Source organism: Rana temporaria, chromosome 4 (genome assembly GCF_905171775.1).
Source record: "Rana temporaria chromosome 4, aRanTem1.1, whole genome shotgun sequence".
NCBI lineage: Eukaryota > Metazoa > Chordata > Amphibia > Anura > Ranidae > Rana > Rana temporaria.
The window spans coordinates 38,835,775-38,974,362 of NC_053492.1; the positions used below are offsets into that span (position 1 = coordinate 38,835,775).

The window sequence follows — 138,588 nt, forward strand, 5'->3', positions numbered from 1 at the left end:
AAAAGCAAAGTAAGTTACAGCGGCGTAGCGTATCTTACATACGCTGTGCCCTGCGCCGATGTATGTGGATCTGCCCCAATGTGTTCATGTTCGGCTCATCCCACTACCTCCAGGTGCATCGTATGCCAACCTGTAACTAGGGGGTGGGAGAGAGACCTATTTGCTCATGAAGACCTGGCTAAATTTGTGAATAAAATTATATCATGGTATCGCTTGTATCGATGTCGTTGTTTGGTACCAAGGATGAACTTGGGCAGTTCTTACAAGCAATCTCAGTTAATGAATTTAATTTAAAATTCACAATAAAATTACAGCCAAATCAGCTTTCTGGATGTGGAAATATTTCTAGATGATGATGGCACAATCAATTCTTCTCTTTACAGAAAACCCTGAGCAGGGAACACCATTTTACATGCTATTAGTTTCCATCCTGAACTTCTTCTTAAAAGCATACCCTATAGTCAAAATCTACGAATTGGATGAAATTGCAGCCAGAAAAAAAATCAAAAATTCATTAGTTGATTGATTATTATCGTGTTTAGATAGAGTCCCAAACGACATAAAAAAAGGGGATAAGCTTAGGAAAAAAAACACAAGGAATATGTTTATTTAAAAAGGTCCCAACAAGAACAGAGCTGGATTTGAAACCAGGTGATACTGGAAGCCACTTCTAAATAAACATATAATTTAACTAATCAATTTTTGATTGATATATATAGCCAGATTCAGGTAGTGTTACGCCGGCATATCAGTAGATATGCCGTCGTAACTCTGAATCTAAGCCGTCGTACATTTAAGGCCCCGTACACACGGTCGGTTTGGTCCGATGAGAATGAACCGAAGTTCATTTTCATCGGACCAAACCGACCGTGTGTATAGGCTATCGGTCTGGTTTCCTTCGGTCCAAAATTTCTAAACATGCTTCAAAACCGAACCAATGGACCGCTGCCCCATCGGACCAAACCAATGGTTAGTACAGAAAAGCATCGGTTCAAAACCCGCGCATGCTCAGAATCAAGTCGACGCATGCTTGGAAGCATTGAACTTAGTTTTTTTCAGCACGCCGTGTGTTTTACGTCACCGCGTTCTGACCCGATCGGATTTTGAACTGATGGTGTGTACACACATCAGACCATCAGGCCACTTCAGCGGTGAACCGATGAAAACGGTCCGTCGGACCATTCTCATCGGTTTTGTCCGACCGTATGTACGGGGCCTAAGTGTATTCTCAAATCGAGATACACTTAAATGTAGCTAAGATACGACAGCCTACGACGTCGTATCTTAGCTGTCTAGTTCCGCCGGCCGCTAGGGGCGTGAACGCTGATTTACGCCTAGAATGTGTAAATCAGAGAGATATGCCTATATGCCTATTCACGAACGTACGCTTGCCTGTCGCAGTAAAGATACGCCGTTTACGTAAGGCGTTTTCAGGGTTAAAGTTAGTCAAACAAATAGGTGGCCTAGCCAATGTTAAGTATGGACGTCGTTCCCGCATCAAATTTTGAAAATTTTACGTTGTTTGCGTAAGTCGTCCGTGAATGGGGCTGGATGTAATTTACGTTCACGTCGAAACCAATACGTCCTTGCGGCGTACTTTGGAGCAATGCACACTGGGATATGTCCACGGACGGCGCATGCGCTGTTCGTTAAAAACGTCAATCACGTCGGGGCACGAATCATTTACATAAAACACGCCGCCTTGTTCCACATTTGAATTAAGCGCGCTTAGACCGACCCATTTACGATATGCCGCCGTAACTTAGGAGGCAAGTGCTTTGTGAATACAGCACTTGCCTCTCTGACTTACAGCGGCGTAGCGTAAATACGCTACGCTACGCCTGCACAAAGATAAGCCAGTCTTTCTGAATCTGGCTATAAGTATATTGTATTTGCACTTTATTTCAACATGATATTTATTATTTATTTGATTATCTTGTCCACTTGATATATTGTATATTGTGTTTGCACGATTATGTATTGATATGTTTTGGGTTTTGAGCAATTTCTTTTTGTGTATATCTACGTTTATGAATTGAGTATTTAATTCTTGGAGATGTACCCAAATATATATAATTATATATAATTATTTATCTTATTTTTCATTATCACTTTTTTTCAAATGTTTATGGTATTGATTACATAGTTAGTTTGATGAGCACAGAATAATTAAACTATACGCTAATGATTTATACCATAGACTTAAAAATAGAGATTAAAGTCATGGCTGTTTAAAGAGGGCCTACAATACGGTCACTAAGAAAGAAGTTCACTCATCTTCTCTACCAGAGTCTTTCGACTATCCCGAAATTACATATAAACAAGCACCATCCCTTATGCCGTACACACGATCGGTCAATCCGATGAGAATGGTCTGATGGATCGTTTTCATCAGACCAATCCGATCGTGTGTGGGCCCCATCGGTTATTTATCCATCGGTTAAAAAATGTGAAACTTGTTTTAAAATTAACCGATAGAAAAAAAAAACGATCGTTTGTAGGGACGTCCAAAAATCCACGCATGCTCAGACTAAATTAGGGGACAGGAGCGCTCGTTCTGGTAAAACTAGCGTTCATTATGGAGATAGCACATTCATCACGCTGTAACAGACAGAAAAGCGTGAATCGTCTTTTACTAACACAAAATCAGCTTAAGCAGCCCCAAGGGTGGCGCCATTGGATTTGAACTTCCCCGTTATAGTGCCGTCGTACGTGGTTTACGCGACCGCATTCTGACACGATCGTTTTTTTAACCGATGGTGTGTAGGCACGACTGACCATCAGTCAGCTTCATCGGTTAACTGATGGAAAAATCCATCAGACCCTTCTCATCGGATTGACCGATCGTGTGTACAGGGCATTAAAGACCATCTTGTTCACAGTCATTTTGAGATCTCAAACCCTGTTGAATCGCATAGTCCTGGTTCTTTTCCATGTGGGCATTGTGATGTTTGTCCTTTTTTAACAGTACCAGCCTTTGTGGAGGCTTCTATATAGGGAAAACCATGCATTCAAGACCACATTAAACCTATACACATATGTAGGATGGAGACAGCTGTAAGTGGACATGTGGGTACTTACCACAACTTTAAACCAAACATGATTAAGTTCATGGCCTTGGAACACATACCCATACATGTGAGAGGGGGCAGTGATAATAAAACACTACTACAACTTGAAGCCCGATGGATCTACAATTTGAAAGCTACGGAGTATCCAGGTTTCAATGAAACTCTAAGTTTCAAACCCTTTTACAGCCCTATTATATGTATTTGTTTTCTCTTACTCTCCCCTCTTACCTGCCCTCATAGTGGTTTCTATGGCCATCATTCAGGGTATTTTTCTATATATGTTTTTGTTAATGCTATTTTACTTTCTTTCATTTATTATGTTCTCTACAAACAAAATTGTAGATACTCTGTTCATTCCATGTGTATATATGCTTAATAATTGTTTGTTTCTATTTGTGTATACTTAAGCTCATTTGTTTTGTTCATCATGATCTTCGGGTTATCTTTTATTATTATATTGGTCCCGCAGAGTTTTTTTTAGAACAAATCCACCTTTTTTACGTTTGGGGGCCCCACTTTGTGGGTTGCCTGGGGTTGTTGGGCGTGTTTTTGCGACCATATGGGTGCCCAGGCACTAAGGGAATATTTACCCCAGTCAGTGCCCGCTCTGCGTCTCCGTGCTGCCCCTGTTCCCTTCCACATGATGGTACTATCACGTGGTGTTCATCTGCATTCCAACACATAAGCCTTGTGCTTCTGGTGTTTTTCTTTCTCTTCTTTGCCAACAGTCCATTGAGATTGACGTGTTGGATGGGTAGCATTCCGGTGCAATGATTGGTGTATTTCATCCTCCCTATCCACGCCAATAATCACAACCCCTCCCTCCATGTTTGCCACACGGGCCTCCTGGTTAACGTAATTTTGAAAGCTTTCCTGGGGTCGGGTGCATGCGCGGTGGTGCCATCACATCCGCATTCGGCCGGTGACGTCAGACGCCGGCCGAATGGTGAGCACATTTTAGCCGGCGTCTTATTCATCACAACAGCCAGTGACTGAGGGCGATTTGTAAGCCAGATTTGCCTGTTCTTTAGGTAAAAATTGCTATTACTTTATTTGCAACTTTGTCAAGATGTCTGGATTATTAAGTGCTTCTTTGGATGCCATACATCTGTACCTTCTATGACACTTATCCTTTTTCTATATATTTCTCTTATACATTGCTATGAGTTAGAGGTCTGGGCTATATGTCTCAGATTTCCATCTCTCATTTGAACTTTCCCCTTATTTGTTTGTTGTATAATCTTGATATCCTCCCTATTAGTTTTCTATGATATAGTGAGACTTTGGTCCAATGTGATTATCAGCACTGAATAATCAAATAATACATGACTAGTGTAGTCCAGATATGACACAATAACCTTCGACCATTGAGACCCCATGTACTCCACCCCTTAATTGTCCCCCACTTACTATATAGTAAAGAGACCACACCTTTGTTTTGGAGTAAACTGGCCACAACAGCCTATTTTATTAAACATAAATTGCAATAAAACTCCAACTTAAATGAAACAGTAAATATCCAACGTCAAATGACATACAGTAAACCCCCACTCTGTTGGTCCTTTCTGGCAGCACACCCATTCTCCACCATTTTACCATATACCAGATGAACAATGCACTGCGAGCAAACATTAAACTTTTTAGGCCTCCAGTCCGTGTAGTACGCTCGGAGACAACCCCCGCCCGCAGTGCAAACGTTACAGTATCCCAACTAACCTTTCGCTGGGATACACTTTAAGGGGCCCATATATTGATGAGCCCCCCACCCCCGTTTTCACACGTTTTCTACTGCCACCATAAAGGACCAACAGAACTAACCGCCAACCCAGCTGTCGTGACGACCGTCCAACACCGTACCTGCAAAAGAAAAAACACCGGCACCAACTGGTAATGCAATAAGGGAGGGAGGGTGGGAAAAGCTGCTTCCTCGTTGCTCTCCTGACTGCAAGTGCCCGCCTGGCCCCGCCCCACCCTTTTATAGGGTAACTCCCCTGACACCAGCAGCCAATCCTGCTCCTCCTCTGAACTTGCTAATACTAACTCCCCCGCCCCTCTCTACACCAATCCTGCTCTTCCTACCTCCAACCCCCCTAAGCTTAACCCTTCCTGTGTCACTAGACACTCTGTCATGCCCGGCCCTCTGCTAGTCTTTGCTGTCTTTTGCTCCGGGCCTCCCTTGACTAGTGTAGTCCAGATATGACACAATAACCTTCGACCATTGAGACCCCATGTACTCCACCCCTTAATTGTCCCCCACTTACTATATAGTAAAGAGACCACACCTTTGTTTTGGAGTAAACTGGCCACAACAGCCTATTTTATTAAACATAAATTGCAATAAAACTCCAACTTAAATGAAACAGTAAATATCCAACGTCAAATGACATACAGTAAACCCCCACTCTGTTGGTCCTTTCTGGCAGCACACCCATTCTCCACCATTTTACCATATACCAGATGAACAATGCACTGCGAGCAAACATTAAACTTTTTAGGCCTCCAGTCCGTGTAGTACGCTCGGAGACAACCCCCGCCCGCAGTGCAAACGTTACAGTATCCCAACTAACCTTTCGCTGGGATACACTTTAAGGGGCCCATATATTGATGAGCCCCCCACCCCCGTTTTCACACGTTTTCTACTGCCACCATAAAGGACCAACAGAACTAACCGCCACAGCCCGAAAGGATGACACCTCCACCTTTAAGGGCCCCCACCCAACCTCAACGCTCTCTGGATCCCTTCTTGAATCCCCATCGACCACAGCGCAATCCCCACATCCGTCAGATGGACCCCGTCCCTCCTCAGATACATGCCTACATCAGTCTCCAATTCCTGGTGGCGTACCACTAGCCCCCCAAGGCGTGCCAAAAATTTACCCACCACCCGTTAACCCGAGTCCTGGCTCTGTTGAGCTTTGTAACTGACCGAGCCTTGCGCCACTGTGTGCGGGCGACAATTTCTGACCACACCAGCACCGTCCCCGGAAAAGCCGCTCGCAGCCGCTCAAAGTCCGCTTTGATGTCCGTAATCAGAGCCCTGATTTTCCGCACACCAAAATCATTCCCCCCCGCGTGTATAACCAGAACATCGGGGGGCCTGTCCAGTCGGGCGTACCTCTCGACCTCTGGTAGCACCCTACCCCACATCATCCCAGGTATCCCCAACCACCTCAAAACCGCTTCCTTCCTGGAAATACCCAGCTGCCTGCCTTCCGGCTTCTCATCAGCCCTTCTTGCCCCCCAGCAAACGTACGAATGTCCGAAAATCCAGACGAGGCGTGTAGTCCCTCCATCTGAAATGAAATAACAATCCACAATGCTCACCAAACAGACACCAACCCTAGCAAAAAACCCCCCCCATTTCATCACTCCCTTCCCCATCAACCAACCACCAACTGAGGCCGCACGTATGACCGGAACCTCCGTGATTCCCACCTCCCGATCTTCCGTACTGCCGCCTCGTTCATCCCGCACCTGGCAGCTTCGGTAGCCGCCCCGATACGGAAGGAGTGAGACGAAAACTCGGACTTGTCCAAGCCCATTTCTTGTAAGCAACTACGAAAAACCGCCACAAATTGGAACTTTGACAAGAAAGACCCATCTTCGTGCCTAAGCAACGGCCCGCCCCCTTCCGGCCTGACCCCCAAAAATGCCTTGAGCGATGCCACCGGACATACTCTGGCCCCCGGCAGGGAAAAAAGAACCACGTCCACCCCCCTGCCACTCTGGTCGGTTTTTGATCTGCGCAATCGAATACCCACCTTATCCTCCGATATCCACACATCCTCCCTCATCAGCCCCCCAGCCCTCATGCGAGAAGGGCTAACCAATTCACTGATGCGGAACGCGCCGTAAAATGCCAGCGAGAAAGCCGCCGCGAATAACAGGCATTCATACTGCCCCGTGCACACCCCGTCCAAGGCCTCCCTGATACTTACCAAATTGGCAAAAGAGACAGGCCTCCTGGCATCCTGCACCTTACGACCTTTCCTGTAGCCCTTCACTGCCTGTCTGACCCAGAAGTCCTTGGTCCAATCCACCCCACCCTTAAGTTTAAAAAAGAACGCTAAACCCGCCAACTTTTTCTCAATGGAGGACACAGACACACCTAGCTCCATGTTCCTAGATACAAAATAAATCACCTGCAACCGCTCCTCTGGCCCCCCGCTCACGACCCCAGCTTCGGCACCCAACTCCAACCATCCCTTCCATACCTTGGCGTAGGCCGACCATGTGGCCGTGCAAACGGACCGCTTAATCCACGAGGCGGCTAATCCAGCGCCAGCTCCCAAATCCAGCCTGGGCACGGGACCCCGACCGCCTCCGCGGCCGGGGCCAGCTCTCTGAACTTGTCCCACTGAAAACGAGACAATGAATCAGCCAGCGTGTTCTCGACGCCCGGGATATGCACGGCATAAATGAAAATGTTCAGTTGCAAACACCTCAACACTAAATGCCGCATGAGCCGAATGACCGGTTGTGACGACGCGGACATGCGGTTCACTACCTGAACCACTCCCATGTTGTCACAGTTCAGCCGGAGTTTTAGGTTGCTGCAGGCCTCCCCCCAAAGCTCAATGGCTAACACCACCGGAAAAAGCTCCAGCAGCACCAGGTTCCGGAGAAAGCCTGCCTCCACCCAAGACTTCGGCCAAGGCTCTGCGCTCCACCGCCCCTTGAAGAAAGCCCCATAGCCCGTGGACCCCGCTGCGTCCGTTACCAGTTCCACGTCGAAGTTACTCACCGGACTGGACTGCCACATCGACCTGCCATTGTAGGATGACAGGAACTCATACCATACCTTCAAGTCCTCCCGATGCTCCTTAGACAGACGAATGAAATGATTGGGGGCCTTTGCCCCCGCCGTAGCCGCCGACAGCCGCCGGCAAAATATTCTGCCCATGGGAATGATCCTACAGGCAAAATTAAGTTTTCCCAGCAGTGACTGTAAAGTCCTCAGCTGCACCTTCCGCAAGCCCTGAAACTCACTAACTTCCGCTTTCAAGGCCTCGAGCTTATCCCTGGGAAGACGGCACTCCATTACTTCCGAATCGATCACTATACCCAGAAAACTAATCTCCGTCGTGGGGCCTTCCGTCTTGTCAGCCGCCAAGGGCACGCCAAAACGTCCCGCAATGTGCTGCAACGTTGACAGTAGAGTCGCACACACACCAGAGGAAGGCGGCCCCACGCAGAGGTAGTCATCCAGATAGTGAATGATCGAGTCCAGGCCCGACACATCCCTGACCACCCATTCCAAAAAGGAACTGAATGTCTCAAACAGTGCGCAGGAAATAGAGCAGCCCATGGGTAGGCACTGGTCAACATAGTATTGGCCCTGCCAGCAACATCCCAGCAGCCTAAAACAGTCAGGATGCACCGGCAACAACCGGAAGGCGGATTCGATGTCCGCCTTTGCCATTAAGGCCCCACGTCCGTACCGCCGTACCCACCGTACCGCCGCGTCAAACGACGTGTAGGACACCGTGCAAGCCTCCGGATCGATAAAGTCGTTGACCGAACCCCCTTTTGGGAATGACAGGTGGTGAATAAGACGGAATTTGTTCGGTTCCTTCTTAGGCTCCACCCCCAACGGAGACACCACCCGCTCCGGCAAGGGCGGGGCCGAAAACGGCCCGCCCATCCGTCCTAGTGCCACTTCCTTGCCCAACTTTTCCCCCACCACCCCCGGATTAAGGAGAGCCGATTTCAAATTTCGTGCCACCGGCGGCACCACCACCAGCGAACACGGTATCTTGAAACCGTCCCTGAACCCCGAGGACAATAGTTCTGCCGCTGCCTTGTCCGGGTACCTACTTAGGAAAGGTAGCATCCTTTCCCCCTTCACCGGAGTCGTCCCTTTTTTGAGCAGCGTCACCGGCACGCTTTCCTTTTTTGAAACACTTGGCCGCGGGGTGGGAGCCCCCACACCCTGAGCACTCGTGCTTGAATTTACATGATCCTCCGAATTTGCAGGCGTTCTCATTGAACTGCCAGCAAACTCCCCACTTCTTACCGGCCGACGGTCCTGAGGAGGATGTACCCCCGGCCCCCCCGTGAAAAGACTGCGCCGGGGCCTTAGCCGCCGACATGAGCCGCATCCAGAGGCTGATATCTTTCTGATCCCAGCGTAGAGAGGGCCTAACTGCCCGCCGTTGCCGAAACTGCTCATCGTACCTGAGCCAAGCCGACCCCCCGTACACCCGATGCGCCTCCCCAATTGAATCCATGTACCCGAACAACGCCGAGCAATGTTCTGGGTTCTTTTCCCCAACGACGCTAGCCATAATGGCGAACGCCTGGAGCCAGTTCACGAAAGTGCGCGGAATCAACCTATACCGCCTCTTCTCCTCATCCTCCTTTTTAGAATCATCCGGCTTCACCCTGTCGAGGTTGAATTTCTCCAACGGCAACAGGGAGAATATCTCTACATATTCGCTCTTATAAATTTTTTCCTTCACCTCCTGCTTTAAATGACCCCCCAGAGGACACTCGTAGCATATATAAACCTCGCCCCTTGCCGCATCCGCAATACGTACCAGATCGGAACGAGTCACCACCTCCGGGGCCCCCCCTGACTTGTCTTTTCCCGTCCCCACCTGTCCTGCCACTGGGGCCACCGGGGGAAGCTGCGAAACCGCAACCCCCCCTCCGGCCGTAGCATCACCCCCAGTCGCGCCCACAGCCGCAGGTGCCCACGGAGCCACCTGTGGCGAAGGGCCCTGTACAGCAGCCACCCGGCCCAAAAGCTCCTTGAGGCCTCCCACCAATTCCGTCAACAGGGCGTCAGCCCCAGAGGCGGCAGGCGCAACGCCCGCCACCACCGGTGCAGCCACCGCCACTGGCGGCGGAGGTGCTGGAACCCCCCCCCTCCCCACTCCCAACAATTCACACAATGCGTCAGCTAAAGAGGATACATGTAAAGTAGTGGACTTACCAGGCCTGCCGGGAGACGCCCCCGCTGCCGTAGATTGGATTTCCACCGCTGCCTCCCTCTCTGGTTCCCCATCTTCTTCTTCCGATGGCACACCTTCTGACCTGTCCTCCCCGACTGGGATCGGTGCGGCCGACAGTCCCCCAGGAGAAGATGACCTGGAGGCCCCGGAGTCCCCCCTCCGTTCCGGCCGGCCTTTTTCTGATCCTCTGCCCCGCGTTGCTGCAGCAGGCAGACCACCCGACGATGACTCCGCGTTGACCGATGCCCCCCGCTCCGAGCCCCGCCCACCCGCGGAACCGCCGGCCCCACGTGTAGAGGGCCCCGCGGCCGTGCCAGGTGGGTCTGAGGCCTTCTTTTTCCCCTTTGCCGCTCCCGTTCCTGCCGCAGGTGGAGAAGGTGCCCCCCCCCCGCCGCCCGCATTTGGGGAAGCGGCGCCAGTACGGCCCGTGGCCCCGCCCACCGACGGAGGTCGGCGGCGTGAGTCCTGCTCTGTCCCCCCCGTTCCGCTTCTGGTAACCCGCTTCGGCGGGGGGGCCGACCGCCCCCCCGGGGGGCTCCGGGCCCCCCTTGCAGTCCTGGATGAGGGCCCCGGGGAATAGCGGGCCGGAGGCCGCGACCTCCGCCCGCGTGGGGTCAACTCACCGCCGCCCGATCCTCCCGATCCGCCCGCCTGCTCCGCGACCCATTCTGCAGCGCGCCTCTCCAGCCAATCCGTGCCCCGATGAGCTGCCTCGGCCCGCAAGCGTGCGAGCACGAGGTCGATGGACGACATCTTGTCTGTGTGAGAGCAGGAGGAAAAGCTGCTTCCTCGTTGCTCTCCTGACTGCAAGTGCCCGCCTGGCCCCGCCCCACCCTTTTATAGGGTAACTCCCCTGACACCAGCAGCCAATCCTGCTCCTCCTCTGAACTTGCTAATACTAACTCCCCCGCCCCTCTCTACACCAATCCTGCTCTTCCTACCTCCAACCCCCCTAAGCTTAACCCTTCCTGTGTCACTAGACACTCTGTCATGCCCGGCCCTCTGCTAGTCTTTGCTGTCTTTTGCTCCGGGCCTCCCTTTAGTACCTTCAGGCAATCCCTGAAAGCTAATTTCTTCAGGGAAGCCTATCACGTCTCCAAATAATGTTTTACCATTTCCATCAGCTCATTCCCTACAGTTACAACCTTTTATATCACCTGCCCCACCCTTTTAGATTGTAAGCTCTTCTGAGCAAGGCCCTCTTGCCTCTTGTACTTTATTGTATTATAACTGTATTGTCTCCCTTTTATATTGTAAAGTGCTGCGTAAACTGTTGGCGCTATATAAATCCTGTATAATAATATTAATAATATTTTTGCCTGTGCATTTGCATTTATTAAACTACAACCCATTGCTATATGATACTGCAGTACAGTGATGTATGTGCAGTTTATGTTTTTGGGTTTAACTTAAACAAAATATGTTACGATTCTAGAAATATTGCTATTTTATTTTTCCTTTTCCTTTTTCTTTTCCAGTTACAGCTCTTAGCATTGTTGTCTTACTGGACCTATGGTTTTCACACAGGCACCCTTCCCCCTTCATCTTTAAGTCTTTAGTTTCCTTGGGCCAGATTCAGAAAGAGAGTACGCCGGCGTATCTACTGATACGCCGGTGTACTTTCAAATTTGCTGCGTCGTATCTTTAGTTTGAATCCTCAAACCAAGATACGACGGCTTCTGGCTTCAATCCGACAGGAGTACGGCTTCGTACGCCTTCGGATCGTAGGTGCAATACTTTGGCGCCCACTGGGTGGAGTTCGCATCGTTTTCCGCGTTGGGTATGCAAATTAGCTTTTTCCGTCGATCCACAAAGGTACGCGCGGCCGTCGCATTCTCTTACGTCGTCGCTAGTCGGCTTTTTTCGGCGTATAGTTAAAGCTGCTATTTTGCGGCGTATAGATAGACTTGCCATGTTAAGTATGTCCGTCGTTCCTGCGTCGAAATTTAAATTTTTTTTGCGTAAGTCGTCCGTGAATAGGAAAGGACGTAACTCACGTCTAAGTTCAAAAATGACGTTGTTGCGACATTATTTCGCGCAAAGCACGGCGGGAATTTTCGAAACGGAGCATGCGCAGTTTAATTGGCGCGGGGACGCGCTTCATTTAAATGAATCACGCCCCCTACCCGCCGATTTGAATTCCGCCTTCAGAAATACACTACGCCGCCGTAACTTACGTCGCAAAATCGCTGAGGATTCGAAATTCCGCCAGGTAAGGTACGGCGGAGTAGCGTATCTCTGATACGCGGCGCAAGTGCAATTCTATGTGAATCTGGCCCCTTGTTTTTAGTAAGTATTTCCTTTGGAAACGCTTTAATTATATTATTAAGGCTTACCCTTTATGCAACTTTTTGCAGATTTTAGATTTGTTTTTGTTTTTTTATCAACCCATTAGATTTATGTAGGATTTATTAAATTTTTTCTTGTTAGCCTGGTCGTTGTATGTGCTCACCATGGCTGCATAGTGCCCTCCGTCCATTGTGTTAGAAAATATTTGACCTAATCTGACACTAGGGTGCTACATGTAATTTCTAGATAACATATTGAATTCAGGAGACACTTTTGTGTTGATTTTTTAATACCGTTTATTGCACCACTGCTGCATTTCTTGTACAGAACTGATGTTTTGTATGAATGTTTGCTTGTTATACTGCAATTTGAATGCTCTGTCATTTGGAATAAACAGATTTAAAAAAAAGGAATATGCATAAACATTGTGAGAAGAGTCCATGATCACAGCAGAAGCAGGCAACAGTGCTGTCTTCTTAGGGTGAGTAGGCAGCTGGAGTAGAACATTTCTAGTATAGTATAGTTCAGGAGGGCCAGGGATGGTTTATAAACTTTATAGTCAATGTACATTAGTCTTTAGAACTTATTGCCCTGTATTAGTCCTGTATCATTTAAATCCAATACAAACTTGTTAAAATATTTCTGGCTGACTGATTTATTAACCATTAGCTGTTATTATTCATCTTCATAGTTCATTTTCTTTATCTTGTTCAGTTTTACAGATGTACATGGGATTATTTTGACCATTCCGATCCTTAATCCTATATTTATTGCCAGTTTGTGTTAACTGCGAGTAATTGCACAGATCTCATGCTTCAGTGGATGGGTTGTAAAACCAACAGCGCCTGCAAGGTCCAGTTCTGCTCCTGGTGGTGCCTGGAAGGTGAAGTTTTGCAGCAATGTGGTAAAGAAAAGAAACAGCTCCATTTTAGCCAAGATCTCCCCAGCACAACTTCTCTTACCTTAGAAAAAAAGTAAGTAAGTGAAGAAATATAAATATTTACTAGGTGTAATACAGACATATTTCTACTGTTGTGTGTCCATCTAGTTCATGGGTCTTGCCTCATGGGATGTGTAGTTCTACAACAGCTGGAGGGCCGTAGTTTGAGGATCCCTGATCTAGTTGAATACACATAATTTACATGGGGGGGGAGGGGGTGATTTACTAAAACTTGAGAGTGCAAAATCTGGTGCAGCTGTGCAGGGTAGCCAATCAGCTTTTTGAATTTAAGCTTTAACAAAACAAAACAAATAAAAACTGATTGGCTTCTGTGCAGAGTTGCACCACATTTTGCACTCTCCAGTTTTAGTAAATCAACCTCTAAGTGTCATCTGCATATGTTGCCTTTTAGAATTTGGAACATTTTTTGATTGGCTGTCCTTGTGGAAACATTTTAGATTACCTGTTCTTTTATTCATAATTGAACTTCTTCTGCACTGATTATCTGTTATGCCACGTACACACGATCGGTTCATCCGATGAAAACGGACCGATGGATTTTTTTCCTCAGATATCCGATGAAGCTGACTGTCATCAGTCTTGCCTACACACCACCAGTTAAAAATCTGTTCGTGTCAGAACGCGGTGACATAAAACACTACGACGTGCTGAGAAAAATTAAGTTCAATGCTTCCGAGCATGCGTCGACTTGATTCTGAGAATGCATGGATTTTTAACCGATGGACTTGCCCACAGTCGATCGTTTTTTTCTATGTTTTTTTTAACCATCAGATAATTTTAAATAGGTTCTACGTTTTTTCACCGATGAGGAAAAAAAAACGATGGGGCCCACACACGATGGGTTCGTCCGATGAAAACGGTCCATCAGACCGGTTTCATCAGACGAACCGATCGTGTGTACAGGGCATTACAGTGTCATTGCTAGACTTAAAGCTAACCTCCTAAATAAAATGGTGTCAAAGGGACTGTAATGTAGAGACCAAATTAGTTTGCACCACTTTTTTTTGTATATCGATATCAATTAATTGAATGTATTCTATGTATTCATCTTTAATCATTTTTAAATTTATATTTTTCTATAATTTTGTAATTCTTGTGCCTTAAAAGATCCACAAAAATCCTCCTTTATATGTTCTCATGCATTTAGGGATGTGGTGCTATTTAGATTTTTAGTTGCCCAGCTAAAATCTTTTCTCCAAAGTAATACATGGGTTTTCAAAGGCATTTGGTGCAAATAAAATGTATTAATATCCTTTTGTGGCTATTTAAATTATTGTTAAATTAAAGTTGCCCCAAATCATCCCTGAGGACAGCTACCCAAGACATGATTGTTCCTCCTTCAACAGGAAACACACTGTAAACAAAAGTTAAAGGTTTAGGTTTTTGTGAGCCAAAACAGTCGCTTGGGAGAGATCTGCATATAACGTTATTCAAGTGTAAGGTTCAGGCAGGGAATTTCTTTGCCTCACAAAGTGCATTAATTAATCTATGACATGGAAGAAATACATCTTCGTTATTACATCCCTAGGGACTTTGTTGGGGAGGAATCATGGCTTCGGGAGTCGATGAGCTTGATCAATTGTCAAATTCTAGAGTTTCACTGAAGAAGCAATTGTGCTATCATATACTGTATGAATGGGAGGAGTTCAGCAACATGGACTGATTCGGCTATGCCCCTGAATTTAACATTATTCCAATGAGACCGGTATTCCAGGTCTGCCATTTTACTTTTTATATAGAAAAATTCTTCTGTAACGTCATTGTGTGCATCTACAACTTCATTGTGAGCCCAAGCATAATCCCCCATCCTGTTCTCTCTATAATTGACTCTGTCACCCAGCTCTTCTAGTTCCATTTAGTTTGCTTCATAAAGGTAGAAATATAATGTTGAAGGGCTCCCCTGAGTTTAATTAGCATGTCCTTAAGGGTAGTATCTAATATCAGCTTGCCTGCTGTGGGGAAACAGTCCGGCAGCTCTCCAAATCTATTATCAGATTGGCAGCAGCAGGAGCCAATGGCACCAGAAAGTGAGGGGAGAGAAAAGCTGCAGACAGACACATAACTGGATCGATTGAGGGATCAGGTAAGTAAAAAAGTAAAAAAGGGGGGTAAGGGAGAATACTGATGCCTAAACATTTGTTACTTTAATGCAAGAAATGCATTAAGGTAAAAAATGTTTTGGCTTTTAGAAACCCCCATCTCACTCCATCTTTTTTTATTTCCACGGGAGGTTCAGATGGACTTCAGGCCACTGGCTGCAGTTGTTTGCTATACTCCCAGCCTGGAAGGTAGGCTTGCAGAGGGGAGGGGGGTATCTAGGCCTGCGTGGTATGTAGATCTCCTTCTTAGTTTATGTGCATCAGCCAGGTAAGGAAGAAAGGCAGGAATTTGTGATGTCATAAATCACATCCAGTGATGCTCTTTCAGCAGTTTTGGCATTTTTTGGGAAGCAAATAAAAAACAAACCTTTACAACCCCTTTAAGGTCACATTGGAAAAACATAACAGAATGGCAAACAAATGTGGAAATCCATAAAATATATTAGGCATCCCCTTCATTTTGGAGGGATCTGCTCTCTTTTGCTGTTGCATCTCCAGGATAGAAAATTAAGGGAAATCTCCCTTGTTGGAGAGCCAAAAGGCAAAAAGAGCCTCACAGGGGCTTTAACACTTTTATACTTTATAAGAAAAAAAATTGCCATTAGATATACTTTTTTGGGGACATTGCTGGTGCTTATTCTTTCACCTCTTTGAGGCTGCAAAGTTTCCAACACATTGTGCTAAATACAGAAATGCATGTGCTCTGTCCATATGCATCAAGATGCATGTGCATTAAAATTATGTTATTGTGTGATAAGAGCATGTCAATTTTCTTAAAAATATGGCATTTTATTTGCATCTTAGAAAATTTAATTTTGTGACATTGTTTACAATGGCACTTGTATGGAACATCTGCTCTGGTGTCCTTTACTGGCAGTCTGTCACTGTTTCAGCCCTCTGTAAAGTTTCCATCCTTTGAATTACTCACCTGCAGAAAATGGTATAAAAGCTTCATTCTTAACAAAGTTTCCTTCCGAGTCCAGAAAGTGCTGAGGGTAAAACTCTTCTGGCTTCTCAAAGTGCTCTTTGTCTCTTAGGACGGAATACAGTAATGGAATCACTTGAGTATCCTGCAACGGAAAGAGGCGTGAGATGTTTGGATGAATCATAATGTCCAGCAGGTGAATGAGTGAAACTTACATTTAGGTGCAAATAGTTTGCACTTGAGTTCAGACTGAGAGGCCTGAGTTCCTTCACAGATACTTATGATCTGGATTTGACTCCTCCTGACCTGGATTTACCCTGCTTTTGACTTGCATTTGACCTTCTAACCTGACATGACCTGTTTCTAAGCTGAATCCATCCACTTTTATGTTTCTACTTACTTGTATGCTAACAAGTCACTTGACACTTCTTTTTAGCACTGCACTGAATTGTGTACAAAATAAAAAAAATTCAACCCAGAATGCACCAAAACACCTCAAAACCACAAACGCACACTTCAGAGATGAGGCAGTAGTTTAGGCAAACAAAAAAAAAATTACAGTGACACCAGCTAAACATGGCATAGTGGATGGAGAGTATTGTGTATACAGTTTGATCACTTCATCTCCGGAAGGTTTACCCTCCTTCCTGACCAGGCCATTTTTTGAGATACTGAACTGTGTTGCTTTAACAGACAATTGTGCGGTCGCACGAAACTGTACACATATAAAATTGATGTCCTTTTTTCCCACAAATAGAGCTTTCTTTTGGTGGCATTTGATCACTTCTGCGGTTTTTATTTTTTGCGCTATAAACAAAAAAAAAACGCCAATTTTAAGTAAAAAATAAATATATTTTTTACTTTCTGCTATAAAACACATCCAATGAAAAAATGTAAAAAATCAAATTTCTTGATCAATTTAGGCCAATATGTATTCTGCTACATGTTTTTGATAAAATAAATCCCAATAAGCGTATATTGGTTTGTGCAATAGTTATAGCGTTTAAAAACTATGAGATAGATTTATGGACTTTTTTTTTTTTTTTTTTTTTTTACTAGTAATGGCAGCGATCAGCAATATTTAGCGGGACTGCGACATTGTGGCGGACAAATCTGACACAAACACTTTTTGGGGACGAATGACACCAATACAGTGGTCAGTTCTATAAAAAAAATTGCACTGTCACTGCACTAATAAAACTGACAGGGAACATAAAGGGTGATCAAAGGGTTAACCGTGTTCCCTGGGAGTGCTTTCTTACGGGGGGAGGATGGTTTAACTGAAGAAAGACAGAGATTTGTGTTCCTGCTTAGCAGAAACACTCTGGGCTAGATTCAGCAAGAATTTACGCCGGCATATCTATAGATACGCCGCGTAAATTCAAAGCTGCGCCGGCGTATCTTCTTTCTGTATTCAGAAAGCAAGATACGCCTAAATTAGGCTAAGATCCGACTGGCATAAGTCTCTTACGCTGTCGTATCTTAGGGTGCATATTTACGCTAGCAGCTAGGTGGCGCTTCCGTAGTTTTCGGCGTAGAATATGCAAATGACCTGCGCCCGGTGGAATTTTTTACGTTGTTTGCGTAAGGCTTTTTCCGGCGTAACGTTGCTCCTGCTATATGAGGAGCAACCAATGTTAAGTATGGACGTTGTTCCCGCGTCGAAATTTGAATTTTTTACGTCGTTTACGTAAGTCGTTTGCAAATAGGGCTGGACGAAATTTGCGGCGGGATTTCGAGCATGCACACTGGGATTCTTTCACGAACAGCGCATGCGCCGTTCGTAAAAAACGTAAAATACGCAGGGTCACCATTAATTTAAATAAAACACGCCCACATCATCCCCATTTGAATTAGGCGGGTTTACGCCGGCCCACATACGTTACGCCGCCGTAACTTAGGGCGCAAGTTCTTTATGAATACGAAACTTGCGCCCTAATTTACGGCGGCGTAAAGTATCGGAGATACGTTACGCCCGCACTAAATTACGCAGGGCTATCTGAATCTAGCCCACAATGTCTGTCTTTCTTACTAGCAGAATGGCGATCTGCCTTGTTTACATAGGCAGACCACCGTTCTGCCTCTCTCGGAACAATCGCCGGACGCGCTGATTGGCTCCTGCTGTGTCCAAACACAGCGGAAGCAGGGCTCCCCCAGAGCCGAAGAAAGAAATCACGTAGAGGTTTTACACTTAAAGGGGTTGTAAAGGTAAAACACTTTTCACCTTAACCTCCCTGGCGGTATCATTCTTTCAGAAAAAAGATGCTGAAAGCGGTACCATTATTTGCAAGGAAATTTGGCGTTTTATACTGTAGGTCTGTAATTTTTAGGAATAACTCACTTAAATCTGACCAAACCAGAGTCTAATAGGCATCCCGGGTATGACATTTTTTTTAAAAACAAATTTATAAATTATAATATAATAAATAATTATAAATAATTATAACAAATAATAATATAATTATAATAAAAATTATTCAATAATGTAATCAACTCAAATCACTGAAATTTTCTCAGTTGCAGAATTGTCGCTGTCATTATTTTTTTTTTTATGACGAATTTCCCCACAAATCGCTATCGCACAATTCTGCAAGTGATTATAATTTATTATCGCTGTTTTCTAGCTGATCTAAAACCATTTTTGACATAAAGGGACACTTTTGGTTGCTATGGACAATCTACAGTTTGCAGGGAGAAAGAAAGGTTTTTATTATATAAAAGAACATGTAGGACACTGGGCAGACCACTAGGGACAAGGGGTGTGTGTATTTTTTACATACAGTACTGTAATCTATAAGATTACAGTATACTGTATGTATTGTGTTTGTTTACGTTTTTGAATTTGGTGCCGTTCTCCGCTCCCATGCGTCGTAACGTCGCAGGGAACGGAGATCGGCGGCACAGGAGGACGCTGTGTGAATCGAGCGAGGTCCCGCTCGCTCACACAGCGCAGTGGCATCGCTGGATCCAGGGACAAGGTAAGTAACATTGTCTGCTGCTGCAGCGAGGCAAGCCCGAGTCTGACTCGGGGTTACCGCTTTTGGTATGAAAATCTCACCCCGAGTCAGACTCGGGAATACCGCCAGGGGGGTTAATGCATCCTATTTTAAAATTTCCTTATAGTTAAAAAAACGATAGAAAAAAACGATCGTCTGTGGGGAAATCTATCGGTTAAAAATCAATGCATGCTCAGAATCAAGTCGACGCATGCTCGGAAGCATTGAACTTAATTTTTCTCAGCACGTCGTTGTGTTTTACGTCACCGCGTTGGACACGATCAGATTTTTAACTGATGGTGTGTAGGCAAGACTGATGAAAGTCAGCTTCATCGGAAATCTGATGAAAAAATCCATCAGACCGTTTTCATCAGATGAACCGATCGTGTGTACAGGGCATTATTGTTGGTGAAAGAGTAACTAATGTTAAGGAAAAGAAGATGTTATGCTTAAAATAACAGAACTGTTGTATAGATTCATTTTATGAATAGTGTATTAATATCTTTGTGAAAGAAAAACTAAAATAAAGAATTTATAAAAAAAAGAAGACTTCTCTATCTGTTGAAACATGTTGGATTTCCTCTGTCCCTCTGACAGTGGAATTGGGTTATTAATTTTTTTTGTCTTACGTTGTTCATTTTCATCGTGTGTCTGTTTTTATCATATATCGCGTACTGTGTAATACTAATATTTATGCAACAATACAATTTCTATTTTATAAGAATATTTTTTGTTCATGGTCAATTAAAGTCCCACTTTTGAGGAACTTTTTTTGCACACTATGGGCTAGATTCAGAAAGATTTAGGCGGGCGTAGCGTATCGCATATACGCTACGCCACCGTAACTTTGACAGACAAGTCCCGTATTCAGAAAGATTTTGCGGCCGAAGTTACAGCGGCGTAGCGTATATGGCCTGGCGTAAGCCCGCCTAATTCAAAATAGGCTGGTAGGGGGCGTGTTGTATGCTAATTACTAGTGACCCCACGTGTTTGACGCTTCTAACGAACGGCGCATGCGCCGTCCGTGAAAGTATCCCAGTGCGCATGCTCGAAATCACGCCGCAAATAGTCAATGCTTTCGACGTGAACATAACTTACGCCCAGCCCCATTCACGGACGAGTTACGCAAACGACGTAAAACGTGAACAATTTGACGGCTGTCCGACGTCCATACTTAACATTGGCTGCTCCATGAAAACGCCTTACGTAAACGGCATATCTTACATGCGACGGGCGAGCGTACGTTCATGAATAGGCGTATCTACGTAATTTACATATTCTTGGAGTAAATCGACGTACACGCCCCTAGCGGCCAGCGTAACTATGCAACTAATATACGATGACGTAGGAGACTTACGCGGGTCGTATCTTAGCGACATTTAAGCGTATCTCAATTTGAGCATACGCTTAAAGATACGACGGCACGGATTCGAACTTACAACGGCGTATCTACTGATACGCCCGTCGTAAGTCTACCTGAATCTAGCCCTATGTATTAGGGATGTGGACCTAAACTAGTTACATCCAGTCAGTTGGCAACAACCTTTGTTAAAAATTGCTTAGTTCATATAAAATGGGGGTCAGCAAACCTGTAGATCGGGTTCTACCAGTATATCGCAGACAGGTGACCAGTAGATCGTGGTCTGGGTTTGCTGACCTGCCATTCCAGAGCATCAAACAGATTGCAATGCAGAGGGTCTACTTGAAGCTGTAGTAAAGAGAAAGAGCCACATAAGCCAATGCCTCCCCTGTAGTGCTGGCTCCTGTCCTACACCTCTTATCCCAGTTAGCGGTCTCCAGAGAGGTGCCAGCAGCAGGAAAGAGGAGATCCTCAGGTCAGTGTGAAGCAATACACTGGGCATAATAGTATAGGTCTGCTTTCACACTGATGCACTGCGGTTTACCCACACCGTGGGTGCAGTACACTGTACCTGCAGCTTTCCTGCGCTTAGCAATAGATGTCTAATATATCCTGTTTCCCCCCCCCCTCCCCAACTTTACATGTGAACAAGCCCTAAGGGTGGCACTGCCGAATGCAACTAAGGACTCATTCACAAATTCAGCAGGCACTGCTGCTCCTCTGAAAAGTGATTTGAGTGTGCTTTGACATATGGTGAGGAGGCGATATGTTTCCTCCTCACCACCTAATTTGTACTTATGATTGCAATGCATGCGATTGAAACATGGTAGTACGGCAATTAAAAGTTTAAATCAGGTGTGAGAAGACGGCACTGGGTGACACTGTGCCTGGTGATCTTTGACTTCTCTTGTGTTGTTCAGATAGATCTCCACCTCTTTAAGGTTGCTTACCCCGGATATAAAATAAAAGATAAATTGTGATACTCACTTTGGGTATAAAGAATCCTTTGAAAGTTACATCTTGAGTAGTGGCATGTGGAATGTTTGTTGGCACAATGTTACTAAACCTTTGGATTTCATGGATGACGGCATCAGTATATGACATCTGTTTTCTATGCATCGCCCGAGGTTCTCCTGAACCAATGACTTTTTCAATTTCAGTCTGGACATTTTCTGTTATCGAGATATAGACATATAGGCTCTTATTTTGTCCAATTATATAGTTCATTAAACAAAATTTCCAGGATAAATGTGTTGTAAATGCTACTACTACAGTAATGTGCTTTAAAGTGTGTAGGATCCAGGGTTGTCATCCTCATCATTGCTTTAGTACCTAAACCATTACTGACCCAGAACATGTTCACAGTCAGAGCAGCCAACCTGTATACTTTGCAAATAATAAGTAACCATGCTTAGGTAAGGCTAGGCTGCTGTCTCCCCCTACAAATAGAGCTTTCTTTTGGTGGTAGGTGTGGGCAATATAAAAATCACACCTGAAAGCAGATAAAAAGGAGAGAAGTTCACTTAGGCCCAGATTCACTAAAGAGATACGACGGTGTATCTCCCGATACACCGTCGTATCTCTGTTTTAGGATCTTCTTAACTATGCGACTGATTCATAGAATCAGTTACGCATAGTTAGCCCTAAGATCCGACAGGTGTAATTGTTTTACACTGTCGGATCTTAGGATGCAATACCGCGGCCGCCGCTGGGGGGAGTTTGCGTCGTAAACCAGCGTCGGGTATGCAAATTAGGAGTTACGGCGATCCACAACAGTTTTTCGTGTTCGCTACGTCGCTGCTAGTCTAGTTTCCTGTCGCAAAGTTAGTCGTCGTTTTTGGTGCCCTAACTTTACACAGCACACGTATGTGCTGTATAAAGTATGGCCGTCGTTCCCGCGTCGAAATTAGAAATTTTTTCCTTCTTGCGCAAGACGTCCGGGAATACGGAAATACGCTACGCATGTCGCCGTTCAAAAAAAAAGCGTCACTTTACGCAAAGCGCGGCGAGAAATTCAAAAGGGAGCATGTGCAGTAGGTCCGGCGCGGTAGCGCGCCTAATTTAAATGGCACACGCCCCTTTGAATTACGCGGGCTTACGCCGGAGGCCGCCAGCGGAAGTTTTCTCGCAAGTGCTTTGTGCTTTCAGGCACTTGCGATGAAAACTCGTGGCGGTGTAACGTATCTACGATACGTTACGCGGCCGCGATTCTATGTGAATCTGGGCTTTAGTCTTTGCATTGTGTGTCTGTGTGCCACTCTAAGCATGGACAACAGAAAGAGGAGAAGAGAACTGTCTGAGGACTTAAGAACATAAATTGTGGAAAAATATCAACAATCTCAAGGTTACAAGTCCATCTCCAGAGATCTAGATTTGCCTTTGTCCACAGTGCGCAACATTATCAAGAAGTTTGCAACCCATGGCACTGTAGCTAATCTCTCTGGGCGTGGATGGAAGAGAAAAATTTATGAAAGGTTGCAACGCAGGATAGTCCGGAGGGTGGATAAGCAGCCCCAAACAAGTTCCAAAGAAATTCAAGCTGTCCTGCAGGCTCAGGGAGCATCAGTGTCAGTGCCAACTATCCATCGTCATTTAAATGAAATGAAACGCTATGGCAGGACACCCAGGAGGACCCCACTGCTGACACAGAGACATAAAAAAGCAAGACTTCAGTTTGCCAAAATGTACTTGAATAAGCCAAAATCCTTCTGGGAAAACGTCTTGTGGACATATGAGACCAAGATAGAGCTTTTTGGTAAGGCACATCATTCTACTGTTTACTGAAAATGAAATGAGGCCTACAAAGAAAAGAGTCCCTACAGTAAAATATGGTGGAGGTTTTGGGGTTGTTTTGCTGCCTCTGGCACTAGGTGCCTTGAATGTGTGCAAGGCATCATGAAATCTGAGGATTACCAAAGGATTTTGGGTCGTACTGTAGAGCCCAGTGTCAGAAAGCTGGGTTTGCGTCCGAGATCTTGGGTCTTCCAGCAGGACAATGACCCCAAACATTTTTTCTGTTGAAAAGCCTGTGGCGTGCAAAACACAACCCAAAAACTCCACCCGGTGCAGGGAAAAATGTGCACACACATAAAGAGTGACATCACAAAAAACTGCGACGGGTGCATACGTCAGTGGTCCTCCGAAAAGGACCCGTCTCTGATCCCCCGGGGCGTTAGGCTCCTGACAGGGAAAAGAGTAACTGTGGTCCATACAGCCGAAGCCATATGGACCCATCTTGGTCCAAGCAGCCGAAGCCACAAGGACCCAACATCCTCAGAGGGACTGCCGAAACAGAACCCTCCTCGGTGAGGCTCCCCCGAAGGGAGACCCCATGAGAGCCAGTGAACCTAACCAGAAGGCCGAGTCCACCAACTCCCAAGACTTTCAGAGACCGGCCCGAGGACCAGCACCCTACTCGCCACACATAAAGTGCAAGCACCAACAAAAAGAGTGACAAACAAAACGACACACGGGGAAAAATAATAAAAGAAAGTGGGGAAAAGGAAGATGGGAAGGTGAGGAAAGTGACCAATGTGAAATACATTGGCCGGCCCTCCGGCCAGGATAAAAATTCCACTGGTCCTAGCCAAAAGGCCCGGCCCAAGCGGCAGGTGTGAAAAGTGTGTTGTGGAGATCAGTGACCTGAAGGTGCCACACGATGAGTGCCCCTCAACACTCGTGCAATGTATGGCACCCCTGGACTGCCACTCCAGGGGCACAATCTCCACGGGCTTTTCAACGGTCCCTAGCCCCCGGTCCGGACCGGCAGCACCCTTCCCAGCCAGGAAGGTGGGAGAAGAGGTTGGGGAGAGCCTACTGACGCAGACTCCACCCACAACCCCTATCTCTCCCACCTAATCACATTCTGGAAGTACTACCCGCTCCATCCCGGTTAAAGGAGAAGCAAGGGTTCCCTCCAGAACAACTGACTGGGGCAGTTACCACCAAATCCAGGCCAACGGCCAGGGACCCGGCCTCTTGGCTTCGACCTCATGCCTCTCTGTCCAAATCAGAAGGCTTCCACCTCCACACCAACAGGCTTAGCGTCCGCCGACTGCCATCCCTTTCCCCCTGCCACAGGGTACCGGGGACAGTCAGCTTAGCACCACCTATTGGCAACTGATAAGAACAGATACTACACTTGATCTTAGCCAAAAGGCCGAGACCCCAAACATACGTCAAAAAGCACCCAGAAATGGATGGCAACAAAGTGCTGGAGAGTTCTAAAGTGGCCAGCAATGAGTCCAGATCTAAATCCCATGAACACCTGTGGAGAGATACTAAAATTGCTTCCAATAAGAGAGACCTGGAGCAGTTTGCAAAGGAAGAGTGGTCCAAAATTCCGAGTGAGAGGTGTAAGAAGCTTATTGATGGTTATAGGAAGCGACTGATTTCAGTTATTTTTTTCCAAAGGGTGTGCAACCAAATATTAAGTTAAGGGTGCCAAGAATTTAGACCAGCCCATTTTTGGAGTTTTGTGTGACATTATGTCCAATTTGCTTTTTTTCCTCCCTTTTTTTGTTATGTTCCAATACACATATAGGGAATGTTACTGCAATACTTTTCTGTGCAAAATACTTGATTTTCTGGAAAAATTTCTGGGATGCCAAGAATTTCGGACATGACTATATATTTTTTTTCTTCTTTCTGCTATAAAACATATCCAATAAAAAAAAAAGTGAAAAAAAAAATCAAATTTCTTCATCAGTTTAGCCAATATGTATATATTTTCTGTATCAACTTCCCCTGGCGTTATTACGTATCATTTTTAGGAACCAGTTATATTTTGTAAATTTAGGAGTGCATTCAGCTCTTCTTTAAAACAATCTACTGAGCTGGCCAGAACTGGTTCTTGAGGGTTTCTATTCCAGACCAGGGGAGGGATGTCACTGTCCCCCACCACAGTTGATCTTAGTTCTGAGTGAGTGAGTGAGTGAGTGAGTGAGTGAGTTACTTGTATAGCGCTGCAGTTCTGGCTGCAGAGGCGCAAGTGGCCTTGAGGGGGCACAGGTATGGCGAGTATATGGGGGGGGGGGGGCTTTCCAGAGACACTGGCACCTTGTCCTGCAAGGTCAAGGTGGCAGTTTTTTTTAGCATCAGAAACCCAAACCCATTACAGCCAATCAGTATTCATATTGTACCAAATGAACTCAGAAGAATGAATTCCTGCTGATTGCTGAACTTAAATATAAGCACAACAGTAAACTCCAAAGGAACTCTTCTATTTATACAGTTTCTGTGGTCTAAGTGGTCACAAGGCTGCCTTTATATAACTGAGGTAAATGGAGAGAACCTTGTGCCTAAATAAAATAGCAAAAGATACTAAAATTACTTACTTTGGATTTCTGGGTACTTCATCATTAACAGAAGGCTCCATTGGAGAGTGGCAGAGGTTGTGTCCATTCCAGCAGCAAACAAGTCAGAGATAAGAGATGTCAGATTTGCATCACTGAAATATAACTCTGGATTTGGCTTTTCCTGAAATTTAAAGTTAAAAATGATGTCATTATATTTTCCCTGGAATTCATATGATACAGCCATGAGGTCCTAAACCTTCATCCGTATACGGCCCGATTTAAAAGGTTTTGGAAACCCACGGGCAAAATTGATATTTCCACTTTAAAGATAATATGTTATTAAAATCATAGAGGTACCAATTGCTGGTGTAGCAGTAGATATGATTTAGCTTGTGTTGGTGTAATTGTTTGTTAGGTAAAAGCATAGTTTGCTGACTGTACTCTGTCTGATAGCTTATTCTGTATCCAGGGAGCTTGAGAAGTTTCTGAATAATAGGTGTGGAGCTATGCACGTGGCATTATAAATATTGATGCAGGCCTGGCCTATGCCAGAGAGGCAGACTTTGATGGCATGCTGGGAGACATACACACATATATATATATATATATATATATATATATATATATATATATATATATATATATATATATATATGGCTGTTACTGATTACAATTTTCGTGTTCAATTAAAAAAAAAAATTTTATTATTGATTAATCGACTAATTTCGATTAATTATAACGCACATACAGATCCAACTACTTTTAGCTAATCTCCTTGCAGGCTGATTCCCCGTGCAGCTACCAACCACTGGAAAAATGGATAGCAGGATACAAAAAACACACAAAGGCAGCGCTCGATGGGAATAGCATTAACATTTTTATAGTCTTCAAGTAGGTAACAAAATAAATATTGCACTGGAGATAAAATCAATGTAGCTACATAAACTGTAAAAATGGTGCGAGTAATGCCAAACGGTAGCAAAAGCAGTAATAAAAACATGTAGCTAAGTATGATATATATGAATCAGCCTGCAAGGAGATTAGCTAAAAGTAGTTGGATCTGTATGTGCGTTATAATTAATCGAAATTAGTCGATCAATTAAAAAAAAAAAGATTAAATTGAACACAAAAATTTTAATCAGTAACAGCCCTATTTATATATATATATATTGTTCTTGGGCCTTGTGTGAGTACAGATGCTTGAGAGATCTTGGGGAGCTTTTGCTACCCCTCAGGTGTTAGAGAAAGTCATCTGTGGGTCTATTTAAAGGAGACAAAAGGCTGGTGTTACAAAGAGCTTTGTCCAACTAACCTTTGGCTTAAAGGGACTCTGCTCTTCTGGCTCTAAGAAAGGAATTAAGTTTACTAATACTACTACTTCCACCTTAAAGCTGAAGTCTACTGTTTGTTACAAGCACAGACTTTATTATAGCTTGTCCTGAAGAATACCTAAGGCTGGGTTCACACTTGAGAATGCAGCGGCTCAAAGCAGGAGTCCGGTGTCCCTCCATTCACCGTTTCAGGTCCTATTTGGGTGGAATTCAGACCTAAAATGGATCAAAAGATGCACAGGGCTCCTGTGCAATTCGCACCAGTGTAAACTGGCTCCATAGAGAGCCAATCACAATCTCCTGCTTTACGAATTGGATGCAGAGAAACCTGCATCCAATTCGCAATGTGTGAACCCAGCCATAGTCTTTAAATGTATATGGTTGTTTTTGGAGTATCCCACCCAGTTCCCTCAACCATATACAAAAACAACACCCCTAGATTGGTCATTGAAGAAATGTGTGAATGAGCCCGTGTCTGACTGCGGGATGAAGCTTGTGGAAAAGACCTGGAAAGTAATCCTGTGGCTCCTACACTGGATCACTACACTGAATTTACCTTAAAAAGGTTAGCTGACTGGAAGACATGCTGACCATCTAGCTTTAAAGACCAATTCCAGCCAAAGATTTTGATTTGTTTTGAAACAGTAGGGAAAGGCTAAAACCTCTATCAGGGTTCTGTTGCTGGGAGATTTGTACCCACTTCTAGGAAAGAAAGTGAATGGGAATCTCCCCAATGAAGACACAGGCAACAACACAATGATTTGCAGATTTTTCATTCAGTGCTCACAATGGGAGTAGTATAGCCAGTATTGCCTATTAGCTAGAGCCTCAAGTTCCATTCCAGAAATGGTAACCAACAGCTGGCCACAGTAGTTTTTCAAATATACATTTCTGTAACATAAAGGTAAAAGTGGGATATCTTTATCAACAGCTGAGGTGTGACATAACCTACACAAGTAGCATGATTATAGATATATGGGCAGATCCACATACATCTGCGTGGGCGCAGCGTATGTGAGATACGCTATGCCGCTGTAACTTACTTTGCTATTCTTTGAATCCTGAAAGAATTTGCGCCGTAAGTTACGGCGGCGTAGGGCATCTCTCGCGGCGTAAGGGTGCGGAATTCAAATGCGGCGAGTAAGGGGCGTGTTTCATTTAAATGAAGCGCGTCCCCAACAAACTGTGCATGCCCCGTCCATCAAAACTCCCAGGGTGCATTGCTCCAAATGACGTCGCAAGGACGTCATTGTTTTCGACGTGAACGTAAATGGTGTCCAGCCCCATTCACGGACGACTTACGCAAACGACGTAAAATGTTCAAAATTATAAGCGGGAGCGACGGCCATACTTAACATTGAGTACGCCACCAGATAGCAGCTTTAACTATACACCGGAAAAAGCCGAATGGAAATGACGTAAAAGAATGCGATGGCCGCTCGTACGTTTGTGGATCGTCGGAAATAGCTAATTTGCATACTCGACGTGGATTATGACGGGAACGCCACATAGCGGACGTCGAAAAATTGCATCTAAGATCCGAAGGCGTACGAAGCCGTACGCCTGTCGGATTTAACCCAGATGCCGTCGTATCTTGTTTTGAGGATTCAAAACAAAGATACGACGTGGGAATTTTGAAATTACGCCGGCGTATCAATAGATACGCCGGCGTACTTTCTTTGTGGATCTACCCCATAGTTTCAATTAGTGGCATTAAAGGGGTTGTAAACCTCCCTTTGCAATTTGTATCCATAGGGAAGCCTAGAATACGTCTTTCCTATAGCTACTGTAAATATTTGCTAAGCGTGCGCCATTTAGGAGATATTTACTGTATACTGCGCCGATGATGTCATCTTCACATTTCTTCACGAGCGAGTGAATGCGTGCGGGAGTGACGCCACGCAGCTCCGGCCAGTCACAGCCGGAGTCTCGGAGGATGAGGGGCGAAGATGGATGCGACCTGCAGTGGGGACATCGCAGGATTCGTTTGCAGGTAAGTGTCACATAATGTGCTAGTATGCTATGCATACTAGTACATTATGTATTTACTTTGCAGGGTAAAAGAAAGGAAGTCTAACCCATCAAGGTTTACTTCCTCTTTAAAGATACAGTACTCTGTTGATTCAGTACTCAGTAGTAGACAGATGTACCTCAATTAGCTTGTGAAAGGAACAAACAGGCCTGTAGACCAGAATTGACACCTAGAATAAGGTTCCCACCCGTTCGGGACACCCTTTAATGAAAAATATTAAAGACAGACACAGGTTACAGAGAATGATATATACCTCCTTTTGTCTGACAAGGAAGACATCAACAACATTTCTCAGGTCATTGACATCCAGCTGGTTCCTCTGGTTAGTGAAGGTTTCTCTGATAAAGGCATGCAGTTCTTCTATGTGAGGCACGACTTTTCTGTGACTCCCAGGTAGCCAACGCACAAGAGATGGAAATGCATTATACAGCTGAAAGAAAAAATAGGCATTGGCCCTTTTATATTAGAAATATGACAAGCAGTGATTTGTAAGCATTCTGTAAACACAGCTACAGTAATTCAAATAATGGGTTTTAATTAGGGCTGTGCAAAATAACTTTTAATTAATCGATTAATCTTTAATTTTTTTGATCGATCAAAATCTTTTTGATCGATTAAAATTCTTTTGATTGGTACTCACCTCTCCGCCGGCTTCTGGGCCTTCAGGGAGTTCTGTCGGAGATCCAGTAACGTCACGGACACCAGCGGGGCTTGCCGTGTCCATCTGAAGGGCTCCTTTGCTATGCCTTGATATATCTGCATGCCGGCGGGACCTCACTATCTGCCACACGCAAGGGCTGTTACACTTTCCTCTATCACTTCCCTCTATCAACCTGGGATTCTACAACCATCCACTGGTAGTTATGATAGTTTCCTTCATGGTACATCTACATGCCGACGCACTGATGTTAACCTCTCCTCATCTGGATTCAGCAGTGGTATCGTTGTACACATTTTTATACCAGTATCATACTTAGCTACATGTTTTTATGACTGCTTTTGGTACCGTTTGGTATTACTCGCACCATTTTTACAGTTTATGTAGCTACATCAAATTTTATCTCCAGTGCAATATTTATTTGGTTACCTACTTGAAGACTATAAAAGTTTTAATGCTATTCCCATCGAGCGCTGCCTTTGTGTGTTTTTTGTATCCTGCTATCCATTTTTCCAGTTGTTGGTAGCTGCACTGGGAATCAGCCTGCAAGGAGATCAGCTAAAAGTAGTTGGATCTGTATGTGCGTTATAATTAATCGAAATTAGTCTATTAATCGATTAAAAAAAAAACGATTAATAGAACAGAAACATTTTGATCAGTAACAGCCCTAGTTTAAATGTCCTTTCCAATGAAATAGCTATTTCCATGTTGTATTAGTTATATTCCATGGCAATTGTTAGTGTCACAAAGCTGAATACAGTAAGGAAATAAAGGATCACACACGTGAGAAGGCATCAATGCACAAGCAATACAATTCCAGCTTGTTTTCTTCCTCTTACCAAGGCCAATTTTCAGCTTTTAGTGCTGTCACACTTTGAATGACAATTACTCGAGTCATGCAACACTGTACTTTTGAGACAGATAGAGCTTTCTTTTAGCGGTGGTGGTGGTGGCAGACTGGCAGTGATTCCCCACTTTTTTTTTTGCAAAAAAAGAAGACCAAGGGGCAGATCCACGTACCTTTGCGCCAGGCGCAACGTATCTAAGATACACTACGCCGCCGTAACTTATCTTTTTTTTTCCGAATCCTCAACGAATTTGCGCCATAAGTTACGGCGGCGTAGTGTATCTTTGGCGGCGTAATGGCGCGGAATTCAAATGGATGAAATGTGGGCGTTTATGTTAATACGTTGTGACCCGACGTAAACAACGTTTTTTTTAACTGCGCATGCGCCGCCCGTGGGGGCATCCCAGTGCGCATGCTCGAAATTAACCCAGAACAAGCCAATGCTTCCGATGGTGACGTCATTCTACGCAAATCCCTATTCGCAAACGACTTACGCAAACAACGATAAAAAATTAAAAATTGTACGCGGGAACGACGGCCATACTTAACATTGAGTACGCTTCATAACAGCAGCTTTAACTATACACCGGAAAAAGCCGAACGAAAAACGACGTAAACAAAATGCGCCGGCCGCTCGTATGTTCGTGGATCGCCGTAAATAGCTAATTTGCATACTCAACGCTGAATGCGACGGAAACGCCACCTAGCGGCCGCCGAAAAATTGCAGCTTAGATCCGACGGAGTACTAAGACGTACGCCTGTCGGATCTAGCCGAGATGCCGTTGTATCTTGTTTTGAGGATACAAAACAAAGATACGACGCGCAAAATTTGAAATTACGCGGTGTATCAATAGATACGTTGGCGTAATTTCTTTTTGGATCTGCCCCCAAAAGTTTTTTTTATTTGCAAAATGTTATGTCAGAAGCTAAGTAACTTTTCTTCATTTAGGCTAAAGTTTATACTGCTACAATTCTTTGGTAAAAGTGACCCAAACCAGTGCATATTATTTAGTCTGTATGAAAATTATAGAGTCTACAAGCTACGGTACAATATACTGTATGTGAAAACATATATCTGGATATATACGCTCTAAAGATGTTGGGCATCGATACCGGCGTGAAACAAGCTTATAGCTGGTTTCTTGGGCTTTAGTTACCAATGACAAAAAATGTGTGAGGGTAAAAGACTTATCCTACTCTTCTGCTCCAATTTAAACATTAAGATCATGTGCCCATTTATTTGTAAATTCTGAGAGCTCAGGTTGATTCTTTACAATAAGAATCTTATATATTTCTGATAGAACGTGTTTTGGTCTAGTGCTTTGCACCAAGATGGACTCGAACAGATTTGAATCTCTGTCAAAAAATGTGTTTAATGGAATAGAGGACATTGCCTAAATGAAGGCTGTTGTGTAGGCATTAGGGGCCAGATTCACAGAGATCTGCGGCGGCGTAACGTATCGTCTTTACGTTACACCGCCGCAAGTTTTCAGCGCAAGTGCCTGATTCACCAAGCACTTGCGTGTAAACTTACGGCGGTGTAACGTAAAGCCGTCCAGCGCAAGCCCGCCTAATTCAAATGGGGCGTGTACCATTTAAATTAGGCGCGTTCCCGCGCTGAACGTTCTGCGCATGCTCCGTTTGGAAATTTCCCGCCGTGCTTTGCGCGAAATTACGGCGCCCCGACTTGTTTTTTGAACAGCGACTTGCGTAACATACTTTCGTATTTCCCGATGTCCTACGCAAAAAAAATAAAACATTTAAAATTCGACGCGGGAACGACGGCCATACTTTAACATGGATGGTGTAATTTTACAGCATCTAAATAGCACACTTAACTTTACGACTGGAAAAACCGACGTAAGAGAATGCGACAAACGCGCGTACCTTCGTGGCATGCGGTAAAAGCTAATTTGCATACCCGAGGCTGGAAAACGACACGAACTCCACCCAGCGGCGGCCAAAGTATTGCATCCTAAGATCCGAAGGCGTACGAAGCCGTACGCCTGTCGGATCTTAGCCAAATGCCGTCGTATCTTGTTTGTGAATTACAAATTAAGATACGACGCGGCAAATTTGAAAGTACGCCGGAGTATAAGCAGATACTCCGGCGTACTTATTCTGTGAATCTGGCCCTAGGTTCATTATGGGTGGAAGTTTACCCTGACAAAGAATTCGATTCACTCTTCGTGAGACTCCTTATTACACGTAAGAAAATGTATTCGGTCTTCTGCAGGTGGAAATTGTGGGTTGTAACGGTGTCATTGGTTCTATTTGTGAAGAGAGCCCTAAACGCAAAATAGTTTTGTGCCAAATGCTCAGTAAATGAGATGTAAAACAGGGTAGAGAAAAGGACGATGAATACCCGGAGAAGATAGATCTAACCAAGGAAGTACCTGAAGGTCAAGCTGGTTCAGCCCCTTTTCTATTAATACCCATTGTTTAGTATCCGAGTGATGGAACCAATTCACTAATATAGTCAGGACTGTCGCAACATAATAATAATAATAATAATAATAATAATAATAATAATACACACATATAGACAATCCCCCCCTCCCCCCATAAAAAAAAAGAACCCCCGATACAGCAGCAAGCAAAATCAACAAACATTTAAATACTATTTTAAAAATTTCCATTTAGGGCTCTACCAATTCTCCTTTGATGTAGAGTGGAACCATGTTAATCTTACTCTTCCTAAAATCAATTATTAATTCCTTGGTCTTCCCAGTGTTTAGGGACAAATTGTTTGCCTCACACCACTCTACTAGATTAGCCACCTCTTCCCTATAATGCTTCTCATTCCCTCTTGTGATGCAACCTACTGATGCAACCTACTATAGTGGTATCATCTGCAAATTTGATGATACTATTTGTAGAAAGGCAAGGAGTACAATCACAAGTGTATAGAGAGTAAAAAAGGGGGCTCAATACACAACCTTGTGGTGCACCTATGCTAACCACACGCTGAGAAGAAACATGCTTACCAAGTTTGAGCACCTGTGGGCAATCTACCAGGAAGTCCTTTATCCAAGAGCAAAGGGATGGGGGCAAATTCAGCTTCAACATCTTTTCCACCAATAAATATGGAAGAACGGTGTTGAAAGCCGAACTATAATCAATAAACATTCTTAGGTAATTGCCAGCGTGTTCCAAATGGTTTAAAGCCATATGTAGTGCAAGAGCTATAGCGTCCTCAGTGCTTCTATTGGATCTATATGCAAATTGGTGAGGGTCAAAGCTACCTGGTATGGCTGTTTTGATACGTTGTAAAACCAGTCCCTTAAAGCAGTGGTCATCAACCCTGTCCTCAGGTCCCACTAACAGATTTTATGTATTACCTTGGGGAGATGCAGACTAGAATACTGCAATCACTGAGCAGAAAATGATATCACCTGTGATGTATTTCAGTTATCTTACAAACCTGGCCTGTTAGTGGGCCCTGAGGACAGGGTTGATGACCTCTTCCTTAAAGCACTTCAATATTCCCAGGGTGAGTGCAATTGGCCTATAGTCCTTCAAGCAATCTATTATTGCTTTTTTGGGTATCGGAGTAATAATAGTAGATTTTAAGCAGGTTGGAACCACAGCCAATGATAATGATCAATTAAATATATTATATAAGGGGAAAAACCATGCTAATGTAACAGTAAGAAACAATAATATTCAAGAGGCAGCAGCTTAATGTGAGATATACACAAAATACAAATAAATAGGAGAAGCCACGCTAGTGTAGTCCAAATAGTTCAATGAATATATTCGGTAGTAAAATTATATATAGTGCTTCAATAATGAAAAATGGTGAGATAAGTTGATTCTTCTAGTAATAACACCACAGTGAATCACTCAGCGAAGAGTGCCCCCACCCATAGAAAAACTCACTTACCAGATGGCAAGCAAAACCAGGCATGTGACTAAAGCCCAGCCAAGGCCTTTGCTTGCACAGAAGATTGTGGAAATAAGCCCTGGGTAGATGACTGCATTGGTATATCAACACACTGATACTACCGTTCGATCCAAGATCGTTAAGCTCAGTACCAAACTCAGCAATAAACCCAGAAAGAGAAACCAACCATAGCATACTATTGTCTAACCAGATATTTATTTAAATAAAACAGTATTGCACTTACATTTGCAGAGTTTAAAAATTGCGCATAAAAACACAGAGCGGCCAGCTACAAACAAACAAACTCCCATCCTCCTAGTGAGACAGCGTGGTGATGTCAGCACATATCCTCCAGATGCGTTTCGTCATACGTGATGTTGACAACATGAGTGCCCAAGGAACCCCTAGTAATCTCTAGAGGAACCCTGGGGAAGAAAGGTTTCCATAGACAGATGGCAATTCCCTGTCAGTATTAAAGTGGGCAGCAGAAGGAATGGTAGATCTCTGACATGCGGTACAGAATATCAATCTAGAAAAAGAAGATCTGAAATCAGGAGAATATACAAAATGCTTCCAATGGAGGCTTCAGCAAGTCCAGGATGGCTTTATGACAAGTCCTTAGCACTTCATGAAAAGTATCAATGAGTCGTAAATGGATAGAAAGAAATATGACTGGGTGCGTCTTTATGTTTTCTATGTTTATGGTAGGATTTAAAAAAATGTCTCATAAAAACATGCAGAGTTCATAGAGGTGCTCCAGGGATAAGTGGTGCCTAATCTCCTGTGGCCAAATGGGAATACTTCATTAGTAGTTGTGACATTAGTCAGTATGACAGTTGATGGGAGGTTCAATGACCGATGGCATAATATTGTGGGTGTCATTGTGGGTGTAAAGTAAAACTAAAGCTTCATTTTTTTTAAAGTAACAAACATTTTATACTCACCTGCTCTGTGCAGTGATTTTGCACAGAGCAGCCCTGATCCTCTTCTTTTCGGGTCCCCCACATGTGCTCCTGGCTCCTCCCCGCCAGAGAAAGCCACGTGTCCTAGGGGCACCATGGCACGCTCGCTCCTGAGCCACTGCTTTATGGGTCCATAAGACAGAGCCGTGGCTTGGTCCCGCTCTCTCCTCATTGGCTCACTGGCTGTGATTGACATCAGTGGGGGCCAATGGGGTCCCACTGCTGTCTCCGCCAATGAGGAGGGAGCGTCCTCATACAGCCGAGGCTATCCTAAATATCGCTGGATTAGAGGAGGCTCAGGTAATGATGGGGGGAGGCTGCACACAGAAGGTTTTTTTACCTTCATGCATAGAATGCATGAAGGTAAAAAACCTTTGGCCTTTAGAAGCCCTTTAACTCATAGACAAAATAATAGAAATAGAATATCTTAATGTGAAACCTTCCATATGCACCAAAATAACACAATCAACAACCTGCTTTCGAACAAGCACATTTGCTAGCATACTTTTATATCATTTAAAAAGCCCAACTGACCGGTATCTGGTCATACAACATATGAATGAGTTGCAGTAAAGGTGAACTTACAAAAACCATTGGGCTTCCGACGATTCTGATGTTATCGTTGATGATTGTCAAAAGCCTCTGAAGTTTTGGATCATCATAATCAAAGCGATGGCCCATTAGGATAGAAACAATGATATTGGCTACAGCAGCATTTATGATCGCAGAGTTTTCGAATGGTGCTCCTGCAAGAAAAGTAAACATTTGCCAAAAACCTGCTTAAAACCAAAACCGCTAAAGAGGTCCAGAGACAGGTAACAAAAACGGTGAAAGGTCTGAAGGATAAAACATAATGAGTGACTTCAGGAACTATGGCCCGGATTCACAAAGCACTTGCGCCGACGTATTTCGAGATACGCCGCATAAGTGCAAATATGCGGCGTTGTATCTGTGCGCCGTGCCCACAAAACTAAGATACGCCTAAAAACAGGCTTCATTGCACCGACATAACTTGCCTACGCCGGCGTAGAGTGGGTGCATATTTACGCTGGACGCATTTGGCGCACCCATTGATTTTCCATTCAAATATGCAAATGAGGGAGATACGCCGATTCACGATCGTACATGCACCCGACGCAGGCTACGACTGGTGCGCGTAAGTTGTACGTCCGGTGTAAAGTTAAGCCCCATAAAGCAGGTGTAACTCAGCACCAGGGAACACCAGCCCGCGTATTTTACGAAGTTTACGTTGGACGTGAATATGACTAGGCGTAAGTTACGTTCACGCCATAGGCAGTGATCCGGCGTATCTTAGGCAGTTGTTCCGACGTGATTGTGAGCATGCACACTGAGATGCGTCCACGGGACGGCACATGCGCCGTTCGTTATACGTATTTGTCTGGCACTTGGCCCATCATTTGCATGGGGTCACGCCTCATTTGCATGGCTCACGCCCACTTCCACCTACGCCGGCTTACGCCTAGGAAACCCAGCGCAGTTTTGGGAGGAAGTGCTTTGTGAATGCTTGCCTCTCTGTGCTGCGTCGGCGTAGCGTAAAGGAGATACGCTACGGCAGCATAAATATGCGCCGATATCTGTGAATCCGAGCCTTAATATGTAAAGCCTGGAGTAAATAAGGGGAAGGGGAGACATGCTGCAATCCTTTAAATACATCAAGGAAGTAAATAAGGTTCAGGAGGGCAGTGTTTTTAAAATAAAACCAAAACCAAAATAAAAAATGCGGGGGCATGACCTCAAAACTAATTGGAGGAAAGTTTGAAACTAATTTTAGAAAGTATTATTTTACTGAAAGGATAGTTAATGCTTTGAATAAACTTCCAGCAGATGTAGTGTGAGACAGTGAACAGTAAATGACTTCAAACACGCTTGGGACAAACACACGCAAAAGCAGACTCAATGGACTACTCAGTTTTTTTTTTTCCGGCTGCCTCTTTTCTATGTTTCTATGGCTCTAAAGGTCCAACTGATTTTTTTTTTTTTTTTTTTTTTATTTAAAGGATTTGCATCAGTAACAAAAGAATACATAGCTGACAGTTTTTTTTTAAACACTTGCAAGGCGGATTTACAGTTGAGAGTAAACAGTAAGTTTCTGGGTGTTTAGGAAATGCTGCAAAATAGAAAACCTGCATCTTGTTCTGGTTACCGGTAACCTGATTGGCTGAAGTGTCATCGAGGGCGGGAGAAGGCGGTGAAAGGAGGATGGCTGACCCCAGAAAGGTAACTGCCGGATGGGGGCAATCTGTCAGCACAGTGGTGACAATTAATGGCACAGTGGGTGTGTTTGGCATGGCACAGTGGTGACAATTAATGGGCACAGTGGTTACCATTTATTGTCACATTAGCGACAATTGATGGCACAGTGGTAACGATTGATGACAGTGGCTGCGTTTGGCATGGCACAGTGGCGGCAATTGATAAGCACAGTGGTGACAATTTTGTTTTTCGTTTGTTTGTGCCCCCCAAAAATTTTGAGCACCAGCCGCCACTGCATCTCTGAAACCCCAATAATCAAGTTATCTAGATGTGTCAAAGTCAGACAGGGCTATTATGCTGCGTACACACAACTGTTTTCGAAATGTGAATTTTCTATTTTTTTTAAATGTCATTAAAAGCGATCGTGTTTGGGCTCCAGAGCATTTTTTGCGACGTTAAAAATGGCCATTAAAAATTTAGAACATACTCTAAATGTTGGCGTTACCTGGCAGCCAGTATGCAGGAATAATCTGTGATCCATTCTCTCTCATGTCACACTGCCTCTGAGGCCTCTTCTCTCTTCTCGTCCATCCCAGATGATGTCACGAGTAAATGGGGATGGACGAGAAGAGAGGAGGGGCTGCCGGGGCAGCGTGACATAAGAGAGAACTTATCACACACACTGCCAGTGTGGCTGCAGCGCTCCCCTCTCTCCCTCCTCCTCTACACTTCACACGCAGCAGGCATCTCCCGCTGTGTGTATCGGAGCTTAGTGTGAAAACTTTGGCTGCGCTGTGAGAAAAGTCCCGCCCTCCTCCTAGATCAGCTTGTGTGATTGACGCATTGTTCTGCCTATCACACAAGCTGATCTAGGAGGAAGGCGGGATTTTTCTCACAGCGCGGCCAAAGTTAACCCACCAAGCTCCAATACACACATCCAATTTAGCCAAGCAGCTAAAAAAAAAAAAAAAGTGTAGCATGATTGGACAGTGTGACATTGTGCGACACAGAAAATCTATAAATCTGTAGCAACAAAACCAGAACTCATTACTGACCTTTGTAAGTTTTAAAGATTTTTACCAAATTTTTGCACTCTTCCGTGATCTTATCTTCTATTGTTTTCTTCCCCATCCCCAATTCTCGCAATGTGGACAGAGCGAATCGTTTCATGACTTTCCAGTTATTACCATTAGAAAATATAATACCTACAATAAATAACATAAACAACCTATTAGAATAAAGTGTTTGTAAACCTAAAATCAATTCATTATATTTGAAAATGTGCTCCAGGGTCTTCAGGTAAGAAGCTTTGCAACCAATTCAAACAATCTGCTTAACCACTTAAGACCCGGACCTTTAGGCAGCTAAAGGACCCGGACAGTTTTTGCGATTCAGCACTGAGTCGCTTTAACTGACAATTGCGCAGTCGTGCAACGTGGCCCCCAAACAAAATTGGCGTCCTTTTTTTCCCACAAATAGAGCTTTCTTTTGGTGGTATTTGATCACCTCTGCGGTTTTTATTTTTTGCGCTATAAACAAAAATAGAGCGACAATTTTGAAAAAATGCAATATTTTTTACTTTTTGCTATAATAAATATCCCCCAAAAATATATATACATTTTTTTCCCTCAGTTTAGGCCGATACGTATTCTTCTACCTATTTTTGCTAAAAAAAAAAGTCACAGTAAGCGTTTATCGGTTGGTTTGTGCAAAATGTATAGTGTTTACAAAATAGGGGATAGTTTTATTGCATTTTTATTAATTTTTTTTTTTTTTTACTACTAATGGCTGCAATCAGCGATTTATTTTCGTGACTGTGACATTATGGCGGACACTTCAGACAATTTTGACACATTTTTGGGACCATTGTCATTTTTACAGCAAACAATGCATTTAAAATGCATTGTTTACTGTGAAAATGACAACTTCAGTCTGGGAGTTAACCACAAGGTGGCGCTGAAGGGGTTATGTGTGACCTCAATTGTGTTTCTAACTGTAGGGGGGTGTGGCTGTAGGTGTCACGTCATCGATTGTGTTTCCCTATAAAAGGGAACACACGATCGATGACAGCGCCACAGTGAAGAACGGGGAAGCTGTGTTTACACACAGCTCTCCCCGTCCTTCAGCTCCGGGGACCGATCGCGGGATTCCAGCGGTGATCAGGTCCGCGGGTCCCGTGGTCACGATGCTTTGGACCGGGTCGCGGGAGCCCGCCGTGGGCGCGCGCCCTTGACCCACGACTGGGCACCTAAAGTGGATGTACATGTACGTGCTTGTGCCCAGATGTGCCATTCTGCCAACGTAAATGTGCAGGAGGTGGTCCTTAAGTGGTTAAAGTGATATTAAACCTATTATAGATGCCGAGGGTAGGACTTACCCTACTGCCAGAGGCGCTTGTATCAATGCCTTAAAACCTGCAGCCTAATTAATAAACATAAAAATTAGCACTGGGGACATTATTTACAGTCAGTAGATTATGTCCCTTGTGCTGTTGTCTCTTAGAGAAGCTGGGTGGAAAGAGCAGGCATAGTCAGGCTCTCTTGATAAGATTCTGTGACAGCCCCTTAGTTATATTAACTCTCAACACACTGGAAAATTATGGCGGCAAAGGGTAAAGGCCATGAACAGAGGATGATCTCAACTGATTTTTCTGCATTTTATTTTGCCTGCACATCAATAGTAGACACTTCCATCTCCTTCCTACCCAGGCCAATTTTCAGCTATCGACACTGTCACACTTTCGTTTGGGCTGTGGGGGCCCATTCATAGGGGGTGCATGGGCGCTGCCCCCCTCCCCCCCCAAAGCCAGTAAAAAAAAAAATTGTCCATTTAAGAAAAAACAAAAGGTCATTTAAGTGCACTATGTTCAGGGCGGGCGCCGGGCACAGTGCAATATTGAAGCATCATTGTAGCGTCATGCCAATGCAAGCAGGCAAGACGCTTAATTTGCAGGGGTTTTTTTAAGCTCCGTGGCTATCTGCAGTGCACCTATCCAGTCACTCTCCACTCTCATTGGGTCCTGCTTCCTCATGTCTGCACCGCTGTAGGAAATGGGCAGTGCTTTCCCCAGGGCAGTGTCACTTTCGGTTTTGACTCCAGGAGGACTCTGAGGTATGTAACTTATTAAAACACTTTATTTGTCTCTCTCATTTTCTGACAAGTGTCACTGTCCACCCCATCCCCATGTACAGCAGCAGCTGAGCATTCTCAGCCTGTATTGTGATCGGACTGAGAGTGGAGTGGAGGGAGAGGGGATGGTGCCGTGCTTCATCGACAATCTGGAGCCTTACACATCTCCTGTATGTGTGACTGAGGGCTCACAGCTCTGCTTCCTACAGCTATGCTTTACAGATCTTTTATGTCTGTCTGTCTGTCTCTATCTATCTGTCCCCCCTCTCTCTCGCTCTCTCTCTGTGTCTCTCTCTATCTGTCCCCCCCTCTCTGTGTCTCTCTTCATCTATCTGTCCCCCCTCTTTCTCTCTCCCCCCCTCTCTCTCTCTCTCTTTATCTCTGTGTCTCTCTCTATCTATCTGACCCCCTCTCTCTCTCTATATCTATATGTGTCTGTCTCTATCTGTGTGTGTCTGTATCTATCGGTCTCTATCCATCTGTGTGTGTCTGTATATGTGTGTGTCTGTCTCTATATATGTGTGTGTGTCTGTCTATCTAATTATCTGTTTGTCTAATTATCTATCTAACTATCTATCTATCTATCTATCTGTTAGATAATTAGATAGATAATTAGACAATCTATATCTACCTGTCTGACTAATTATCTCTCTATATCTGTCTGTCTGTCTAATTATCTCTCTATATCTGTCTGTCTAATTATCTCTCTATATCTGTCTAATTATCTCTCTATATCTGTCTGTCTGTCTAATTATCTCTCTATATCTGTCTGTCTAATTATCTATATATATATTATATATATATATATATATATATATATATATATATATATATATATATATATTTGTCTAATTATCTATCTATCTATCTATCTATCTGTTTATCTATCATCTGTCTGTTTAATTATCTGTCTGTCTATCCATCTAATTATGTATCCATCTATCTATCTAAATCTATCTACCTGTCTGTCTAATTATCTATATATCTATCCATCTATCTATCTATCTATATCCATCTGTCTGTTTAATTATCTATCTACAGTATCTATCTATATCTCTCTGTCTAATTATCTATCTAAATCTATCTGTATGTTTAATTATCTGTCTAATTAATTATCTATCTGTCTAATTATCTATCTCTATATTTATCTATAGCTCTATCTCTCTCTCTCTCTTTGTGTTTAATTGTCTGTCTGTCTATCTATCTATGTATGTCTCTCTATCTATCTATCAATCAGAATATCTGTCTATCTGTCTCTCTGTCTATCTAATTATCTATCTATGTATCTGTCCTATCCAATCCCTCTGTCTTTCTGCAGGTCCCATTGTCTGCGAGTGACGTTGGAGGGGGGGGGGGGGGGGCCTGGTTGGGGGTTTGTTTGCGCCCCCTCAAAAAATGGAGCACCAGCCGCCACTGCGTTTGGGTACAGTGTTGCATGACTGCACAATTGCCAAATAATGCAGGATAGCAAACAAATGGCCAGGTCATGAAGGGGTTAAAATCCTTCAGAGCTCAAGTGGTTAGGGACACAGTATAGAAATGTTGGTATATTTTGTTATTCAAAGTGCTTCACTTTTTCCACATTTTATATGTTACAGCCTTTTTTCCCCAAATTAATTACATTCATTACTTTTCTCAAAACTCTACAAACAATATCCCATAATGAAAATGTGAAAGAAGTTTGCTTGAAATCTTTGTAAATTTACTAAAAAATAAAAGACAAAAAAAATAAAAAAATAAATCACATGTACATAATTTGAAGCCTTTGCCATGACACTCAAAATTGAGCTCAGGTGCATCCTGTTTCCACTGATCATCCTTGAGATATTTCTACAACTTGATTGGAGTTCACATGTGGTAAATTAAGTTGATTGGACATGATTTGGAAAGACACACACCTGTCTATATAAAGTGCCCTCACTTAACAGTGCATGTCAGAGCACAAACCAAGCCATGAAGTCCAAGGAATTGTCTGTAGACCTCCGAGACAGGATTGTTTAGAGGCACAGATCTGGGGAAGGGTACAGAAAACTTTCTGCATCATTGAAGGTCCCAATGAGCACAGTGGCCTCCATCATCCGTAATGCAAGAAGTTTGGAACCAACAGAACTCTTCCTTGAGTGGGCGGCCGGGCCAAACTGAGCGATCAGGGGAAAAGGGCCTTAGGAAGGTGACCAAGAACCTGATGGTCACTCTGACAGAGCTCCAGCATTTCTCCGTGGAGAGAGGAGAACCTTCCAGATAAACAAGCATCTCTGCAGCACTCCACCAATCAGACCTGTATGTTAGAGTGGCCAGACTGAAGCTACTCCTCAGTAAAAGGCACATGACAGCCCACCTGGGGTTTGCCAAAAGGCACCTGAAGAACTTTCAGATCATGAGAAACAAAATTCACTGTCTGATGAAACAAAGATTGAACTCCTTGGCCTGAATGGCAAGCGTCATGTCTGGAGAAAACCAGGCACTCATAAGTTCATAAAAACCTTACAAGAACATATAGATGCTTTTGGGTATTTTGTGACAATTTTGGCGAGGCAGCACTGAAGAATCCAGAGGACACTCCAGAGTGCCACGGCACTCTGGATGAAAAATGGCTAGTGTAGCTATGTGGACCACAATTGCAATAAGCAGCTATTCCGCACCCTATCTGTATATCATTTATCCCTCTGGTAAACTGATCACGTGCAGCAGCACACACGTAACGTACGTAATAGAGTGCGAGTGTGGGCTGCAATACGTGGGCAGAACCACAAGGAAACTCTCGGTGCGAATGGGAGAACACATTAGAAATATCAAAAAAGGGTATATACATCATAGTGTGTCATTACACTTCAGAAATAAACATAACAGAGACCCCAGTAAAATGAAGTTTTATGCCATAGATAAAATTGAACAGAATTGGAGGAACATAAATTTAAGAAGGGAAGTATCGAGGAACGAAACTGAGTGGATTTTTAGATTGGACACATTAAAGCCTAAGGGAATGAATGTGGAATTAGATATAAATTGTTTTTTGGAAGATTTTTGATGTTTTAAGTATTCCGCATTTCATTCCCCCTAAGCATTCCATTAATAAGTTGATAATATCAATATTTCTAGTATGTATGCAATTAGAGCAGTTCCCCTTTAAGAAACAGCATCTAAGAAACAGCACTAGATCACTTGATGATGGATCACCTACCATCAAGTATCAGAAACCAACGAGTATGCGTATTAATTATATAGGGTTAAAATATCAGTAATGATATACACTGAGAAGGGTTTATATAGAAAAGTTAAAATATAGCAGCAGAAAAATGAAAACTGTATTTGTTTCCTGCTTTTTATGGCCTCATGGTGTTTGATTAATTTTTAGTAAATAAAACTTTTAGTAAACATAGTTTTTTGACCACTTACAGTAATATAGGTGATAAAATGTTGTTTTTTGTAAAGTGTCCCTGGCAGCGTCAACCAGAGACGGTGACTGCTACACAGGGACTATTGCCAGTAGCTAAAATAACCAATATTACATCCTGTGTGGGGAATTAGCCATTACCTAAAATAGGCATAGACTAACACAGGATGCCAGTAACCAAAATGGCGGAACGGACACCTCCGGTAACGGAGGGAAGGTGGCCGCACAAGCACTTCCGGTTGCGGCGATAATACAGGGAATAACACACAGGGCGACAAGCGCCCGCACACGGGGGTGGGGGGAGGTGCACAAACGAACGGAGGTAGCAGCGCACATAGCGCCCCACACATACAGCCACCCTGGCTGCTGGGCATATTTATATTTATATTTTTATTGCTGACACCCAGTAACAACAGCCAGGACTGGCAAATAGCCAGGTATCCAGTAACCAAAATGGTGGAACAGGAACTTCCGGCACCATCAGCTAAGATGGCGGCCGGAAGACTTCCTGTTTCCTGTGAATGGCCAGGACTGGCAAAAAGCCAGGTATCCAGGAACCAAAATGGTGGAACAGGAACTTCCTGCACCACCAGCTAAGATGGTGGCCGGAAGACTTCCTGTTTCCTGTGACTACCTTGCAGCATTTCAGGGAATCCACAGGGGTATAAATACAGCCTAAACAGTAGTGTCCACAGCTCTCCTGACGACGCAACTAGCGAAACGCGTAGAGGCTGTTTGGACACACACATTGAGGGTGCAGCACACCAGCGCGCACGGACCCCTTGTAGCAATACATGCGGAGCAAGCACACCCCTTAGGACGCCACTTAAATGCTGGTCAGCGGCTTTTAACGGTTGACACTGCCAAAGACACTCAGTGCCGGTCAGAGGCACTTTATATTGTAAGTGTTATATTTTTTTACCTTTTTTAAATAAATACATATTTTAATATACTACACCATGATGAGCCCCTTGTTTTTGAGGAATTGATGACACCTTGTAAAAGGGAAAAAGGAGGCAACACCCACTGACCGACAAAGAAAAGACACCACTTTGGAGCCTAATAATATCTGGGGTCTGGTGAGTGTTGATTTTAACCATTGGTGATGGTGGCACATCTTTGTCGGGTGGAAGAGATAGCGGCACTTTCCTGTACACAGCATTACCAACATTGAACCTTGTGTTTGCTGGAACCTATTGTATAAGAGCAAGATTGCCTGTCATTTGGACTATTTTTAAGTGCAGCCAGCACATTGCACATTTGTATGGTTGTTTGATAATTATTTCACTTTTATTGATATTTATTTTATTTTGTTCCAATATTGGTTATTGGACAACTCACGGTGCAGTTGGCGTACTGCATATTAGGTTTTTACACACACATATATATATATATATAATATTTTTTTTGTAATATCTTTCGTATTGTTTTCACTATTTGGTTGGTCAGTAGCAGCAACAGCCATTTTTCTCATAGAAGCACTGTGGCATATGGATTGTATGCTGACACACTGATCTAGATATATGATTTAAGTTTGAAATCACTGTGTCACATTTGTATGACTCATATATTTCTTATATTTTTTATTGTTTGTATTCAGGTTATTCACACTTAAGATTGGGTACATTGTGGCCCTGATATTTCACTTATGTCCATATTCCCAGAGATTAAACACCTCTGGATAATTAGATCAGCGCAGTAACATTTTTCTTCTTAGAGCATGTGTGTGTGTCTGTCTATCTAATTATCTGTTTGTCTAATTATCTATCTAACTATCTATCTATCTATCTATCTGTTAGATAATTAGATAGATAAATAGATAATTAGACAATCTATATCTACCTGTCTGACTAATTATCTCTCTATATCTGTCTGTCTGTCTAATTATCTCTCTATATCTGTCTGTCAAATTATCTCTCTATATCTGTCTAATTATCTCTCTATATCTGTCTGTCTGTCTAATTATCTCTCTATATCTGTCTGTCTAATTATCTATATATATATTATATATATATATATATATATATATATATATATATATATATATATATATATATATATTTGTCTAATTATCTATCTATCTATCTATCTATCTGTTTATCTATCATCTGTCTGTTTAATTATCTGTCTGTCTATCCATCTAATTATGTATCCATCTATCTATCTAAATCTATCTACCTGTCTGTCTAATTATCTATATATCTATCCATCTATCTATCTATCTATATCCATCTGTCTGTTTAATTATCTATCTACAGTATCTATCTATATCTCTCTGTCTAATTATCTATCTAAATCTATCTGTATGTTTAATTATCTGTCTAATTAATTATCTATCTGTCTAATTATCTATCTCTATATTTATCTATAGCTCTATCTCTCTCTCTCTCTTTGTGTTTAATTGTCTGTCTGTCTATCTATCTATGTATGTCTCTCTATCTATCTATCAATCAGAATATCTGTCTATCTGTCTCTCTGTCTATCTAATTATCTATCTATGTATCTGTCCTATCCAATCCCTCTGTCTTTCTGCAGGTCCCATTGTCTGCGAGTGACGTTGGAGGGGGGGGGGGCCTGGTTGGGGATTTGTTTGCGCCCCCTCAAAAAATGGAGCACCAGCCGCCACTGCGTTTGGGTACAGTGTTGCATGACTGCACAATTGCCAAATAATGCAGGATAGCAAACAAATGGCCAGGTCATGAAGGGGTTAAAATCCTTCAGAGCTCAAGTGGTTAGGGACACAGTATAGAAATGTTGGTATATTTTGTTATTCAAAGTGCTTCACTTTTTCCACATTTTATATGTTACAGCCTTTTTTCCCCAAATTAATTACATTCATTACTTTTCTCAAAACTCTACAAACAATATCCCATAATGAAAATGTGAAAGAAGTTTGCTTGAAATCTTTGTAAATTTACTAAAAAATAAAAGACAAAAAAAAATAAAAAAATAAATCACATGTACATAATTTGAAGCCTTTGCCATGACACTCAAAATTGAGCTCAGGTGCATCCTGTTTCCACTGATCATCCTTGAGATATTTCTACAACTTGATTGGAGTTCACATGTGGTAAATTAAGTTGATTGGACATGATTTGGAAGACACACACCTGTCTATATAAAGTGCCCTCACTTAACAGTGCATGTCAGAGCACAAACCAAGCCATGAAGTCCAAGGAATTGTCTGTAGACCTCCGAGACAGGATTGTTTAGAGGCACAGATCTGGGGAAGGGTACAGAAAACTTTCTGCATCATTGAAGGTCCCAATGAGCACAGTGGCCTCCATCATCCGTAATGCAAGAAGTTTGGAACCAACAGAACTCTTCCTTGAGTGGGCGGCCGGGCCAAACTGAGCGATCAGGGGAAAAGGGCCTTAGGAAGGTGACCAAGAACCTGATGGTCACTCTGACAGAGCTCCAGCATTCTCCGTGGAGAGAGGAGAACCTTCCAGATAAACAAGCATCTCTGCAGCACTCCACCAATCAGACCTGTATGTTAGAGTGGCCAGACTGAAGCTACTCCTCAGTAAAAGGCACATGACAGCCCACCTGGGGTTTGCCAAAAGGCACCTGAAGAACTTTCAGATCATGAGAAACAAAATTCACTGGTCTGATGAAACAAAGATTGAACTCCTTGGCCTGAATGGCAAGCGTCATGTCTGGAGAAAACCAGGCACTCATAAGTTCATAAAAACCTTACAAGAACATATAGATGCTTTTGGGTATTTTGTGACAATTTTGGCGAGGCAGCACTGAAGAATCCAGAGGACACTCCAGAGTGCCACGGCACTCTGGATGAAAAATGGCTAGTGTAGCTATGTGGACCACAATTGCAATAAGCAGCTATTCCGCACCCTATCTGTATATCATTTATCCCTCTGGTGCCCAGCGTTACTAAACTGACATCATATTTTTGAGCCCAACTAAAGGGATTTGGGGATTTGTAGTTCTTTCAGATGGTTGTTCCCTTGCATTACTATACACCCAAACCACATATCCCAGGCATCTTTGCTACCATCAACGAGATTGCTGGGAAGAGCTATAAAAGAGACCAGAGACCCGCCCCATGGTCTCTTCCTCGTGGGCCTTGTGTGTGGATGGGCCTCTCCGTGTAAGGAGAGTGAGGTCGCGGCCTACCACACGGTATCCAGAATTCCTTCCTGACCCAGAAAGGGTACCAGCTCTGCCTGTGGTTTGTCGGACATCTGAACAGCACCAACTCGACAGTGTAGCAACCCACGCTACGGACTCCATATTGGCTGATCATCACAAGCGGGCCCGCAGCCATGACATTTATCTGGAAATCGCTTTCTGCAAGGTACTGAATCGGCCTGGTCGATGGTGACAGGACAATTGCCCACCTTTGAAAACCTTTCCTTGGTTGTTTACTGGGACACTGTGCAGAGACAGCTTTACTTTAGGAACTTTTTACTGCATTTCTATCTGAACACTGTACATGGGCGTTGTAGCCACAGTCATCACAAGATACACCACCACTCTGCTACTACACTTTATTGGATAAAGTTAATGAGCTCCCACTGCAGGTGAATACCATCAGATCTGCAATGGGGACATTCTGTCATTGCTGCTTAAGGGACTCTTAAGCTCTCATTAGGAACACAGTACAAACAGGCCAGCCAAGGTTTCTCTTTCTAAAAGTATTGTCAGAATTAATGCTTAATATTACTTATCCTTTCCAGGTTATGTCTGATGCCGCGAACACACGGTCGGAATTTCCAACAACAAATGTTCGATGTGAGCTTGCGGTTGGATATCCCGTGTTTAGGCTCCATCGGACATTTGCTGTCGGAATTTCCGACAAGAAAAATTTGAGAGCTGGTTCTCAATTTTTCCGACAGCAAAAGTTCTTGTCGGAAATTCCGATCGTCTGTGTGCAATTCCGACGCACAAAAATCCTATGCGTGCTCGTAATCAATTAGACGCAAGCTTGGAATCATTGAACTTAATTTTTCTCCGCTCGTCGTAGTGTTGTACGTCACCGCATTCTTGACGTTCACAATTTCCGACAACATTTCTGTGACCGTGTGTATGCAAGACAAGTTTGAGCCAAAATTCCGTTGGAAAAAAAATCCACGATTTCTTAACCAAAGTATTCCAGTAAACGTTAATAGAATATAAACATCAAGGCCCAGATTCACAAAGCACTTACGCCGACGTATAACAAGTTACGCTGACGTAAGTGCAAATGTGCGCCGTCGTATCTGTGCACCAGACCCACAAACAGATATGCGCCTAAATACAGGCTACACCCCGCCGACGTAGCTTGCTTACGCCGGTGTAGGGTGGGCGCACATTTAGGCTGGGTGCATGGTGCCGCTCCCATTGATTAGCCATTCAAACATGCAAGTGAGGGAAATACGGCGAATTCACAAACCTGCATGCGCCCGACGCAGGCTACGCGAGGTGCGCGTAAGTTGTACGTCCGGTATAAAGTTATTCCCCATAAAGGAGGTGCAACCCAGCAGCAGGCATGCAAAGGTCTGCACCAGGGAACACAAGCCGGCGTATTTTACGTTGGACGTGTGTCTGGCTGGGCGTAGGTTACGTTCACGCCATACACAGTGATCCGGCGTAGTTTAGGCAGTTTTTCCGACGTGGTTGTAAGCAGGCACAGGGGGATGCATCCACGTAAAGGCGCATGTGCAGTTCGTGATACGTATCTGTGTGGCGCTCAGCCCAAAATTTGCATGGGGTCACGCCTCATTTGCATGGGTCACGCCCAATTCCACCTAAGCCTGCGTATGCCTTCGAATACCATGCCACTCTGGCGCAGTGTTGGGAGCACTGGCTTGCTGAATGCATTGCTTGCCTCTCTGCGCTGCGTTGGCGTAGCGTACATTGGTTACTCTACGGCGGCGTAATGTGTGCCTTGCTCTCTGTGCATCTGGGCCCAAGTGTTGTCTTATTACTTAAAAGTGCTGCAATGATGTCTAAACCCAGAGTGTCAGGTGGGTTTGAATGTTTGCAGGGTCATGGAGATGCAGATGAGCAGGTAAATCCAAGCAGTCCCCAAGTGGGCCATGCTACACTAGTATATACAATTTTTCTGTACAGACAGTTACGAGCACAATAGGGATTGTAGGTTTGTTCTTAAGTGGGATTTGTGTGGAAGTCAAAACAGTGCATTTTTAAGTGTAACTTCAGCCTATGCAGGGATGTGGGATGGTCAGGGCGCATTTGGGCATGCAGTACTGCAGTGTGGGATGTGTCTGGCGCTGCAAGATAGCTGCTCCGAGGTGCCAGCATGGAGCACAAGTGGCCAGCATTGAGGTCCATTCGTAAGTAGGAGTCGTTTGTAACTCGGGTGTTCGTAACTCAGGGACTGCCTGTATGTATTTCAGCCATACAAAAAAAAAATATATACAAATATAGTTACCATGTTCCTTGGCAAGGTCTAGAAAAACTGGGAGATTGGGTCTCCCAGCAAACTCCTCAGCATGGTTGACCAGAGCATCTTTTACCGTCTCGTAGCCATGTAGCACAACCATCTTCTGTGTCCCTATCTGTAGGCTGTACACTGAGCCGTACTTCTCAGCAAGCTGCAATATTAAGAAGAAATAAAATTAATAGTTCAACCTATGAGAAGCCAGTGGGTAATTCATCAGATAAAATGGCAGTTCTAGGTGATCTTTAACACATGTACAATATATATATATGTGACGAGATCCTTCCTCGCCCAGGTCCTGCTCTCCCGACACTCCTCTGCTACCAGTGAGTCAGCTTGCAGATTGCAACGTCTGATGGTCCAGTCATCCAAGGTTCCGGGATCCGAATTACAGCTATGTGCCATTCGGACCCATTAAGAACAAACACCAGGCAGGCTGTATGTAAGTTCCAACAGGACTCTTTATTTCAAGTACACAGCACACTTTTATACAGAATTTTGGAACATCCCACTCCCAACAACCGCTTTCCTATTGGTCAATTGTAAAGTATATCCAGTCTTCACTCAGGTCCCCCTTGACCATGCAAATGAGGACTTGAAATTGTCAACAGGGATTGGTCCAATAGCTTGGATAGAAAGACTTGTGTATTGAGACAGAAGCCCCAGGGGGGTAATCAATGTACACAATAACCTGGTTCCAGCTAGACGGCCTGACTCCGACACCCGCTCTTAACCTGCAGAACACAATAAAAGGTATTTCGCAAGCTGGTTCCACTTAGCATTTCAAAAGCCTTGCATTGAATGTCCCTCTCCTGTGTAACATATGTCAAGTAGAAACACTTTAATATCTCAAGGTCCATGACATTACTTCCCCTGGGAACCAGTCCAACAGCCGCAGTGGGACCCAAACGGGTCAACTCGAGGATGTTGGAAAAGTAGTCTTAAAGTTCCAGGACTGTGCTGGGATGACCCATCTGCCTTCCTGTTTTGAGGTCCTGGCCCATAATCGGACGGCAAGAGGCTCACATTCAGTCCTCTCCAAAAGCCCCTGTCCCGGCTAGGTCTGTCACACATCTCCCCCTTTGGCAGGAGACTAACACTGGGAGAGACCCCAATTTCGGTACCCACCCAGTACCCCAGATACCTTGTCCCAAAGAGAGCATTACTCACCCAGCCAATCTCTGCCTCTCTCAGAGAACACGCCTGCCGCTGGGGAGAGGCCTGGACTGGCCCTTCTCCCTGGAGTCCTTTCAGCCGCTGGAGAGAAGACAGGGTGGCTGGGCTCAGTTCATCATGCCATTGGGAATCTGGGCCAATTGGCCACCATTCCTGGGGTATACCAGTGGAGACTGCAGTCCCATCCACTGATGCTAGGTAAAAATCCCCCGGTGCTTGCAAAGCAAAGCCGACATCCTCCTGTCTCAGTGCCGCACCATTTTCTGGGGTTGTGTCTGTGGAGATCGGAGTCCCATCCACTACCACAGGAACCCTCTCTTCTGTTAGTTGAGAGCAGAGGCCTGGGGCACTCTGCTCTGTTGCCAGCTCTTCCGCTGGGTTGCTGTGAGTGGGGACCACAGTCCCATCCACCGATATCCGCTCAAGCTGTAGTTGTGTGCAGCAGCCAGTAGCATCCTGCCCTGCTGCCAGTGATTCAGCTGGGAGTAACAGCTTTACTACCTCAGCTTGTTGCTGGGGAGGGGGGCCAACCGCCCCGGCTCCCTGGAACTCCACAGTTGGTCCCAGTGCTGGGCAGAGATGGCTAGCATTCTGCCCTGTTGCCAGCACTTCTGCTGGGGGTGCATAATCCATAACATCCTCTGAACAGTCCATACATTCTGTAATCTGTGGCTGGGGAGTGATTGCCATCTTCTCACCCTGAGCCTCCGGAACTGCCACGGGGGTGGGGCAGAGGTCTTGATCCCTCTGTCCTGTGACCAGCGCTTCAGCTGGGGAAGTTCCTTGTAACTCCACAAATACTGCCCTTGGTGCTGGGCAGAGCACAGTGAAGTTTGGCCCTGATACCAGCTCTTCTGCTGGAGGCTCCCCAGGTTGTTCTTCCTCAGCAGAAAAGTCTATCAAATCCCCTGTCTCTACAACTGGTGTCTGGGGATAGAGGTTCACCATCTCCTGTCCATGGAACCCAGAAGATGCTATGGGTACTGAGCAGAGGTTAGCAGAGCTCGGCCGTGCGGTCAGCACTTCAGCTTTGGGAATGGCAAGCTCCCGATTTTCCACTGCTGATTCATCAGCCAGGATTTCATCACTGTCAGCTGATATTTCCTCATAGTCCCAGGTAAAGGGAACCTCACCCTGCTGCTGAGCGGAGTCTAGCAGCTGTTTGTAGGTGATTTCCAGTTCCCATTCTTGAGCGGCCAGGAATTCCAAATCTTCCTGTAACCAGTGCACTTCCGGGACATTCAGTCTTCGCTCTCTGTGCTCCATTATTTCCTCCCAACGCCACTCCCGATCGCTCCCAAAGTTGGGATCCCTGGACATCCTCCAATACAACAATCCCAGGCCATCATAGTCAAAGCCTTCCGTGGGGCTGTCATCCGCTGACCACGGGCACTCTTGGACTACATACCACCGGAGGGCTCTGTAGCTCTCGTCCAACCGCATCTCTTCCCGGATCAGCCTGCTTAACTCTGCTGTCCACTCCTGCTTTGGTTGTTCCCCCAATAACAGCATCCGTACTTCATACTGTGACCAGTACCTTACATGGATGGAGGGGAGAGCTTTTCCCTGGTGTCGCTGCTCGCGGGCTAGCGCTTCTTTCCAGAGTTCGCAGCGGATCGAATCAGACCATCCAAGCAGGACCTCCTCTGATACTGGTCCTCTGCGCTGTATCTGCTTCTCTCGCAACCTCCTTCTGAATTCCTCTTCCATGGTTACTGATATCTGTACCTCTCCTCTTCTTTCATTTGGTGCTGCTTCTTTAGGCGTTGTTACCGATCGCCGTATTTCTGCAATTCTCAGCTCCTGTTGCCGCTCTCGTTCTCTCTGTTGTCGCTCTCGTTCTCTCTCATCCTGCCGCTGGAGGTCTCTAATGGTATTCTGTATGGCGGTCTCTGATGGGTTCGCACCATATAATGCCAACCGCTGTTGAACTCGCTGCTGGAACAAGTCTTCAACTGACCGGGGTCCTGCATCACCATCCCTCTGATCCATCTCGGCTAGCGCAATGATCAGGGTGGCCTTGTTCTTCCCACCGGTCCCTCCACGGCTCTCAAGCAAGTCTTTTAGCATGGTTCTCCTCCAGGCTGCATAGCTGGTCATTCATGGTGGTGGTTTGGAGTTGTCCCAGTAACTGGAGAGCAAATCCCACCGCTGCCAACCAATGTGACGAGATCCTTCCTCGCCCAGGTCCTGCTCTCCCGACACTCCTCTGCTACCAGTGAGTCAGCTTGCAGATTGCAACGTCTGATGGTCCAGTCATCCAAGGTTCCGGGATCCGAATTACAGCTATGTGCCATTCGGACCCATTAAGAACAAACACCAGGCAGGCTGTATGTAAGTTCCAACAGGACTCTTTATTTCAAGTACACAGCACACTTTTATACAGAATTTTGGAACATCCCACTCCCAACAACCGCTTTCCTATTGGTCAATTGTAAAGTATATCCAGTCTTCACTCAGGTCCCCCTTGACCATGCAAATGAGGACTTGAAATTGTCAACAGGGATTGGTCCAATAGCTTGGATAGAAAGACTTGTGTATTGAGACAGAAGCCCCAGGGGGTAATCAATGTACACAATAACCTGGTTCCAGCTAGACGGCCTGACTCCGACACCCGCTCTTAACCTGCAGAACACAATAAAAGGTATTTCGCAAGCTGGTTCCACTTAGCATTTCAAAAGCCTTGCATTGAATGTCCCTCTCCTGTGTAACATATGTCAAGTAGAAACACTTTAATATCTCAAGGTCCATGACAATATATATATATATATATATATATATATATATATATATATATATATATATATATATATATATGTTTTTATAGTTCAGAAAAAAAAAAAAAAGTGTCCTATTCCATATAACAACCAAAACATAAATAGAAATGGAAATACTTTGAGAAGATTGAAGTCATTATACATATTACATTTTGCTATCCAATTAGTCAAAGCAATATATAATGGGAAACATAACATTTCATCAAATGTGGGATTCTATCATTCATTTGTTATTTGCTAACCATTCAGTTTACACTTTATTGAATTTATGGGTATTATTTTATATCTACTGTATATGAATAGTTTTCCAGAACAATGTTGAGAACCATAATGGAGTTGTGGGGACATTGGAAGAAATTTAACTGATATGATATGGACTTGGCCTCAAAAGGAACTAGGAAATATAATTCTGCTATTGAGAAACTACTGTATTGAGCATCCTTCAGCCTGGTGGACTGTAACCCAATAAATATATATATATATATATTTTTTTTTAAATGTTTTACTTTTTGCCATCAAACACACCTAATAAAATAAAACAATAAAAAATCGAAAATTAAATGTCTTCATAAATTTAGTCCAATATGTATTCTACTACATATTTTTGGTAAATAAAATTACAATAAGCGTATATATATATTGATTTGTTTGTGCAAAATTCATAGCGTCTACAAACTATGGGATAGATTTTTTAATTCATTGTTTACTAGTAAGGGCAGCGAGCAGCAGTTCTAAGCAGGACTGCGACATTGCGGCAGAAAAATCGGACACTAAGTGACACTTTTTGAGGACCGGTGACACCAATACTGTGATAAGTGCTAAAAAAAAAAATGCACCATCACTGTACTAATGACACTGGCAGTGAAGGGGTTAACATCAGAGGCGATCAAACAGTTAAATGTGCTCCTAGGGAGTGCTTTCTAACTGTTTGGGGGGGGGGGGGGGGTTTGGCTGGGAGAAGACAGAGATCTGTGTTCCTGCGTAGCCCCAACTTTTGCAGACACCATTTTTTTGTTTTCTGTAATTTTGAAAGTGTAAATGATGGAAATAAAATCTAACTTTTTTTGACATATTATAAAAATGTCTAATCTGTAATTTGATGCCTTTTGGAGATTTTTCCATCTTTCCTTGGCTTTGTTATGCACATTATTACAAATTTTTACCTGGGGTGCCCAAACGTTCGATCCCCACTTTAATACAAGTTCTGAAAAACTGTAGACCTGAGCCTTATAGGAAGAGATAGCCTACATAACACCAGTATGTAGGCACATACCACTATATGTAAATTTCCACGTAAAAAAAAAAAGGGATTCGGTCTATATAGTAATGCTGTTGTCAGGCGGAAGAGTTGTACTAGCTGTGGGGAGGGGGGGGGGTGACACTCCCGGTGGGGACATTGTAAAAGCTAGATAATCTCTGCATGGTAGGCAAAAGCTGTGGTCATGCGACTTCAGCATTAAGGTGGAATTCCAAACTTAGATGTAAGCTGGACAACTTGCACAGTTAACACTTTGTAATACATGGCCATAAGTCTTACACCGTTGACACTACTGCACTACAGACACAGCTTTGGTTAGAAAACACCTCTTCCAGATATGCAGTATTCCTGAGCCGGTACCGCAGAGCTTGTGCAAATCTCCACCAACCCTGCAGTTCCATCACTTCACTCCCAGTGACAATGTCCATATATTACTATTGGATACAGGAAACACACTTCTCCATTATTTTAGTTGAAGGACCTCTTTTAAATTGTACATTTGTATACCCAGGATCTTACCTCGTGAAATGTCACATAAGGTTTTTCCATGCTTATAATGTGCATATTTCCAATGAGTGGAAAAGTAGGAGGTCCCGGGGGGTAGTTTTTATGAACATTTTGCTTCTGTCCATATAGAACAATTGCCAGAAAAACACAGGTAACAATGAAGAGGATGATTGTGATTGGATCCATTAGATACATGTCTGTGACAACACCTGGAGATAAAAGGGAGAATCATAAGCTTAAGAGTAGGAATGGTCAAAAAGCCTCCACAAGTAAAAAATAGAACACGTTATTCTTATGAAAAACAGTATATAAAAAAAGTTATTCGAAATATAGATGCAAAGATTGTATACAGGCAAAAAAAAATTCAGTTAAAAAGGAATTTTTTAAGTGTATCCAAACTCAAAAACAAAAATGTAAAGCCTAGGTGAAGCCAAAACAAAACAAAACAAAACACACATCAGCACAAGAGACATAACTTAGTAATTTGGATGTGTCTCTTGTGCTGATGCCTCTTTTTTTAGATTACCGGTACATCCTCCTCCAAGGATATATTAGCTGTAGTAAAGTTGGGTACCCACCTTCACTAGGTATAGACAGAATGCAGCTAGCCCAATAGTTGTATAAAAAAGAAAGTGAAAAAGAAATCCATGAACATTAAAGGGATAACAACATAAGCTCTGGTGTACAATATTCTAATGGATGTCCAAAATACCACAATAACATGTACAATTCACCACTGTGGATTGCCATATATGGTATCCCCAACGCGTTTCAATCTATTGGATATAAACGATCTTCTTTAGGGGGAAGAATGTGTATATCTTAGATAGTAACTGTAGTATGGCTTCTATGAATGGTGGAGCTGGGTGGTGAGGGTGGGCATAGTCTGACTTTCTCAATGAGAGCTCAGAGACAGACACGGGTCATTAAAGGCTAATTGTTCTGGCTTAAGCCCAAAACACAAGCTTATTCCTCTTACCTACCAATTAGGAACAGAAAGCACAAATAGGTTTAAAGGCACATCATTAGCTTAAGGGTTTTTCCACTTCGGTAGGGGACAGAGCACTGCAGTCTTCCGTTTAGTTTTTAGTTTAGACTAAAGGAGTCAAGTGGGTACTCTTAGGTAGATTCAGGTAGAGTTAGGCCGACTTATCAGTAGATTAGCCGACCTAACTCAGAATCTATGCCGACATATGTTTAAGCGTATGCTCAAACAGAGATACGCTTAAACATATCTAAGATTGCAATATTTTGGATGGCCGCTAGGTGGCGCTTCCATTGCGGTCGACGTAGAATATGTAAATGAGTTAATACGCCGATTCACGAACGTACGCCCGGCCGCCGCAGTCGATTTACGCCGTCTCCGTAAGGCATTAGCAGGCCTAAAGTTATTCCATCTATTAGGTGGAATAACAATGTTAAAGTATGGCCGCCGTTCCCGCTGCGAGATTTAAATTTTTTACGTCGTTTGCGTAAGTCGTCCGCGATTCAGGATTTACGTTGTTTACGTCCACGTCGAAATCAATAGGCCCGTGCGGCGTACGTAGCCGCAATGCACACTGGGAAATGTAGGCGCCCGGCGCATGCGCAGTTAAATTAAAACGTAAAAAGCATGAGGTCAAGCCTCATTACCATCAAACACGCCCCCTCCAAGACATTTGAATTCGGCGCCCTTACAGCCCGCACGCTTTAGGCTACGCCGCCGTATATTAGCAGGCAAGTACATTGAGAATCATGTACTTGCCTAGCTAACTTACGGCGGCGTAGCCTAAACAGGCTAAGCTACGCCACCGCAAGTTTAGGCACTTCTCTCTGAATCTACCTATCTGTGTTCTTCTTACCACATTCATGTGACTTATCACTATGTTTGTTGTTCTCATTTAGGAGTGTAGAGAAGCAGCTTTACAAAAAAGAAGTCAAACAGGATTAATTATAAAATATGTGGTTTATTTGCCAAGAAGTCACCTGTCTAACAAAACATCTTTATGTCATGGATAAGTTGTTTTGAAAGAAACTGCATCAGGGCAAAAAAAAAAAAAAAAAAAAAAACTGTTTTCCTTTGTTTAGTCCAGTGGTCTCCAAACTGCGGTTCTGGGGCCCTTTGCTTGCTTTTTACCGGCCCTTGGGGTGCTATTTGATTCACTGTCACCGATGAAGGGCACAATTCCTCTCAATGACACTAATGATGGGGTTCAATTTCTCTCAATGACACTAATGATGGGGTTTAATTCCTCCCAATGACACCAACGATGGGGCCCAATGAAACCAATGTTACGGCATAATTCCTCCCATCAACACCAAAGATCTGGCTTGATTCCTACCAACGACAACAATGGAGCACAATTCTTCCCAATGACTCCAATGATGGGGTTCGATTCCTCCCAATGACACCAACAATGGGCACAATTCCTCCCAATGACACCAACAATGGGGCCCAATGAAACCAATGTTAGGGCACAATTCCCCCCATGACACCAATGATGGGACACGATTCCAACAAACGACACCAACAATGGGCACAATTCCTCCCAATGACACCAACAATGGGGCCCAATGAAACCAATGTTAGGGCACAATTCCCCCCATGACACCAATGATGGGACACGATTCCAACAAACGACACCAACAATGGGCACAATTCCTCCCAATGACACCAACAATGGGGCCCAATGAAACCAATGTTGGGGCACAATTCCCCCCAATGACACCAATGATGGGACACGATTCCAACAAACGACACCAACAATGGGCACAATTCCTCCCAATGACACCAACAATGGGGCACAATGAAACCAATGTTGGGGCACAATTCCTCTTAATGACATTGGGGACTGTTAACTCCCACTGACATTGGGACATTTTGTACTCCCAATGGCCACAGTCCGGCCCTCCCTAAAGTCTAAAGGACAGTGAACCGGCCCTTTATTTAGAAAGTTTGGAGACTCCTGGTTTAGTCTAATCTGAAAGAAACATTTAAAGCAGAAGTCAGGTAATGCTAAAGATTTCCCCATCAGATGAAGGATATACTGCTCTTTTTTCTACAGTATAAGATTAGGCAGAGTATGACATACCCCATTAAGTGGTTGTGAAATCTTCTGTATACCCACCGAAGTGACAAGCCTCAGGTGATACAGAGAGATAAAACTAACACACATACATATGTTGTACCTGTTTATCTGCGGCACTCTCCTCTATACAGCCTTCAAAAGAACAAAGATCAAAACTATTTCTAAGCTCCAGAAGGCAGGGGAAAGGGATCCAATGTCACACATTGCACAGCATAAAGCAGAGAGGTTAGTGTAATCTGAGACCTGAGTGAAGGGAATGGACACACCCCCCTACACAGTCTTAAAGGGAAACATTTACAGGCGAGGCTGTCAATTACCTTGTGTGTGCTGTTGCCAGGGGTGGATAGCCTGTGGTGTCAGGATAAATTATCAGAAGTAACAGAGGGGAGAGAGAACATCTAGGTGCTTTGGACTGAGGAAAGCACACACTATAGAGGTATATGCTCTGTTCATTTTTAATCTGAGAAGTTTACAACCACTTTAAATCAGAGCTTCAACCAAATTAATCAATTTTAATTTAACATTAAAAGATAAAATTTAGAAAACAAGGTTTTGCTGTAATTTCCACCACAGTACTTGTTTTCTGCTGTTAGATGTCCTTAATTGAATAGTATATTCCACTTCCCCTGAGCCCAGGTCATCTATGACTTGACAGTAGGGATGAGCTTTATGTTTGAGTCGAACATGAGTTTGACTCGAACATTGGCTGTTCGCCGAACAATTTGGGGTGTCCGCAGCAAATTCGAAAAGCCACGGAATACCCTTTAAAAGTCTATGGGAGAAATCTAAAGTGCTAATTTTAAAGGTTAATATGCACGTTTTTGTCATAAGAAGTGTTTGGGGACGTCAGTTTTTAAAACGTCAGTTTTTTCGGGAGCAGTGATTTTAATAATGCTTAAAGTGAAACAATAAAAGTGAAATATTCCTTTAAATTTCATACCTGGGGGTGTGTATAGTATGCCTGTAAATTAGTGCATGTTTCCCGTGTTTATAACAGTTTCTGCACAAAATGACATTTCTAAAAGGAAAAAAAGTCATTTAAAACTACTCTCGCATATAATGAATTGTCGGGTCCCAGCAATATAAATCAGTCATTGAAAATTAAAAATAAATAAATGCGCGGGGGTCCCCCTAAATTCCATTACCTGGCCCTTCAGGTCTGGTATGGATATTAAATGGAACCTCGCGCCATAATTAAAAAAAATGGCTTGGGGTTCCCCCCAAAAATCCATACCAGACCCATATCCGAACACACAACCTGGCAAGCCGCAGGAAAAGAGGGGGGGGGGGGACGAGAGAACAGCAATGTAATCCAGTCTCGATGTCCAGCTTCATAATCCATTCTCGATGTCCAGCAATGATCCATTCTCCAGCGTGGAATGACTCACGATCCTGCCTCGACTGGAAGCACCCGGCCAAATAAAGAGCAAGCTGTTTGACAGCTGTTTTATTATAGAGGGCGGGGCCACCCGTGATGTAGATGGGTGACCCCGCCCCTCTAATGTTTCGGGGGTTTCCCGTAACGTCAGAGGGGCAGGGTCACCCATCCACGGGACGGGTGGCCCCGCCCTAGGTTATAAAAGAGCTGTCAAACAGCTTGTGTGTCATTTGGCCGGGTGACTCCGGTCGAGGCAGGATCATGCATCGTTCCTTGCTGGAGAGCATTGCTGGAGAATGGATCATCGCTGGACATCGAGAATGGATTGCATTGATACATGTCCCCTGGGGCAGGACCCCGGTCCCCAAACACTTTTTCTGACAATAACTTGCACATTAACACTTTTGATTTTTCATGTTTGTGTCCCATAGACTTTAACGGTGTTCACGTGTTTGAACACATTTTTTGCCCGTTCTCTCTGTTATTCTGCTTTTTTCTCCTATCAATATGCTTCCTTTTGGCACATGAACTGACTGACTATTTGTTCTGCTATTTCCTCTCACAGTTCAGTCATGCTATACAAGGACTACACAAGGCTGATGTCAGATCATATTCAGGTACTTAAACCTCATGCATTTGGTGGCAAAATATTTGTATTTATTAATCTTGATGTGCATGTGTGTATACCTACATATTGTGACAGTGCCAGATCCTGCCACTGGGTTAAAAGAGATAAAGGGCACACAGGGTTCTCTCAGATGCAGATTGATTGCTGGTTTACACCAGTGTGATGTGGGAACCAGTGCAATTCCAGTGCTGGTTCCTGCATCACATAGAACTTGCAGACAGTTCACACTGCCCTATGCGAACCGCTGCGAGTGTAAATAGAAAGTTATTGACACCCCCAGATTGGGTTTGCATATTTCAGTGTAAATTGTAATCCATTTCTGGTGCGGACAAAAAAAGTGTGCATTGCGATTTTGGACCAAATGCAATGCAAATTCAGCCATACAATCTATACTGCTGAATTTGAATTGCACAGACATCGCATGTGATCTGCACAGCAGTGCGGTGCGAATCACATGTGATGTCTGACATCGCGCTGGTGTGAACCTGCACTGAGGGTCTTTAAAATATCTGTTCAGTGGTCCATCAGTAGGGGGGTGGAAAACAGAGCTGACCACAGATATCCCCCCATCGCTCCAGTCCGCTAGCCTGCCACCCCACACTGACCCTCCCCCTGTCCCTTGAACGCCACTGCACATCATACCCCCACCCCCCAGGACACTAGCTCACTTGCTCTCCTTCTGGCCCGCCAGGTCCTCCATCAGCCCTGCACTTACTGCATGCAGGTCACTGCTGCAGTGGGGGCTTCCCACTCCGTCTTCTGTGTCCTGGCTGTCGCTTTTCTTCTCCAGGGCCAATCAGGTCTTCGGACTTAGAGTCAATGGGGTCTCAGGACCCACTTCCTGATTGGCCGGGAGGAGAAACAGGAGGACATTTCGAGAATATTAATTTGCTAATGTCACACAACAGGGTGGGCTCAGAGCGCAGTGCTCAGCACCTCAAGCCCACCCATTTTTCAAGCCAAGAATTGGCCTTGCTGTCAAAAAATGCAATGGTATTTGGGTGTTATTTGTGAACCATGAAACCTACACCAAAAAAAAATCCAGATTAAATCAACACCCACAACACTAGGCAGCCTAGAAGCTCTACAGGAGGTTCCACATCCTGAAAACACTTAATCAGCGACATTTGCATCAGAGGCTTCATGGCTGCTGGCTATCCAGAACTGATTCATTATGATAAACTTCAGACGGTCCACAGAGTCTTCGGACAGACGCGTTCTATTATGAGTGACAAAACCTCCAGCAGCACTCAATGTCCAATCGGAAAGCATGCAGGATGCAGGGCAGCCCAGCAGCTCAATTACATACTGGGCAAGTTCTGGCCAGTGATCTATTCTCATAAAGCCAGTGGATCGTCGACTTGAAAGCTCTCCATCTCTGTTTTGACCCCTAGATGATTGTTCACCATGTGACGCAGACGCTGTCAATGGGATGTGAAAGCTGACAGCCCTGGGCAGCGAGGACTACAAAAAGGAGGAGGGGGTAGAGCTGACAAGTCTGGCATCATCATCACTAGCTGTATTGAGATGTGGGGGCACAACAAGCTGCAGCACTGAGCCCTGCCCTTCATCCTTCCGAGTTGCAAGCAGAGTTACCAAGTGTGCTGTGAACTAAATATATTGTCCCTGACCGTGCTTGCTGAACCACACATCAGCAGTAATGTGGACTTTTCAGCTGACTGCCTTGCGCAACAATGCAACAACATTGCCTTCCACGTGATGGTACAGAGCTGGAATGGCCTTATATGAAAAGAAATAGCAACTGGGAACATACCATTGTGGTACAGCACATTCTGCAAATTCATGGAAGGGGGCAGCATTCACCAGACGGGAAGGCAGACATTTTTGTTTTTGCTGCAACAGATGGGGCAGAGAAATATGCTGGCTATAGTCTACAGCTGGTGGTGTGCTACTACAGATGTGCTGCAAGGACTTGGGACACCCAAGGTCATAAGGTATAGCAAGGGCAGACTGAGGTGAGTAAACTGGAAAAAACTCAAAAGGGGCTTGATTTTTAAGGCAATAGATATTAAACTAAAAAAATTCATAAAAAATATATAAATGTATTACATGTTATAAATACATGTAGCGCCCCCTTAATTTCAGTATGGGCACTACGCTAAAGTTAGTGGGGAATGGGAGAGTTACTTTGCTCCCATTCACAATCTGCTAAAATTGGGACTCCTGTCACTCCAGAAATGTCCACTGGGTCAGTCTGTGCTCCAGGGATGCAATACCATCCCTGGCCAGCAGTTGGCACCAGAGGGGTTCTGGCAGAGCAACTTTCCCCAGCAGCCAACTAGAAAAGTTTCTCCCTCACAAGGCATGCTGGGAGGGGTATATCTGTGACAGGTGTTATGTGCTAAGCGAGTTTTGCGGGGTACAGGTTCCAGATGCGGCATCCACCTTCAGGGTGCGCGCATCCATGGACCCCGCCAGCGAGGCCCACCAGGCCAGAATTGCAGTCTACACAAACCCTCATCCGGAGGTAAAAGGGAACTTCAGTGACTTACTGGGTCCCCAGTTCTATTGAAAGGATCCCAGGCTGGGTGCCGTTTGATTGGGGGATCAGGATGATGAGAACCCGGAGGCAGGTTGTCCAACAGGGCTTGAATGAACCAATCGGGGATCTGGTGACCGGAATGTTGACAGGTTTGTTTTGCTGTCATCTGGTGACCTATGCTAAAACCTACTGGGAGGATTCGCTCCATTTATCCATCTAGCTCACCTAAAGTGAGTTGGGCAGAGAGATATAAAGTTCCCTTTTACACCACAGAAAAAACAAAGTTCATAGCCTCTCCTCCGTTCTCTTTCTACCTTAGATAGCTTGAACCGGATGGCCCCGATCTCCATGGGTTCCACATCTTCCAAGGTAGGTGTGTGTACATCCACAGTAGCTTCAAGGCTTTGTGGTGTTAAAGCTTCATGGCTGGGCACATACAGAGCTTCATAGCTTGGCACATACTGGGCTGGCTTGGTGTTGTGTCTGTACAGAGTATTTCTGTCCCTGGATACCCGTAGGCCACGTGAATAGAGAGCAGACTTGGGAGCACTGGTTTTCTTGGAAACGGGAATGTGAGAGTCCAGAGCAAAACATGAAGGTTACCCAGCTGTCCAAGACTGGACTCTTTTCCTGCAAAAGTTGATGAGCCCATGTTTTGATTTGCCCTGTAAGCAGGTTTATTGAAGCATGAACCTTAATATAATCGTTGGCATAGGTCTGAGGTTTAAGAGCAAACAACAGCTCGCAATCCATCATAAAGCATGAGAAGGATGCACGGCTACCGTCAAACCTCTCTGGCATCACAACAAATGGCTCAGGACATGCTGATTCCAGGGCTGGGCGTACTGTCCCTTTAAGTAATTGAACTTCTTGCTGTAGTTCCAAAATGGTCTAGCCCAGGCTGGAGACTTGCAGAGCCAGGGAGGTGAGCATTTTGTACATCTCTGCAGACTCCATATTGGTCAGTTCATTATGTAAGGGCTTACCTTGGTTGGAGTCCATAATGCAGAGTCGTATGCTCACCCTTGCAAATACACACAGCCCATGGTAACAAGGTAAGAAACACTGGATGCCATAAACACAGCCCTATTACAGTCAACCGACTTAATAGCGCCGAAACGTAAAACCTGCATCCGAAAAAATACCTCCAGCTGGTTCAACAACCAACTGGCATTACTGAAGCAAGAGCGCAGAAGGGCGGAAGCCGCCTGGAAAAGAAGCTCTTCAGATGAGAACCTCACCATCTACAAAGCAACAACAAGAAAATACCACAAAGAAATCTTCAAAGCCAAGAAAAACTATTTTTCTGAGGCCATCAACAACGCCCTAAATCGCCCACGCAAACTCTTCAAGCTGGTCACTCAGACCATGAATCCAGAATGTCTTGAAACCCCCAATTCGGGTTCCCAAGAATTTTGCAATGAATTGTCGGATTACTTCATTAATAAAATCGAGGGAATCCGGGAAAGCATTCAGCAAAACAACAACCCCCCCCAACCCCCCCATAATTATCCATACAATACCTGCAGTAATTCACCACAATTAGGTAAGTTTACGCTGGAACCCATCTCTATCCATGCCATAAAGAATATCATTGGTACTTTGCGTAACGGCACAGCGCCAAATGATATCATCCCCACTAAACTGCTGAAGGAATGCGCTGACATCTTGGCACCTCCTATCACGCAGCTTATTAACCAATCATTCAAGGAAGGTATAGTGCCTTCCCAGTTGAAAGAGGGCATAATCCGACCTATCTTAAAGAAACCCACCCTAGACCCTAAGGACCCAATTCACTGCCGTCCCATAACAGGCCTAAACGTTCTCTCAAAGGTAATGGAAACAAGTAGTGGTACAACAGCTGCAACAGCATCTAAATACCCACAACCTACTTGATCCTTTTCAATCGGGCTTCCGTCCTGGACACGGGACAGAAACAGCATTGGTCAAAATATGGGACGACGCTCTCGAGGCCGCAGACGAAGGAGAATCGTGTCTTCTGGTTCTGTTGGACCTAAGCGCAGCTTTCGACACTGTAGACCACAAGCAACTTTTGACTCGGCTAGCTGAAGTAGCCAAAGTCGCAGAAGGCGATTTATCTTGGTTCTCCTCTTTTTTGGACAACCGATCGCAAACAGTGAAGTTAGGACCTTTCACCTCTGAGAAACGCACATTATCATGCGGAGTCCCTTAAGGATCGCCTCTGTCGCCGGTGTTATTCAACATCTATCTTCGACCGCTTTTTGGAATCATCAGCAGCCAAAAACTGCTTTATCACTCATATGCAGACGACACGCAACTGTATTTCCACATTTGCAATAAAAAGGATCACCACCTCAATCTAGAGACATGCCTCTCTTTGATAGAGAACTGGATGACAAAGAGTTATCTTAAACTCAACGGAGCGAAAACAGAACTTCTCCTGTTTCACGCCAAGCGTATGAAACAACCTGCAACAACTTGGACCCCCCCCGCCCATTCTGGGCAAAGTCATCACCCCTAGCGCCAAAGTCAAAAGTCTCGGGGTCATCTTCGACTCCTACATGACAATGGATGCACAAATAGGGTCAGTATTCAGCGGATCTCACCATCTGCTCCGCCTACTACGCAGACTTACTCCTTTCATTCCCAAAGAAGACATAGCGGCCGTGGTGGGAGCTATTGTAAACTCAAGATTGGATTATGCAAATGCCCTTTACCTCGGACTCCCAAAATACCAAATCGCTCGTCTGCAAGTCGTTCAAAATACGGCCGCCAGACTTGTGACTGGGAAAAAACCCTGGGAATCAATCTCACCTTCACTGAGATCCCTTCATTTGTTGCCAGTAAAAGACAGAATTGCTTTTAAAGCACTCTGTCTAACGCATAGATGTATCCATGGGAATGCTCCCCATTATCAATGCGAAAAAATAAAAGCTCATAATCCCAATCGCGTTTTGCGATCCACCAATCAAAATCTTCTTCAGATACCGAAAGCCAACTACAAATCCAAAGGAGAAAGGAGATTCGCGGTCCAAGGTCCCAGACTATGGAACGCTTTACCAACCAGCATTCGGTTGGAGGAGAACCACTTAGCACTTTCAGGAGAAAGATCAAAACGCATCTCTTTTGATACCAAGGGAGACAGGAACAACAAGCGCCCAGAGGCGATTAAGTTCGCATGTGCCGCGCTATATAAGTTTTCATTCATTCATTCATTCATTCATTCATAAGAAGCTACCTGGACTGTGAGTCTGTGCACAGGGGCTTGATAGGGATTTGCCAAAGGATAGTCGAAGTAAAGCCGTGGTCAGGGATTCCAGAATTCAGAATAAACGATCAACATAGCCAGAGTCAGTCTTGTAGCTGTAGCTGTAATTCCACACTTATCTAACAGCACATTATTGACTGTTTTTTACGGTGCCTTCTTTTTCCTTTTCTGGACAAATGGAGTTTCCTAATTTTTGATGCCTGTCAGCGCGCTCTGCATTTTTAATTTATATTTGCTGCAGCATGTTTTTTAATTAAATGGTTAGGTAATGCGAGATATACTGTGTTATATTGGATACATTGTTCTCCTCACAGATGCTTGATATTTAATGTATATGATACCCCCACCCCTAATAAAGCCTTTTTCATATTTTTGTACCTTAAGCCATTATTGACCCACCATTTTTTTCCTTCTGGGGGCTCCCTTGTCCCCTCCATACCTTTTTTATGTAGCTGCAGCTGAACCAGAACACAGGACTACAGGAACCTTTGGCAATGACAGAACAATGAACTGACAAATCTCTCAAAGTGAGGCAGTGTTGTATACCCTAGTTAATTAGGTAACCTGCCTCAGCTGAACCAGGAGAGACAGTTGCAGATTGCAAGGAGATCCAGAGAAAGGCGATCAGCACATCATTCAGAACCAGGCTTAGCTGGAAAGCAAGCAGAATACCAAACTGAGGAGTGGCTCAGAGGTAAATGAAAGGAAACAGCAACATACAGTCCTGGGTTCAATACCATCCAGAGCTACCTGGGGCGTGACCGTGCCTGGCCGTCTGCTTGGCACGGTAGGGACTGTGACAGGGTGGCTGCTCTCTACTCATCCATGATGTCTACCTTGTTGGGGTTGTGCCTCACCCTCGCTTTCCTCCTCTGATCTGTCTGGCACCCAAGTCACGTCTGTGACTTCCATCTTCATTACCACCGGAGACAACTTGGCAATACATTGTCAAGTGGTCCTTCACTGAGGGTTCATTAGTTGAAAAAAAAAACACTTTTAAATGCATTTCTATATGTTGTCTAGATTCAGCTTGTTGCAGAAGATGCGGGTTGACCCTCCACATTGGAGTTGCGGTGCTAGCCGCAGAGTCCTCTATAGATAACATAATGGAAGGGTGGTCTGACCAGGTAATGCTATTTATAGAAGCAGAGGTCACCATAGCCAGCATCCGCTGAGCCACTAGGAATAAGTCAATCCATGAATATGCCCTGTGGGGGAGGAGAAAAAGGTATTGTACCTCTCCCCTGCATGTAGACATCTCCATGCATCAAATAACTCCTGTTTATGAATAGACGTTAGAAGAGAGGGGCCTGCACGCAGAAGAAGAGTTTATAGAGGTCCAGGGTCATATTGAAAACACCACAAAGCACTAGCAGACCTTTTTGATGAGAGCGTACTTTTCATTCGCTTATGGAAAAAGTGTAGTTGGCCCTGATTAGGAGAGTAGACATTAACAATAGTATATGTGGTCGAATTGAGATCGCATATTAGGATTAGGAAACGGCCTTGAGAGTCCTTGATTTCCTTGTGCAAGGAGAACGCCACAGAATCCCTAATGGCCGTCAAGAGTCCTTATGTTTTTGTTTCCACGTTGGTGGTGAAAACGCGGGGGAATTGCCGGTGTGAGCAAGTAGGAGGAGATAGGTTGAAGTGCGTTTCTTGTGCACACAGGATATCGCTATTGTAGGCTAGTGCTTCCTTCCACAGGGACTTCCTCTTTACTGGGTGATTGAGGAACTTTAGAGTTTATGGAAAGAAATGTAATTCCCATCTTGGAAAGGGTGGTGTGCTGAAATTTTGTGCATGATGTGATTTCATTTTTAGGATGATGGCTCCCTTTTGTGGCCAAAGTGAATATGGCGGGCAACATGTATTTTGCGTGTGGTAAAAGTTTATATGCACTGTGTGTGAAAGATTGCAGACTCCTGTGGGATTTTGTTTGCAGATCGGTAGGGATCCTTTCAGAGGGATCTGAAATGTGAAGCTGGACATTTGTAGTCAGATTCCTTAATTTACTGAATGAATGAAAAAAGAAGAAACAAAACACAGCAACATAGAAACAAAGGGTTAGAGTAAACACGATCTTCAAGTGGTTAGTCTATTTTTGAACTGGTATCAGTTTTTTCCAATTTTCTTACAGCTTGTGACATGCAATGAGTGTTTAGTACAAACCTTCTCATTTTAAAGATTCCATCTCTTTCATGACATTATTGCATTTGATCTTGGAACATTCCAAAACAAGTAACATTTAACACATTAAATTAAAGATATTTTAATTTCTGTGCTAATTTCCATGCTATAAAAGAAATCAAATTTTTTTCCTTCTGTGAAACTTATTTGTATACTCTAAAGCCCTGAAGCACAAATTCTACTTCCTAGTACGTATTTAGTGTGGCAGAGACTCAAAATAATTCAAAGCTGAATTCAAGGATTAGTAAATATTATCTAAATACAAGAGTCATGTGCATGTTCTCTTGAATCTTGGTGTGCTTTTTGTATTTCTTCATACTGTTACTGGGAGTGACGTAGTGATGATACGTTGGACAGGTGGAGAGGGTAAGGGCTCTGCGTACCCCTCCTAAAAAGCATCAGAGACTGTGGTGGTGTAGAATACATCAAGAGAATTTATTAGAGACCAGTCGTCCGTTCCAGGTACCCCATGTGTAGGAGTGTGACCCATATTAAGTGCCTAGCGTAGCCCTAAAGAACCCTCCTTGGTGTAGGATTCTCATGTGAACCTTGCTTGGAGGGAAACATGGAGGACGTTACGTATGACCACCCCATCATCCGTACTAATCATGCCACATCCGTGCCTCATCCATGTAACCTCTGTGATCATCCATGCCACATCAGTGCATATCTGTGTCCATCCATGCTGAAACAGTGCTCATCCATGTCACAGTCATGCCAAATCAGTGCTCATCCATGCCACATCAGTGCTCATCCATGCCACATCAGTGCTCATCTGTGCCAATCCATGCCTCTCCCACATCCTGATGGTGCTCCTTGCACGTTGGGCCTCTGTATGTGGCCAGGCTGTTTAAAAGTCTCACACATGTGGTATCGCCCATACTCTGGAGGAGTAGCAGAATGTAATTTTTGCTACATGCTTTGTGTTAGAAATACCTTTATAAATTGACAACTTTGTGTAAAAATAAAAAAAACTGTGATTTCTTTTTTTTTTCACATTTTCCAAAAACTTGTGAAAAAAATGGCATGTTCAAAAGACTCAATATGCCTCCTAGATTATGTTTTGGGTGTTTACTTTGCAACATTGGGACATTTTATCTGGGTTTCTATAGTCCTGGTGCTCTAGGGACTTCACAATTGTAGGTAGTCAAAAAATGTAATGGGTAATTTATGTCCCTGGAACACCTGAGGGTGCTCCCTGCATGTTGGGCCTCTGTATGTGGCCAGGCTGTGTAAAGGTCCCACACATGTGGTATCGCCATACTCAGGAGGAGTATAAGAATGTATTTTTGGGTGTAGTTGCAAGTATATAGATGCTATGTGAGAGAAAAATCCTGACTACTGTGAATGACTTGAAAATGCATCTACCACTAGAGATAATGGTCTCCCATGATATATATATATATATAAGAATATGTAGCACTAACCCCCGAAGGAGCTGCTGAGTATTTTTGGGTGGCATGTTACCTCTATCTTCTCGCTGTCCAGGGTAATAAAAAAGAGTCTGAAGAATTCCAATGTCCACAAGATGCCCTTCTTTTTCTAGGATTTATTTGCAGAACTTAGTAGAAAAGAAGTTGGACGGGAGGAACAGTAAATAGGTAGATAGGTTCAGGTGCATAGTCAAAATAGGAAACACTCCTGCTTCCAGCAAACAGTTCTTGTCGCCACTCTAACCAGTGGGTATTGCTCACCCGGATAGGTCCCTTTTACTGGCCTAGCAGCCGGAATGGCGCACGGAATAAAGTATAGTCTCTGCCACAGACCTTCCTTTATGAGGAGACACTTTTGGTCCAGAATCCCCTGACACAGGATTCAGCAACCGGAACTCTCCAGATTAACTTCTGTAGAACTTAGATCTGACAGGCGATCACCATCAAGCCTCTCAGTGTATGGTGCATCCTTCGATGAAGTTTCCAGGCCTTCTCCCAAGTTACCAGCCTCTTGCATGGTCCTCTCCAGGATAGGTCCTCCCCTGGCTTCCTTCATCAAGTGGCTTCCTCCCGCAGGATAGACAGCACAGGATCACCTTGAAAGGGCAGGCCCCAGTCTGACTACTGGGCCCACCAGCGAAGCCCCAACCCTGGACCAACGTGGTCCCGGAGCCAGGATTCAGGAACAGGCATCTCAGGCCACGAGGTGCGTGGGACGACAGACCAATGACGACCTCCTCGCCCCAATGGCGTCTGTCCCTTAAGTACCCCTCCCCAGCATGCACATCGGGACGATTACTCCCACTGATTCGCTGCCGAGGGGAACACCCAATACTCCCTGACTCTGCTGCTGCCACCCTTGGCCTGGCATGGTAATAACAACCCCAGGCGAACAATGGTGGTTACTCCCAGCACAGCCATGGCTGGAACAGAGGCTAAATTGCCCATAATTACACATGGCTGAGTCAAATAACAACTCAGGCCCCCTCTAAATTTACAGCAGTGCCTGTTAAACAGGAGCAGGGCCACCGCCACGATCACTCCCACTGATTGGCTGCCGAGGGGAACACCCAATATACCCTGACTCTGCTGCTGCCACCCTTGGCTTGGATGGTAATATATATGGTAGTATATATATATATATATATATATATATATATATATATACACAGTAATATATATATCTGTAGCACTACCCCCAGAGGAGCTGCTGGTTTGTTTTGGGTGACACATTTACCTCGTGGCTCTTCCGAATTCCTAGGGGTGAATGGTGCATATAGCATGAGTAAAGGAATGTTCGCAACAGGTGTCTTTTGCTGTGCTCTTTATTACCCAGCCGGGTAAAAACAAATAACTTGTGATGAGGAAAGTAGAGTTGAAAGAAGGAAGGAGAATAGCAAATTCAGGCGTAGTGATAGGAAACAGTTCTGCTCCCAAGTGTAACACTTCTCTGCACCACTCCTGCTTGAGTGGATATAGCGTACCTGGACAGGCCTCTTCCACTGACCTGGCAGCCAGAGTATCGCTCGAACCTTTGAGGAAAAGTCTCTGCCACAGACCCTCCTTAGAATGAACATCAGGGAGACACCTCTGCCACAGGCCCTCTCTGATTGCAGTTACGGAGGCAATCCTCCTTAGGTGAATTACGCCTTGATCTCCTTCTTAACGTCGCCCAGGTACCGACTGACAGGTAATCAATCATTCAGTGTCCGGCTACCTTAATCCCTGGTTGTTTGTCTAAATCCTTTTGGACCGCCAGCGCGCATCGTGGCGATCGTTGTTGCGGGGTGGCAGTCTGACACCCCGCAACACCGATCTAGGTAAAGTGTCTCTCACGGAGACACTTTACCACGTGATCAGCCGTGTCCAATCACGATGTAAACAGGAAGAGCCGTTGATGGCTCTTCCTCACTCGCGTCTGATAGACGCGAGTAGAGGAGAGCCGATCGGCGGCTCTCCTGACAGGAGGGGTTCGCGCTGATTGTTTATCAGCGCAGCCCCCTCTCGTATCGCCACACTGGACCACCAGGGAATTAAAAAAAAAAAATGGGCAAAAAAAAAAAATAGTAAAAAAATATAAATAAAAAAAAGGACAGTAAAAAAAAAGATGCCAATCAGTGCCCACAAATGGGCACTGATTGGCAACATGGATCCATCAGTGCCACCCCTCAGTGTCCATCAGTGCCACCCCACAGTGTCCATCAGTGCCACCCCACAGTGTCCATCAGTGCCACCCCACAGTGCCAATCCATGCCCAGTGCCTACCTATCAGTGCCCATCTGTGCCACCCATAAGTACCCATCAGTGCCACCCATAAGTACCCATCAGTGCCACCCATAAGTACCCATCAGTGACACACATATGTGCCGCCCATGAATGCCCATATGTGCCGCCTATGAGTGCCCTTCAGTGCCGCCTATGAGTGCCCATCAGTGCTGCATACCAGCGCCCATCAGTGCCGCATGCCAGCGCCGCCCATCAGTGCCACCTCATCGGTGCCCATCAGTACTACCTTATCGGTGCCCATCAGTGCCACCTCATCGGTGCCCATCAGTGCTCGTAATTGAAAGAGAAAACTTACTTATTTACAAAAAAATTAACAGAAAAAAATAAAAACGTTTTTTTTTTAAAAATGTTCAGTCTTTTTTTAGTTGTTGCGCAAAAAAAAAACGCAGAGGTGATCAAATACCACCAAAAGAAAGCTCTATTTGTAGGGAAAAAAGGATGCCAATTTTGTTTGGGTACAGTGTAGCATTACCGCGCAATTGTCATTCAAAGTGCGACATGGCTAAAAGCTGGAAATTGGCTTGGGCGGGAAGGTGCGTAAGTGCCTTGTATGGAAGTGTGAAAAAAGGGAAAAAAGTGCGCTTACCAATGAATTAAATACAATAGTGAACCAGCTGCTAACTCAAAAATGTTATACTAACATAAAATCTTATACAAAAAATGTGGAGTAGCGCTTAGAAAATAATAGTTGAAGGCCTCCGGTTGACAAAAGGCTGATGTGAAATGTCAATCAAGATATTAGAGTGTATGTGATCAAAGTCAATTAATCAAATAATCAATAGTCCAAGTGAAAGGAAAAAACTGGAAAAAACAGGAGCGTGACGCCCCGGGCGGTGAATAAGATCTGGCTCCAATATGGATAAAATGCAACTTGCTGACCCTTACCACAAACGAAGGTCCCAACGGACCTAGTCAGGCTGGAATCGCTGAGTGTATTGAAGAAAAGGACTAGTCAGTGTAGAAGGTCCCTCCCGAGGTCACAAATCCATAATAAAGCAACCAGAAAAAAAAAGAAAAACTCATATAGTGTAAATCTGTGTTAAAAATATACACCTAAGTGTATCACCCTGTGACTGGCAACAGACAGTGTGAACGTAAAACCACCACCAGTATACACACTGACCCTTACCAGAGCATAGGATCCATCAGGATCAGTCAAAGCATAGGGAACATACACAGTGAGCAGCAATGGAGTATCTCGGCCGATGTTGGAGCAGAAGATGCAGTAAATCCAAAATATAAGGGGAGGAAAGGGAACTCACATGGCGTGATATCGTACAGATATTTATTAAAAGAAATAGTATCACTTACAGTTGGGTACAGAAGTGTCAGCAGAGAGAAAAAGCCGGCCGGCGTAACAAAACAAATCCTCAGTTTGCGGTGACGTCAGCACGTCGCCTCCCTACGTTTCGTCTGCTCTTAGACGTGGTCACGGGAATGAGGAGACGTTTTGCGTCACCGCATAAATACGAAAAAAGGGCGGGGAATCAGTCAGACAACAGTCTCTGAAGATCACCCGTCCGCCATCTTACTTGAGGGCTACAGTCAGGGAAACAGATATTATTGCATATAAGAGAACCTAAGCTGTTATAGGAACGTATCCCAACAATGGAACCCTGGATATTATCTCTTCAAGGGACCGTGAAGGAAATACTAAGTATGCAACATTCCAAAAAATATATATATAAATAAACAAAAAAGGGGGATGGTTAAAAAACGGTAATGTACATCCTCAAAGACTGATGTCCGTCCGGCCAGCGCCATGACAACATTATTATAAAATGCAGACAGAAGATATATAATCAAAGAGGACATGATAACAGTCCAAACACTGCCAGAAAAAACTGACACATGTCCTCTGACTTTGGTGCTTCATTCAGTAACCTAAATAGCACCATCATTAATAACTATTAATGATATTGTAAATGATATAAGTACAGTAAGACAAGTGTAAACGGACCATTGCTTGCCAACAATGACCCAGTCCAAAAACTGCAAAAAATTGGACTGCCAAAAATTGAAAATATGCAGTATTTCATAAAAAACATATATAAAACGTATGAAACATATTATATTATTAAAAAGCCTATAAAAAAGGTTAAAAAAAAGAGACTAAAAATATTCAGATATGTAAAACCAATGAGGTGGGTGTCCTGCACCTAAGCGTTATCGATGAAACAATTAACGTCCACCTCTATATTCATACCATAAGGTTCATAACATTTTAATTGGTGAATCCACTTCATCTCAGATCTTGAGATACTCCTCACCAAATCACTCCCTCTCCAGTGTGCCTGAAATTTTTCAATACCTAAGAAGATAGTCCCCACAGGATCCTTATTGTGAACCAACAAATAATGTTTGGACACAGAATGATTAGGGAAACCATTGCAGATGTTCGTGAGGTGTTCATTCAAACGTATGTGGAGGGGACGTTTCGTCCTTCCCACATATTGGAGTCCGCAAGGACATTGAAGTAGGTATACCACTCCCACCGTAGAACAGGTGATGAATGTTTCTATTGGGAACCTCTTATTTGAATGTCTGGAGCCAAAGCTGGTTGTTTTCTTAGAGATTTGACGATTGACCGCACAAACATTACATTTGCCACATTTGAAAAAACCCACAAGACCAGATAAAAACATGGAAGGGATCCTGGGTGGATCCAGGACATTAGGGGCCAGCTTATCCTTCAAGGATGCTGAACCCCTAAAGATGACACGGGGTTTGTCTGGTAATATTGCACCCAAAATCTTATCACTCTTGAGCACATGCCAATGTTTACTGATGATATGTTTAACATTGGCATGTTGACAGCAATAATCTGTCACAAAAGGAGTTTTGTAACTACCACTTTGATCATCTCGGGGTTTAATACGGAGTAGATCCTCACGATTAGTTTTGGTCACCAAATCCAAAGTGTCAATCAAGGAACCACGATCATAACCCTTTTCAACAAAGCGTTCAGTAAGGACCTTAGCCTGATCAAGGAAAACGTTATGTTTACTACAGTTCCTTTTCAAACGAAGGAACTGCCCCTTGGGCACAGCTCTAAGCCAAGTGACATGATGACAACTGTCACTTGGTATAAAGGCATTTCTGTCAGTACTCTTAAAGTAGGTGGCAGTGGTGAAAACATCAGTGTCTGCAGAAATGGTAAGATCCAAAAAATTAATCTTTTGCTTACTGGCCTCATATTTAAGTATAATCCCCCTGTTGTTGGTATTGAGGAATGTCATGAAGGTGGACAACTCATTCTCAGACCCTGTCCAAAGGAGGAGGATGTCGTCTATGTACCGTGCCCATAACCGAATATGGGGCCTAGTACCAACACAGACGACATCCTCCTCCCATTTGGCCATAAATAGATTGGCCAGACTAGGGGCATATTTGGCCCCCATCGCCACTCCCTTATCCTGCCTGTAATACTGGCCATCATGCCAAAAAAAGTTGTGAGATGCGGCATATTGCAGTAACTCCATAATGAAAGAGATTTGAGCAGTCGGAAGACCTGAGTCTCTTTCAAGAAAAAATGAGACAGCTTCCAATCCTAGATCGTGTGGGATCACCGTGTACAAGGAAGTGACATCTGCAGTCACCAGCCATAAATCTGGTGTAGGTTGAATATCAGACAACAGATTAATGACCTGTCTGGTGTCCTTTAGATAGGAAGGCATATTTTTCACCAGAGGCTGGAGAAAGAAGTCGATGTATTTGCCCACCCGGGACGTCACGGAATCAATTCCGCTTACTATAGGGCGTCCCGGGGGGCAAACGGGGTCTTTATGTATCTTAGGAAGGTAATACATTATAGGCACCCGAGGAGCCTTAGGAACCAAAAATGCTTTTTCTTTTTTATTCAAAATGTTAAGACGAAAGCCTTTAGTTACAATCTTCACCAAAGCTTTTTTATATCTGTCTCCCGGATTGAGGGGGAGACGGGTATAAGTATCACCATCATCTAGGATACGTCTCATTTCCAATAAATAGTCGTCTTTGTTTAAGACTACAATACCACCCCCTTTGTCCGCAGGACGGATAACAAGATTCTTGTTGGCGCACAAGGACTTAATACCCTCCTCCAAACTTAATTTGCATCTTACTTTCTTGGTATTCAAACTGTCTAAATCTTTGAGTGTAAGATCTCTAAAGACTTTTAAAGACGCCGGAAGATGACCCGGTGGGTTATAAGTAGACGCATTGGCCAAACCTGAATGGACATAATTGGAAGTCATAGTAGTTGATGGATTAAAAGGGTTTGAGGAGACATAACGCTGAATGTTTAGTTTCCGAATAAATTTATGAACATCCATATATGCTCTAAATTTATTGATGTTTTTTGGAGGGGCATATTTCAAACCCTTATCGAGGACGTATAGTTCTGAACTAGACAAAACGTGGGAACTGAGGTTAAAAATGCCGGCCCCTGTTACGTTTTCGGCCTTTTTGGGCTTAGTATGTTTGCCCCCTCGGCTCCCTCTTTTAGTTCGGCCATCCTTGTATGGAAGTGGTTAAACAGAAAAACAAAAGCAAAAAAGTCCATTCAGGATTCCAAAACAGGGGTTTAACTTCATTTAGCAGTCCAAAAATAAGGAAAAACATACCAAGCCAAATGGCTCCCTTGTCAACAGTTCCTCTGCTTGCTCTCAACAGATTTCACGATTCTTTTTAGCCCCCTGGACTCACTGGCTTTCTCAGTCTCCCTGACTCTCAAGGCTGACCAGCCTTTCCCAGACCCTGGGCAAAGAATCCCCTTTACATGGGCCGTGGTCTCCCACAGGGCAGACTGCTTTCCAGACTCTACACCAGGTCTGTCTACACCCTGCAGTAGCAAGCTGTTCACTCTCCACCATCCTTCACCTTCTGCTCTCACCAGCCCCTCGTTATATTGGTTGTGTGCACCTGGGCACACACCCTGCTGGCTTTCCACAAGACCCGGACACAGGGTTGGAGATCCCATCCCACCCAAGTCTCTGCAGGATCTTCAAACTACCATGCCCCATCCGAACTTAGCCTGGAGAAAGCTGGCAAAATATTTTTTTCCATTTAAAATCTATGCTCTGTAGTTCTGCAGTCCGCTGACATACAGACTCTGGCCCGGATTCTCAAAGCACTTACGCCGACGTATCACGAGATACACCACGTAAGTGTAAGTATGCGCCGTCGTATCTATGCGCCGTGCCCATAAACTGAGATACGCCTCAAAATAGGCTTCATCCGGCCGACGTAACTTTCCTACGCCGGCGTATCGTGGGCGCATATTTACGCCGGGCGCATTTGCCGCTCACATTGATTTTCTATGCACATATGCAAAATGAGGGAGATACGCCGATTCACGAATGTACTTGCGCCCGGCGCATAATATATATGGTTTGCGTAAGTCGGACGTCCGGCGTAAAGTTATTCCCAATATAGGAGGCGCAACCCATGCAAAGATATGGACCAGGGAACACAAGCCGTCGTATCTTTTGTTGTTTACGTTGTACGTGAATATGACTAGGCGTAGGTTACGTTCACGTCGTAGGCAGTGATCCTGCGTATCTTAGGGAGTAGTTCCGACAAGATTCTGCACATGCGCACTGGGATGCGGCCACGGGACGGCGCATGCGCCGTTCATTTTAAGTACTTCTATGACGCTTGTCCCATCATTTGCATGGGGTCACGCCTCATTAGCATGGCTCACGCCCACTTCCACCTACGCTGGCTTTCGCCGAGGAAACCCAGCGTATCTTTAAGAGCGAGTGGGAGCAAGTGCTTTGTGAATCCAGTGCTTGCCTCTGTGCGCTGCGTCGGCGTAGCGTATATTAGATACGCTACGCGGCATAAATATGCGCCGATGTATGTGAATCCGGGCCACAGTGTCTAATTTTACTCCCTTTCCATAGGGACAGGGACTCTCACTTTTACAATATATATACATATATACACACACACACACACACACACACACACAATGTAACATTATATAAATATATATTTATAATAATAATAATATCCCTTAATACAATATATTTACATAATATAACATAATAATATATATTCATAACATATGGCCGATTAAATATGTTGTTTCCTCCTCCAGTCCCCCCAGTGTTGCAATCTCACACTGCATATGTGTCCCTCAAGCCTCTGGTTCCGTCCCTCCCCCCAGGTTTTTTTGAAAGAAAAAGTTATTTTGTATCAGCTGCTGTTAGTGAGTAAGCAGGGCGGATCTTGGGCTGCACTGTGTGGGTGAAAGCGGCGCTTCAGGCGGTACATTACGGTAGCACGGCGCTGTTAGGTTTTATGATGAGGAGGAGATGTGACAGCAGGGAGCTTAGCGGGACACATCGGACGATTGGCGGTGTTTGCAACGGGGCTCACAGTGACCGGGAGAGAAGAGCTGAGCTCATACAGGTCAGTACATACCTGGGGCAGAGAGTAGGAAAACCAGAAGCCATGGCTGTGCCCAGGGCAGCTGCCTAGTTTGCCTTTCGTTACACATTAATAGAGTAACTTTTTAGAGAAAGCATTCTTCACATAGAGAACACTGATAAGCAAAATAAATTATTTTACATGGTGAAAGATTTTTAAACTGCTGCAGATTGTATTTTGATCAAAACATCCCTGCCAGATTGCCTAGCCAGGAACTTAGGAACTTCTAAAGACTTGCTTTCCGGAGGAATTCAATCTAGATGCAAAAACAAACTGCCTGGTATCAATGATCAAACATTCATTTGAACCTGTGCCCCGACTATGCCTACTAAAGTATGCACATATTATAAACAAGCAGAAAAGCCCTTGCCAAAAACATTTTTGGGAATTTTGCACAGTTAAAATAAGTTACCACTAATTAAGCGCGTGCCATGCGTGCTGTGGCTGTGTTAGAAAAACTTTTAGGGCCGGTTTTGACACTGAGTGCATAGCCGTAAAAAAAAAAAAAAACCTCTTTAGTAGCTGACCCCCCTCTATCTTGCCTTAACAACAGGGAAGTGCATTCCCAGTGATTGATTTGGCTTGTTCAAACACTGAACATGTACTGTGCTCTCTCTCAGTCACTCTGAGTGGATGAGCTCAGCCGCTGCTGATACTTAGGGGGTCAGCTACTAAAGAGCTGTGCCTGCCTACATGTATGAAGGGGGGACATGTGCAACAATTTTAATACTGGAGGAGTATTTTTGGAAAATGGCCATTGAAGGTGTCTTTTATTTTTTATTTTTTGTTTATTAGGTATACTGGGCCATATTCTAAAGTCTTAGTAAAGTTACGATGGAGTATCTCAGGATACTCCATCATATCTCTCTTTTTTGGCCAGTGTATCTATGCGAGTGATTCTAAGGCTAGGTTCACATCACGATTTTTCCATCCGAAAAACGGACCGTTAAATCGGATGGAATCGTATCTGTCAAAATCGTATGTAATCGTATGTCAAAGAAAATCGGATCCTGATTTTAAATAATGTAGGTTTTTTTTTTTTTTTTTAGAACAAGGTTTCCCTTTCTGTAGCATAATATACAATAAACTGGTTCCCAACAAATCCGTTCCTAGTAATTTGTGTTGTCTCCCATTAGTAACATTATATCAAACAGCAGTCATTGATTTTTTTTCACAGACTTGTGCGATCTGATGTATCAATTCACTGAAGAATTTCACTCCGCTTGTTTTTTTTATAAAAAATAAATTAAGAATATATATCCCTCTACCCTCTGCTTATACATTTCCCAAAGTTCCCAAAACTTACATTGAGCTATCACCCTATTGGCTGTAAATGAGAAGATGTTGCCTTTGGAATAAGTACAATTTCAATAAACATCGTAACATTGTATTTTGTTGCATGTCTCTTCTGCAATAAAAGCCTGCTTGCTCGCTGTTTGTCACAGTGTACTTTAAATGTACTTGCTTCTAAAGTAACATTTTTGCAGGATTTAATATCGGAACTACTGAAACAGCTTCAAAATCCTTACGGCTGATCACGGTATTTTAATTACAAAAAAGAACATTTGGAGATAGATAACCATAAAAGTCTTCTGTTGTCAAATGAAGTAAGAATCCGATTATTGTAATTGTATTTTTAAACGGAAAATTTAGTTCTGTGGCTGCAGGGAATACTGTATTAGCATGGCAAATGTTTTACCTTTATCGCAGCAGTTCTCTTTAGTACATTGGCGGTGTTAGCGGAGAATATCTTGTCACCCTGCGGACTTTTTGGGCACTTTTTGTGTGTTGAGAATCCGGCTGTGAACGGAGAGGGGGTCCTGTGTTTCCCACCATGAGTAGCCCGGAGGTGATGGTGACAGCAAGCGACAGGAGAACTCTTGTAGATCTCATTGTGCAGGTCATTGGGGACAGTAGCAGCAGCAGGAGAAGTGAAGTGACAGCAAGCGACAGGAGAACTCTTGTAGATCTCATTGTGCAGGTCATTGGGGACAGTAGCAGCAGCAGGAGAAGTGAAGTGACAGCAAGCGACAGGAGAACTCTTGTAGATCTCATTGTGCAGGTCATTGGGGACAGTAGCAGCAGCAGGAGAAGTGAAGTGACAGCAAGCGACAGGAGAACTCTTCTAGATCTCATTGTGCAGGTCATTGGGGACAGTAGCAGCAGCAGGAGAAGTGAAGTGACAGCAAGCGACAGGAGAACTCTTCTAGATCTCATTGTGCAGGTCATTGGGGACAGTAGCAGCAGCAAAGAAAGTGGAAAAGTCATTACCAGGCGCTACAACGATGGTCCTGCTTATTCTGCCGAACATGGCAATCATAGACTGTCCTCCAGGGAGAGATCAGCTTCATCTTCCCTGAGGGCTAGAAGAGTTCTCCTGTCGCTTGCTGTCACTTCACTTCTCCTGCTGCTGCTACTGTCCCCAATGACCTGCACAATGAGAACTAGAAGAGTTCTCCTGTCGCTTGCTGTCACTTCACTTCCCCTGCTGTTCTCACGATTGTAGGTTTGAAATCGTATGGCAAACGGATCCATTCACTTCCATTCATTTAATTTAGGTCCCCAAGTGCATCCGATTTGATCCGCATCCGATTGTAATACGATTTCAAATCAGGACCAAAAATCGTGGGCAAACACGTTTTTTGATACGATTTTAAATCGTATCAAATCGTATGCGGATCAAATCGGATGCACTTGGGGACCTAAATTAATGAATGGCAGTGAATGGATCCGTTTTGCCATACAGATTTGGACGATTTAAAAGCAAAAATCGTGAGTAAAAAAAGGATGACAAAATCGTGGTGTGAATGCACCCTTAGAATCATTTTCGCATAGATACACTGAAGATCCGACATGTGTAAGTCACTTACACTGTCGGATCTTAAATGTAATTACTCCGCCGGCCGCTAGGTGGCGTTTACGTTCAGGTCTCATTTGTTTATGCAAATGAGCCTGATACGCCGATTCCCAAACTAATTTGCGTCGCGTAACCGTCGCTTACGTCGTTTGCGTAGGCGTAAGGTTACCCCTGCTATATGAGGGGTAACCTTACGCCAGTCCCACGTAGGCCATGTTAAGTATGGCGCCGGGTCCGCGTCATGTTTTCCCATCGGGTACGTCGTTTTACTAAGTCGTTCTTGAATACGACTTTACGTCAATGACGCACACGTCGGCGTCATTGACGTTTTACGCCGAGAACTGGAGCATGCGCACTGGGCTATTTTAAGCCCGGCGCATGCGCAGTTCGTTAGAATCGGGGGCGCGCTTAATTTAAATAGAAGCCGCCCCCTTACGCGGGGATACGCCGGGCCAAATACACTCCGCCGCCCCAAACTACGGAGCAAGTGTTTGGGGAATACAACACTTGCTCCTGTAGGTTGGGGCGGCGTAGTGTAAATAGCTTACGCGCCGCCCGCCGGAAATCTACAAGAATATGGCCCACTGTTTATTGGGTTTTGCAAAAATAAGAAAACCACAGAGAGGGGGGGGGGGCGCTCTCTCGTCCCCCCCTCTTTTCTTGCGGCCTGCCAGGTTGTGTGCTCAGATAAGGGTCTTGTATGGATGTTTGGGGGAAACCCACGCCATTTTTTTTTATTTGGCGCAGGGTTCCCCTTAATATCCATACTAGACCTGAAGGGCCTGGTAATGGAATTTGGGGGGACCCCCCACGCATTTTTTTTCAATGACTTTCAATTACTTTTATCTGTTTTTCAGGGACCCAACAATTCATTATAGTCGCGAGTAGTTTTAAATGACTTTTTTTCCTGTAGAAATGTAATTTTGTGCAGAGACTGTTATAAACACGGTCAAAGGAATATTTCACTTTTATTGTTTCACTTTAAGCATTATTAAAATCACTGGTTCCAAAAAAATGGTTGTTTTAAAAAAAAAAAATGCATTGATACATGTCCACTGGGGCAGCACCCAGGTCCCCAAACACTTTGTATGACAATAACTTGCATATTAACCTTTATAATTAGCACTTTTGATTTTTCATGGTCGTGTCCCATAGACTATAATGGTGTTCGAACACATTTTTTACCTGTTCGCATGTTCTGCTGCGAACCGAACTGGGTGGTGTTTGGCTCATTACTACTAGAGATAATAGAATGTGGTGTGGAGGGGCGTGGCTTGGCGCGCGGCTTGGATGGCAGCACACTAGAGGAGCTCCGGTCAGCCCACAGCCTACTCGCTCGTTACCCGACCACAGAAGCTCAGATGCCGGGCAAAAAACTATTCTTTACGCCCCAGGCTCGTTCCCGACGAGGACAGTCGACCCCCGCGACACGGAGCATCACTGAACACTTCTCCCAGACACAGGCGAAGTACGGAGCCACTGGGCCGAAGATGGCGTCGACACGACACGCGGAGGAAATTAGTGGAGACTCTGATTCTGCTGCCGAGGACACAGGTAGGGGTACCTCCCGCTCCAACAAGCCCCTAACCTACGATGATATGTCAGGCTTCACAGCAGACATTAAGTCTACCTTCTCTGCTGCAATCACAGACCTGAAGACCAACTTAGTGGTGCTCACAGAGAAGCTGGCAGCATCAGAACAGGCGGGCAAACTACGTGACAGGGCCATACACAGGCTGGAGGATATGACGGTATCCCATACGAATCACTTCATAGAAATAAACAGACATCTGGAAGACCTCGACAATAGAGGACGGAGGTCCAATATTAGGGTGAGAGGCATTCCAGAATCTGTGGAGCCAGACCACATCATCCCTGCCCTGAAAAGACTTTTTAATAGTCTCCTGGAAAGACAAGAGGACATAGAGATAGACTTTGTACGCGCCCATAGAGCCCTCAGGCCGAGGGGCCCGGACACGGCACCGCCTAGAGACATTATCTGCTGCCTCCAAAATTTCCAGCTCAAAGAGGAGATCATGTGGAAGGCATGGAGAAACGAGCACGTTGTTTTTAATGGGGAGTCCATTATGCTATTTCAAGATCTCTCACAGATCACTTTGAGGATCCGCAGGGCCCTGCGTCCACTGCTTGATGCACTGAGAGAAAAAGACTTAAAATACACCTGGCGCTTCCCCTTTGCGCTCATCGTCACAGCAAATGGCCACCAGCATGTGCTCAGAATCCCAACAGATTTGCAGGAGTTTTGTGAAGGTCTGGGGTTGGGAGAGATAGCCCTGCCTGACTGGTACGCGGAATTTGCATTACCTCCACGCGAAAGAAGCCCTTCCCATTCGCCGCTTTCATCCCCGGAGAAGAGACATCCAAAAAAAGCAAAACATGCCAGGAGCGGAGGATCCAGAAACGGGACCCCAGGACGGGGATTCGCCCAAGCCCGTGACAGAGGGGACGACTGATGAGACGCCAAACTCTCTCTTATGGCAGCACTATCCAGACATCCGCAAATGAGTGACTCTGCCCTTACTCTCTTATGGGACACACGCTCCTCTCCACCTTTCACCCCCCCCTTATTTTTCTCCCTTTTTATTTTTCCTGTGTTACTTTTTATAGGTTTTTTTCATGTGTCATATGGTTACATGGGGAGATATTGCAGAAGTTCATACCCTTTCTTTTCTCCTTTTTTTTCCTTTTTTTATTTTTCTTAAGTCAGAAAGAGTAGATCCTTCATTGCTCTATACCACATGAGAAAGCAAATGTTGTTTCCTGATCCATGGCTATAGGAGGGGAAATATGCTCTGAAAGGGGGAGGCAGTTACCTAAAGTGGGGGGTCCCATCGCCGAATATACCTTCTTTTTAGCTGTCACCGTTCTGGAAAGTTGCAATCTGTTTTTTTTTTTTCTTTTTGCTATGTTCTTTCTTGTTTTTCATATGTTTTTTTCTCATAGCAATCTTAGTTTTTATTATTTCTCATCGTGAGACGCCACGATTGGCGCACATGAGGAGAAATGGTGATGATCTGCACCATTATTTGTTCCTTAAATTTACTAAGTTTTCATCAATGTTTGAGGTGCAGTACATCACCAATTGGTCGGGTTAACCAAATAATGCTTAACATTTGTTTAATTACAATCAGATATTTTGTAGGCTGTGTGCGGTTAGGAGGCGTAGTAACAGTTTTTATTTACTCTACTTTAAATATATTGGCCCTTGCCAAAACTTGTTGCTATCTGAAATCTGGTGTGATAGAGGTACATAACCTCGATAACCAGGTGGCCGTCTCCCACATCCCCACAAAGTGCACGGTTCTATTGAGCCACAAGGCACTACTAGACCTCATTGACCTCAGAAGATAGGGCTCTATCACGAGGTAGATCATACACTCTTCAATTTTTCTTCTTGAACTATCTTGTTTCATCTTTCCTTTCTTGTCTCCTGTGTGGGCTCGGCCGTGGAGCAGTGAAGCTGCAACTCAGTGATTTTTGTCTTCTCAATTTTGTTTCAGGTCTGGGCAACTAAGTGTCCACCTCTGGGTCCATCTCATGGCGTACTCCTCGCTTGGTCGCACCCCGGTGGTGATTTCCCACAATGTATGGGGACTAAACTCACCAGAAAAACGTTCGGCGTTGCTCAGAGAACTTCGTAAAGGTAAACCGCACTTTGTTTATTTACAAGAGACACACTTTAAAACACACCAAGTACCTAGACTCACCGACTCAACATTCACCAGGGCATTCCATGCCACTAATGACATCGCCAAATCTAAGGGAGTTTCCATTCTAATCCACAAGGAAGCACCCTTTGAGATTGCGGGTCAACAGGTTGATCCTGAAGGCAGGTTTTTATTTATCAAGGGGCTCTACGGGGGCACTCCCCTAACTGTAGCAAACGTATATTTCCCTAATAGAGCCCATTTGTCATTCTGCAGACACCTAGTTCAACAATTACAGTGCTTTGCCTCAGGATGCATAGTATTGGGGGGGGACTTCAACATCCCCTTGAATCCTCTAGTAGACACGTCCAACGGTAAATCTAGTATGAAGTATAGGACCCTTAAACAAATAAAATCCCTTTTGCACTCACTACAATTAATTGACACGTGGAGATTTATGAATCCGGACGGACGTGACTTCACGTTCTATTCATTTCCCCATGAGAAATACACACGCATAGACTATCTTTTTATCACACAAAAAGACCTCCCGATCCTGACCGAAGCGAAAATAGGCATAGGTTCAGTATCAGACCATGCCCCAATCGCCCTGGCCCTAGATTTACTTAGAAAAAAGCCGAAGTCTCAGACCTGGAGGCTTAATTCCTCTTTGATGACGGATCCGGCTTTATTGGAGGACATAAAGTTGCCTGGCATGGATCCAATGTCGATTTGGGAAGCCCACAAGTGCACCATTAGAGGGGAACTCATGAAAATAGGAGCTAGGCGTAAAAGGGACAGAGAGAAGGAGATTAGGAAAATTTCTGATCAGATTCACAAACTAGAAACCCTCCACACACAGTCCCTCTCAGTGGGCACAGCATCTGAGTTGCTAGACGCCAGGAAAGCACTACAACGGATCCTTGATGATAGGACCAAACGTTTTTTGTTTTTTAGGAAAAAGATATACTACGAATCAGGCAACAAAACGGGCAAGTATTTAGCTAAAGCGTTAAGAGAACACATTCACAGCAACACCATTCTGGGGATCAAGGGAGCAAATAACAAGTTGGATGTATCCAATGAGGCAATAGCGGAACATTTCCACTCACACTACAAAGCTTTGTACAATCTACCTCAGCAACATAGGCCCCCTGGGATGGTAGGAAACAGGTCCCAAGTCATTCAGGACTTTCTAATTAAGAGTGGCCTGCCCATTCTGGACACTACTGACACCGGGGTCCTAGAAGATAAGATTACCCCATCAGAGATTCAGGAGGTCATCAAAAAGTTAAAAACAGGCAAAAGCCCAGGCCCAGACGGCTTTACAGCCATATATTACAGATCACTACCGGACATATTATCAGAACCCCTAGCAAAAGCACTTAACTCCCTGTCGAACCAAAGAGAAGTGACTCCAGACTGGCTCTCAGCCCATATTACAGTACTTCCAAAGCCAAACAAAGATCCTACCGAATGCACGAGCTACAGACCCATATCATTACTGAATCTGGACGTAAAAAAATTTTGCAAAATAATAGCCAATAGGTTAACACCACTACTTCAATCGCTCATAGGACCCGAACAGGTGGGCTTCATGCCAGGAAGGGAGGCGAGAGACAACATTATTAAGGCTATGCTTTTAATACATGCAGCAGACCCGCTGGATATCAAGGGCCTTCTCCTGTCCACAGACGCGGAGAAGGCCTTTGATCGAGTGGCGTGGGACTACATGCTGGCTACATGCTCACATATTGGATTAGGTCCCAAGATGCTAACCTGGATATCATCCCTTTATCAAAACCCAACAGCTAGGCTAAAAATTAACGGTACATTATCAGAAAAAGTCCATATATCAAACGGAACAAGACAGGGATGCCCACTCTCCCCACTCTTATTCATCCTCTCACTAGAACCCTTCATTAGGACCGTCAATGCGGAAAGCGCAATTAATGGTTTCAGAGTCAAGGACAGAGAATACAAAATGGCCGCTTTCGCGGATGATTTACTATTCTTTTTAGTTAACCCCCACACCACCATTCCCAATTTGATAAGTAAATTCACACAATTTGGCTATATTTCCAACCTAAAAATAAATTACGCTAAATCTGAGGCAATGAACATTAATCTACCAAAACAAGACCTTTCAAATATTAAACAGAACTCCACCTTTCGATGGACCACCAAAAGCCTACAATACTTAGGCATCAAATTAACAGCGAAATTAACTTCAATCTTTACCGAAAATTTTGCCCCACTATGTAAATCTATCAAGAATGACCTTGAGAGATGGCATAAAGGTTTTTTCACGTGGTTTGGCCGCGCAGCAATAATTAAAATGACCATCCTTCCGAGATACCTTTACCTTGTTCGTGCTTTACCAATACATCTACCAATTAGCTTCTTTGCCACCCTTCACAAGATTCTACATAAATTCCTGTGGGCCCACAGGAAACCCAGAATAAAATACAACACTCTACTCAGGTTAAAGGAACAGGGTGGGCTAGGACTACCCAGTTTTAGAGATTACTATCTAGCGGCCCAAGTGACGAGAGTCATAGATTGGCACTGTCACCAAAAATCCAAAGACTGGGTAGACCTAGAGTTCGAGTTACACCCCATATGACCAAGATTTTCACCCTGGATGAGTTGGCCCGCAGTCCCAAGGGAATTGAAACGTCACCCTATCACAGGTTCCACTTTGGCGGCGATTCGCGAAGTGGCTCGGGGAGCGGTTCTTACAACCCCTCTTGGCCCATTGACACCACTAAAAGACAATCCTGAGTTTACTCCGGGAGTTGGTAACAACCACTTTATAGCAACCACAGGAAAGGGCCACTTCCTTGCTGGAGACTGCTATACACAGTCGACAATCAAGGAATGGAGTGCACTCAAAACAGAGAACGGTCTCCCTACACTACCTTTCTGGACTTATCTGCAGTTACGCAGTTTTCTTCACAGCAAAGACAAACTTAACACATTTAGTAGACCCCTAACAGAATTTGAGTCGGTGTGTCATACTGGTGAGTGTCTCCCTCGAGCAAAGTCGACCGCATACGCCTGGTTGCAGAAGGCCAGGGGTGCCCCGGATGATGGGCTCAGAAGGAAGTGGGAGGACGATCTCCAGGTAACCATAACACCTAATCAATGGCGAAATTCATGCATCCTGACACACAAATGCTCAATTAGTGCGAGAATGCAGGAGACGGCATACAAGTTGTTAACGCATTGGTACCTAACACCCACTAAATTGCACACTTGGAACCCCCTAAAAAGTGATAAATGCTGGAGATGCAACACAGAGGAGGGATCCCTGCTCCACATTTGGTGGAATTGTCCCCTCATACAGCCATTTTGGGCTAAGGTAAAAGACTTGATAATCAAGATCACCGAGACCACGTTGCCACTTGACGCGGCATGCTGTCTTCTGCATATCTCTGACTGGTCCCTGAAAAAATATAAAAATTCACTCACAAAACATTTACTAAACGCTGCCAAATCCCTTATTCCATGCAAATGGAACACAACCCGATTGCCCTCTATCTCAGAGTGGTTACATAAAATATCAGAGACCCACGAAATGGAGGACACACTTGCCCAGTCCAAGGAAACAGCAGAGAGGTTCCATGAAACATGGCGGCCTTGGCTTGCTTTCAGATACTCTGACACCTATTCTGAAATCTCAGGCTCCCAGACTAGAGATGATGTAAATCGCATTTAAACTCTTCACGTAACAGGTTGTACGTATGACATCCTTGGATCTGCTCTGCACGCTTGGCGGCCGAGCCGCACATTGAGACGTTACTTTTACTCTGATTTCTTCTTTCACCGTATACTGTCACTAAACTTCCAATTGCTTTTTCTTTCTTTATCTCTTAGAATCTGTATATTCTTACAGCTACATGTTGCTCAGGTACCAAATATAACAGGACAACACTTAAACGTTTGTACACACGGCGTTAGTAATGTATAGACGAGGATAATCACACAACTAGCATACAATGACCATATCGAAAGACCGCTAACCTTATTACTTGTGTCTAGTTGATCTTTTTTGAGAGTATTGATGTTCAAATTCAAGAATGTAAGTTGATAAACTTATGACTGACTTCATATGCCTGAAAGTCATGCCATGTACTGTTGTGAACTGTACCCTTTCGCATCAATAAACTTTTAATGTTAAAAAAAAAAAATAATGTGGTGTGGTAGGCCATTAGCTGTAGAAATGGTCTCAAAGGGTTTGGGGTTTTCAGACTCTGTGTCGAATAGAAATAAGATCTGTGGAAGACCATATAGAGTAGGCAGGATGCTATAATCCAGGGGTGCCCAACCAGTGGCCCGCAGAGCCCTCTGATGTGGCCCACAGAGCCCTCTGATGTGGCCTGCGACCTCCTGCTCTGGGATGAAATAAAATAGAATACTGTTATTGAAGGTAAGTTTATTACTAAAATCACAGTGTATACAGTATATGGTCGTATCTGTTCTGCAGTGATTACTGGGCTGCTTTTAAACGGATTACCTGCACTGAGCCATAGACTTCTATTACCTGAGAGTTCGGTGCACTTTCTGAAAGTGATATAATAGAAGTCTTTGGCAAAGTGCAGCTAACCTGCAGGAAAGCCACAGTCGAACTGTGCTGCACTCGTGGTGTGGGTAAACAACCATGCATCAGTGTGAAAGCAGCCTTAGGTCCCTTTCACAGAGTCAGTCCAACCAAATCGGAACCCTCCATTCACTTTTTAAGGAGTGGCAGATGTAAATGAGTTTGTGTCTGTTTACAAATGCCTACCTCCAATCTGATCTGTTAAAAAAAAGTAGAGTGGGCTGTCATCCACCCACTTCACTCATTGTGGCCCACAACCAGTTGCCAAGTCACTTAAGTGGCCCTCGCTCTTCAAAATGTTGGGCACCCCTGCTGTAAGCTTTGAGGGAACATGGGGTTACCATGTATAGTTAGGTATCTGGATACATACAGTGGGGTAAATAATTATTTGATCTCTTGCTGATTTTTAAGTTTGCCCACTTACAAAGAAATGAAGGGTCTATAGGATCCAAAGCAAATAGAGAAAAAAGAGGATCACCGCTCCAGGTGGGTCGCTATGCAGAGTAGACTGACTCAGGATACCGTGGGTGCTGGCAATGCACTGACCATGCATGAGATACGAATCATGGCATGATTAAGCACTAGCTCAGTGCAAAACGCGTCGGCTGTTCCCCTGTTCCTTTGCTGTGACCTTGTGAAGTGATGTATTTGCTGTTCGTTTGAATAAAAAGACAACCTTTTTGGTTATTGGAGTGCGGCTATCCATTTCCTCACTTCGTATCTCATAAATGAAGGGTCTATACTTGTTATTTTAGGTGTATTTTAAATGATAGATGAACGATAGACAGAATATCAAACAAAAATTCAGAAAAAAACACATGATACAAATGTTATACATTTAGTTGCATTTCAGTGAGAAATAAGTACTTGATCCCCTACCAACCAACAATAATTATGGCTCCCACAAACTGTCTTCAGTATGTGCTCATGTGGTACACAGATTAGTCCTGTCAATTTAATAAGGTGCTTATAAAGACAACTAGTTATGTGTATAAGACCCCTGTAAGAATCTCTTTCTTACATTGAATCCTCACCCTCAGGGGCAAGACCAAAGAGCTGTTAAAAAACATCAGGGACAAGATTGTAGACTTACAGAAGGCTGGAATGGGCTACAAGACCATCAGCAAGAAGCTTGGTGAGAAGACAACTGATTATTTGCAAATGGAAGAAAATCCAAAATAACCTTCAATCGCCCTCGGTCTGGAGCTCCCTGCAAGATTTCACCTCATGGGGTAAGAATGATCATGAGTTATGGATCAGCCCAAAACTACATGGAAGGAGCTTGTAAATTATCTCAAGGCAGTTGGGACCACAGTCACCAAACAAACCATTGGTAACACAATATGCAGCCATGGACTGAAATCCTGCAGTGCCCACAATGTCTTCCTCCTCGTCTGAAGTTCACCAATGAACATCTAAATAATTTTGGAAAGGATTGGGAGAAAGTGCTCGGATCACATGAGACCAAAGTTAAGCTCTTTGGCATTAACTCGACTTGCCATGTTTGGAGGAAGAAAAATGCTGACTATGACCCTAAAAACACTATCCCTACAGTCAAACACAGTGGTGGAAACATTATGCTTTGTGGCGGTTTCTCTGCTAAAAGTACAGGCCGACTTTGCTACATTGAGGGGCCAAAGGACAGGGCTATTGCAAAATCTTGATTGAGAACCTTCTTCCCTCAGCCAGAACACTGAAGATGGGTCTTCCAGCAAGACAATGACCCAAAACATACTGCCAAGGCTACAAAGTAGTGGCTCAAGAATAAGCACATTAAGGCCAGGGAGTGGCCTAGCCAGTCTTCAGACTGTAATCCTATAGAAAATTTATTGGGGAGCTGAAACTTCAAGGTCAGCCAGGAGGGGAGGAGGAGTAAGGTGGCCCTGCCTACTGCAGCTGTAATGCGAGAGAGATGGTGGGTCACATGATCTACGATCAGCGCTCACAAAACAGGTAAATAGCTGCTTTTTTTACAAACCACAGTCACAGGGGGAGATTACATAATTACACAGACAGGATGGTGAAAAAAATGAACTTTTATTTGAGCAGCAGGGGGGAGGGGGGTGAACACAGAGCTGACAGGCAGAGAGGGGAGCCAGGAGGAGGACACAAGAGCACAGAGAAGGACAGCACAGGGCTGCGGATGACAGAGGCATGTAAACTGACCACGGTGTCAGGGCTCAGCAGCCATGTTACACTGTGGTCAGCTTACAGGGGGAGAGTATAGCCAGGCAGGATCCGCCAGGTATTTCAGGTGATACGGGGACCAAATTACACAGCACAATCACTCCTGAGATGTGTGCAAACCTGGTCACCAACTACAATTAACGTTTTACCTCTGTGCCTGCCAACAAGGGTTTCTCCACCGAGTACACTGTATGGGGAAAAACTAATTTTTTGTGAGATTCCATCAAGGCTTTGATTGTGTCCCAGATTACTAGATTATATTTGATATTATTGGGTAAGGAGAACAGCTTTCAAGTCAAAAGGAGTAATTTCAGATTCTAGTGGCAGATTAAAGGAGTTGTAAAGGAAAACATTTTTTTTTTGCTCAAATGACTGTTTACAGGGTATAGAGACATAATAGTTAACTGATTCCTTTTAAAAACTATTAAAAATAGATAAAAAATAATCATATAATGTACCTTTAGTTTCAGTTTCGTTTTTGCAAGTTATGCTGCCTCTGAGCTGTATAGAGCCATAGAGAAGTTAGGGGTTTGAAAACGAAACTAGAAGCTCCCAGTACTGTGGCCATAAGAAAACAGACAACCAGGAAGAGTCCAGAACAGAGCAGAATTACAGCAACATCAGAGAAAAAGCGAACAATGAGGACATGAAACCAGGACTGCAGTAAGGTAAAGAAAGGAAGCTATTTAGCTAAAAAAAAATCCCTTTAGTGACCCTTTAAGCCTTGTACACACGACTGGTTTTCCCGTCTGAAAAATTGCCATGAGAGCTTTTGGCTGGAAAAACTGGCCGTGTGTATGCTCCATCGCAGTTTTCCCAACAGGAAAACTTCCGGTAAATAAAAGAGAACCAGCTTTCTTTTTTCCTGCCGGGATTCCCAATGGTTTTTAACCTGGAAGTTTTCCTATGGGAAACACTGCAATGGAGCATACAAAGGGCCGGTATATCCGACCAAAGCTCTCATGGCAGTTTTCCTATCGGAAAACACGGTCGTGTGTAGTAGGGAAAAAGTTACAGAGCAGGTTCTCGGTTTTCCTGGGAAACCCGTATGTGTGTACGAGGCTTTAGAGTATTGTGAGGTTTGTGAAATCCAGCTGATACCTATCTGTAACAGGCAAGACATATTATATACTCTTAAATTACATAAAATAGCTCCCCTTTTATTGCTTGTTAAAAATAAGAATATGTAAATCATTCAATGTCCATACCTGGGCACAGATCCACTTCAAAATGATTTATGTGGTATTAATTTAAACATTGCTTTTAGCTAAATGCATGCTTTGCTATTACATTTGCCTGGCCAGATTACTTGATAAAGCCTTTGCTGCTCAGAAAAACTAAGAACCAGGGGGCAATGTTTGGCCTCGCAGGGAAATGGCTGCTTAAGTCTCCCTCTCTAACAGCATGGGAGAACAAACAGCCGATCTACCCGCTACAGCCTCTGCACCCGCATACAGCCTGACACCACAGAGAAGCGACGACATCCTCACAGTGCACCTCTCTCACAGCAGCTGATGCAGAAAACATGGATTGCTCTGCTCTGAGGGACACCCGCACCAGAGACAGTATCAAGAAGGCAGCATCCTCTCCACGTGCCTCTCCATCACAGTGGCGGGTAAGTAAAAAACACCTGACTTACCACAAAGCCCCTACCGATGACATTGACCCAGAGTCTGAAGAGGAACAGGCTAATACATTAGCTGCACTACCCACCACTGATAACCCTGTATCTGAAAATGCACTCAAACATATGATCCTCTCTCTCTCCAAAGAGACCTTTGGAAAGACATGTCAAATTAATGTCTAAATTCAGATCAATGTCCTGGGCGATCGCACAGATACTCTTGAACATCAATTGCGTAAGTATGCCACCGCCTACAATAAACTGATGGACTCATAAGCATCAAGCGGAAGAATTACAACACGTCAATGCCAAATTAGCGGACTTAGAAGACCACTCTCGCAGGAACAATCTTAAAATCAGGGGCAACACCCGAGAACATATCCCCTGCACAGCTGACCTCCTATCTCCAACAAATCTGTAAAATTCTAGTCCCTTGGCTCTCTGCTCTGGACCTCACTATTGATAGAGCGCATAGAATCTTTAAACCACCACATATTCCAGCGGAAAAACCCAGAGATGTGCTAACCCGTCTCCATTTTGTCCAAGTGAAGGAACGTATACTCTTGTCTGCATAAAATATGTCAGCATTTCAAAACCATACACAGCCTTGAAAATATTCGGAGACATCTCTGCAGCCACTGCGTAAAAACGCAAAGAGCTTGCTTCTGTTACCTCGGTTCGGAGGGAACGTAATATCACCTACAAATTGGGATTCCCCACAAAACGCATAATAACGTTCCAAGGCAAATGGGTGACTATCTATCACCTTAAACAAGGCCTGAGGCAGCTGCAGAACTGAAGGGTTTATCCCCATCCTCTGATGCCACCCCCTCTAACGCTGTGTTTCCACAACACATCTCAGATGCATGGCACCAAGCAGACATTATCTAAATCCTGCCACCATCTCAGATCTGCACTGGCTCTGTAGCACACACAGCTTATTAATGCAGTTTCCCCGTGCTGGGCTCCTATGTTCAAACCAGTTAAAATTTGAAATATTGGTTTACATTGTTCTTTGTTGATATTTCTTTGCTCTCTCCTCCCCAGGATTGCAGGTGTGCTATGCACACAGGAATGCACACTTACCTTTTTACTTTTTCTTCCTACCTACCAGCTTCCCCTCCTCCTTCCCTTCCTCTTATGGGCTGGTACAATTTCTTTCCCCCCATCACCCCCTAAAACGTAACCCATGCTCTTGGGGCCTGATAGTTCTTCCGAGGGTCAACTCTCTCACGTTGCCAGTAATCAACACCTGAAACATTTACATCACCATGTCATTTAAAATCCTTTCCTTAAATTCTAAGGGACTCACTAGTCCATTCAAAAGGTCTCTCCTATGGAAAGAGGATCTTGCTGCCTAGAATGATATAATATGCATCCAAGAAACACATTTTACCGCCTCTAAACTACCAAAATGTTCCCACCTGAAATTTCCTCAAATTATTTTCAAACAAAAAGGAGTTATAATAGCCATCCATGACACAGCTTCATTTCAACTGCACTCCTTGGATGCTGATCACAATGACAGATTTCTCATTATCATCGCAACAATCAATAATTTCCCGCATGACCTTGGTTAACATATATTCCCATAACACCCACCAAAAGTCCATTTCGAAATCCCTTTTCACCAGACTACAACCTCATAAAACTAACCCCATAGTAAGCTGTGGAGATTTCAATGAAGTCCTGGATTCCCCAATGGACTCCACTAGTCTTACCCGTAGATCACCTTCCTCGCTACAGACCCTTATATCCCAAGAGGATATATTTGATCCATGGAGGTGTATTCACAGCAACGAGAGAGATTTTTCCTTCTATTGCTCTTCTCACAGAGTATACTCAAGAATCAATCTCTTTCTGGTAGACAAGTTCACATTGCAAAGAGTAACATTAACCTGTATTGGAGTGATCACATGGTACGATCATGCCCCAATAACTCTGGAACTTTCTGTCTCTCCCAATAGTGGCTCTTTCTCTCCATGGAGACTCAACCCATCTCTTCTCACCAAGTCTGAATACCAGAAACAGATTAATTCCGCCCTGGAAAATGTATTTGTGAATAACGCTGGTTCAGTTTCTGATCCCATGATACTCTGGAATAAAGCCTTCATCAGAGGCATATTTATCAAACTTGCAGCCCACGAGAAATGCCAATGGATGCACACCATTAATCAACTTGCATCTCAAATACATCTCTTAGAAATAAAGAACATCTCTTAGAAATAAAGAACAAACAACAAATTATCCTGCCACTATGGCCTCGTATAAATCATCTGGCGGATTTGGATCTGATGGCTGTACACACCATCAGATCGAAATTCCCGCGGAATACATCTGCAGTGACGTGGCCGCGCCGTCGCCGCGACGATGACGCGGCGACGTGCGCGACCCTGGAAGGTAAATACTTCCATGCATGCCTCGAATCATTACGACGCATGCGAGGGATGGGAGCGGATGGACTGATCCGGTGAGTCTGTACAGACGACCGGATCAGTCCGCTGGACTGGATTCCAGCGGATAGATTTCTTAGCATGCTAAGAAATTTTTATCCGCTGGGAATCCGTCGGCTGGATTTTTATCAGCTGGGAAATGTCCGCTAGGCCATACACACGACCGGATCTATCCGCTGGATTTGATCCGCGGATCAATCCCAGCGAATAGATCCGGTCGTGTGTATGGGGCCTAAGACTAAATTGAAAGATCTAAGATCTCAACTTAGCACACATTTCCAGCGCATGTTTGAATACCATATCAAAAGACTTTGCCTCCTCTTTATGCATTAAACAACAAACATGGTGCTTTCTTAGCCAAGCAACACAAGCACAAAGCAGCGGCGTCAAAGATACTTTTTTTTTAAAACAACGATGACCAAAATGTCTTTAACCCATCGGAAATTGCCAAACAGTTCCGTCAAATCTGTTTCACATTATACAATCTATGCTCTGACCCCAGACCCCAGCCCCTGAAGCTCTCTGCCTTTTTTTAAATTCCATTAACCTTTCGTCTATCACAGACGCCCAACTTGCTGACCTATCTTCTCCAAACACCTCTGCAGAAGTAGACAAGGCCATTAAAGGGGTTGTAAAGGAATTTTGTTTTTATAATAAGCATCCTTTACCTGCAGACATTACTCTTTTCACTTCCCCATTGTTTGTTTTTGCTCAGAAGTTGCTCTATTTCTTCTCTGTTCTGTTCACTTCCTGCTTGTCTGATTTTACTGACCACCGTGAAGGGAGGCTTTACTGCGGTGGTCAGTAACATGCTCACCCCCTCCTGGGAACTACATCTGTGTGGCAGGACGCTCTCTGCGTGTTAGAGACTTTAAGGAGGTGTGAATTACTGGGCGTGCCGCAATTCGTACTGGGAAATGTAGTTCTTACATGAACAAGCGATGCAAACCAGGAAGTGAATGAGAGAACAGAAACTAGAATGCCGGAGGTAATATAGATGAAGGAATTTAATAGGTATTTACTCGTTTTTTAACAGAATCATTACACTATTCTGTCTGTCTACCTTGCAGACATTAATTTTAGGCAAAATAATTTTTTCCTTTACAACTCCTTTAAATCCCTTCCTCTACATAACTCTCCTGGCCCTGATGTTTTCGTGAATGAATACTACAGACAATTCACTGATCGCTTGACCCCTTACCTGACCAATACATTCAACAGCATTATAGACCATGGATCCTGCCCCAAAGAATTCTTGGAATACATTATTTTTTACAATACCCAAACCAGGAAAACTTTCTGATAACCCCACTAACTATCGACCTATCTTACTTAATTTCATTCACCAAGTTTACGCAAAAATCTTAGCCAAACGTATCTCCCAATTCACCCCATACCTCATTCACTCTGATCAAGTAGGCTTTGTTCCTGACCATCAAACCTCTGGTGGCACTAGACACCCCATCAACCTAATCCACTGCAACTTTTTAAATAAAGAGGTTCTTATGAACTTTTTAAACTTGCTGTGCTATGAAGCATTCTTTTTCCTCTAATTGCATTTGCTGACCATGTCATCCCCGGGAGAGCTGTAAACGAGCGGAGCAGAGCAGAGTGTGAGTGTTCCTTGGAACCTGTGAAGATGGATCTTCTTCCCCTGCATCTCTCCGGTTCAAAGATTCCTTACCTTATGCCTTTATGATCCCTTGTGATAGGGATCCATCTTTTCTGGTAAGGGGCCACCTAGCCCGGATTTTATATTTCCTATTGCCGCATATTAAAGCTTCATTACTGTGTGGAAGATTTAGCTACAGTGTGTGAACAACGATCCAGCGTCTTTTTTGCACAGTTAATGGACTCTATGTGTATTTAGATCTGGATAACTCTTTGCAGCAGATACATTGATTCAGTTAATATTTATTTGTCACACCCAGTTTTGAGTGCCGTTTTTTTTCACCATTTATTTATTTTATTGGGGGTTGTGCTATTTATCTCTCTTTTACCTATTCTGATCATTGCTGCCTATTCCAGCAGTTTTTTTAATTGCAGCACCTATTCAGAATTTTTTTCTGTCCCAATACGATTTTTTTTTTTATTTTCACTTGTTTATATAGCTCCATTGAGGTTAAATAACAGGTGTTGTCCTGCTTAGTTTGCAATTAACCCTCTGCTTATCACTTTCAGTTTGTGTTTAATTTCACATTCTTTTAGGGAAGCGCAAATTTACCACTGCTTTACTAATATTGACAGTAACAGATATAGACTTATCAAATGATCCCAAAATAGTTCTTCTGGGCATAGGCATGGATTCATGGCCCTATAAATTTCACACCCTGTTCACTCATTTCTTCATAGCTGCGAGACTCTCCATTGCTCGCAATTTGGAATTCAGCGAGAGCACCATCTATTAAGGGTGTAACACTCTCCTTAAACAAGCATGGCCAACATGAATACGCCTTTGCTAAGGCCTATTTAGAAGGCAAGAGAAATTCCTACGCCAATGGCATCTCTGGCTCACTCCCTATACAACTTTGAAACATGAATCCATGCATTTTCCCATCTGAGGACTAGTCTACCTTCTCGTTTATTTACCATCGTACACTACTGTTTAAATTAATGATCTGTTGTATACTATCTTGGCCTTAGTGTGCCACACTCAACTGTGGACACACAAATTTACCTTATGCCTAATACCTTACACAAGAACCACCTTATACCATACCAACCTTCCTCCTCCCTGCCCATCTTGTCTTTCTCCTATCCATTTCCTTCTCACTCCCCCTCTCATTTCTTCTTCTTCTTCTTCTTCTTCTTCTTCTTCTTCTTCTTCTTCTTCTTCTTCTTCTTCTTCTTCTTCTTCTTCTTCTTCTTCTTCTTCTTCTTCTTCTTCTTCTTCTTCTTCTTCTTCTTCTTCTTCTTCTTCTTCTTCTTCTTCTTCTTCTTCTTCTTCTTCTTCTTCTTCTTCTTCTTCTTCTTCTTCTTCTTCTTCTTCTTCTTCTTCTTCTTCTTCTTCTTCTTCTTCTTCTTCTTCTTCTTCTTCTTCTTCTTCTTCTTCTTCTTCTTCTTCTTCTTCTTCTTCTTCTTCTTCTTCTTCTTCTTCTTCTTCTTCTTCTTCTTCTTCTTCTTCTTCTTCTTCTTCTTCTTCTTCTTCTTCTTCTTCTTCTTCTTCTTCTTCTTCTTCTTCTTCTTCTTCTTCTTCTTCTTCTTCTTCTTCTTCTTCTTCTTCTTCTTCTTCTTCTTCTTCTTCTTCTTCTTCTTCTTCTTCTTCTTCTTCTTCTTCTTCTTCTTCTTCTTCTTCTTCTTCTTCTTCTTCTTCTTCTTCTTCTTCTTCTTCTTCTTCTTCTTCTTCTTCTTCTTCTTCTTCTTCTTCTTCTTCTTCTTCTTCTTCTTCTTCTTCTTCTTCTTCTTCTTCTTCTTCTTCTTCTTCTTCTTCTTCTTCTTCTTCTTCTTCTTCTTCTTCTTCTTCTTCTTCTTCTTCTTCTTCTTCTTCTTCTTCTTCTTCTTCTTCTTCTTCTTCTTCTTCTTCTTCTTCTTCTTCTTCTTCTTCTTCTTCTTCTTCTTCTTCTTCTTCTTCTTCTTCTTCTTCTTCTTCTTCTTCTTCTTCTTCTTCTTCTTCTTCTTCTTCTTCTTCTTCTTCTTCTTCTTCTTCTTCTTCTTCTTCTTCTTCTTCTTCTTCTTCTTCTTCTTCTTCTTCTTCTTCTTCTTCTTCTTCTTCTTCTTCTTCTTCTTCTTCTTCTTCTTCTTCTTCTTCTTCTTCTTCTTCTTCTTCTTCTTCTTCTTCTTCTTCTTCTTCTTCTTCTTCTTCTTCTTCTTCTTCTTCTTCTTCTTCTTCTTCTTCTTCTTCTTCTTCTTCTTCTTCTTCTTCTTCTTCTTCTTCTTCTTCTTCTTCTTCTTCTTCTTCTTCTTCTTCTTCTTCTTCTTCTTCTTCTTCTTCTTCTTCTTCTTCTTCTTCTTCTTCTTCTTCTTCTTCTTCTTCTTCTTCTTCTTCTTCTTCTTCTTCTTCTTCTTCTTCTTCTTCTTCTTCTTCTTCTTCTTCTTCTTCTTCTTCTTCTTCTTCTTCTTCTTCTTCTTCTTCTTCTTCTTCTTCTTCTTCTTCTTCTTCTTCTTCTTCTTCTTCTTCTTCTTCTTCTTCTTCTTCTTCTTCTTCTTCTTCTTCTTCTTCTTCTTCTTCTTCTTCTTCTTCTTCTTCTTCTTCTTCTTCTTCTTCTTCTTCTTCTTCTTCTTCTTCTTCTTCTTCTTCTTCTTCTTCTTCTTCTTCTTCTTCTTCTTCTTCTTCTTCTTCTTCTTCTTCTTCTTCTTCTTCTTCTTCTTCTTCTTCTTCTTCTTCTTCTTCTTCTTCTTCTTCTTCTTCTTCTTCTTCTTCTTCTTCTTCTTCTTCTTCTTCTTCTTCTTCTTCTTCTTCTTCTTCTTCTTCTTCTTCTTCTTCTTCTTCTTCTTCTTCTTCTTCCCCCCTTTCGTAGCATATTGATATAAATATATTATGCAACCTGAATTTCTGTTTGTTAATAATAAAAAAAAAAGATTGAAACTAAAATAAAGAGTGTCCCTCATCCTACGAGACAGTTTGCTCCCAGATGGGGTGTCTAGATGCGGGCACAATATCTTTATCGCTCAAATTATTGCTAATAATATATTTCCATTCAAGTTTAAACTTTACTTATGTTATGTTACGTCACTGTAACCACTCAAAATTATTCTCTGCTTCATGTTCTAATGCATATCAGGTTATGTCACGGTTTTTCTTATCCTTCTGTATTTGTGAAAACCTCAATAAAAATTATTTAATCTAAAAATTAAGAACCAGGGGCCAGATCCACAGCCAGGCGACGCAGCGGAACGTAACCTATTTAGGTTACACCGCCGCAAATTTTCAGGCAAAGTGCCCGATCCACAAAGCACTTACCTTGAAATTTGCGGCGGTGTATCCTAAATCCGTCCGGCGCAAGGCGGGCCAATTCAAATGGGGCGAGTCCCATTTAAATTAGGCACGCTCCCGCGCCGGACGTACTGCGCATGCTCCCGATCCTATTTTCCCGACGTGCTTTGCGTTACCTTGCGCCGAGTTTTGTGAATCGCGACGTGTAAAAAAGAGATGCGGCGGGAAAAAAAAAAATTTCAAAAAATTTGACAGCGACGCGGGAAAGAAGGGTATACTTTTACATGGTGTACTAAGTTTACACTTTGTGAAAGCAGCCCTAATTTTGCGACGGCAAACTAACACTTACAGACTTAACGAAGGGAAAAATCTTTGTGGATCTCCGTAAGTGCTAATTTGCATACCCGACGCTGGATTACGACAAGAAAAACTATTACACCTGTTGGATCTTCTGCCTATCTATACGTAACTGATTCTGTGGATCAGTCGCATAGATAGAAACAGGGATACGACGGCGTATAAGCAGATACGCCGTCATATCCCTTTTGTGGATCTGGCCCCAGGAACCTGCACAAGACTGCACAGATTGCCTTCCATTTGAGATCTACATACTGCAAAGTGCAAAGAAAAGTGCAAAGCACTGGCTAAATACTTTTAAGTGGGAATGAGAATTTGAAATAAATATACTTGCTACACATACTAGCTATACAGTGTAAAAGCCATACAATGGATATTACACTAAGGCATTCAAACACTATTCAAATGTTTGCATGCTAGTACAATATTCCGAAAAAAAGAGGCTGCTGCCTTACTTTTTCAAATGTATTCAACACTTAGCTATCTTCCTATCCCTCTTTCTGAGTGTGGGGGAGAAGGGGAGTTGACTGAATGGAACATGGCCACACTGATTAAGGGGGCATGGCTGCATCGACTAACACAATTAGGAGGCATGGAGTATGTTCCCTGTCTTCCTACTTTCAATCCGAGCATGGTTGGACGAAGGCTGAGCTGAGAGACACTAAGGCCCAGATTCACAAAGCACTTACGCAGACGTATAGCACGTTACGCCGACGTAAGTGCAAATGTGCGCCGGCGTATGTGTGTGGCAGACCCACAAACCAACATGCGCCTAAAAACAGGCTACACCCTGCCGACATAGCTTGCACATGCCGGCGTAGGGTGGGCGCACATATGGACTGGACGTATGGGGCTGCTCCCATTGATTAGCCATTCAAACATGCAAATGAGGGAAATACGGCGATTCACGAACATGCATGCGCCCGAGATGCGCGTAAGTTGTATGTCCGGCGTAAAGTTATTCCCCATAAATGAGGTGCAACCCGGCAACAGGCATGCACAGGTCAGCTGGAGAGCAGCTGCAGCAGCACCGTTACGGACGAGCAGAGCAACCACACTTGCAGGACAACACATCCGTATGCCAACATGCCAGGGGCAGCCATGGTCATAGCACTACTGCGTCAACAGGCACAGAGGAGGGCACAGGAGAGGATATACCGAACGCGCATAAACGTCTTCGGCATCTTCAGATTCAGCCCTGATGCCATCCTGGAATTAGCCACAGCCCTGCATGATGAAATCACCAGCCAGACAGGACGCTCACATGCAGTGCAGCCACTGGTCAAGGTACTGGCAACACTCCATTTCCTTGCCAGTGGATCTTTCCAACGTACAGGTGGAGTCGTGCCCAATGCCTCATATGGCACGTCCATGCCAAGCACCCCGGGGCCAGCCACGACAACTACATATACCATCAAAGCACCATCCCAACGGAATTTGAACAGAACGTGTACAGGGACAGCTGGCTGCTTGGTTATTGATATGTTTGTGAGGCATGACTGTCCGACCCCATGATGCAAACATCACGAGGGGCACATGCACGGCTAACATCCTCCTGTCTTTACCCTTCCAGGTGACTCGGCATATGCACTTGGGCCCCATCTCCTGACTCCATACCGGAATCCCCAAACCAGAGGCGAGAGAAGATACAATGCTGCACACATACGCACCCGTGCAGTGGTGGAGCGCACATTTGGCATCCTGAAGTCCCGTTTCCGATGCCTGGATAAGTCCAGAGGGGCCCTGTTGTATTCCCCAAACTTTGTGTGCAAGATCATCGGTGCATGTTGCGTGCTGCACAACTACGCCATGAGAAAGGGCCTGGAGATTGACATATGTGATGACCTGACCCCCGAGCCACACAGTCCCCCCCTGCCCGAGGCTACCTCATCTGCTGAAGGAACAGCAGTCAGGAGTTGCCTTGTGGAACGCATCTTTGCACGTTAAACACACACATTCATCATGGCACACGGACAATGCATGCATGCACACCACTGTGGTCCCTAGCTCGCACACACCACATCCACCTCACATTGGTTTCGCCCAAGTCCACCGTGCAGGACTTGGGAGCAGCAACGCTACGCCAAGGCACCAATGATGTTGCTGTACATTCATACCACATCCACACAGTCGTGGGGATAAACTCTCTCCGACGATCCAAGATGACCCCTGACAGTTGACACGCAGTGCTGGCAGAAGTGTCCTTGTGCCTGTCTGGACACATTGGCCACACACACACATACACACACTGTGACGGAATTAGAATGATATCCCCGTCAAGCATTCCCTTCTTCCCATAAAATCAAATCACCCCAATATTCCACGAGGAGGAATATTCCTGGAATAGCCCAATAAGCCACACATGAGTCAGAGCTTACTGCTGGAACAAGACACTTTAATGGCAGCATGCTGCTGGTATATATGCAGTTTACAAGCTAAATCCTCAATCAAAGAACAATGAAATCTCCACCCCCTTTCCACACACAGTGGGGGCTCTCATACAGATTATAGGCAGACACTTTGGCGCCGACTCTGAAGACTCATTTCTTTAGAAAATGACATCAGTGAAGGTAATTACTAGTTGTAACAGAATACGTTATCTAGACAGCTTGGCCCCGCATATAGAAGAGGTAATTACCACAATGAAGCAATCAGAGTAATTAACATGAGCCACTTCTAATCACAGTAAACAGTAAACACAGGTCTCCTTCACACACACAATAGATCAATTACCCTTTCAAATAGGGAGCTGGCTGAGGAAGGGACATTAACATTTCAACAGAGGAATGAGTCACACCTGAAATCACCTGTTACCTCTAACACACACACAATTACTAGCAGGGAGAATTACACTGAAGCATATCCTTCACAATGGCCCCCCTTTTTCTCCCTGCTCCGGCAACCCAGTTGGACCTTTCCTGGTCCAGTAGGGTTGATGGGTTCAGAGCTTTTAGTCCGACTCAGGTATGCCACTGGGTCGTCAGATCACACGCCGGTCAGTCCCCAAGTCTTTGTGTGATCTGCAGAGTCACCAGAAGTCAGTGTGAAGACGGCGGTTGGGTCTGTGCGCCGCCGTCTAGGTGTCCCGCTATGGGAGGGGGCAGGTTATGGCTCTGAAGTGACAATCACAGGAGATTCATAAAAAGAAAAATTGATATTTGTTTGAAATGCTGTAGCACTGGTGCTCAGAGTCCGGGGGGGGGGGTTGGATCAGTGCCCCATAGGGTCAGCCACCCCCTGCTCCCTCCGCAGCCGCCAGTTCTCCTCTTTGAGCTTCTCCAGCTCCATCTCCAGTTCATGGAGCTTGGGGGGGTCAGCCTGCTGTGACCTCAGGCGGTTGTTCTCCTCCTCCATGCGGCTTATGCACTCCTCCAACTCCATGTACTCACGGATCAGCTCCTGCTTGCTCATGTCCTGCAGGCTCTCCACGTGGTCCTTCATCATCAGGAACTGGGTGGTGGTGTAAGGGGCCACCGGTGGGCCCTTGGAGAACATCTCGGCCCGCATCTGGGACGCCAGCTGCGACTCCCTCTCCTCCAGTCGCTTCTTCTCCTCCCAGGTCAGCTTGTTATACGGCTTCCAGGACCTCTTCTTCTTGGAGGGTAGCCTGGCGGCGCCTCTTTCTGCCCAGCTCCCTCCAGGGCCCCTTCGGCTCATGGCTGTCGCCAATGACCAGCTGACAATGGTGTTCCCTGTTGTCCGTAATAACAGATTGTACCATGAGGGCTTCGTAAGGGGTGCCCAATGGTTCTTCCTGACCCAGCTCCTGGGGATCCCAAGCCGAGTCTACACAATGGGCTGCTGCTGGTGGGCGGTACCCAGGTTGAGACCAATTTGACCTGGTGTTGTCATTCATGGGGCAATTCTGCTTGAAGTGACCCAGCTGTTTGCACCGGAAGCATCGTTGTTCGTTGTCCTCCTGGCGTGGATAGCGAGGGCTAGATGTCACTGGTCTGTTAGGAGGTTGGTATCTATCGGCCGGTGGGTGTGAGGGCGCCATTGGTCGTGGAGGTTGTACCCGTGGTGTTACCTGGTTTGTCTTGCGAGTATCCGCATATTCATCCGCCAACTTCGCGGCCTCTGGTAGAGTCATAGGCCTGCGATCTCTCACCCAGTCTTTGACATCCATCTGGATGTGATTGTAAAATTGCTCCAGGAGCATTAGTTGCAAAATGTCCTCTGCGGTGGTGGCCTGGCTGCTGTTAACCCAGTTAGAGGCTGACAGGGATTACTGGCATGCCCATTCCGCGTAAGAGTCTTTCGTGGTTTTGCGTGAGTCCCTGAACTTCTGTCAGTGGGACTCTGGGGTTACTGCATAACGAGCCAGGAGCACTTCTTTAACCCTGGCGTAGCTATGGATATCCTGATCTGGCACGGTCCGGAAAGCATCAGAAGCTTTGCCTGACAGTTTGCCTGACAATATTGAAACCCACTCTCTTCTAGCTATTCGGTGCAGGTTACATTGTCGCTCAAAATCTGCCAGGTAGTTATCAATTTCACAGTCCTTTTCATCAAAAGCTTTAAAAGCGCTAAACGGAATCTTCCTTGTGTCTGCTGTGCTGTACTCACTGTTTGGAGAATGTGCGGCTGCTTGTTGGATTGCTGCCAGTTTTAACTGTAGCTCTGCGTCTCTTATTTGTTTAGCCTCCTTCGCTAACAGGTCCATCACTTTCAGCACCACATCCGCCGTTGGGTTCGGACCGAACCATGCTAGCTTCTCTCTCATTACTTTGTTGGCTGGCGATTCCTCCTCCTGAATCACTGGTGTCTCCATCTCTTGTACTGCTGGAGTTGCTGCAACCAAGTTCTCCTGGCCTAGCTCCATTAATTCTGCTATGATGACCCGCTTGGTTTTGTTGCTAGCAATCCTTCCACGAACTTCCAGTAGTTCTTCCAGTGTCTGCTTGGAATCCGGGTGTAAAGGAGAGTAGAAGGGAAAATCCCGCTGCTGTCAACCAGTTGTGACGGAATTAGAATGATATCCCCGTCAAGCATTCCCTTCTTCCCATAAAAGCAAATTACCCCAATATTCCACGAGGAGGAATATTCCTGGAATCGCCCAATAAGCCACACATGAGTCAGAGCTTACTGCTGGAACAAGACACTTTAATGGCAGCATGCTGCTGGTATATATGCAGTTTACAAGCTAAATCCTCAATCAAAGAACAATGAAATCTCCACCCCCTTTCCACACACAGTGGGGGCTCTCATACAGATTATAGGCAGACACTTTAGCGCCGACTCTGAAGAACCATTTCTTTACTAGTTGTAACAGAATACGTTATCTAGACAGCTTGGCCCCGCATATAGAAGAGGTAATTACCACAATGAAGCAATCAGAGTAATTAACATGAGCCACTTCTAATCACAGTAAACAGTAAACACAGGTCTCCTTCACACACACAATAGATCAATTACCCTTTCAAATAGGGAGCTGGCTGAGGAAGGGACATTAACATTTCAACAGAGGAATGAGTCACACCTGAAATCACCTGTTACCTCTAACACACACACAATTACTAGCAGGGAGAATTACACTGAAGCATATTCTTCACACACACTCACACACCAGTCACACCGTAGCACTGACATCACCGGGCAAACCCTGCAAACCGGTGTCTAGTCACCATAGACACTTCTGCATTCCTGACCGTGTGCAGTCCGATGGTGCTGTGACATCAGTGAGGGTGACCCACATGTCCCACGGTCTGGGTCCATGAAAAGGAAAAAACAAATTTGGACCATGCCATTGTCCGCGATGGCAAGCCCTTACAGGTGCACGGCACATGCCTCTGTGCACGTCACACAAAATAAAAAACCTCAGACTCTGAGCTGCACTCGTGGTGCCATTGTCCTCGCGACAGTCACTTGCCCTCTCGCGGTCCATGCCTCGTGCCCAGGGATCTGCTCCACAGGTGTTGTGGCGATGACTCGGGTGGGGCATCTTGGGGCGGTTTATTCCCTGGGCTAACGCTCCTGGATAAGGATTGAGATGTTGCCTGCATCCCCTCCAAGGCAATGGCAATGCGGGTCAGCACGCCATTTGTTTCTGCCTGCAACTGCCTCTGACTGGCATTGTGTTGGCGCTGCAGGCGCCTGTTCTGGCGTCCCTCAAACCATATGGCGGCAGTGTTGGCCTGCACGATCCCACCCAGGCTCCTAACCTCCGCCACGATCCCTGCTGCTGTTGCTTGCAGTTCCTCAATAGTCGTGGTGTTGCGTTCCTGGGTCACCTGCATGTCCATGTCCGATCCCTGGTCCTCAGATCTTGCCGGACCCCCTGCTACCATGTGGTGATACATAGCATCCAGGGTCTGTGACTGGTCACACAGGCATGTGGCCATGGCTGCACAATTCGCATTGACCTCCTGCATGCAGTCACAGATGGCCTTGGTGTGTTCAGCCTGCTGGTTGAGGCACTGCTGCTTTGTGGCTGCCTAGCCCTGCACAGCCAGTGTGCACTCAGCCTGTGCCTTCGCCGAGGACCCGACAAAAGAGGCTATGCTGTCAGCCACATGGTGGAGGTCGATGGCAATGTCTGCCATGTGCCGTGTCTGGCGGGCCTGTTCCCTCTCGAGTCCTTCTTGGACAGATCCGACTGCACCCCTGGTCTTGCTCAGGGCCTTCCTGGGAGTTGCAGTCAGTTGCGTCCCTCTGGCCGGGGTGGCCCTTGAAGGTGTCCCTCTGGCCGGGGTGGCCCTTGAAGGCGTTCCTCTGGCCGAGGTGGCCCTCGGGGGGTTCCCCTGATGGGCGTCGATGGCGTTAGGAGGTCTGCGACTTGCACCGTCTTGGAGGGTCTGGCGCAGATGGTCTCCTCATCATCGAGGTACAGCCAGTCCTCCTGTTGGATGTCCACAGGCTCCTCCACAACGACCTCCAATGCACCTGTGTGTGCACTCCCCTCCACCGTTGCTGCATCCACAGTGTGTTGACAGGCTTCTTGGCTTTCCAGGGGGGCAGACCGAGGAACATGTTGTTGCTTGGCTGGCGTGGGTCGTCCAGAGGCAGATGATGGCCCAGCTTTCTCCAGCACATCTGTGGATGACACACAGCATTCACATGTTAGTGGGCCCAAACACTTGTCACATGTTCCCTTGCACCCCCTCACATGCTCCACACCGGATAGGGGATGAAACTCACTTACCTCTCCTCAAGTCCTGTTCGCTGGAGTCAAATCCCTCCATGCCCTCCACCTGCTCCTGCGCCAGGCAGCTGGCTATGACCTCCTCTTCAGCAGTCAGCTTTAAATTACTAGCTGATCCGCCTCCCGTGGCCCTGAGATGCCTCTTCGGCTGGGTACTAACGAGCAAACATGTACGATGAAACCGGTCCGTCGGACCGTTTTCACCGTACATGTCTGCCAGAGGGCTTCTGTACGATGGCTGTACTAACCATCGTACAGAAGTCCGCGCGTAAACAATACGCAGGGCGTGTCCGCGTCGTCGCGGCGACGATGACGCGGCGACGTGGGCGGGCCTGCCATTTAAAGGCTTCCACGCATGCGTCGAAGTCATTCGACGCATGCGAGGGACGGCGGGCGCTCGGACATGTACGGTAGGTCTGTACTGACGACCGTACATGTCCGAGCGGGCAGGATTCCAGCGGACGGTTTTAAAACACGTCCAGGAATATTTGTCTGCTGGGAAAAGGCCCGGCGGGCAAATGTTTGCTGGAATTCGGCCCGCTCGCGCCTACACACGACCGAACATGTATGCTGAAACTGGTCCGCGGATCAGTTTCAGCATACATGTTTGCTCGTGTGTACGGGGCCTCAATCTTTGCCAACTTTTCCCTGACCCGCCGACGCATGTCATGAATTTTTTTCTGGACCTCCTTCCATGTTCTGGTTTCATGGCCGAGGGTGTTCAACTCCAGGGTCACCTTCTGGAGGATTTCTAGTTTCCTGGCCTTGCTTGTCCTCCCGCTCTGTGCTCCGTGGAGGTAGGAATCATACTTTGCAATGGCCGTGGTCAGGATCGCCCTCTCATCCATGGAGAAGTTCTTCTTTCGCTTCTCCTTGTCAATGTCTGACATGTCGGCCCAGATTCCCAAAGCACGTCTGCACCAGGGAACAGAAGCTGGCGTACTTTTGCGTTGGACGTGCGTCTGGCTGGGCGTACGTTATGTATGTGGTGATCCAGCGTAGCTTAGACGGTTGTGCTGGCTGGGTTGTGAGCAGGCACAGGGAGGTGCTGTGCATGTGTCCACGTCACGGCGCATGCGCAATTCTTGATACGTCGAGCGTAAAACACTGCGCCACGCTGACATACCGGTCTGGCGCTTGACCCATCATTTGCATGGGGTCACGCCCACTTCTACCTACGCCGGCGTGCGCCTTCGAAACCCCTGCCAGCACTGGCCTGCTGAATGCTATGCTTGCCTCTCCGCGCTACTTTGGCGTGGCGTACGGTGTTTGCCCTACGGCAGTGTAATGTGCGCCTTGCTCTCTGTGAATCTGGGCCTAACTGCCTATCCCATCTCTGAGGTTAGAATGATCCAGGAAGCGAGGGAGACTGGCATGGCCATAAGGTATTTGCAGCAAGATCTTTATGTTGCTAAAAAAGAAATGATATGTACAAGAAAACTTACTGGCAAAGGGATGAATTAATAACAGTGATTAGGTTTAAATACACTTAATGGGCTAACATTTAGGGGCAACATTCTTAACACAGGGAACACAGTTAAGCAAAATTCACATAAACATTCACATACAATTCACATAAGTGTCTTACCTGTCAACTTTTAATTCGGTTTAGAAAGTCACAGCTAGCATTCTTACAAATGAAGACTGGTTATTCCCAAGGAATAAATGAAAGATGCAAAAAAGATGCAAAAGAAAGAAAGACTAGTGAAGATCAAACCATGGGGCAATGTATGTGCTTTGTGGGACAATTAACTATATTTGTTTTTATATATTGGCAGTCTATAAATACAGGAATTAGATAATGACAGACACGTTTCTCCTGTTGAGCTATACCACAACTACTGGGGTGTAGCCATGCTTTACTACTGGCATGTAGCCAGAAACCTTGACCAAAGATTCTCTTTCTTCTTTCTTATGCAACTTTCTCAAAAATGTCCCTCGATATGTTGAATTTTCCCTCTTGTCTGATCCTTTGCCTAAAGAAAAGGAAAGAAAGAAATTATTTTTATTACACAATCCTTTTTCTTCACATGTTGTTTTTCACATAGTATAATATTATTTAATTACATTTTGTAAAAATATAAGGATCAGATTTTGTTGTCCAATCCACTTTTTTTATACCTTAGCTTTTCCTTTCATAATTTTGGATGTGCACTGCAATGTTGCCACTTATAACTCCATTCCTCTGTACTGGATGGTGACTTACCTATCGCACATTTGTGTCCCTTTTTGAATTGGTATTAGCACTTTGTTCCAGACTGTGACACCCATTCCAATGAAGGTTAAGCACAAACCTCCTTTTAATAAGATGTTATATCGTTCACTGCTTACTAAACTTGGGGCGTTCCGAAACAGGTACCATCAACACCTTTTAGTCCACTAATTGCACCTTCCCACACTTGTTTTTACCAAACTTGTTATCATGATAGAAAGCCCTGAGGCATCAGTTCCAATTTCTTAAAAAATGACTTATTCAGTGTGGCATTGGTCCAGAACAATTTAACCTTGTTTTCTGAGGTAATGTTCCCATTCCAGTGACTTATTACTTGACACCTTCTTAGACTTGGGGATAAGAGTGATTGTCAATAAGCTTGAGTCGAGTCCAGAGAAACCTCTTTAAACACTTTCTTGCTGTGCTCTGTATATCAATTGTTTTACCCTCCTTTATACAGTATGCATTATGATCTGACTCACTGTGCTCAGTTAAATTAAGATTATGGGAGAGTGTAGGATTGAAGCACGATCACACCGTGATACTGTAGTCCAGATCGGGCAACCTTTCTCAACTTTCCAAACACAAGGGAACCCTTGAGTTAACTCACAGGTCTTAAGGAACTCCTGCCAATTATTACTACATCTTCAGTCCACAGTACATTAACATGGTGGTTAATGGGACAAATCATTTTTACAATGGTGCTTAGTGGGAAAGATGCTAACTTACAGATAGCTAAAAGGAATATTGGTTTCAGTGGTTACATACATGAGAGGTAAAAATTGCTCATTACGGAGGCGCATGCGCTGACTGAGTGCCCCCCCTGCTCTCTCACCAGGACCATCGTTTAGGGGAAGCGCCCCCGAACCCGCGGATGTCATCACCGCCGGCCAGGAGAGATTTATCTGGTCAGATGGCGGCTTCTCTCGGCCCCCTCAGTTATGCCAAAATGGCGGCGGCTCCACAAGGCCTGCATGCCTCAGAACAGACGGAGGATTCAGGATCTGCTCCCCCCACAATCCACAGGTACTGACTATCCCCCCTTAGCTGCAGCCGCCTCTCCTTCCTCCACTGAGTCACTGCTGAGCAGGGTGGGGGCTGGATTACCCACTACTTCCATGATGGATCCCCATACAGGCCTGCTGCTGTCTGTCAGTGAGGCACATGAGGAGGCCCCCATCCCCACAGACTTTCCTTCCATGATGGCTGCTTTCTCCCAAATGCTGTCTAAAAGCCTGGCTCTGAACGCTGTGAAAATTACATCATCCATCCATGCGGATTTGCTGCAATTGGGGATGAGGATGGACACTATTGAGCAGAAGGCTGATCAAGCGGTGGTATGGATTAATCAGAATTCCGCTAGGATGCAAGAGGAACAGGATCAATTGGAAACAGCTTTTGCAAAGATTGACGATCTCGAGAATAGATCGGGACGCTGCAACTTCAGGATAAGGGGGCTCCCGGAAACCGACAAAGAGGTATAAGTAGCGGTGAAATCCCTCATAAAAAGTCTTATCCCTGATATTGCCGAGCACCGTCTTGAGCTAGACTGAGCGCACAGAGCCCTGTAATCTCCCCGATCGGACGGCCTGCCCAGAGACATCATAGTGAAACCGCACTACTATTCAGTCAAGGAGGAGGTGATGAAAAGATCTAGGTACTCTGATAACCTCACTTTGAACGGCCACAAAATTCAAATATCTGTGAACCTCTCTCCATATGCGGTGCAAAAGCGGTGTGCTCTCAAACCATTGCTGCAGGTCCTTATGGAAAAGGAAACCGCATATAGATGGTCCTTCCCGCTCCGCCTGAACTTTTCCTACAGAAATAAAAGCTTCGGATTCTCTTCTTTTGCGGAAGGGGAGCGCCTGCTGATACACCTAGGGCTGATCTCCCTGGATCCTCCAGCATCACTGGCCGGCAGAGGAACCCCCGCTTCCACGAAAAGGCCTTCGCCTGCAAGCCTGCTGCAACAAACCTGGCTGAAAGAAAGTTATAAGCAATCCAAGGAAAACTTTCCGACCTGAGGATCGAGCTCTACAGTTCTTCTTCTCGGATCGGGGCCCTGACCCTGGATGACTTTCCCTTTCCTGAGTGGATTGGGGGACCCCCCTCTCCTTATCTCCATTGATTGCCAATAATGGAGCTAATTACTTGTTACATGGTTTCAACAATTGTTAGCACTCTGGGTTTTTTTTTTTTTTGGGAGTGGGGCAATTGACTCGGACTTGAGGGGAGGTGGGTGTCCAGAGCCCCTGCGCTCCTGCGGGATTCCCTAATTGCAAGTGTTCTACCTGGTTTACATATTTTTCCCTGTTTTCATCCTATCCCTAGTCTGGGTTCTGGGTGTTATGCTCTATCTGGTGGTCAGTGTTTTTTTTTTTTTTTTACAGTAGCTGCAATGGCACGTAATCTATGTATATAATTTTTTTATAGCAAACTCTCTAGCTTTCTCCTTGGCATAGCAGACATAGTAAACATCTCAGGTTAGACTGGGGAAACTTTATGGAGGAGGGGGGTGACATCCCCAGTCCTTTGTCACTATCAGTAGTTAATTCCCTGGGAGGGGACTGCTTGTCCCCCTATCCCCTCTGCACTTAGGGTGGGGGGGGGGGTGGGCGTTTCCTGCTTAGGGCACTCGCTGAGTTAGTTTTGTTTTGAATTTCCTTTTCTAATGGGGCGTTCAGTTTCTGGGCATCATAGGCTCTTTGTTAGCCCTAAGTTGTGGTTATTATGAGGTGGCGGGGCTGTGGTGGACCCAGTGCACCTCCATAGGATCAGGAGCACAATTGGTGCACCCAGATCCATTTCCGGTTTCCCTGTTATAGGGATATTCCAGCCCTCTAATGGTTTTGGGGTAGGGGTAGGCTTGTCCACTTCACCCCAGAGGGGGGGAGGGGTCGGGGGACCCCCGGGTTCTGATTATGCGTTGTTTTTTTATGTATGTATTTACTTTGCTGAAGATTTACATTCATAATATTGTGTCTTCTCTCTTTTTCCCCTTTCTCATTTCTTTTCACTTTTCTTTCCTCTCATCTTCCCTGGAGTGTTCGTAGGTTCCAGGGCGGGTTCCGGCCGGATTCAGCTTTTGACTTCTCTCTTGATAAATTGGGAGATGGTAAATCTAAACCTAAGCGCCCTTCCAAACAGAGTTCTAAAATAGCTAAACTCCTTCACTCTGCAGGGTTAATAGATGTCTGGCGAGAAGCCAACCCATGCACGAAGGACTAGACACACTTTTGCGCGCCCCACAACTCCTTTGCCAGGATCGACCACATTTTCATCCACGTCACGACAATACCTCTAATCAGTAACTCCAGGATCATAGACTCCCCCCCCATTCAGACCACTCCATGGTCACTTTGACAACACAGAGACCCACGGGCTCCATAAGCCTGCCTCCCTGGCGTCTGAGAGAGTCTCTTTTGAGCGACCCGATACAATGCTCCTTACTGGAGGAGGCCATTAAGGAATACTTTCTTATTAACGCGACAAGCGAGGTATCTACAGTCAGGGCAGCGCATAAGATGGTCATCAGAGGGAAACTGTTACAGCTGGCTGCTAAACTCAGAGCGGAACATAGGACAGACACGCCTAAACTCACAGAGGAATTTTGCACGTTGGCGAAAAATTAAACGACATCCACAACCGAATCTCTCGCTCGGTTAGACAAAGCCTGTGCCCTCCTTAACCTCTCTCTGACGACTGCGGCCGAACAACACCTTCGGTGGACTGGGGCTACATTTTACTCCCAAACTGGCAGGATAGGCTCCCGTCTGGCTACCAAGTTGAGTCCCAAACAGCGCTCGCTAGCCTTCCCTAAAATCCAGGCAACCACAGGGGAACTGACGCAGAACCCAACTAAGATTATGGACGCTTTCTTACGATTCTACTCCGTTCTCTCTCCAGCTCGACACAGGAATTTTTTTTGGATGATCTCCCATTACCATCTTTGTCTAAGGACCATAGGGATCTCCTAGAGAGTCCGTTCACTCGGGAGGAGGTTTTGGATACCATTAATACCCTTAAACTAGGTTCCTCCCCAGGACCGGATGGCTTCTCCACTGGTTACTATAAGAAATTTGATGCATGTCTGGCCCCTCACTTGACGCAGATGTTCAAATCTCTCAGGGATGGAGCCCTTTTGGGTGCGGACTTAAATTCTGCATATATCTCAGTGATTCCAAAACCGGATAAGGACCCTAACGAGGTGTGCAATTATCGCCCCATTTTCTGATTAACAATGACATTAAAATTATGACCAAAATTTTAGCAAACAGATTATCAATTTTCATCTCCTCATATGTTCACAAAGATCAGATGGACTTCATCCCTGGGAGACAGGGAACGGATCAGATCTGAAGAGCCATTGATGTTATCTCCCTACTTAAATCGTAATGGGATGGGGGATCCCCACAGAAAGTTTTTTTGCTGTCTATAGAACTACACAAGGCCTTTGATTCAATTGATTTTGGCATACCTGTCTGGTGTACTGGGGAGATGGGGCTTTGGCCCTAGCTTCCTTAGCCTTATCAAGTCGCTTTACTCAAGCCCCTCTGCACAGGTACGCTTAATGGGCAGATACTCGGACTCCTTCCCCATAGGTAGGGGGACCAGACAGGAGTGTCCGCTCTCTAGGTCTATCTCCCTGAGACTGAAATCACAGCCTAGGAGGCTGCTAGCCCCCTAGGACTTCTGTGTGCTTCTTAGTACCTTAGTGACTGTCCACAGAAGGAGAAAAATCTCCTCAAGTCGCTACCTCATAGTCCAGTCCACTCTTCGGTGTCCTTAGATTGTTGCTAAGGGTAGCTGGAGTATCCTACCATTACCCACTACCTATCCAAGTTCTATAATAAAGCATCAGAAAAAGTATACCCATCCTATAGCAGATTGACGGCCAGACGGGGCTTCACAATTCTGACTGGACATCATATGACATTCTTCAGAACGTGCCACTTGTGTGCACCCCCAGGGGCACGCAGGGTGACAATTAGTGGTGAGCTGTGAACTTTGGACACAGCGCATCACTGATCAGGCTAAAGAGACCATGACGTAAGCTCTTTACCATTTGATCAGCTGTGTCCAATAAAGTGCAAATATTTATTATATATAATAAGATATATACTTTATTTCACATAATGATATAAAACTAATGGTGATAAATTTAATCTATCATAAACGAAAGAGACATATCTCATTTATTCTGATTAAAACATATGTTGTACATAAAATGAAATAACAGATATACCATATTAATTAATATAAAAATAGGACTTAGATCTACAAAAAAGCACATGAAATCGAATATTGTGTGTGTGTGGGGGGGGGGGGGGTGGCTTGGCATGCAGCTGAGATGGAAGCACATTAACAGAGCTCTGTGGGAAACACAGCCTACAGCCTGACACCCTGTTTTCTTTGATCTGGAAATGGGTAAGCTGCTTCATCAGACCCCACATTCTCGATCCCATGGTGTTCTGGCCGGTTCATCTGCCAGGAACATCTCAGATTTATTCAAATCCCAACAAGCAACACGAGGCAGCATGGCAGGGGACAAGAAGGTGCAGACACAGTGGGAGCAGGAGGACTTCAGTGAGGACTCTGTCTGCTACAGAGGACACAGGTAGGGGCTGCACATGTACCAACCCCTTACCTATGCAGATATGTCTGGCTATGCTGAAGATATACAAAAGGATTAAACATCCCTGAGAAACACACCACCCTCTTGAAAGAACACAAGAAAGTTAGGCCACACTTCAAAACGCACCAGATACCTAGGATTACCAAGTGCTTTTTCACAGACGCATATCACGCCACCAACGACACCTCTAAATCAAAAGGCATATCGATTTTAGTAAGTAAAGAGGCCCATTTTGACATCACAGATCGACTAATGGAATCCAGGGCGGGAGATATGTTTTCTTTAAATGAACATACAGTGGCACCCCTATCACCTTGGTGAAAGTCTACTTTCCTAACACATCACACATAACCTTTTGCCAACATCTGATACAGGAACTTTGGGATTTGCGTTGGGTTGCCTCATACTTGGAGGAGATTTTAATATCCCATTGAACCCCTCAGTTGACACCCCATGAGGGAAATCATGCATCACATATAGGGTTCTTAAAAAAAAATTTAATCTCTCACGCACTCCCTTCAATTAATAGATACCTGCCGATTTCTGCACCCGGAGCCTTAGGCCTAGTACACACGAGAGGATTTATCCTCTGGCGGATTTTGATCTGATGGTTGTACTAACCATCAGATCAAAATCTGCGTGGAATTCCCTCCGCTGTGACGTGTCGCGCCGTCGCTGCGATGATGACGCGGCGACGTGCGCGATGCTGTAATATAAGGACTTCCACGCATGCGTCGAATCATTACGACGCATGCGAGGGAGGGAATTCGGACGGATTGATCCGGTGAGTCTGTACAGACCATCGGATCAATCCGCTGGACTGGATTCCAGCGGATCGATTTCTTAGCATGCTAAGAAATTTTGATCCACTGGAAAACCATCGGCCTGAAAAATGTCCGCGGATAAATATCCGCTGGGTTGTACACACCAGCGGATCTATCCGCTGAAAGTGATCCGCGGATAAATTCCAGCGGATAGATCCTCTCGTGTGTACGGGGCCTAAGGATTTTACGTTTAACTCCACATACCACTATACCCAGTTTAATTAAAGTGTTTGCACATTATGGATGTGTGTCTAATCTCAAAATAAATCTTTCTAAATCTGAGGCCATGAACGTCACCCTGACAGAACACAAGACTAAATTAGGACTAAAGAAAACAAATTTGCAGTTTTGTCAATAGCAAAAGCCAAAAAGGAGAATTCTCCAGATCTTTAACCAAACTAGAGTTGGCATGTGTCAATGTCGAACTATTTGATTGGGTGACGTCAGTCACCTATTCCTGGTTGGAAAATTCCAACGTTTTCTCCGAGGATAGATTCAGCAGGAACTGGTTGAGGGCTCTACAAATGACCATTACAGATAACCAATGGAGAAATGCATGTTACATAGTTACATAGTTAGTCAGGTTGAAAAAATACACAAGTCCATCTAGTTCAACCATAAAAAGCATGTATCCCCTTTCCCACAAGTGCTCTGTTAGCACTAAAATGCAGGAAATGGCATACAAACAGTGGCGGCCCGTCCATAGGGGGTGCCACCCCCCCTCCTGTAGTCACACAAAAAAAACGGGCCCTTTAAGAATTTTTATTTTGTTTAAAATGTCATTTTTACTTTTTACTAACTGCAGTGATGGCGGCCGTCTATAGAGGGCGCTGCAGCGCCACCCCCTCTCGCAAATAACATACATTCATGTATTGCATTGCATGAATGTATGTTATTGTTGCCAGCTGCCTGGTCTATTCAGATAGCCGGACATTGGGTGCCGGTTATCTGAATAACGGCAGCTGGTTGGCTGTGCGGAAGTGCCTATCAGAGCCAGCGGCTCTGATAAGCTTTCCGAGTACAGCCCCTCGGCTCTTGGATGTCTTATCCTCGGAACGTAGGGGGGCTGCGTCCCTTGGATAAGACTGGCGGCCGTCTCAGCCAATCAGGTTCACCGATTCTGGTTATCGGTAACCTGATCGGCTGAAGCGTCATCGAGGGTGAGAGAGGACATCGAGGGACAAGGAAGCAGAAAGGTAAGTGCATTTTACAGGGCATAGCAGCGACAATGGGCACAGAAGTGACAAAGGGCACAGTGGCATCAAATAAAGGGCACAGTGACATGCACAGTGGCAACAATAGGCACAGTGGTGACAATGGGCACAGTGGCAACAATTAAAGGGCACCGTGACATGCACAGTGGCAACAATGGGCACAGTGGCGACAATTAAAGGGCACAGTGGTGACAATTGGCACAGTGGCGACAATTAAGGGGCACATTGGCTGCGTTTGATGGCATGGCACAGTGGTGACAATTGATGGCGCAGTGGCTGTGTTTTATGGCATGGAACAGTGACTGCGTTTGATGGCATGGCACAGTGGCTGCGTTTGATGGCATGGCACAGTGGTGCGAATTGATGGCATAGTGACTGCATTTGATGGCATGGCACAGTGGTGCGAATTGATGGCATAGTGACTGCATTTGATGGCATGGCACAGTGGTGATAATTGATGGCACAGTGGCTGCGTTTGATGGCATGGCACAGTGGTGACAATTGATGGCACAGTGGCTGCGTTTGATGGCATGGCACAGTGGTGACAATTGATGGCACAGTGGCTGCGTTTGATGGCATGGCACAGTGGATGTGTTTGATGGCATGGCACAGTGACTGCATTTGATGGCATGGCACAGTGGTGCGAATTGATGGCATAGTGACTGCATTTGATGGCATGGCACAGTGGTGACAATTGATGGCACAGTGGCTGCGTTTGATGGCATGGCACAGTGGTGACAATTGATGCCACAGTGGCTGCATTTGATGGCATGGCACAGTGGCTGTGTTTGATGGCATGGCACAGTGGCTGCGTTTGATGGCATGGCACAGTGGTGACAATTCATGGCACAGTGGCTGCATTTGATGGGCACAGTGAGGCTGCAATTTTTTTTCATTTTTGTTTGCGCCCCCCCCAAAAAATTTTGAGCATCAGCCACCACTGCATACAAACTTTTAACAAACTGATACATCTCCCCAAAAAAATTAAAAACATGGTGCCCACATACCTCTGATAATTGTTGGAGGTGCGGAGGAGATGTAGCTCAGCATCATGGAAAATGTAGTTCCAAAACATCTGGGGTGCCAAAGTTCGCCATCACTGGCCTATGCCATCTTTATGTAGAGCAACAATTCTTTTTTTCAGATCCTTAGAGTTCTTTGCCATTAGGTGCCATGTTGAACTTCCAGTGACCAGTATGAGAAAGTGAGAGCGATAACACCAAACTTAACACACCTGCTCCCCATTCACACCTGAGACCTTGTAACACTAACGAGTCACATGACATTGGGAGGGAAAATGGCTAACTGGGCCCAATTTGGGCATTTTTACTTAGGGGTGTACTCACTTTTGTTGCCAGCCATTTAGACATTAATGGCTGTGTGTTGAGTTATTTTGAGGGGACAGCAAATTTACAATGTTATACAAGCTGTACACTACTTTACATTGTAGCAAAGTGTCATTTCTTCAGTGTTGTCACATAAAAAGATATAATAAAAATATTTACAAGAATTTGAGGGGTGTACTCACTTTTGTGAGATACTGTACATCATCTTTCTGTTCTAATGGTTTTGCTGTCACTGTACACACCATTGTCCCGATAACTGACTTGATAGGTAGTCAGGTAAATTCATCATATCATCCGAGGGATGGTATACAAATTTGAGACCTTTGTTCCCATATTCTTACTGCTTTCGCATGGATGCACCCCCTTTTCGTCGACTGTCTTTTTTTATTTTCTGCTTTCTCTTACTTCAATCATTATTTTGATACGTATCACTTTTTTTTAATATATCAAAGTTGAATCACGCTAGCGTTTTACAATCAAACAAATGTGACGATTGATATAGGCACCAAGATATTGTTTATTGTTCATTCTAGATTCAATATCACAAGGTGTAAGTGGTTATTATTATAGACATTATCTGACGTCTTGATTGGTATTATGTGTTCTAATATTGCATACTGATACCCTGTGTTTGGGAAACTTCAGATTTTTCATGACAATTCACACTGAAGTTGCATTTTTCTTTTGTATACTTTGATTTGTGAAAGTTATACATGCTCTTAATAAACTTTTAATGTTTACAAAAATCTAATATTGTAGGGGTTTTATATATGTAAAAAAAGGAATTTTGTGATACTTTTAATAAATAAATGTGACATCAATTTAAGGAAAAACAAATATTGATAATGAAAATCTAATAATGAGATCTATTGTAGGTCAACCAGGTTAAGATACTGGCATACGGTACAACATGCTTTCATATACAATACAGATATAAACTGTCTCTTACCTTCGTCTATGTGTTATTTCTTCCTGAATATCTTAATATCTCAAGCAACTGGCAATGAATAAAATATGTCAATCATTTGCATGATAAAGTTAAGGAGGAACCACCTATAGCATTTTGGTGAACGCCCAAAAGTGAAATTAAAACAGAATCCAAGAGCAAATGGACCAGAAATGATCCAACCTCAAGGCAATTAATGTACTTTCTGCAAAATTGTGTAATATAGCGTGGCCATATAAAAACAAGAACTGAATAATAAGAAATACTGTATATACTTGAGTATAAGCCAAGTTTTTCAGCACATTTTTTGGTGCTGAAAATGCCCCCCTCGGCTTATACTCGAGTCACCTTTTTGCGCCTGATCTCCTGGACTTTGGGGACCCGATACCGGCCATACTTGGCACACATATAGCCCCACTCTTCCTTTACAAATGTGAAAAGTTTGTTGTCGGGGGACCTACGGCCGGGGAGCACCGATTTTTCAAATTTGTGCACCCCTTCCATAGACTCCTATGTTAAATGGTAATTTTTCCAGTAACTTTGGGGACCCGGTATCGGCCGGCCGTAGGTCCCCTTGACCCAAAACTGGCAGACATGTAGCCCCTGCTCTCCTCTATAAGTGTGCAAAGTTTGCTGTCTAGGGGACCTATGGCCGGGGAGCACCGTTTTTCAAAGCAGGGCATCCCTTCTATATACTCCCATGTTAAATGTTAGTTTAACATGGGAGGTGAGGCATGGGCACAGTGAGGCATGGACACAGTGAGACATGGACACAGTGAGGTATGGGCACAGTGAGGCATGGACACAGTGAGGCACAGTGAGGCATGAACACAGTGAGGCATGGGCACAGTGAGGCATGGGCACAGTGAGGCATGCACATGGACACAGTGAGGCATGAAATTGCATGGCATGGACACAGTGAGGCATAAACACATTCACTTGGGGGACTCATCAACTCCCTTATTTAGGGGTACAACTCACTATCTAAATACCCAACCTCTTTGCAGCTAACTACTTACCCCTCCCAAGACAGGTAACTAGTCTCATGACGCAATGGTCCTCCCTTCCCTTATCCTGGCTAGGTAGGCTCAATGCCACAAACATGTCAATATTGCCCAAATTTTGATATCTTTTCAGAGTACTTGCCATCCCTGTATCATCGTATTTTTTTTACGCTTTAAGCAACACAGAGTGATGTCCTACATATGGGGTGCGACCAAACCCCTTATCCCTAAAGCTACTCTTTATCTTTCTAAACTGAGCGGTGGTCTGGGCATCTCAGAATTCTCATCTTACTATTATGCAGCGCAACTTGCACAACTGCCCAAGTGTCAAGCAACAGAAGAAACGCCACTGTGGGTAGCAGTTGAATCGATTGACTGCAAACCTATTTCTGTATCAAATATGCTGTGGCTCCAACCGAAAGACAGAGCTTGCATTTTGAACCCTGTTACTAAACACTCCCTAACCATCTGGGACAAATTTAGGGACACTCGTAATATTCAATCCCCCCCGTAACCACCTCCTTTCCTTCCTCAGAAATCCAGCATTTTATCCAGCTTGGGAATTTCCTGCGGCATTCGCAGCCTGGTCCGCTTCAAACCTATTCAGACTTCACAAGCTCATCTGTAACAATGCTACCCATGTGTTTCCTACCCTATGCAAGACTTATGAACTCCCTAGATCTGAACTCTTTTCTGCCTGCAAATAAAAAAATTCTATATGTCCATCCTCAGAACAGGATCTCTACTGAGTCAGATGACACAATTCGAACACATTTGCAAGAATGACCCACACATCGCTGACATATATCCTGCATATTTAATGTCAGGAAGTGGTTCCCAAAATCCTAGCGCTGGAGAGTGTATTGTAGATATGGCCAATTGAGTCAAAAGCATTCCTAATGTCAAGGGATAGGAGGCAGGTTGGGATGCGTCTAGCCTTGGCTATGTGTGAGAGTAGAAAAGCTTGTCTAACATTATCGCCGGCTTGACGAGTTGGCATAAAGCCCGTTTGGTCATGGTGTATTAACTAACCTATAATGGTATTCATTAGGGTTGCGAGAATCTTGGCTTGTAATTTGATGTCAGGGAGAGAGTTGGGACGATAGTTGGTCCATGAAGAGGAATCCAATTTAGGTTTGGGTAACATAGAGATTCTAGAAGTTAGCATTTCAGATCTAAATGAGTGCCCGGCTAGCAGAGAATTTAAGGTTCTACTGAACATAGGTGTCAAAATGGACACAAATTGTTTATAGTAAGCCGCGGAAAACTCATCTGGTCTCGGTCTTTTATGCGGTTTCAATGTTTTAATGGCTACTGTGACCTTCAATTCTGTAATAGGGCGCTCAAGTTGATCGGGTTGTTCCTGATTAAGGGTTGGTAGCACGATACGGGAGAAGAGGGGGTCAGTATTTGCCGGGTTAAAGTCTTGCGTAGGGGAGTAGAGATTGGCGAGATTAGAGTGGAACACCTCAAGTATTTTAACAGGATTGCTGGTTTACGTATCATGGGTTGTTTTTAGACGTTGTACAGGACACCGGGGGTGGGTCCTGGACGGGTGCTATACGGCACCACTGTTTGGACTATGGTCCATTTAAATAGAGGTAGAAGGTTCAGGGGGTCACCCAAAAGTGGGTGAAAAGTTCCAGGCAGGCGCTAATTCAGAGAGGACTGGCTCGCAGTCTTCTCTATCTTAGTAAAGTAGTTTGGGGCCTGGAATTTTGGAGGCTCCAAAGTGTTATTTGGGTGGGATGGAGCCTCCACTCCTAAACCCTGGAAGCCAGCGCACAAGGGGTTAAGATATCACAGACAACCACCCATTAAAGCAGGAAGTGATGCTGGAGGGAGTGAGTGAGTTGGGAGAGTGCACCTGTGAGGACAAGATGGAAGTCTGCTAGCTGCTCAGAGAGGACTTTTGAGTAGTTTGGAAGTGAAGCTGTGTCTGCAGGGAAGGTCTGGTTGTTTTTCTGAAGAAAGACTTTTTCCTAATTTATGCTGGAAACAAGCAGGACTTTTGTTGTGACGTTTTGGATGCTGAAGAAAAGCTTTATTTTGTTTTGTTTGGTCACCAATAAAGACCCTTTGCTTTACTGACACGTTTTTACGCACTTGTCTCGCGGAGCTTAAAGACCCCCAAAGTTTACAATTGGTGTCGAATGCGGGCAAAGTGCATTTGCAGGCGCAAAAAAAACGTTTAAAAACTTACATTTAAAGAGACAGTGTACCTATGGCATGTCTTGGGTGAAGCCAGCCCAGACATTACAAACAGCACGCAACGACATGGAAGAGGTCATTAGGGCTTTGGCACAAGCCACCGTGACCCAGCAGCAAGCGTCAGCAGACGCCAACCGTCGCCATGAGGAAGCGATGGCTCAGCAGCAGGAAAACACACGGCTGCTAGCCGCCCAGTTTACAGCCCAGCGGGAGTCCACTCAAGCGCAGGTGACTGCCTTGCAGGAGGCAGTACAGCGGCTGGCTCAGGGACAAGAGCAATCGGCCGTTGCCGTTAGCAACCCAGTGTCTGTTAGAGCCAGCCATTTCTTGCAGAAACTAACACCCAGCAATGACGTGGAAGCCTTTCTTACCACTTTTTAAAGGATAGCAGAGAGAGAATCGTGGCCCCCGGGACCAATGGGCCGGCATTATATCGCCTTTTCTCACTGGTGACCCGCAAAAGGCCTATTTTGACCTCCCAGCTGAGCACATCAAAGACTATGAACGTCTAAAAGCTGAAATCCTGGCCCGCCTGGGAGTGACCACAGCTGTCCGGGCTCAGAGGGTGCATCGCTGGCGGTACAAATCGGACCAACCACCCAGGTCCCAGATGCATGAACTAATCCAGTTAGTCAAAAAATGGCTGCAGCCAGAAAAATTGTCAGGCCCACAAATGGTGGAACGAGTGGTGATGGACTGGTACCTACGGTCCCTGCCAGATGACCTACAGCGCTGGGTAAGCCACGGAAACCCTACCAATGCTGACCAGCTGATCGAGCTGGTTGAACGGTATACCGTGGTGGAGGACCTGCTTGGGCCTGCCAAGCGTCGAGAACCCACGCCAAGGACACCCAGACCAGCCACCAACCTGAGGAGAGAAGCCTTGCCAGATGTTGGCGTCCGCAGGTTTACACCATCTGCCCTAGAACCACAGAGGTCGGTTCCTGTACCAAAGATGGGAGACATACAATGTTGGCGATGTCGGTCCTGGGGGCATACCCGGGCACAATGCCCACTGCAGGAGGAGCCTATGGAGTGCGGAACTGGTCGGAGAAGCTCCTTCTATGTGCGAAGTGTGTGTACCACTCATCTTGACCTGGCTGCAGGACGGTTTGAGTGTGAAGTGTGGGTGAACCACCTTCCTGCCAGGGCCCTACTGGACTCCGGTAGCATGGTAACATTAGTACATGCCAGGGTACTTGGGAGGCTTAGACCAGTGACTAAAACTCTTCGGGTGGTATGCATTCATGGGGATACCAAGGAGTACCCCTTGGTTCCGGTGACTGTCTCTTATGGCCATGCCTCAGTTACACAGGAGGTCGGGGTGGTAAACAGTTTAATTCATGACATCATAGTGGGGCGGGACTGTCCACTATTTCTGGAACTTTGGAACGAAGTGCAAATGGCACCACCAGGGGAACTGGGGGCACTGGGCCTGGAAGGGACAGGGTCCGAGGGGTCCGGAGCTGAAATACACCCCTCTGATATAGAAATACCTACCATTGATAATGAAGTCGCAGGGAATGCTAATGTTGAGGATAATGCCCCTGACCCAGGTCTTAAACCCGGGTTGATCTCTGAGGGGGGGGAGGTCTTCCCATTACAAGTTATGCTGGGGGAGGATGATGAGGAGCTCTCCTCGGTTGAGGAGGATGAAGGGGAAACATCCTCAAGGCCAGTACATCCAGATCTAGATGTGTCCAGAGGTGCATTTGGTACCACCCAATTACGGGACCCTGCCTTGGTCAATGCTCGAGAGCAGGTTTCTGTTGTTGATGGGGTCCCACAAATGCCAGACGCAGACCAGAGGTTCCCACACTTTGCGTTGAAGGGGGACTTACTGTATCGAGTGGCTGAGAGCGAGGGGAAACTATAGAGCAGTTGCTGGTTCCCCAACCGTATAGGCGGATGCTCCTCGATCTAGCCCACAACGATGCACTGGGAGGACACCTGGGGGCGGAGAAAACAGAGGCCAGGATAAACGACCGGTTTTACTGGCCAGGGTTGAAGGCCGAGGTTAAAAGATACTGTGCGTCTTGTCCCATTTGCCAGTTAACCGCCCCAGTGCCACACTATAGAAACCCTCTGGTGCCCTTGCCGATTATCGAAGTCCCGTTTGAACGGATCGCTATGGATCTGGTGGGACCCCTGGTAAAGTCGGCACGGGGCCACCAATACATATTGGTCATCCTAGATTACGCAACTAGGTATCCAGAAGCTGTGCCTTTGAGGAAAGCCTCCTCTAAGACCATCGCCAGGGAGTTGTTTCAAATGTTCTCACGAACTGGGTTCCCCAAAGAGATCGTGACAGACCAGGGTACCCCTTTAATGTCAAAGGTAATGGCGGACTTGTGCAAATTGTTTCAAATTAAGCAGTTGCGGACGTCTGTCTACCACCCACAGACCGATGGCCTAGTCGAAAGATTCAATAAAACCCTAAAATCCATGTTGAAAAGAGTAGTCCAGAAAGATGGGAAGGATTGGGATATGTTACTCCCTGCCCTGTTATTTGCTATCCGGGAGGTCCCGCAAGCATCCACAGGTTTTTCACCATTTGAGTTAGTGTATGGTCGAAGGCCCCGGGGGTTACTCGACCTGGTAAAAGAAACGTGGGAAAGTGAATCCTCACCACACAAAACGGTGGTAGAGCATATCTCTCAAATGCGAGAGAGAGTGGCTAAGGTGATGCCACTGGTGAAGGAGCACATGCAGAAGGCCCAGGATGCCCAAAGGAGAGTATATAACAGGTCGGCTAAAATTAGACAGTTCCAATTAGGAGACCGGGTGGCTGTTCTAATACCCACGGTAGAGAGCAAATTCTTGGCCAAATGGCAGGGCCCATTTGAGGTAGTAGAGAAAGTCGGTGAGGTAGATTACAAGGTACACCAGCCGGGGAAAAGAAAACCCTACCAGATCTACCACATCAGTTTGTTGAAACCCTGGAGAGACAGAGAACAAGTGTCAGCGGTAGTAGGGGTACAGTCAGGGGACCATGCAGGGATCGACTTGGTGCAGGTTGCTGCTACCCTGACTAGACCTCAAACCCAGCAAACAAAAGAGTTTCTAAAAAAAAATAGAGATATGTTTTCAGAGTTGCCCGGTCGCACCAACGTCATCGAGCATGACATTGTGACCGAGCCCAATGTAAAAGTCAGGTTAAAGCCTTACCGTATCCCAGAAGCTCATAGGGTGGCAGTGTCCGAAGAGGTTAAAAGAATGTTCGAGCTTGGAGTCATTGAAGAGTCGCAGAGCGAATGGTCAAGTCCAATTGTGTTGGTACCCAAGCCCAACGGCACCCTCCGCTTCTGCAACGACTTCAGAAAGCTTAATGAAGTCTCCAAATTCGACGCATATCCCATGCCACGAGTAGATGAGCTAATTGAAAGGTTGGGGCCTGCCAGGTACATTACCACGCTAGACCTCACAAAAGGGTACTGGCAGATTCCCCTGACTAAGGAAGCCAGGGAGAAGACAGCCTTCTCTACCCCAGAAGGCCACTTCCAATATAAGAGGATGCCATTTGGTCTACACTCAGCCCCGGCCACGTTCTAAAGGGCCATGGACAAAACTCTGCGTCCACACGGTACGCTTCTGTCTACCTAGATGACATAGTCATCTTCAGCACTGATTGGGAGTCCCACCTTCCCCGGGTTCAGGCAGTCGTAGACTCCTTAAGAAGAGCAGGGTTCACCATCAACCCCGAGAAGTGTGCCATTGGGATGGAGGAAGTAAAATACCTAGGGTATATTGTGGGTAGAGGGCTGGTGAAGCCCCAAATGAGTAAGGTGGAGGCCATACAGGACTGGCCCCGTCCCCTAACCAAGAAGCAGGTCAGAGCGTTTTTTGGCATAGTTGGCTATTATAGGAGGTTTGTCCCCAACTTTGCCACTGTTGCTGCACCACTGACCAACCTGACCAGAGGCAGAAAGTCAGTGATGATAAAGTGGAACGCCGAGGCCGAGATGGCTTTTCAAAAGCTTAAGACAGCTTTGTGCCAAGATCCGGTGCTTGTAGCTCCAGATTTTACAAAAGATTTTGTAGTACAGACAGATGCTTCAAGCGAAGGGTTGGGAGCGGTCCTGTCTCAGGAAATCAATGGGGAGGAGCACCCTGCGGTCTTTCTTAGTAGGAAGCTGACAGCAGCTGAAAGAAACAATGCGGTGGTGGAGCGGGAGTGTCTGGCCATCAAGTGGGCTCTAGACTCCCTGCGATATTTCCTCCTGGGCAGAAAGTTCCGCTTGGTGTCAGACCATGCTCCGCTTACCTGGATGAGACAGAATAAACACACCAATGCCAGGGTAACAAGGTGGTTCAATTTCATGGTAGAGCACAGACCCTGGAGACAGCATCAGAATGCCGATGCCCTCTCCCGAGTCCATTGTATGGTGTCTACTGTTGCCTCCAACACCTCCGCGTTGATGCAGAGGGGGGGGATATGTACAGGACACCGGGGGTTGGTCCTGGACGGGTGCTATACGGCACCACTGTTTGGACTATGGTCCATTTAAATAGAGGTAGAAGGTTCAGGGGGTCACCCAAAAGTGGGTGAAAAGTTCCAGGCAGGCGCTAATTCAGAGAGGACTGGCTCGCAGTCTTCTCTATCTTAGTAAAGTAGTTTGGGGCCTGGAATTTTGGAGGCTCCAAAGTGTTATTTGGGTGGGATGGAGCCTCCACTCCTAAACCCTGGAAGCCAGCGCACAAGGGGTTAAGATATCACAGACAACCACCCATTAAAGCAGGAAGTGATGCTGGAGGGAGTGAGTGAGTTGGGAGAGTGCACCTGTGAGGACAAGATGGAAGTCTGCTAGCTGCTCAGAGAGGACTTTTGAGTAGTTTGGAAGTGAAGCTGTGTCTGCAGGGAAGGTCTGGAGGACTTCTTACTAAAAACGTATGTGCCTTTCTTTTGGTTGTTTTTCTGAAGAAAGACTTTTTCCTAATTTATGCTGGAAACAAGCAGGACTTTTGTTGTGATGTTTTGGATGCTGAAGAAAAGCTTTATTTTGTTTTGTTTGGTCACCAATAAAGACCCTTTGCTTTACTGACACGTTTTTACGCACTTGTCTCGCGGAGCTTAAAGACCTCCAAAGTTTACAACGTATAGATGTCTTTGGGTAGTGAATCGCCTGCAATGTGCGTGCCATAGGTGTGTCTAGTTTATTGGCCTTAAGGTATGATATATGCTGGCGTTTGCAGATAAGTTTATCGGCAGAGTCAGTAAGGAATAAATCAAAGTCTAGTTGGGCTCTATCTAGACGTGCATTGGTGGTAGCATTGGGAGTGGACTAAAAATCCGCATGGCATGCGTTAAAGTTTGCTTCAAATTGTTTTAAATAAAATTTTACATTCTCGCTTAAGGAATGTTGACTGTTGGATTAATCTACCCCGAACGACAGCTTTATGGGCTTCCCATAGTGTCAGAGCAGAAATATCATCTGTAGCATTAATAGAGAGGTAGTCTTTGAGAGACAGTTTCCCTATCTAGACGGTGAGAGGGGTGGGAGAGAGTAGTGTTGTTGATACACCAGGACTTATCTTGCATCCTGGGAATTGGGAAAGTTATGGTGGTGCATACTGCACAGTGGTCCGAGCACAAAAAAGGGGTGATAACTAGAAATGATCTCTGGGATGATGCTTGTCGAAATAAATATGTGATCAATGCGAGAGAAAGATTTGTGCAGATGAGTATAGCGCCTACTAACAGGATTGCTTTCACGCCATGTGTCTACTAGATAGTAAATGTTGGAAAGTCAATTTACTTGGGGTAGAGGGCGGGGCTGGTGGGGATTTATCAAGGAATGGAAAAATAGTTTTATTGGAATTCCCGCAAAGCACGACCGTTCCAAATCTGTGCTTTTCCACCTCTTGGAAAAGATGTGAAATTAAAGCTGTCGGACGCTTATTGGGAGCATAGTAACGACACAATCCTGATCGCAGTGTTCGAGATATGACCAGTGAGTATGAGATACCTGCCCTCAACATCATTTACTTGAGAAGAAAGGGTGAATGGCATGGAACGATGGAAACCGATAAGGGTCCCCCTCTGTTTGGTTGTGGCTGAAGCTGTATAGAATTGCAGATATGAGTTACAGAGGAATTTAGGAGTGGAATTATCATTAAAATCTGTTTTTTTGTAGGTAGATAACACGAGCCTTAGTGGCTGCAAAGGAGCATAGTGCCTTGGTGCACTTGTGGGGGATATTGAAGAATTGAACATTCAATGAAAGGATGTTTATATGGGCCATAGTATTTCCAGGACAGTCATGGGAATGGCAAAGACAAATCCTAAGTAGAGAACAGCATTTACTATGGGGAGAGAGAGAAGAGGGAAGAGGGGAGAAAAGGACAGAATTCACACTCAGGAACAAAATTATAGATATATATGGCCCAGGAAGTCTTACAGGGCTGGGGTGACACAAGGGTGCAACCTTGAGGAGACAGGCTGAACAGGCCTAGTTGAACTTAAGCAGGATGATCTCTGAAAGATGGCGACTGATGGAAGCCAAAGTTCGTAGAAAGGAATATTTAAGACTGTCACAGGAGAGTTCCATTGACTTGTGTGGTCGGTAAAGGAGATTTGTTGAAGCCAATCAGAACTGTGAGGTGAAGTCAGTCCATTGAGTCCTCATTGGATGTTGCAAGGTTATCGAAACAACCACTTTTGTAAAGATTTTGGCGTGTGGGTGGGTCCTTGCCGGCCGCCGCCTGTTTTTGTGGGAAGTGCGAGGCCGGTCACCTGTGCAATGAGTCCCTGTGTGGTGTATGATCCAGATGGTCCAAGTCCATCAGGGCTGTCTGCAGCTCCTCGGCCATGCAGCACACATATTTAGTTTCTAGGTGCGTGAAGTGTACCAAGAATGGAAATCCCCAGTGGTATGCGATCTGATTGCGTTGAAGCACCTGCAGGTGAGGTTTGAGAGCGTGTCTCTTTGCCACTGTGAGTGGGGAAAGGTCCACAAAGAGCTGGTAAGTATGGATGACAGGGTATCTTTGCTCCTGGCTGCTGCTAGTAGCTGTTCCTTGGTGCAATGGTAGTGGAACTTGGCTATAATGTCCCGAGGTGGACCATTGGTTTTACGTGGAAATATGGCCCTGTGTACTGTATTCATTTCCGATCTTTCCACGGGGATGGCAGGTTGTAGCTCCTGAAGCAGGCCTATCATGGTAGCTTGCAGATCAAGCTCTGTCTCAGGAATCCCCCTAATTCACAGATTAGATTTACACTCTCTATTCTCCTGGTCTTCCAAACGATTACTAGACACTGCTGGCTGCTGGAAGGGTACTTAAGTCCCTCTTCTGCTGATCATCTATCACGGATGTTGCCTGGGCCTCTCAAGAAAAGCAACTCTGAATGTACAATCCTGCCTCAAAATAACTTTCTAGGGGTCACAAGTTCAAAGACATTTCTTAATCTCCTCAAGGAGGGTTATGAGATTGACCAACTTCTTAATAATCCTCCTAAAGACATTAACCTCAAGTACAACAATGTTTTTTGGACTCAAGCGCATTGCCTCTATGTACCTGAATCAGTTCGGATAGAAGCCTCTAAACTTGCTGGTCATTTTGGGGTTTCTAAGACAGAAGAACTCTTATCACGTTCCTTTTGGTGGCCTGTGTGCAAGAAAGATGTAAAGGGATATGTGGCTTCATTTCTAACCTGTGCTCGCAATAAGACACCCCAATCTTCTCCTCTGGGGTTACTTCTACCACTGCCTGTTCCATCAAGACCATGGGGGTCAATTTCTATGGACTTTTGTGTCATCTTTCAAAAGGGATGACCACCATTCTGGCAGTTGTTGACCGTCTCACTAAGATGGCTAATTTTATTCTGGTTAAGGGGGTACCCTCTGCCGAACATACTGCTGAGGTAATGGTTAGAGACGTTTTTAAACTTCATGGAATTCCTAATGATGTGGTGTCTGACATTTTGGAGGTGTTTTTGCGCAGCTTTGGGTGTAGCAATTAATCTGCCCTCAGCTTTTCATCTGCAGTCTAATGGTCAGACCGAGAGGACCAATCAAACTCTGGAGCAATACCTTCGATGTTTCGTGAGTTATCTCCAGGATGACTGGGTGGACTGCCAATATCTCGCTCCCGTCTCTCTTGCTGCCAACTGTATCTTTGCTACCATTCGCTACCGACATTTGTCCCCTGACTACGCTTCTGCTGAATCCCAACCTGCAGCTATTTACCAACTTTTGGCTCGTTCCCCGACTACGCTTCTGCTTGATCCCTACCTGTTATATCAGCTTCCAGACCCCGGCTTGCTCACCTCCTGGTGGGGCTTTCCTGACGACTGCGACCTGGCACTAACACACAGCAAAGCCCATATCCACCATCAGGAGCTCTGGTGAATACCGGTTAGTGATTAGACCCCGCACCTCAGATGAACCCGTGTCATCAGCCAGGGTGACCTGTGTAAAATATCTGCTCTGCTGCTATAGCTACTGGCCTCTGAGCCTGACTCCAGACCATGACATCATCCTTGCATCAGTGTTTTGATTTGCCTTGCCGGCTCCTGCCCCATATCCAGTTTTGATTTGCTTTATGTGCTAAGTAGGATGTTGTTGCCATTTATCCTGCTCCTGATCTTGATCTTGCATTAGCCTTGTATCCTGTACCCTGCTGCCTCACATCTGCTCCCTTTGTTCTTGATCTCAGTACTGATTCCTTGCATTCATCCTTGCATCTCTGGTATTCCCTGTTACCTATGCTCCTCATCCTGTTTATACAGTATATTGTATGTAGTTTGATAGGTTTCCTGTTAGGCATTTTGGTTATATGTTTGTAGTTCACCTGTATCTTCACACTTGCTTGTTTCCTGTTTGGTGTGTGCATGTTTTTTGTTTGGGAATTAAGGTTTAGGTGATATGAGCAGGGCCGCCATTAGGGGGGTACAAGCAGTACTCATTTAAGGGGCCCGCTGGACCAGGGCCCACTTCCCCTAGAGCAGCACATGAAGTTAATCTTTTACCTGCTTCATAGCTAACCTACACATCGCCTGGCCACTACAGAGAAGCATAAACAAGCCTCCGTCCTCTTTCAATTTCACCATTATCACGCCCCCCGCTGGCTGCAGCTATAATAATCTTCTTTCACTTTCACCAGAATTACCCCCCCCCCTCATTGGCTGTGGCTAAGATGAAGAAAGCATTAGCGTTCTGCAGTTATGTCATTTAACAAGCCCACTGCCCGAGCACTGTCTTTCAGACTAGTAACACCTCCAGCAGGGGATCGCGGCCAAGGCTCCACTTCCATTCCCTGCTGAGGCAGAGCCCACTGGCTGCTTCTAGGTGTGTTTGCAAAGTAATTGGCCAGAACAGGGGCAGGGGGGAGTGTCCAACTCGTTGACAGTGCACATGGACACAGCCATAACAAGTGAGTGCATGCAGATAGATACGAGAGTGCAGCATGGAGGGTAAATCACAAACATTTAATGTGTGCTGCTTTGCCCCTTGTTCTGCCTGTAGACTTGATTTGACATGTATTTAATCTCCTTCTTCTTAGATGGGGCACCCTAAGGCAGACAAGCTGGCATGATGGAGTTGCATAGTGAAAACCTGGGTGCAGATGAAACTTACATTTTGGAGAGCCTCTTCCGTATGTAACGCTCATCTCCACCCATAGTCATCACCCTCATCCATTTTCACAATGCAACTCAATCATCTTCATCCCTACCTGACACCATCCATCTCTCCAGTCTCCACAATGCATCCCCACCCACGCCCAGCACCATCCATCTCTCCAGTCTCCACAATGTATCACCACCCAAGCCCAGCACAATCCATCCCTCCAGTCTCCACAATACATCCCCACCCAGCACCATCCATCCTTCCAGTCTCCACAATGTATCACCACTCACGTCCAGCACCATCCATCCCTCCAGTCTCCACAATGTATCACCACTCACGCCCAGCACTATCCATCCCTCCAGTCTCCACAATGCATCCCCACCCACGCCCAGCACCATCCATCCCTCCAGTCTCCACAATGTATCACCACTCATGCCCATCACCATCCATCCCTCCAGTCTCCACAATGTATCACCACTCATGCCCATCACCATCCATCCCTCCAGTCTCCACAATGTATCACCACTCATGCCCATCACCATCCATCCCTCCAGTCTCCACAATGCATCCCCACCCACGCTCAGCATCCTGGAGAGGGATAGGTGATGCTGGGCATGGATGGGGATACATTGTGGAGAGGGATGGATGATGCTTTGCGGAAGTGGAGATACATTATGGAGAGTGTTAAAATAAAAGTGGGTGCACTGAAAGACTTAGTGGGATGGCCAGTGGGCATATTTGGTGGGATGGCCAGTGGGCAAGCCCTGGGGAATGTTGGTGGTCAGGCCCCGGGGTAGAGGGGCCAGGCCTGAAACTGTGTAAGGGGTCCCAAAATTTCTGATGGCTGCCCTGGATAAGATGTAGTATTAAGGTAATAACATCTGAGTGAAAGAATAAATTAAATTCTATATACACAGCGTTAAAAAGTGTTACTATATATAATAAAAGATCTAATGGATCTGTACCAGGAACATTGTCAACAGTCATTAACAGTAATTATATTTACTGGCGGTTCACTTTATTTGCACGCAATTGCACAGATCTCATGTTTCATTATATGAATGATGAAGCCAACAGCACATGTGAGGTCTAGTTCAGCTTCTGCTGGAGCCTGGAAGGTAAAGCTTTGCGGCAATATGGTAAAGAAGAGGAACAGTTTCACCTTAGCCAAGTTCTCAGCACAACTTCTCTTACCTGAGAACATAATATAGTCACCAAATTATTTTTCTAAAAAGTGATGGATATCTCTGCCTGGACAATTTCTATGGACAAATGCCTTGGCTGTGCTGACAATATCCTTGTGCTGACCATAGACAATATTCCTGCCTGCTCCCTAGATAATTACTATTGCTGTCGCTAAGCACATCCCTGACTGCTGCCTGGACCAGTGCTCTCTTCTGTGGACACTACTAAAAGCACAGGTAATACTTTTTTTTTTTACACTTTCCGCAATAGAATTTATTTTGGATTGTAATTCTTGTTATGTACATGTTATGTGTTAGAAATATGAAGGGCCTTCAAAAATGATAAATGAAAGGTAGAGGGCGCTAAACCACCCAAGGTGATTGTGATAAGTAGATTACCACACAACATATGTGCAGAACTAATTAAATAATTACCAAATTAAATGTGAACAATGATTTCATATAAATACAAGAGATAAATAATTCAATAATATATCAAAATTGTCCCCTGCAAACGTGCATAGATGAGCAGATTCCTCTGCAGTGACAATCAAGCAAAATTCACTGTGCAGAAAAACAAAAATAAATCATTTGAGTCCCAATAGCATGCGCTGAAAGCCAGAACAAATCTTGAGATTGCTGTGATCTTCCTAGTGTAGAAAAGTAGAGAATACCACCACCCCTGAAGATGGTCAATCGAAACGTACGTCGGAGGCGACCCTGGTCACGTGACGCCCCCCCGCTCTGGTGAGCTGACAGGAAGGAGAAGAAGGTGGAACTACGGCGGTGGTATCCGATCCTTCCAACCCACAATTTGAACCGCGGATTGGCGGTAACAGGCCTGCAGTCCCAGTGCCGGGTAGGCACTTTTAAAGTAAGAGGCCATTTGGCTGTCCATGTTTTTTATTGTTTTTAAGATTAAAACGGTATCACGCTATTTGCGCCTACTGGCTTTTTTCTTTGCATATCTTCCCTATCTGGAACATCTGGAACTAGGATTCAATTTATCCATATCCATGTGTGTGTAGGCACAATCCTACACTGGCCTATGAGACTATCTTTTTAATTAAAGTGGTCAATAGGCTCTGGTAAGAGCATTTTATATTCAAAGCACCTCGGGTGGAATAATTATAAACTGAAGAGTATGGTGGTGGTATTCTCTACTTTTCTACACTAGGAAGATCACAGCAATCTCAAGATTTGTTCTGGCTTTCAGCGCATGCTATTGGGACTCAAATGATTTATTTTTGTTTTTCTGCACAGTGAACTTTGCTTGATTGTCACTGCAGAGGAATCTGCTCATCTATGCACGTTTGCAGGGGACAATTTTGATACATTATTGCATTATTTATCTCTTGTATTTATATGAAATCATTGTTCACATTTAATTTGGTAATTATTTAATTAGTTCTGCACGTGAACATAAATGATGCACAGCCCTATTCGCGAACGACTTACGCAAACAACGTAATCGACAGAAAATTTTACGCTGGCCTGACGTCCATACTTAACATTGGCTGCACCTCATATAGCAGGGGTAACTTTACGCTGGAAAAAACATAAACGGTGTATCTGTACTGCGACGGCCGGGGGCGTACGTTCGTGAATTGGCGTATCTAGCTGATTTACATATTCTAGGTGTAAATCAGTGTACACGCCCCTATCGGCCAGCGTAAATATGCAGTTAAGATACAACGGCATAGGCGACTTACGCTGGTCGTATCTTAGCAAAATTCTGGCGTATCTGATTCTTTGAATCAGGCGCCAAGATACGACGCTTCAGACTCAGAGATACAAAGGCATATCTGGAAATACGCCGTTGTATCTCCTACGTGAATCTGGGCCTATAACTTTCACAAAGACCAAATATAATACACCAATTTGGGTTATTTTTACCAAAGATATGCAGCAGTATAAATTTTGGCCAAAATTTATGAAGAAAAATTACTAATTTGCAAAATTTTATGACAAACAAAGAAAAAGGCAATTTTTCACAAAATGTAAGTTATTTTATTTATAGCACAAAAAATTAAAAACCCACTAGTTATTAAATACCACCAAAAGAAAGCTGTATTTGTGTGAAAAAAAGGACGCAAATTTTATTTGGGTACAGTGTTGCATGACTGAGTAATTGTCATTCAAATTGTGAGAGCACCGAAAGCTGAAAATTGGTCTGGGTAAGAAGGGGGTTTAAGTGCCATGTATTGAAGTGGTTAAAGCTCTGATTGTTTTAATAGTGATAGCTATAATAATATATAATGTTCAGAAAGAATGCTCAATATCCTCCAGCAGATGGTACTTCGGGCAAATTCCTTGGCCCAGGCCAGGACAGCATTTTGGCATCAGATGACTCTTTGATAGAAGGCTATTGCCGCGTACACACAATTGAAAATTCCGACAAGAAAACCGTGGATTTTTTTCAGACGGAATTTTGGCTCAAACTTGTCTTGTATACACACAGTCACACCAAATTCCAACCGTCAAGAACGCAGTGACGTACAACACTACGACGAGCCAAGAAAAATGAAGTTCAATGCTTTCGAGCATGCGTCGACTTGATTCCGAGCATGCGTAGTATTTTTATCCGTCGGAATTTGCATACAGACAATCGGAATTTCTGACAAGAACTTTTCCCGTCGGAACATTTGAGAACCAGCTCTCAAATTTTTCTTGGCAGAAATTCCGACAGAAAAATTCCATTGGAGCCTACACACGGCGAGAATTTCCGACCAAAAGCTCACATCGGACTTTTCTTGTCGGAATTTCCGATCAGGCATTCTAATTTCCACATTACCAGGATGTCTGAGGCAAGCTATCTTATCTCCATTCCCTGCCGCTAGGGAGGTATGGGAGAACCCTCTTCTGGATGAAGAATCGCGATATGTAATCTTCTGTTCCACACACCCTGCTGCTTAATCTTGCTCTACTGGTATTCCAAGATGATCACCAGTAGGCCAAATGGCTTATAGATACCCAGACAGTAGCTATCCATA

General features: G+C 44.8%; 1 protein-coding gene and 1 pseudogene across 2 annotated transcripts; both read right to left on the bottom strand.

Annotated features, from left to right (window-relative positions):
* Positions 1–12,589: 12,589 nt before the first annotated feature.
* Positions 12,590–78,181, bottom strand: LOC120936137 (cytochrome P450 2K4-like). 2 transcript variants are annotated; one of them, XM_040348272.1, is made up of 10 exons: positions 77,872–78,181; positions 56,544–56,740; positions 50,805–50,967; positions 38,940–39,089; positions 36,256–36,416; positions 29,571–29,747; positions 25,994–26,135; positions 21,645–21,829; positions 16,305–16,446; positions 12,590–13,278 (listed from the first exon to the last, which is right to left on the bottom strand). In XM_040348272.1, exons 2-10 carry the CDS (start codon positions 56,724–56,726, stop codon positions 13,100–13,102), a joined length of 1,482 nt encoding a protein of 493 aa, XP_040204206.1. In that variant the 5' UTR covers positions 56,727–56,740; positions 77,872–78,181; the 3' UTR covers positions 12,590–13,099. The 2 variants fall into 2 exon arrangements, with proteins under 2 accessions (XP_040204206.1, XP_040204207.1); XM_040348273.1 differs by lacking the exon at positions 77,872–78,181 and adding an exon at positions 67,798–67,995.
* Positions 24,727–24,822, bottom strand: LOC120938735 (annotated as a pseudogene).
* Positions 78,182–138,588: the final 60,407 nt, after the last annotated feature.

Coding starts and splice junctions, on each gene's coding strand:
- LOC120936137 (XM_040348272.1), bottom strand. CDS start 56,726: ATGTATCTAATGGATCCAATCACAATCATCCTCTTCATTGTTACCTGT. Junction 29,748..36,255: donor TCGGAAGCCCAATGGTTTTT/GTAAGTTCACCT, acceptor TTTTTCTTTCAG/CTGTATAATGCATTTCCATC. Junction 26,136..29,570: donor TCCTTGTCAGACAAAAGGAG/GTATATATCATT, acceptor TTTAAATTTCAG/GAAAAGCCAAATCCAGAGTT.